Source organism: Neodiprion fabricii, chromosome 5, assembly GCF_021155785.1.
Source record: "Neodiprion fabricii isolate iyNeoFabr1 chromosome 5, iyNeoFabr1.1, whole genome shotgun sequence".
Lineage (NCBI taxonomy): Eukaryota > Metazoa > Arthropoda > Insecta > Hymenoptera > Diprionidae > Neodiprion > Neodiprion fabricii.
The window spans coordinates 18625372-18769550 of record NC_060243.1 but is presented as its reverse complement, the minus strand read 5'-3'; the positions used below and the strand labels follow the sequence as shown (position 1 = coordinate 18769550).

General features: G+C 38.5%; 3 protein-coding genes and 1 long non-coding RNA gene across 7 annotated transcripts; 2 read left to right on the top strand and 2 right to left on the bottom strand.

Moving 5' to 3' along the window:
- Positions 1-2990: 2990 nt before the first annotated feature.
- LOC124182582 (F-box only protein 43-like) lies at positions 2991-51947 on the bottom strand. The gene is made up of 2 exons (XM_046570036.1): positions 49117-51947; positions 2991-7922 (listed from the first exon to the last, which is right to left on the bottom strand). Exons 1-2 carry the CDS (start codon positions 50359-50361, stop codon positions 7674-7676), a joined length of 1494 nt encoding a protein of 497 aa, XP_046425992.1. The 5' UTR covers positions 50362-51947; the 3' UTR covers positions 2991-7673.
- A 624-nt stretch (positions 51948-52571) lies between these two features.
- Positions 52572-53804, top strand: LOC124183915 (DNA-directed RNA polymerases I, II, and III subunit RPABC4). The gene is made up of 3 exons (XM_046573090.1): positions 52572-52774; positions 53071-53163; positions 53616-53804. Exons 1-3 carry the CDS (start codon positions 52714-52716, stop codon positions 53636-53638), a joined length of 177 nt encoding a protein of 58 aa, XP_046429046.1. The 5' UTR covers positions 52572-52713; the 3' UTR covers positions 53639-53804.
- Positions 53805-57992: 4188 nt separating this feature from the next.
- Positions 57993-93735, bottom strand: LOC124183914. 3 transcript variants are annotated; one of them, XM_046573086.1, is made up of 8 exons: positions 93608-93735; positions 68630-69108; positions 63189-66000; positions 62668-62788; positions 60462-62444; positions 60145-60337; positions 59774-60022; positions 57993-59207 (listed from the first exon to the last, which is right to left on the bottom strand). In XM_046573086.1, exons 1-8 carry the CDS (start codon positions 93675-93677, stop codon positions 58611-58613), a joined length of 6504 nt encoding a protein of 2167 aa, XP_046429042.1. In that variant the 5' UTR covers positions 93678-93735; the 3' UTR covers positions 57993-58610. The 3 variants fall into 3 exon arrangements, with proteins under 3 accessions (XP_046429042.1, XP_046429043.1, XP_046429045.1); XM_046573087.1 differs by having other exon boundaries at positions 60145-60331; positions 93608-93722; XM_046573089.1 differs by lacking the exon at positions 93608-93735 and adding an exon at positions 80577-81816.
- Positions 93736-101483: 7748 nt separating this feature from the next.
- On the top strand, positions 101484-116556 carry LOC124183916. 2 transcript variants are annotated; one of them, XR_006871084.1, is made up of 4 exons: positions 101484-102169; positions 102267-102444; positions 106151-106338; positions 116190-116556. It is a non-coding gene; the product is annotated as an uncharacterized LOC124183916 (long non-coding RNA). The 2 variants fall into 2 exon arrangements; XR_006871083.1 differs by having other exon boundaries at positions 101484-102444.
- Positions 116557-144179: the final 27623 nt, after the last annotated feature.

The following is a 144179-nucleotide window of genomic DNA, read 5'->3' as shown; positions in this document are numbered from 1 at the left end:
TTCAAAATTAACTAAGTCGCAGTACATGAATATCAGGCATACCACACAATTATGCAATAGTACAGTTTTTCCAAGTTACAATTCCGTTTTGGAGGTCAAAAAACTTTGTTATCCACCAGATATTTCTATTTCTGAAAACTGCGCCGAAGTTAAATTGCAATCTCTTCTCCACCACACAAGCAAACGAATTTTGGAACTTGAAAACGATGTTTTGGATTTAATGAGCGGCAGTGTACTGCAAAATTTGATACTCGTTGTTAAGTGGGGGTTCGATGGAAGTTCTGGACAAAAGGAATACGAACAAAAATTTTCGGACGAAGGTAGCTCCGATTCGAGTGTCCTCCTGACTTCCCTCGTTCCCTTACAACTTATTGGCCACGACGGAGATGAAAATTCAGAAATTGTCATTTGGAAAAACCCTAGGCCTTCTTCTCCATGGTATTGTCGACCGATTAGGCTTCAATTCAAACCCGAAACGGAAAGATCGATAATCGAGGAAAAGCGCGTCATTGACGATCAAATTGCAACACTTAAACCTTTGCAGACGGCAATTGACGGCAAAGATTGTAAAGTGAGTTGCAAATTAACTTTTACCATGATTGATGGAAAGGTTTGCAATACTGTAACTGGTACGAAGTCCTCAATGAGATGTTACATTTGCAATGCAACGTCGAAAAATTTTAACGATCTGCAGGCTATGCGAAAAATAAGAGTCGATGATTCGAAATTGATACACGGATTGTCAACTTTGCATTGTTGGATACGATTTTTCGAATGTTTACTGCATATTGGATATAAACTAAAAACCGAAAAATGGCAGTCTCGTGGCGAAGAAGCTAGAAATGCTTTGAAAGAACGTAAAAGTTCCATCCAGAAAGCATTCAAAGACGAACTGCACCTCCTCATAGATCGACCAAAGCAAGACATGGGCAACTCAAATGACCGCGATACGGCTCGGCGTTTTTTTGAAAACAGTGAAACGTCTGCTCGCATTCTTGGGGTCGATGCTGACTTAATGAAAAGATTTCACGTAATTTTGCAAGTTATTTCATGCGGGTTTAACGTCAAAGTAGATTCGTTTGGAAAATATTGCAACGAGACTGCTGATCGATTCGTTGAATTATACCCATGGTATTGTATGTCCCCAACCGTACATAAGGTACTTATGCATGGCCCATGGATTGTCGAATTAGCCATTTTACCAATAGGACTGCTCTCTGAAGAAGCTCAGGAGTCGCGAAATAAAGACGTACGGAATTACCGCGAACATTACTCACGAAAATGCTCGAGAGAAAAAAATATGGAAGATATATTTCTCCGACTTCTAGCTTCTTCAGACCCGTTTATTTCGAGTTTCCGAAAGGCACCTCCCAAAGTGGGAAAAAGTTTGTTTCCTGAAGCGATCGCGCTTCTAAGTTATGAAAAATTTAGTTTTGAAGAAGGCGACGCAGACAACGTCATTCATCAAAACGACGTCGATGATGAAAATTCAGATAGCGATTAATATGTGTCTTTAAAAATTATGTTACTTCGTTTTATAAGAAAAAATCTGTATGAATTAAAGAAATTAATTTACAAAATATCACTTTTAACAAAATTGTACCATTTTTCACGAAATATTCCCACCATTTTGGGTCCACCATTTTAAATTTCGCATTTTTGCATTCGTTTTCGGAATCGGCGACCCCAAAAACATTACTAGTATGAATTTCAGCGAATTTTTATCATTCTTCGCGAAAAACATCCGCCGTTTAACGTCCACCATTTTGAATTTTGCATTTTTGTTTTTTTTTCGGAATCAGCGACCCAAAAAACATTCGGAGTATGAATTTCTAAAAATTCGTACCATTTTTTGTAAAAAATATCCGCCATTTCGGGTCCGCCATTTTGAATTGCGCATTTTTGCATTCATTTTCAAAATCAGCCAGCCAAAAAACTATAGGTACAGTAATACTAGCAATTTTCACTGAGAAATATTTGAGTTATTAGTTTTGACCAGGAATTCGGGCTTTTGGACCACTGTCAATATTTTGCACGCGATACTTGTTGGTTATGAAGAACTTCTTGTACCGGCGTGGTCAGTTCCTTGGTTGATAATACGTGAAACTGCTAATACGCCTAAACCCGCCCAGACCAGCCGAATTGTTACGAAAAATTACCCAGGACTGTGAGTCTTCAGACAACGACTCTGGAGTATAAAATTAAATCAGTTTTCATCTTGTATTTATTTCTTCTTGGCCAGTCTTAGCGGCCAATGGCTTTGATTGAATTTGTTTTTGGAATTCGGTTCGACTTTTTGTATCGATTACATCAGCTTGTGTTATTAATCATTTCTTTAGCTAGACTTTAAATACTGACTACAGGATTTTAAATAACGAACGCGCGGTCTTTTATGTTTGCAACATTGCTCAGCTCAGACGGTAGGAAAATCCTACCAGCGTCAGTCGAATTTAACTTACGCATTCGAAACGTGGCGCCATCTCTTGGTAAGCATAACTACTTTATAATAATCACGAAAAGTTCTGCGCACTTGTATCGGCTAGATTTCACCAGAGATGATTTCACATCGTGTCAGAATAATTTTTGAGCAAACCAACTTGAGGAATCACTTTGACAGTTTTGAATATTTTCGTCTACAGAAAATTTTTAGTAATTACTCAGGGATTGCCCAAGTTTTATTTTAATAACATTATTTTCTAAAATTAGCAAAATTACGATGCTTAATAATTTATTCGCAAGTAATGTATCAGACCTCCGGATCACAGATTCTACTGAAACTTCTAGACATGTTGCTGTGGCCCAAAATATGGAGCTTCTGAAGTGTAGTTCCATCGAGAGGTCTGATAGTCTCATTGTCAGTAATTCCAAGAAAACTGTTTTACAATGTACGTTGGAGTTTGAATGTATTCTTGTGCTCTTGTATATATAGTATATATATATTGAAAAGGGGGAATAGATGGATGAATAAAATTGCAACATATAAAATAGTCTTCTGTAAAAGTTTTCATATTCGAAATATTTGACAAAATACAGGAACGAACCCGAAAAAGGCTTACACAACAAAGTTTGATTAGGATTAGGACATAACTTATACAAGGGATAATACCCGGAACATGGAAATACTTAAAAACGAATAACTGGGACTTCGCGTATAGCATCCAAAGATTTGAATAGCATACATATATTATCATTCCTTCCTCTTAATACGTAATACAAAGTGTTGAGCATTCTACTTTTTTTTATTCTTATTTTATTTTATACTTCAATAGCTTAGAGCACCACCTTTATTACATATCATCCTTCAGGACTACTCTTTTATAGGCACATTAATTATAGGCATTACGATTGTACAAAACCAAATACTCCTACGATGAATTTATTAATTTATTCATTTATCTTGAGAACACTTCGATAATTTTATCATTTTTCAAACTTTCATATATCTCTTCGTTATAAAATGCCTTTTATTTGGTATCACCTTTCTTTCAATACTAAGAATTTAACAATTACAGCTTACTCTAGAAACATTAAAACAAGAAGAAAGAATAACAAAAAATTAGTAATAAATAAATAAAACAAAACAGAGCTCCTACCAGACTATTATTATTATTACTATTATTATTACTATTATTATTACTATCAGTTTTATTGTTATCATCATTATCATTAATGATTATTATTATCCTGAGTATTCATCATAGAACCGGTACAATGATTCCACACAGAAGAAAATCTATACGAAATAAATTTTTTTATCTAAGACTGTTGAATGCGAAAGTAGAAAAGTTACAACGGCATCGTATTATTCTGAATATGTATTACAGAATTCTCGTCGATCTGCTAGTCAAAGTCGCGGTTGAATTTAGAGATTTTAGAGAATTTAGATACAACAGTGTTGAAACCAGGTAGTCAGATTTTCAGATGAATTTCAAGTTCTGTGAAATCGGAAAATATAGTAATAATAATAACAATGAAACGATACCGAGGATGAACAGGAAATAAGAAACAGAAGGACAATCTTTGAATTTGAAATAAGGTTATGTTACGCCGAGAATCTTAATGGCTGCCTATCAAAGTTGGCAGCATCCACTTCGCGACTTTGAGCGGTTCGTTATATTAACAAGTGGTAAAATATGGCGAAACAAGAGTTTCCACGGCGTTTTCGTCATTGGCCGAATAAAGAAAATGTCTAGACTTTTGATTTCCAAACGATTATAAGATCGCTGTCAGCGAGAGTTAAACTTAGTATAATTTTTATCAATTACGGAGCTACGCAAGTCAAAATATAAAAGAAGAACCAGCATTTTTCGTATCGACGAATGAACCGGTAGTTAAATAACCAATAAATTACCGACGATAAGCCGCGTTAGAGATTCGATGAGTATGAATAGGTAATGTCAGAAATCTGTGGATCATAAGAAGCTCTTTCATTTAACCGCAAATAGATTAATTGTTCTTAGCTTTAACTAACCGTAACTAGACGTATGTATAGGCACTTATTATTTCAATGGCTCAGTAAAAATTTTATTCGCACTGATCCAGGCCACGCAAAATTTAAGCAGACCTGACTAATATCATTATTACGTAACAGTTATTTAAAAAAACATATACAGAAGATTTTCATTTTCACGCACAAACGCATGCACATAAAACCAAATTTAAGAATTAAGTAATACGATTTTCGCTTCAAAGCAAATGGAACGATGCGACTTGCGATAGTTAAAAAAAAAAAATAACACAAGACATAAAAAATCGAAATTTTCCACACTTTCCCACGGTCTGCTTTCGTTCATTCTTTACTTACTGGGTGAATTCAAAACTTCTATACTCATTTTTAAACTGACATAAAAACGTGCGACGCTAATTCGAGGAAAACGCCATTTCACCGAAACGATTTCTAAGAGTACATACACCCGATGTAAATTATTTATTTAATTAATACCATCAAGAAACTATCATTAATTTTCATTCCTAGTCATCGCTATTTCGGATGAACACGTCTATAATCAAAGGTTTGCCTAAACTTATCTGTAAATATATACGTTTTATTATCATACTAATATACTATATTATCATTATTACTGTTACTATTAATATTAACTATGATGTACTATATACACACCCACACATACTTTAGATAAAATACTTTCCTTTTGATTAAGTAGTCTTTGAACGAGATTACTGTGCCTACAAAATTTCTCATTTTCTTTTCATCAAATAAAAAATAAAATGAAAAAACGTCCCACTACTATATACGCACACCAGATAGATACACATGCACATATCACAGAAATGTCATTTCCGTCTCTTTCGATTACTTTTCTTTAGATTTTAATATTTTTTTCTAATTTTTTCTATTCATCAAAAATGATCTTAAAATCCTTCTATTTTTTCGGTTTTTCGTTAAAAATTTTTGATTCGCACACGTATATTTATTATGTCTACCTCACATTGCAATACCATAATAGTAATAATAATAATAATAGCAATAATTTGATCATGTTATTAGGGACATTTTTGTAATTACACACAGGCACTTTTAATAAATATTTGGAGCTATGCTTAAATGTATAGAGAGCGCGACGAGTTAAAAACTTGAAGTTTGAAATTTATACGTATACGATAAAATTGAAAGAACGAAAAGACTGTATTACACCCATTCGCCATACACACACACACACACACACACAACAAACAAACAAACAAACAAACACACACGCACAAAGTAGCGCTATTGGGGCAAACGACAATGAGTTGCTGTACGAAAATTTTAATTCCAAATCTTCGACTTACGATTTTGGAACAATCATTTGATGAATGATGTTATAATTCAATGAAAATGTTACCATTGTAAATCTTCTTTACCCTGAGTAGTGTTATAATAGTTTACAATCCGTCCATGAATTTATTGAGAATTTTTCTGCCATGAAAATGTCGGAAAGCTGCAAGACCGGCTTATATTTTATCCTAAAATTCACGTACATTCATAATCGACACCGTAAGGTATATTATTATTCAGTTGCTGCACGGTTATGAGTCCAGTATATTAAGATAAAATATAATGTATTCTAGAATAAAGTTAAATAACTGTCTTTAATAATACGCGTTCATATGTGAATATTGTACAGGCAGTCTTCTTGCTAGATCCACAAAGTATATTGTATTAGCATACAACATACAATAGTGGATACGAATAACGCAATATTATAATATTACTTAATGATATACGGAGACGGAAAAAATGAATTTCGCATAAATGAAAAATCAAAATTCATTTTTGAACGAACATATTCCGACCGCGTATATATGTATATAATATTATAAAATATTACTGTAAAATAGTTTGTAACTTGACATTTTAAAACAAGGTATACTTGACGTGAGAATTTGAAATCGGAATATTGCGCACACATATATATAGTTCAAATAGTTACGTAGGTAATGTGCATAAATATGTATATGGTGTATATAAACCCGTCTGTTAAACTTTATTATGGCAATTATTATGGCGCGATATTAATGGCACAAAATTTACATTTTATCGAGCAATCAATTTATTAATTAATCGATGAGATTCGAAATTTACGTGAGTCGATAGAAAGGTTGAAATAAATCAATAAAAATGTTTTTCGCGTTCTTCTACCTTTTGCGTGTTTTTTTTTTTCTTTCTTTAATTTTTTACACACTTCGTTCAATCATGTGCGCGATCTAATTTAGGTAAAAGAAATTATCAAATTCTGCCTTAAAAAACAATAAAATAGTGACAGTTGGAAATACATCTTTTCTTTTTATCGAATCGCAAATTGGTGCATTTGCGCATGATTTGTTTATTGATCTTCAATTGCTTTTTTTTTTGTTTTTTTTTGCAACAATGAAAGTACGAAGATCGTTTACAGAATTATTTTAATCCACCGTGGATGGTGTGTCAGTGAATGCGTTCAACTTTCGTATGTTTTTTTTAACTTCGTACATTAAAAAAAGGATGAAAAATCTCAAATTGGAATATTAAAATATCGAAAATAATTTTCGTTTAACAACTACTCGCCCATGTTGATTCAACACACACAGAAAAAAAATGCATAAATCAATAAATAAAATTTATACCGCATGCCATGTAGTGGGTGGTTACAAAAGGCATTTTTCGTTCGTCACATTTTTGAAAATTGTATTTGATAATCTCTTTTGCTTCTAGTTTCATTATAAAAATTTCAAATACGTTTTCGTTTCTTCACACAATTTTGCATGCAATTATTTGTCCTAATCTTTTTGACTCTTTTATAATAGTAGTTTTTTCTTTCATCCCAAATGATATTTGGACAATTCATGAAGGCAGATCAATCGATCGTTACGAGGAACGGAAATGTAATATATCTTCTTGATTAGTATTTTTAACTGGTTTGCTTTTCACAGTAAATAGAATTCCTGCGAAAAAGCTGCCTGTTGCCTGTAACGTAACAAAAAAGATTCACGATCCTGCTTTAGATCGATGAAAATTAAACAGAAATATTCAACGTGCTATTTATAATCTCATCACCTCGCACGTCGTTGGAGAAAGAACAAAATCAACACATATATGAATGCGAATAATGCAGGTATAACTAGTAGAAAATCATAACACGAAGTTAAGACGACGACGTTTCAATTATCATATAATATTTTCATTTCGCTGAATTTCATAATCTCCGGAGATTCCTTTTGCTCTGTCTCGATCCTGCTATCAGCCTCTTGTTCCTCTTCGTTGGCGTCGCGAGCAAGGCTGTTTTACATGGGCCTTTGTGTTGCGACGAGCACAATATACAGAATTCCATCGAACAACCCTGTCGCGTACAAGACGCTGTATTCTTTTCACCATTTACCGGACACGCGAACGAACAACCTGGACAACGAACCAGATGCTTCGAGGGTTCCAGGGTACGGGCAGCCTGAAAACATGACAAAAAAAGACGTCTGTTAATCTGTTGCTTACGATTTTTTATCAATTTTTAGCCTATTATACGTTACTAAGGATAACAAGCAAGTGAGACAAAAGAAATATAGATTTCAGCGTTCAAAAGTGAAAAGTGAGGTACACAAACAGCTGTTTAAAAATTCGCGGCCATTACGCTTTCACCTCGCATTTTCAGACCGTGTTACCAAGTTTGTTTGAGCAGATACTTCTATTTTTTGCGTTACGTTACCTGCCCACCGATTGATAGAATGATTTTCAGCCTTTAATTTCGAAAAAAGTCGGGTGAGTATTCTTTTAATCGAAGTCTGAGTATCTTCCTCAAATTCAATATGGCGGCCTGGCCGACATATGATTCGGACAAATTACTGACTTTGTATTATCACGTTTGTGTATAGATAAAATTAAAGGTGAATGACAGCAGCGCGAACGGAACACGTAGCTGAATAGTATAAAAACGAAAGTGTCGTTAGGCTTAAAAAAAAAAAAACTCGTCGCCATATGGTCATCAAACTCGGTATATACATACATCGATAAACAGCACATTCTTTATACATTTGTGGAGGTAGTTAAGTAGTACTCAAACTGTATATACCCGCAGAATACGTAATATTCATTTTTTTTCCGTATAATTCTCATCAATGTATCGTGGAATTGGCACATAAACACAATTCCATAAATGCACATGGAAATACTATGGCTGTAACTATAAATCGTAATGACCGTGGGAGAAGATTCCGTGTTTTAAACTAAGAATAAGTAGCTGCTATACGCAACAGCATGAATGAAATATTGGACGACGAAAATAGAGTTAAAAGAAACAGGAAAAAAACGAAACCATAGAAGCATAATATATATTCCACAAATGGTAATTCTAAAAATACGAATAGTTGGATCTAACATCATACAAGTAGCGCGTGATTGAAACTCGTTACTAGATATATGTACACCACATGGCCGAATCCACGTGTCTATTGAATAACAGCTTAACGGATATTATTCTCACATCAATTTAATCGAACCTAACTTTATTAATTTACCGCTCACATTAAAAGCGTATTATATAATCCATTCGCCATGCGTGTTAAAAAAAACATTATCTGTTGCACCAATTAATTGTATAATCAGGACTATTTTCGTTTGATGAAAAATTACAATTACATATAATAGAAATGATAATGACCCGCGAAAATTTATTTAAGTTAAAATGATGAGAAACCAATTAATTACCGTTCACGTTACTCCGATAATGTCTGTAAATACTGGTATCAGTATAAAAATGCACTCCAATAAAACAACATATAGTTGAGTACGCTAAACAAAAATAATTTCTTAAGAGGCTAAGCACGAGACATTTGCATTTTATATAATCACGATGAGAGCTAATTTACTACAAAATTCTAATTTAAAAGATCGTACGCAAGCAACTATAATCATACAGTAATTTGCTCAACTGAACAAAGACATAGTTGTATCACTATGCAAAAATAATAATATTACTGTTTAATCGAAAATTGTATGGTTGCAGAAACAATTACGAGATAATATGTACAATAGTTTTACATCCAACTATAGATACAAGTGAAATATAGTCGTTCACACTGATTGTATAACTGTATTTCATATGCAGAAAAAAATTTTGCGCTTGTATTTTTATGCGACCGGAATTTCTGGAAGTCAATTCACTAGAATGTATACGGTAAACCGGTACAGAGAAAATTTACTCCCAGGACATGCGGCAGCACATTTGACGCGAGTTCTTTGACTCTCCCGTCACGTCGCGTAGGGTGCAGAACAATTGTATGTATATGCAATTACAAATGGAATTCAAGGTTATAGGTATGGGTATTGTTACTATTATTAATATTAGCATGTTAGACCCTGTGCAAAAATTCTCTTTAAACGGTTTCGTCTGCGTTCCTGGATAATAGTTATTATATACCAAAGCAAATCAACCTGCATTGCTTAAAAAAGGAGAAAAAAAACTGTTGGCGGGAACAAAATACTATCAGAAATTACTAAACAATTTGGTCAAATTTCGATTTTTCCATACCAAGATCATGTCGTAAAATTTACTTGATCTTATGTCTGATATAGTGACAATCGGTTGAACTAGTGCGTACAGTTATTTTTAATTTGTTGTGTAATATACTTGTGAATAAGGTTCGGTTATTCATTCGACTGTAATTGATACCTAGATAGAATTGGTTATTGAGATAGCTATGTAAAACAAGAAAATCTAACACTTCGCAAAACTGTATAGAATCACTTCGTCACATGCGATTATAACAATACAGAACCCAGTTAAACTTGTTCGAACGAATAATTCTCAACTGATTTGCGAGGAATGTAAACATCCATACAACTTGATGATAGATTAACTTGAAATAGCATTATAATATACAATAAGAAATACGTTGTAACCGAACTGTCGCGGTTTCTTCGCCACCGCGTTTTCTGTTTTATCACAGAAAACTTCCGCAATCTTAAGTGATTATATATCATACACACACGTGCTTGTACCTACTTTTATCATTAGAGTATTTATCAATTGAAAGACCGATAGTAAAGGAAATTCGCGGTTGCTTGTATACTTTTTCCCCCGCTTATCAATGCGCTAGAAAACTCGGTTCCGGTAACTGAACAATCTTGGCAAATAAGTAAAAATACCGTCAGAAGTGTCGATTCTAAAATACCGTGTACTTGTATTTTTTTTTTTTTTTTTTGTTTGACGTTAAGCAAATTCCACTCTGAAATTTGTTGAACCCAATTATTTAAAAACTAAATCTACAGCATCGATACACTAAACTTTAAGCAAGATGGAGATTATCGTAAATCATAGATTGCATGAATAGTCAGCAAGCAAAACTGTGTGTGTGTGTGTGTGTGAATTTTTTTTCTGATTGTGAATAAGTGACAACCGGTGGCTTGGAATTGAGAGCCACGTACGTAATTAATTGCCGAATGTCTATATAATACTTGTGTATGATACAGATATATTAAAGTTGTGCTGGATTGAAAAATGTCGGCAATTTGTTTAGGCATCTCTATTATATTATTCATAGGTATGCACACACAGCCAGCCTTTCACCCATCACATCGAATGAAGGTAAGGAAAGAACGGCGACGTGTATAGTTGAGTATTCCCGTAATTCGATATCCGAAACTTTTAAATCGGTGTCAAGTTACGATTTTTAATTTCGACCGTCCCGAGGATCTATTCGGCTGGTTGGTCGGCTGCCTGCCGACCAGCGTTTTTCAACTCCGCTGATCATCGCAGCAGCGAATTTCCGCCGCCGTGCGCAAAGGACCTTATAATACAGATTTTCGCCTCTGTTTCTCAGATATCTATGCGTGTTTTCATCCTCCTTACACTATTTCAAAACTCCGTCTAAAATATCACAAAGAGCGACTAGATACGAAAAATGTTCTCGGTATACGCTCCAAAAACAGAATAAAACAAGAGTAATATGTTGATGATCATAATAACACTGGTGAACAAAAATGATTCAGGACCGATAAATTAACTGACATAATTAAAAACGACTACCAATTTATATACAAAAATGTAGGAAATAGTCGTATTTATTCAATCTGTGTATACTATATATTTCAAGTTTATTACAATCCGTTTGCGCGAATTTTTTTTTTTAATACCATGTCATAAAGATAAACTCTCACTTTTGAAAACTGGAGATATTTTTCTAATTTTTACTTTCGGATTTCACGATAAAACTTCTTAATAAAAGAGGTGAATAGAACACAAATTATAAATACAAGTTGCAATTTAATTTAAATAAAATACAAATTACATTTGTGTATTGTATCTAGAGCGAGATCAAATACGACTAATTTGAATTTAATATGATCAACGAGTTCCCTGTAATTTGCCTCATTTCCCCGACTTTAATTCCACGGCTATGCGTATTTCCATTGCCAATTCCGAATACCCCGTATAATTCCCGGAATTCTGCAGAGCTCTTGCATCCGTGAGATTATTCCCTTTCCTCAAATTAATCAGTCTCCATCTCCGTCTCATGTCATTGATTCAATTAATTTCGCCGAGTGAATATCAATCCCGTCTTATGACCCATTCCGCAGCAAAGTTTTACTGCTCGGAGTGCAATTATATCGCTTCAACCGCACTGCAGCAGCAGCCCGCGTAATTGGTACAATGCATTGAGCTTTCGCCATACGACGAACAGGACGAACGCTGTTATGGGAAGTGGGTGACAAAAAGCCACGCAGTTCGCCATGCCGTTTGCAACAGGCTGCAGGTTGTCCTTTGTTTCTTTGTTTGGGATGTGTTCTTACTTTTGTTCTTCTTTTCCGCCGACTTACTTTGCTCGATTTTCATCAAACCGCCTCGCTTTTGCATCGAACCGAAAGATCGTGGGAAAGTATCACAAAGCTCCTGGTTATTTGCAATTTTAGGACTTCAATGTCCGATTTATGGCTACGCGGAGAAAAATAACGCCTAGATAAACTTCGCCAAATACCCTGTACAATTTATTTAATAACTCGCAAAGATTCCGATTTTATTCATTACGATAATGAAATAATAAAAGCTTTTCGTAATTTAAACAATATCAATCATTTCATCATATTATGCAACGTATTTCGTAATATGGAATAAACTAGGTACGCGACTTGCGGTCTGAGAAAAAAAAAACTAATTTCGTTTTGCATGCGGAAAATCGACAGAAGTATATTTCTGGGTTTTCGGCAGGTTTCCCCGTTCTTTTTATCAACATCATTTTACACATGATTATAACTCAATCGAAAAACTCTGTTCTTCTAAATTTCTCGAGACTCGAAAAAAATATATATAATTATATAACTGTCATTTTTCCTGTTATAGTTACGATTTCAATGCAGCAAAATACCACAAGATAAGGAATTCTGTTAAAAATAAATCGAATAACGATTTATCGGTTAACAATTTGTTCATTATAAGTTAGCTACAGTTAACCGAAACGAAAAACGAAAAAAGAAAAACGGCGATACAGAATCCTAAAATACAAAGTGTATGGCGCGTGTCTGCCAACTTACTAAAACTAAACTGCAGCACGTTCCGTACCAACCTTGTAATTTTAATTACTATTATATCTATTACACAGAGCTCTATGAACAACTTTGCGTGTATAATTCATAATATCTTGCGATGAAATCGTATCACGGATTATAAATCATCCTGATGAATAAATATACCTATTACGTATATGCAATAATGTACACGATATTGCGATAAAGCGTCACGGCGGCGAATTGCGTCGCGTTGCGTCGACTCACGTCCGATCCTTGTTGCCGGGCGGCCTTTATTGCTACCAACCAAAATTCGGTACATAGATATATAGATATATAGAAACACATACACGCTTGCATATTTGTATCACAAATATCCGAACACCGCTACGTATATACACACGGATCGAAGCTGCTGGGAAGAAGGCAATCTCTGGCTAACCTAACCTAACCTAACCTAACCTAACCTGAAATCCTGGGGCAACGAGTTTCGAGTGTAATGAAGAATTTTTTGGCGGGTGATTTGTAGACGATATTTAAAACTGGAGACATATATATATATATATGTGTATATATATAGGCAATTCCGCAAGTTACGGGTAAACGATAAGGTGCGGCACATATTGTTGATTTCGCAGCAATTTCGATATCGCATCGTTACATCATTCACCAGAACACTCAGATTTCTCGATAGGACTATCAAAATAACTTCGCTTTTTTTTCCGTTATACTTTTTTTGTCGGTTGTGAAATCTTGAAAAATCCGTATTACAGACAAAAAAGTGTTTCTTCGATTGTCGCCGAAGATTTGTCCAGGAACGGATTATAATCGAGAATATCGGTCATTTTGACGTAGAGGGGGTGGGGGGGAATTCACGAGTTAATTTCTTTCACCGCGACAGAAAGTAACACAACTCGGAGGGCAAAAGTTCCACGAAGAAAAAAAAAAAAAGTTTCTGATAAACGGTGAAACGATTCTTCTAATTTGGTAGACGCAAGAACGTGTCAAAATTGTAGGAGAATCGAGATTCAGATGCCCGATCGTTCGCGACCGATAATAATTGGCGGAATTGCCCATACATGTATTTATTATACCTGCGACCGCACACGTAAATAAATTTGCAGAGACGCGGATACGTGTGTATTATTATACCGAAATCGTGACAGCGGCGCAGCTGAGGCCTAGGAAGGAAAGAACGGCCCGGCCGTTTGGATCTGGGCCAGAGGCGCTGCGCTGACCCGTCTGTGTACACCCGAAAATAATAATAAGCGATACCAACGCTTGTGCGTCGGTATAGGTGTATTATATCACTACTTGGGCCTCCTATGAGAGGAGTCACTGTTGTACCGCTGCTGCGAATGCTGCTGCTGCTGCTGCTGCTGCTCTCTTGTTGCCATGCAATTATTATTTTAGAGTCAGTTAATATCTCTAGACGACCGCTTTTTCTTGCGCAAGCGAACTGTTGCCGCGTCAACTCGTGTATGTGTTGTTTTTTCAACGCCGTGTCGCGCTACTGATGGTCAACGCGTTTAATAATAAAGAACAAAAGTAACCGTACAGGGGGTCCCTTTACCGGCAACCTACCGAAATTTCGGTACAAGTTATCGGGCGGGAAAATCGCGCGTGCTTTCTACATACCGATTACTCTGTGCCAAACAGCTTTGCCAACGTGACAATGTTCGTTCTTCTCGTTTTCTCTTCTCTATAGCTAGGCTAATCCGCACGCATTTAATCTAAACGCCGTGTTTTCTTACAGTTGAAAAATTTAAAACCATAAATTTATACTAAATAAGTCTCAATGTTGTTACCTAAATGTTATTCTATCATTTGATTTTTCTTATTACGAATGACCGCTCATTTTATTTGTGAATCAATTCTTTGGATAAACTTTAATGCGTCAGATAAATTTTGTACGGCAGTAGGTTAACTTTTTTCCTCAATCATAGTTAAATTCATCAATGATAATTTATCATGTAACAATTGAATATACTGTTTTTCATACTAGTTATTTAATAGTTATTCTAGTTCGAATTTATTTCACGTGTTTCACTTTTTCTGAAACTCGATATTGGTTTTCAGAAAACGAAACAAAAATATAGCATCTTAAAATACAAATATACCTGTGAACAATGACGGAATAAAAATTTGATTTATCAAACCAATAATTTGTGTTTCTTTTATTCACTGCTCATCGGTGTTGAATAAAGGTTAAAAAAAATAAAACTATGATGAACAAAGAAAAAAAATAAAAATTATAACAAAAAATGGTTAACGTAGCATTGCAGCAGGGATTTGATAGCAAAAAACGACGCCTCTAAATATCGGTTCTGTTCTGTTCCTCGTTTTATTTTATTTCATCATCTCTTCCGCAGCGATTTTTCCTTGGATGATGAGAGCAAAAAATCAGAAAATAATTAAGAAGAGGAAAAAAACTAGCCAAAGAGAGAACGATCATTTTTATCTGATATCCAAACTTGACGACACGCGCTGATATACAACGCATTATATATTATAACGGCAAGGGGCGCCTGAATTGTACCAATCACCTGTTGCTACCCAGGCCGCAACTATTTTGTGCATCGCGTCGTTTGCTGAATGACCAACAAGAGATATTTTCACGGTTTCACAGGTTGCAGGTTTGAATAATGGATGCGAAAAGGTTGGATGGAAGGGGACGGTTAGTGGTAATCCTCTCGCTCGCTCCCGGAATATTTATCATGACAAGTTTACGTATGTACATTATGATACGTGTTATACCGATGCGACGTATCAACACCTCCGATTCTCTCCTAATTATTACACGTATCTATTCAGTGTACGTATACTTGGATTACAAACTATATAATGTACTTACAATTAGATATTAACTTGTAAAAAGAGGAACACGTAACTCTTTAGATACCTAAATATATACAACCTGTGTAAACTCATTTTCAATTCTGCATAGAAAGTAAATTGTATTCAATGCTGCACCCAAAGTCTCGTGTGCCATTTCGATTTACTGCCCAATCATAAGTGGCGGCCATAGTGATCAGCGAGGATTAATTTCTCAACTGAAAACATGACACAGTATTTACTGACGCAGCTAATCGCTCAAATCAGACAATCCATTTGAGTTTTTTTTCCCCCAACAAAATGCAGCATCATTCGCAAGTGACTAGCTCTGTCAAAATGAGTTTAGATACCGTTAAATTGAAAAAAAAGCCGACTGGATCGAATCTCTTTTTATTTCTACGTATAGCTATTTTTACATCGTCCACTTTGTATATTGTAATCGTACAAACGCATCAACATTCAACACGTATATAGTAAATCCCAACGAATACAGCTACGCAGAGTTCACATAGCTTGTAGAAAGAGCGGGCGAAAAAAAAGAGAGAGAGAAGGAGAGAGAGAGAGAGGGAGAGAGAGCGAGATAAAGCGGGAGAGTATCATCTACACACGGGAGAAGAGATAGATGAGATACGAATTACATCGGGACGATTTTTACGTTCCTCGCGATGACGCGAACTGTGCAATATTCGCATCAAAATTTTTGTCAGGTTTTCAAGACGTGAAACTTCGAGGTTAGGTTAGGTTACGATATGATATGTTAACGTAGGTCATGACACGATTACGTTAGGTTATGATGCGATATGATTTGTTAGGCTACGTTACTTCACGTCACGATATCATAGGTTAGGATGGATCTATCGCAGCGACTTATCGCGTCAGGCAAAAAAGACACATTTGTCTGTCGATACCCAAGTATGCGTTACTCTACGGTATGACGGCATCCGGTGAGAGAGGATCGGGGTACCGACAAAGAGAAAAAGGAGAAAAGGAAGAACTGGAAGTCTAGGGGGGAGGCGAATTTCGGTACGCGGTCGACGACGCGATCGGAATCGTGTAAATTGATCCCGGTGTTAGATGGGTTCAAGTCCGATCCAGTCAAAACAACGCGACCTGGTCCGACTGGCGGCAGCGGGGGAGACGACTGCGAACCGTTCGAAAGTCCTTGATCAGGACTGTACCCCACTGTATGGTTCGGTATGATAGCCATCATCCTGCTTCCCGCCGCCTGCTGGCGGCTAACAGCTGTAGCAATGCATTGATCACTTTTATGTTCTGTCTCACAGAGAGACGACTGCGTCATGTTTACCTACAGAGGTGTGGTGTACTTGTGTAACTTTATGCACAGAGGGTATTAGTTTTTTGTTAATTACGTGAAATACGGGTTAGGGTCAAGTTATGTTACAGAAACCATGCACACGTTGCGAATTAGTTACGACTAAATCTGTTCAAGTCCATCTTACTTTTGTTTCAATTTCTTTGTCTATTTCTTTATTTTGCAATCGTTGCGTTTCCTAAATTCTAAACTGCATCGCTATAACGTCGGACGTAAAATTACGAGACAGACATATCCTACCATTATATAAACGCTTTCGGCAGAAAAGCAAAGCAGGAAAAAAAAAACAATGTGAACGAACAGAACAAAACGTAAGAAGGAAACGGTTTTTTTTTTTGCTTCTCACCCGTTTCCAATCTTGTGCACGCGATATTTCGCCGCGGTAGCTTTATAATTTCAACAATATACATGTCATATACATCGCCAATCATACACATTAGGTACGTTCGATACGTTATACACACAGATACGTATTCGACCGCATCATGCAACCCAGGGCCAAAAATCCTGTCAGTCATTTCTATGAATCACTCTTGGTTGTAGGTTGAGTTAGGTTAGGTTAGCCATATATAATTATACACAATTGCAAGTTTCTTCTCTATCCTTATTCTTATACCAAGTTGTTAAAAAAGATATCAGCTTCGATCAGAAACCCGAAAGTCCCGCAAAAATGTCTTTAAGTCTATTTCTATACAATATAAATTACTAAGTTATAGTTCGGAAGCTGAACGTATAACAGCACCATATACGGATAAATTGTACTGACTGGATTATCTATAGATTCTGTGTAGTTTTTGTTCTACTAGTTGAATCTACAAATTCCGGATTTTTGTTTCACTTTTATTTGAGCCGTTGCAATAGTGCTAATGAATTTGCACAGTATCTCGGTGAATCTAATATCTTAAAGACAAAATACGTAAGAAGCGAGAAATAAATTTGATTGAAAATATAAGTTGTAAATAATATTTTCATAATCGTAACGAAATTGTAAGGTACGAGTGCCGGAAAATCACAGCAAGGTCGTATGTTGATCGCGCTGCAAAACTGGTTGATAATTTGCATGCAGATATTAATCTGAAAAAGAAAAACAGGAGTCGGGATAAAAAGACGCGGTGAACAGGTCGACAATAGGCACAGTTGTAATTATACCAGGGACCGGTTGTAGTTGCATGGTAACAGTCTGTCGCTGCAAAATAAATTTTAGACGGTTTCAAATTTTTTCTTCTTGCTTTTACTGTGAATCGAAATAATTCGAGCATCGCATTTCGAAGAACTCTGACAATGAGAGAGAGAGAGAGAGGCAAAAGCCCAAGAAACTGAAATTCGCTACAGAATCTCTTCGTCGCGATTTAAACCCGGTAAACGAAATACGCTAAATCGAAAATATACATCGTCATTTCGTTAAAGCTTAAATATGAATACTGTAAAAGCATCCTTTACCAAAATATGCCACTTGTAAACTGTACAACCTTATAACCTTAGAATGGAAGTTTCACAATCAGTCTCATTCGATTGAGAAAGTTATTCTATACACCATATGCGGTGAAGATTTGTAGTAAACAAATGAACAACTTTGCTATTTAAACTTTTGCCGTATCTATTTTTGTTTCGAAGATATCAGCGAAAAACGAAAAAACCACCAATTTTTGAGAATTAATTTCACCCCTTAAATATGCGAGTGGGCCGCTAATTTTCTGTGAGGGTTTATACTTTGGTGTGAACTACAAAATATAATTCTTTTGACCCAGGTTGTGGGGGTACAGTAAGGTGACCTTCCTTGTCAGGAAAATAGTTTGAGCTTGCTGAGCATATCACCAAGTGTTGGTGTATTAGTGTGAGGAAAAGACTTAATTATACGACAAGTTCACAGGCCCTGGCATAGATTTACGATATTTAGAGATAACCCAGGGACCCTTCGAGAGCAGATCCTCTGACGGAGAGACGCTCAGGGTAAATCTAGGAATGTCTGCTCCATGTGTACTCAAGCCCAACACGATGAAGCGACTCCTCGCAGGATGAATAGTACAGGCAATAGGGAATTTTTTCCTGCGCTAAATTACAGGAGTTATTTTTTTTCATAAATAGGTTCAGTATGACGTACTGAATGTAAATTCATAAAATCCTTACAAATTTTAAGGGCGGAAGTGCCGCCATTTTGAGAAAAACCGTTTCGCACGGTTACGGAGATATAGGCCGAAACGGTTTTTCTCAAAATGGCGGCACTTCTGCCCTTAAAATTTGTAAGGATTTTATGAATTTACATTCAGTACGTCATACTGAACCTATTTATGAAAAAAATAACTCCTGTAATTTAGTGCATTATGGAGAAGAGTAACGGGTCCCCTATTGCCTGTACTAGAAGGATAGAATGCTGCCAAGTGCTGCTAGAGCTAGACTACGAGTCATGTCAACTTCACGAAATGTAACGATTCGTTTTGAATTATACTGAATTCAAACATGAAAGAACACTGGAGACTGTTTTGATTGAAAAACGGTAACACCGTAGTTCATAGAACCGAAGTTCGAACTTCCTGATGACATTCCATCAACACCGAGAAAATAAAAAAATAGATTCTACTCAAAAACGCAGGAAGAAAGGGACACATAAAGGTTTTTCGTAAAAAATACCCATGTCAACTGTTTTTTTTTTTACTGCAAATGTAACAGGTTTTAGTCTGCGCACAGTGGTTTTTACTGTATTTAGAGAAAACGCCGCATTTTACGAAGTATATTTTACCGAAAAAACTGATGTGTCTCTTTTTTCCTGCAGCTTTAATTCATTCTCTACGTGGAGGTTCGCTAAATTTTATCAAGGAACTTAGTGATCAGTTGAACCTTTTCTTAGTCGAAGTGTTAAAACTAGATTTTAAAATAATTTTTATTGAATCCTACAGCCTGAATTTTAACTTTATTCTCCAGCACCTCGGAAATTAGCCGAGAACTTCCGGCTTTCCCCTGATATTAAAGATTTGTAATCATCCTGGCAGTGAAGTGATCATCAAATTTCCTGACTCTCTATCAAACTTTCACGAATAACTTTGGATTTTCCAGTGTTTCCGGTGTTTCAAGAAGTTGCCATACAAATATCCGTGAAAATTGCACTCATCGTCTCGGTTACATTCCACCATTTGCAAAATCATAAATCATCCTTCCCCGACAGTACTTTCACTGCACTGCCCGAACACCCTGAGCCCAGGCTTTCCGTTCACAGGTTCAGGACAAGGGTATCTAATAAATAATTAAACTAACGCCGTCAAGCAATTACGATAAGACCGAACAGGTACCTGGCAAGTCCTTTTCCTCACTCTAATGTACAATTCCGTTATTATCCCTTTGTGAGGATTCCCTGCTGCAGGCCCTAAACCCCAAGGCTCAAACTGTATTGTTACAGGCTTCTAGGATATTGAGGAAATCTACCTCCCACTTTATACCTGGGGCCTCCGGACAAGTATAAGGTATTACCCTGGTATCTCCTTTTTCGTACCTTCCGTCGAAAGTTCTAATGCGCTTTAATATTCCTATCTACACCTGACTGTCCATCCTCTTTTACGCTTTACTGCAATCGTTCCGTACTGCCGAAACATGTCGCAGGGAAATTACTTCACGGTTTTACTACAAATTCTAACCTATTCTTAAGTGTAACTCTGACGTTTTCATTTTAAACTCACAATTGCAAATACATAGACTGAAAAATTTCAACTGATAGAAAGATTAAACTTCATTCTATTCGATCAATTCAATGTGCATGGATCAAACTAAATATATCCGCTCTTGTAATTTTAGAGGTAATTTTTTTTCCACACTTCATTTCATTGAACGTTGTGTGTTATCGAAGCAAATCTCGTACATTTTTAACTAACTGTCCACGCGTAAATCTGCGCAATGTACGGAAAATATTTTCTAGAATTTGAAACTGTTTTTCATAGAACAAATTCCGTATTCCAAAGCCGAAACTGCAGCATGAGTTTCAACGGTGGTTACTTACGTACAAGAATTTACCTGACCAAACGAAGTGGATCGTCAACGGTTTTATAATATGTAAAGTGCACTATACAGGTACATCCTACCGGTCTCAGCCCTACGATTTCACGACGAATTATTGTCTCCGACAAAAAGGAGAGGATTTTAATCCTATCCACGGGGTTTCGGTGGTGACCATATAATGAACGAGTGAAGACGACGGTCGGTTTATGAAGGTTATCTTTATTCTCTGTATGCCAAACCCAACCTTTTCCAAGATTAGGACGATCCCCCCGGTCACAGTTGTCAGTCCTTAATTCTCTTCCAGCGGAACGGCGGGCTGCATGAACAATTCATAATTTAGAGTAACCAAAAATTTGCAAGAACCACGAATTTCGGGAATATGACATTTCCGTTGAAACCGCACGGTTATTCGTACAAAGTTTCTTGTAACGGTGCCCAAGAAAGGCAATGATTAACGAAAATATCGAGAAACACGGCATTACTTTTCATATGATATTCATTAATTAAACTTATTCCCATATTTTTTTCAACACCAAATATTTCAACCGTAACTCGTTAGATGGCGATGATTGTTATGAGTCGTTTTTATTCTTTTATCCTCGTAAAAAATTTTAATCAACTTTTCTGTCATAGATTATTACACTAGGTATTAATGCAAAAAAAAAAAATAATGGAATTCCCACAATCGAATCTAAGGTTTTTGCGCACGTTTTGTATGCGACCAACGTTTGCATATAGTATACAAAATTTCGAGGAACCAAATTTTCGTACATTCCAATGTCTTGTCCTTTTTCCAAAACTGACGTGGGAACATTTTTCGCACGTATATATCGCGACCCAAGATGAAAGAGAAAGGAGACAGCAAGATCACAGAGGTGTTCTGTTTCAACCGCAGTGCAGTAGCAGCAGTACGGTGAAATTTTTTGTTCCCACAGCATCGTTGCATGGAAATTTTTGGAGCTTCACCAATATGCTTGTTTCCTCTTTTTTTCTCACTCGATTTCGCACTCTTTTTCTTTCCGGCCTCGCCGTCTAGTTCTTTTCTTTCAATTTTATCCACGTATATATTTTTCTTTTGCTCCGGCTCTCCCTTTTTCTATCATAACTTATTCTACACATTGGATTTGTTTCATTTCATTTTTGTTTGTTTGTGTTATATTTTTTTCCGCTCTCTCTATCTGCCGACCAGTGCGTTAGGTATATATCTTTATATAGATATGCGATGTACATAATACATTATACTGTTATATACACCGGGGATAATAATTAACCGGCATGCAACGGGATAATTATTACTATCAATCATTCTATACGAAAGGAGGCGTGTCCTCGTTAATTTCGCGAGCTTCGAAAGGAATGAGAGAAATAAAAAAAATCGTAAAAAACTAACAAGAGACAGAAATAGCACCAATAACAGAAACAACACCAAGGATGAGGATGATAATAATAACGACGGTGTGTTAATGATCATAAAAAAAAAATTTCACACAGTTGTATGACGCACATATGACAATTTATATATACATATTTTTGTGTATCATCACATCGCATGTAACCTGGTAACAATCTTTAGATTTCAGAAGGTAATTTACCAAGTACTACATTATAAAAAAAATTTTAACTGGACTCAAAGTAACTGCTTGTTAAATAAACATAGTTATGTATAGTAAATGATTACATCAATACTGAAGCGAGTCTTATACTGATTTCCTGAAATTATTTCATAATACCATGGTAGGAGAATAAATGATGTTGAAAGACAGATCTCATTATGTGAAGTAATTGGATGAAATCTAGAAAAACTTGGAAAAATCTCATGTATTTTGAAAAGTTGTTCCTTGCTTTGTAGAATTAATACAAAGGGAATAAAAGTGAATCAATTCGTATAATCAAAGATTAGCGGTCAATGAAGTCTGTTTTCTCTCAGTGTACGCATTATATATTTAAATCGTTATAATAGACAAAAACTCGCAAGTATATTACTCCTAAATGCAGTGTTTCTCGGACTTGCAAAAATACTAGCAAGAGGCTTTTAACGAGGGAGGAAAAAAGACGCGGACCTACTGAACAAGAAGCTGAGACTAGCCGGTTGCTAGGAGCGTAAGAAACGCGCAGATTCGTGTGCATGATACTTATTGTTAGAAGGCGCCGCGTGGTGCGTCGCTGCGTTCGAAATTCGAACAGCGATTGAGTGCTGCGCGGGCGTGAGCCGCTGAACGGTTTGAGAACGAGATGTGCGCGCGCAGCGCTGCAACCGAGGCCATGCAGCAACCACGCCACCGAGGTTCCCGCCATCTTTTTCCCGCGCTCGGCTCAGCGTGCGCGTCGCCTTCGCCACGGAATTTCAGTGAGCAGTGAGCCCCGACGACGGGGAGAAAAAAAAATTACAATCACATTTTCGCATTTTGTGCTACTAGATTTATTACGGGTCTTCATTTCATCCTTGCAATAGCGGGAAATTCGTTTTGGATATAAACAGAATGCGAAAAACTATGGCTAAAATTACGAAAATAAACACATCCGCGGTATGATTAGTGACGTTGGGATTACGTCAGTTAGGATAAATCAAATTCTTACCAATCACTCAGTTTTTCTAATTTCCGATTTCAAAATCCGTTGAGTGGGAAAATGTAACAGGTGAAATTTCAACTCCGAACATTAAAAAACTAAAAATTTCAATAATTTCGGTCAATATCGTAAATTGCCACGATTTGAACAACATTATAATACAAGATTCTTATTCCTCTTGTTCAAACCTTTATTTCTGACACTGTTTTCTCCCTTTACCGTGATTGTGATAACACGTTACAGATAGGTATTCGGGACGGCGGAAAAGAACTTATATTAATTAGCCACATTCTTGAAACATGCAAAGCATTATGATAATTACAGTTGCAGACCAGAGATTCGAAATATTTCCTTTTTCCGACAATATTCTACTATTGAACACGAGAATGAAAAAAAAAAAAAAAAAAAATTTAAACAAAAGACAAACAGAAACTACTGACTAAATGAAACACGGAAAATATTCAGCGTACTGGTAGAATAATAACTATAGTATAGAGGTACGAAATTGGCGGCAAGGTTAGGCGTATTCAGCGGTGGGGAGCGAATTGAAAAAAGGAAATACATGCGAGCGCGCCCTTTCGCGCGCACGTGTTTATATTATTGAAATGGAGCCAACACGACGATATTCCATTGCCTTGGTTTTCTTCAGGAATTTTTAATCAGTAACATTTCTTTTTTTCCGTCTCTCTTGATTCCATCTTTTTTTCTTCTTATTTGTACAAATCAGTCGGGAATCTAATTTAACGTTCATGTAATATGGACAAGTAACGGATTTGTTTTTTGATTTTTCGTTTACTGTTGTTTTTTTTCATTCGGAATATGAGCGGAAAAAAAATAATACAGAAAAATAGAAACCATACACCTTGAAATAACTACAACAACGATAAAAAATAACGGTGATGCGTATAGTTTGGAGGAACTCTTTAAAACCAGAATGAGACGAAAAAGAAAAATAAAATAACGCGACGTAAACAGAAAGAAGATCGCATAAGATACATTCGGACGAGAACCTGAAGCAAAAAAATAACAAATGATAGAGAATATCGATTTAAAAAAACTGATGATACATTTAAACAGATAAAGAGTGAATTTCAAAGATATAATAGAGGTTGGATATAAAAAAAAAAATAGACACAGAATCGCCTCTTGTTGCTAAGCGGACAGAGAACGGCGGGAAAAAGTGTGTAAGGTTTACGCGCATGAGTACATGTGTGCGTACATGTGGGTCTGTGCCGTCGTCTTCGTCGTCGACGTTAGTGAAGCTGCCGTTGCCGCTGCTTCTCTTGGGGCCCCGTCGCCCTAAGTAAATGGAATTTATCACGGTTGCGTCTAGACAAACTGTGAGCGGGAAAAGTGGAAGGGACGGGGGAGGGGGAGTGGACAATCGAAGAGAAGACCAGGGGGGATAAAGGAGGATCCTCACGCAGTGTTATCCAGGTCGAGAGAACGATGTAGCACAATAATAAAAATCAGGGAAGAGAGAAGGAAGGGAGGAAAGAAGAATGAAAAAGTTGATCCTCTATAGCGGCAACGACGACGAAGAAGAAGAAACTCGTTGTGTTTTTCGTGTATCAAAAGTTCGGCCCATGCGCTTTCGGCTCGCGAATAATGATCACATGGCGCACGCGCACACGCGCATAAACCCAACACGCACGGCGCAGTCTTCTCGTGTGTAACAAGGATCGCGAACGACCTCTTGAGAGGCCGGATGGTGTGCTGCGCATAGCAACAGAGCACCGCGTCGTGCGTCGTCCCCTCCCCCGCTACTCTCCTCCACGTCCTTCTCACAGGAGTGACGCTAGCTCGCCAGCCTCGCTAACGGCGAAAACCGCGACGCGGGATTACCGAGAGAGGTAGGGGAGAGAAAGACGCTGCCGCTGGCCATCATCACACATTCGGGTACCTCTTTACGGTCTCTTACATACCCCCGCCGTCTCTTCCCTCTTCCCTCTACACCCCGCCACACCCCCCAACCCTTTCATCATAGCTTCGAACGGCGACCAACGCAACGGCTTCGAGGCGATTTGAGCAGAGAGAATAGAGTCGCATAGTGCGACTGCACCGTGCCCAGGATAATGCGTAATATAATATGTTGGGTTATGTATGTATTTTAATGCTTTTAGGGGGAAATTCAGCGACGTTCGTTAACCTTTCGCGATGCTGATGATAGATAGATATGATACATGTATAATATTTTGGCAATTCGATCTGTACAATTTGCGTCAGTTTGGTATTACAATAAAGTTAAGTATTACAATAAAAATATTGTCATACGTGGATGAAATGTATGCAACAGCATTTTAACCCTATCCTATGTGTTTGCCTGTGATAGCAAATTTGCGGAAATTTTTTTTTTTAATACGTTCATCAATTTCAGAGATGTGGAAAAACAATTCTTGAGAAATTTGACAAGTTTTCGGGCAAATCGGAGAACGTTTCAAGACCAAATATTATTCGAAACGTTCATTTGTTTACATGGCTGCTATAATATTTGAATATTATTATTTTAGAAAATTTGGACCCTGCAGAAAAAATGTCGAGGCTGAAAAAATATATAACTTCATTGCTAGTGGTCACAATAAGACTTTCAACTATTTCTCTCCAGTTAGATCATTATACGTTGAAAACAACGGACATTGCGATAATATATATTTGAATACGTCTTGTTCTTCTATGAATTCCAAAATCTCATGTTCAATCGCGGAATATGAATGAAGCGCGGCGGGCGTCGATGACGGTTATGTATAATACTCGCATTATCAATGTTTGAATGTTAGCCAGAGTATGACTGGTTACTGTAATTTCAAAACAAAAGAGATATGTGTACTTGGTAAAATACTTGATCCGAAAGAAATTCGAGTGTATTTTAGATGAGGCTCAAAACCAGATCAAGTATTTTCTTTCAACGATTTTTGGATATCAAAAAGTTTTTCCGCTGTCGGAAATATCGACCTTGATGAAATATTGCAATGTAATTTCTCTTCTTTCAAGATGTAATACCAGAAAATATTCCGCAAGACGAAAAACAGTGTAGAAAAAGATTACGCGAAAAAAATACCGATTTTTCACTCTACCATAACTCGATTGGAAACTTTCGTTTCTTCATTCCTTAGTGGATACGTGTTTCTAAAAAGGAATCCGAAATTTGAATGTTTGAATATTTGAAAGAAGAAAACAAATAGCAAGCATTGTATTATCGCGGCGGTGCAAAGAACGGGAACCAGTCGTTTTTTTTTCGCCTACATAAGTAAGCACAATTTCACATCGTTACGGAGTTTATTGCCGTTGCAGGCGGCTTCGTTTCGCGCGCCGGAGACTCGTGACCGGTGAGTAAAGAGAGAGGAGAAAAAAAACTGGCGAATAAATTTCAAGTTGAAGAGAGTAGTGTAAAATAAGAAACAGAAGAATTCAAATAAAACAATTGAGACGCGAACAACAAACAGCGTCATCTAACGCCGAACGCTGCGCGGTTGTTTTGCACGCGTCGTCACGTGATGTAAACACAGCGAAAGCTTGCGAGGCGCTTCTCTTGGCCAACGACGCGATGAAGAGAGCGGTACACTGAGTAGGAATCGCGGCGCAATGCGCGCGCCGTCACGAGTGGTTGGCCAGAGTGGCCTGTCAACGAAAGTAAACATCGCAATGAATGTATGCAACTGTACACAGTGTCCGTTGGTCCAACGTACTAATTGTAAGTTATAAGTAAGTATCTCTAATACTAAGCGAGCGTTTGTGTAACTAGGATGACGAATCGTCGTTCGACCGTGGAATGGTTTCGTTTTTGTTTCTCTGCTTCTTTATTTTTATGAGTAGATTCAAGTGACACCTGACCGGATAACTTCTCTTCTCTTATGTTTGTTGAGTATGCCGTCAATTTTGTGTCCGACAATGTCTCTAGATAGAATCAACGGATTTTTATGATTGAGGGCGCAAAATGACGCGGATCTTCCTGTTTTAGATCTGGTCAAATTTTGATCAAAATCGATAATGCTAATCTCGAGTTATTTACAAAAATTGACATTTCTGGGTGAGAGGTTTTTTGTTTTCGTATGTAAGAGGCATACCGAGTTCTCCGATTACTTCAATTTCGAATTTTTCAGATCTCATGAGAAACAAGAAAAAAAAACTATCAAAATACGTTTCGATTTCCAAATATTGTCGAATTGGAATAAAAATGTTCTGTAAAAAATTATATCCATATGCCACATGTAGAAAGGAAATAAAAACAACACGCACAGATCCAGCAAATTCGCGTTTTTCTGTCTTAAATTATTTCCCGATACTTTTCACGCAGCAGTATTCAGTGAAGTGTAAACAAAATTGCAAATTCTAGATTAACAATAAATCTTTTTTGATTTCACTGATTACAGATCATAATCCGACAAGTATGAAATTTTTTTACTCGTCTCTGCTTTGTTTTACTTATTCTGGAAAGTCGTTGTCCGTGCGTTTCGACATCCTATTTTTTTCTCGTTTTTTCTCTTTGTCTCTCTTTTTGCAGGCCGCAGGTTTATATTCGCACACACATGAACAGTGACGTGTAGAAAGTCTCGGCATCATATGCAGATCATCATCGTGTGGTCGCGCGGGTCTGAGCTGGCGATTTAACAGCGTTGCTATGCGAGCCGACAAACATTATATACATATATGTATGTATAAGAAACCGGTAAGCTTCCGGAAACGAGATGATGGTCGATAAAATAAACCGAGGATGATTGCGTGCGAAAATAACGCAACTTCTCTCTCTTCTCCCTTACCTTCTCTTATCCACGTGACGATGAACCGTCGAACACACGAATTTCATACATAAATGATTTATTTATCCGTTCGCGCTAAAGTTCGCGGCTTGAAGAACATCTACAAGAAAATATTCTATGTATGATTTCAAAAATATGTGAAATAATGACTTTGTGAAAAAAACGTCGGACAAATTTTGTAAAATGGATTCAATTCTGTATTGAAGAAAAAAAAAAAGGATATCGAACTGTATCTTTTTTTTAACGCTCTAAAATGTGAATTCTAAAAATCAATAACACAATTTCCTTGGTCCGTTCAATAAACCGTGAAAATTTTTATTGTGAAATAATATGCAAAAATTACCGAACGCAAAAGCGTAACGCGTAAAAATTTCAACGTATTCAGTACACTATGTGCTTAAAACTTATTTGAAGCGAGAGCCTCGGTTGAGTCTACATGTGTAATATAATATTCGTCGAGTCGTAATAACGGAAAATAACAACGATCTTACGGTACAACATTTTTATATTATTTTGGCTTCCTCAGAATCTTCTGAATCACAAGCAGTGTGCTGACAATCTCAAACTAAATTAAATTACGACACCAATGATGATAATGACGACATCGAATTGTAGTTTTCTATGTTTCATATAAGAAAACAAAGGCAAAAAGTAATTTAAACGTAGTATTCAGTCGAATAAAAAAAATACTCGCATTAAAAATACCTAAATATTAATTTAGGAAAAGAATCGAAGGTATTTTAAGATATTTCATCGTCAGTCACAGTCGGATAATTTTCAGCACGTACACAAGTAATGCGTAAAAATACGTAAGAAGTAGAATTTCTATATGCAAGTTGAAAATTGAGTCTAAATTTATTCACAATAATTTGTAAGACAATATCAAAAAATTTATACTGATATTTATAATATCTTTTTTTCTCCCTTCTTCTCCTGTAAATCTTCTATAAATTTTTGTTTTTACTTTAATGTTATTCATAGTAACACAGCCTTTATTATAATATTCAAAGATTTGAAGCCGAAAAATGTACGTTCGCAGCATTTTCGAGTTTGTAAAAGTTGGCGAAACTATCCGGTAATTACCAGCTCACTCAGCCCTAAAAATAATAACAGCTACAGGGAAAAAAACAAAAAACAACGAAAAATAATCTGTAACGCCACAGCCTAGTTTTTATACCTTTTGTGTTAACCGCCGTCCTGACTGGGAGAATATAAATGTCGTCGAAAATTAGAAGGTAGAATACCAGTTTTCGCGGATTATAGTTATAGGTCAGGGTTAGGTTAGGTTAAGCACTGCAACCTACTCGGTATAAACCTGGTTCTGGTTCTGGTTCTGGTTCTGGGCTGTCCGATTACCGAGAGCAGGTGAGGTCGCCGGAGCTCAATTATTCACGGTAAAGCAGGTGATGGATGCCTAGAACGAGGTGGTTTCAAAATACGTAGATTGCTATCTGGTTTATGTTATGTACATAATACCAGGTAACGAGTGTCGCAAGAGTGTCGTTTTCCAAGTGAAAATAAAGCAGGAAATCGATGTACGCACTTTCAAATTTCGATTAATCGAGGATTGATCGCAGAATCAAAATTCAAAATTCTTCACATTTCCCAACAGCATTATTCTGTACCTACATTTTAACATTCACTTATTTTAAAACATTTTCGTTCAAAGATAATGTTAGAAACAATACGTATAAACGACTTAATACCAGTTTTCAGATCAAACATGTGTGATTAAAAAAGAGACAATGGTTTTACGAAAATTGAATAATAGCATCTGAAGAATCATCTACAAATTTTTGCAGTGTATATAATAAACGATTCCGAATATTGTAAAAACAAATACCAAGAGCATTGATGGTTCAACGATTTTCCCGCCCAAATTCTCAATTCCCGCGCATGCAACAGGCGGCAAGCAATATCGGCGAGGGAACAGCAAACGATAAAAATATAAACTCGTTTCAATATTCGAACGCCAACCGCGTTCGCGGCGGCCTTGGCTAACATCGGTTAAAACAGCAATCAGCTGGTCTATCAGTGTCAGCTGTTCACTAGTTCACCTCTTTCTCTCTCTCTTTCTCTCTCTCTCCGCGTCTCTCTTTCTTCCTATCTCTCTCTCTCCTCTCTCTATCCTCTCCAACAACCTACGGCCGCTGAAGTATGCCATGCATGCCTATATCTCGTAGGTACATCGTGATTCTCGGCTACGTAATTCATTCTGCCGATTCGATAGATGCTCGTCAGTTTTTTGATATTATCATTCATGGCGTTCGTAAATTTTTCAAGGGATGCTTAATACAGACTTCGGTGGTGTTGAACGCCAAAAGTCACTCGATGAAAAAGAATTGGCATAAAATTGATAGTTTTTTTTTTTTTTTTTTTTGATAAACCTGTTCAGTGAAATACATATTATATATCATCGGTGAATTTAAAAGTTGGGGAAAATTTTAACGGAATGTCGAGAATTTTGTAGCACAGCTTGAACAACATAACTATTTTTAAGAGTTTCTTTTTAAAGAAAGTGAAAACTCTTAGAGCAAGTTGACTATAAATAACACAGCCCTCTAACTCTAATTTCTATAAGTGTTTTCATTTTCTTTGGAGAGAGTAAAAAAAAAAAGAGTATGATTTTAGACGGTCTCAAATCGAAAAGCAGGTTCATTTATGAAGTGCCGGTTATTTCGGCTATTAGAAAGACAGTTTAGGTGAAAATACCAATTGATCCGATACTCAATACTTTTTATTGGTGTAGTCTCGAATTCATTGAAATTTACGAGCGATGGATTATGCAACTTTTCTAAAAACAGGCCATTCGAAAACATCGATTCGTCAATGATCCGATAAAAAATGCCAATCCGTGTTTCGCAACTCTATAACAAGATATTTTGTGAAACACATAATACAATACTGATGATTGAGCTTCAATTTACGAGGATGCCGACAAAAACGATGTTCAACTTGAAAAACTGTGAGAACTGTTGGTCCAAGTGTTGGATTAGTAAGAGTTAATGTACAACTTCTTTTATTCCTCGCCATGAAATAAACATGTTCATGCATCAAGTCGTATTATCCGCTTAATACTCACAAGTCATCAGCCGCAAAGGCGGGAGCGAAAATTTATACATTATTTCAATTTTTGATTCATTTCATAAACTGTATACAGTACATCATGTATACCTATCATATATTCTCACGTATATCGTTGACTCGAAATTCCTCGACTTCGACAAGCAGATGTACGTGTCATCGATGTAAAAAATAAGAGATTTTAGCAATCGTCACGTGGTCTCGGAATGAGTATAACATTTCAAAGATTATGAAAATCAGGTCAACGAAATCGAATTTAAATCCAATAAAATCTTCTGAAAATTTATTTTACTAACAATATGAGGATCCGGTGAAACATAAGTTAAATCACTAAACTTTTTTCATATTATTCCAAGTAAAAAATGTCGTAATTTTTCAAGTGGTTAAATTTTGAGTGTGGATAAATCTCATGTATATTACATTACAGAGTTTTAAAATAATAATTACATCTTGTTGTTGCACAAGCATAAAAACACTTTTAGGATTGTACGAGTGACAAATCAAATTTGTACACATAATATTCATACAAAAGCGAAGAAACGTGCTGAGTATTATGTAATATAAACATATAGTAGATATACGATGGGTGTAATAATGATAATGACTGTTGGTAAACATACTCGATGACTACGTGTTCAAGCACCGCTCATAAGGAAGGTCATGATTGCCTTTACACGAGTAGCCTTGAAGCTTGGCGAAAAGTAGAAAAGAGAAAGAGAGAGATGAAAGAATCTTGCATTTCAATTCGGCGGAAGAAAAAAGAAAGAAAAAAAAAGTAAAGACGAATCTTCCTCGCTGAATTTGCGTGTACAAACGTGTGTATAACGTGGCATATAATTGATTGATGATTATATACATACCGTTTAAAAGATTATGTACACATCATCGTACGTGTATAAGTACGTAAATATATTCAATACGTATCAAATTGTTATGAGATCGAACGTCGAGGAGACGAAGGTGCTACTTTTTTGTTCTACAAATCTTTAGTTACGATAATTTATTCATATTTTTGCCCTTTCTCCTTTATATATATATATTTTTTTTTATTCTATTCTATCGCGCGGCTTTATATGTGCAACGTCAATAGTATAAATCGTGTACAATGCGTATTGTATCGATATTTGTGACCTGCCTATAAGCCGCCATTTTTCTCGACTGATGGGTGCTGAAAAACAAACAAAAAAAAAAAAAAAAATCAAAAGGAATTTACTGCAGAGAACGAACTGGCGAGCTGATGATTGAAATTTAAAAACCAGTCTTTCCGCCCACGTTTTTTTCTCTCATGCTGTATTTAAATGATGTGTATCTTCACGTGGTTTCATAGTAGGTATATTATATATATATATACCTATATATACACACGTATGTATGTATTAACGCATACAGCGGGCGGCAAAAAAGTATATTCGTACGGTAGATAAATTTGAAGTAAAATAAGGAATAATTTTTCTGATTAATTAATTTATTCAAACGTCTGCTGTTTCATTTTATGCCTGGACAATAACGTAAAGAAACATATAGAATCGGACTGGTTATCTTATGTTGCGTAGCTAATACGAAGGCAAGAACAAGAGTATTCGTACACTATGTATACGAAACTTTTGTCCCTCACTGTATATCAGCAGCAAATCGCCGTATGATTGGATAACAATAAATGAGGCTGGAGTTAGTAATATTATGGTAACGGTGCGTGTTTAGGAAAAATCGTTACTTCACACCTTCAGGATTGTCTGATATTTAGTAAACCACAATAAACAAAACACGTTCATAATTTGAGAAGCCAACTCATTCAAAGTTATTGTAAAATTGAACGACAATGAATTTTTCCCCGATGTTTCGTTGCGGAAACGTTACTAACTTCAGCTTCGTTACAATGACCCATTTTATATTATTCATCAATTTAGCAATCTTTTGAACAAGATTCACTAATACATCAGATTATGTGGATACATAAATTGTTTATTTTGCAGCTACCGGGATGTTCAAAGATTATTGACAATTGTATCGGGATTCAATAAAACGAATATACAACCGAGCTTAAGAATTGTATAGGATCATGTATCGTCGCGTGACAAGAAAAACTTGTATAAACATACACATGTGTTACAAAACACTGCTCAGCAAGTTTCCTTACAGAAAAACTTTTATACCTGTATGTACAAGGATACGATAAACTTCTCGTAACTTTCAATCAAAATTTTTGTCATGAAAACTTTTTTCACCCCTTCACGTGTAAGTATATTTGATAATATAGACAAGCTCCTTTTTTCTTTTTTATTTTTCCAAACCTGAATTTTTCTGGCAATTAAATAATATTGTTAAAAATCTATTATAATCGATGATCCAATGAATCAAGGCGATGATTTTTATCAGATCTGAAAAATTTTCATGACAATTTGCTCACCGACTTGTTTCCCAATATTATCACGAGGAAAAGCACGAATATTCGCAAGTAAATATTTTTCAAGTTACAAATTTCGTTGTTTCAAATTTGAAATTATGCGAGCGCAATGAGACAGGATTAGCGTGACAAATGATACGCAGCTCAGCGTGGGGGACAGGTTGATATTGCACGAGGTTTACGAATAAAAAGTAAACAACGATGGACGAAAAACTTTCATGAAAAAAACACACGCACCGTGTATCGTCGTCGATGAACGCAACAGCAGCATGGAAGCAGCAGCAGCTGCAACGATTCCTACACAGCATAGCACTCCTCTTTCTTTATCTGCTGCTTTATGCTGCACGAAAGATACAGTAGAACCTTCATCCGAACACGAAACGAAGCAAATCATATACACAAGCAGCGTAAAACGGAGTTTCAAAAATTCGTCAAACATGAATAAGCAATTTAGCCGTCGGTATTGTCACTCCGTAATGTACTAGGAGTAAATTGTCACATTAATATGAGTTTTAACGTAAAAATACTAAATTAATTATCGTTTTTGCTATTAGACTATAGTCATTTGTAAAATTTGAAAAAAAAACTGATGAAAAAAAAATGATTTCATCTAATAACTCGAATTGTTGTTGAAACCACGTTTCCGATAAAGGTAAGGACAAAACAAAACAAATGAACGAAAAAGAAAAAATCAGCAGAGCCCAGTCGGCGAAAAGATATCGAGGTTCTACTGTTGCGTGTTTTCCGTGCTCAATATTAGAGAAAAGTTGCTGGACCGCTGAACTTCGGTTCCCAGTCGTTTCATTAGTATACGTAGGCATCACCTCCACCCCTTTATCTTTCCTTTTTCCCTTTGGTCTCCCTCTCTTCGATACTCCGTTAATCTGATATCTCTCTCTCTCTCTCTCTCTTGTGTTTACATGTGCTCGCGGTTTCTCCGCGTCTTGACTCTGTACTCTGTATGCTTTATCTTAGTTTTCTTAGTTTTAAGCTCTTAGGTTAAGTTTTATTACATTATATTTTATTACATTACATTATATTTAATCCTTTTTCATGTACGCATTGCCCACGGAGTTTTTTCTCCAGGGCATAATAAAACTTACTTCATTCATTCATTCTCTTTCTCTCTATCCTCCGCACACACTGCATACATATGTATAACGTTATACACACGTACGTAAGGAGCGAGTATATAAACGCGGGGTAAGAGATGCGGGATGATGACGATGACGACGATGAAGCGATGCATGTGAAGAAGGGAAGGACCGAGTTCCAGTCTCGGGTTACTATCTCGGCTAAGGGATTCTTAAGCAAACCTCTAAGACTGGAAAAACGGGGGGAGGCAGCTGTTCTATAGGCATTCTTTCATCCCCGAAGCGTTTCAGCCCCCCCCCCCCTCATTCTCTCTCTCTCTCTCTCTCTCTCTCGCGCTACCCGTTGCAGACGGAGAAAAAAAAATGGAGGGGCAGCGCGAGGAGGTTGGGGGGGGGGGGGGCTGAAAGAGGGCCTGATGCCCGACCTGCGGAGCAGCAGAGTTAGGGACAAACCACCGAGAGGTAAGAAGGTAAGTTCGTTCCCTCGGCACGCCACGACGCGTTATTCACATGTATCCTGGCAGCCTGCCTGCCGGGGGAGGGGGGGGGGGGGGGCTGACGGCCCCTTCTTTTACAGGCGCAGGTTGCCGCTTGTTCCTTATTTTCTCGGCGTCGTTCACCAAGAATCGCCCTCCAGGTCCTTTTTAGGACCTCGGTGCGCGAAGTGCGCACACTTTTTTAGTAATGAGTTATCATGTACCCTTCGGGGGATGTTATAGTCAGTCCTTATCAGCCGGGTTATATGTCTTCTATTTCGGCTATTATCCGAGGCTACGTATCGCGATGCAAAAAGAGCGTAAGGGCCGTATTCTACATTGCAATCCTGAGAAACAAAAAAAAACACAGACATATTTTTGCGAAATATTATAATGTATTAATGAGTTTTTGTTCAGAATTGAACGTACGATTCGGCTGTTATGTACTTTTTGCGATGCAACGCATGGCCTCCGATTATCAGTTGCGTGTCTCGGATGTTTTTTTTATCTCGTTTCGAAAATTATCATCATCATCATTGTCATCGTTTTCAATCATTTTCTCCAAACTTCTTTCAATGACAAGGTTTACTCGAAGTTTTGACCGCTTGGTGGCTCTGCAGCCGGTGTCTCGTTTCAATCGTCTCTTGAACTGATTTCGAACGTATTTATGAAATGAATATGGAATCACGAACAAAATGTTACTATTCGTTTTACCTATTGCATGGTATCAGCAAACAGTAACATGGTACGGACAGTAAAAGTGGGTATAATTACGACCGCGAATGTCGATGAATTTCGAGGTTAAGGCAGCAACGAGCAGAAATAATGTACAGTTAATACAGCAACACAAAACCTGCGTATCTTCATATTGTTCTGGTATTTGATCTGCACATTTCACTTTTCTTTAAAAATTTTGTACTCGCATTATTTCGAGAAACTTCTATAAACAAGTATACGTTCAACATTTTACTGTTCAACGTCAGCACCACTTAACGATCAGTAAGCTACTCCGGTTTCTTTTGTTCTTCTCAATTTTTTTCGGTTATTGCAGTGCATAACTATCCTGTATGTTAGTTTGTTTTAATTGTTTGTGATTTTGTCTTCTAACTTGTCATCCATTTCTTAAACACACATGTATCGAATTTGAGTGACAATGTCAATGAATTATAATCATTTTATATCCGCAATCGCCGATATCTATTTAAAAATGTTTAAATCGCGACTTTCTTCGCTGTTTAGTTAGATTAACATTTATGCGAATTTAAACTCCGCAGGAAGAAGATTGTTAGTACGATGAATGGTTGGAATAATTTATATTTTACATAAGCGTTATATAGATACATAGTTTATGGCTAACCGGTAGGCCTATTGGGACAGAAGTAGAGAAATGTAAGCGTCGTCCTGTTTTCGAGGCCGTGTTAGAAATCTGGAATCCTGCGTGCCGCAAGATTCGTAGAAACGTCGCGGAAAAAAAACCTGAATAAATAAAAATTTCTTCGACATTTAACGACGTTAAGTTTGTCTGTTATTATGGCGCTATTATTGGTGTTAATGCTTATAGCTCGATAGTACGAGCCGCTTCTATGGCCAGTTTTATTACTATTACTTTTGCAGTGTGTATCAATTTCCCTTCCTTGAATTATACCTAACTAGTACCCAACGAAACTGAATTATAATACGTAAGAATATCCGCGATCGCCGAATAGCCGGACGATGCGTGGGCCACAACTAAGTAGTGATAATTTTAGTAGGCATATTAACGTCACGTTGTAACTAAATCTCAAAGTTGCCGTCTGATATACGGCGACCCACCGAACGAGACGACGCCCATCGCAGTCAGCGTTACGCGTTGCGTGCCAACCTAACCTAACTTTCAACGGGTGGCGCCCAAAGCGCCTGTTTGACTCTGTAGTCATATTTTCGGCATTCCGAAATTAGCCAACGGTATTTTTAGCGATCTTTTCTACTATGCCAAATTGCTAACAAGCTTGAAAATATCTTATATTCCCACAAAATTACGAAAAAAAATAATGTGACGCTCTGACATCTGGCGGCAGGAAATGAACCGCCGTATTTAATTTCAAGATACCTCTTTTTTTATTTATCACGCTACATCAAATTTGTGCATCGAAAATGAAAACTCGTAATTTGCATAAAGTTTTCTGTATCTTCGTACCCGTATGATTTATCTAAAATGACCATTTACCGACACTTCAGTTTTCTGCCCCATATTGTTTAGCCATTCATCTTTAGTTTCATTGCCGATCAATTTCAATTGCGAAAAGTAATTTTGGGACGCACCCGAGTTACTTTGCCCGCCTCACAAGTTCAATTTTTTTAGGTTAGGTCAGCTTTGTAGTTCTTTGAAGAGGGGTCTAATTGCCCGTTGTCCGCTTCAGGCTCTTAGGTTCAGTTGAGAAATTTTCGCTAAATTACGGACTCAAGATGGGGATGAGCAAAGTTCATTTTACGATGGGTTGGTAAAAACATTTGAAGAAGATCTGCAGACTCGAAAGAATTTTATGATTTTAGAAAGGGCTGAGCCGGGGTAATTTAAAAAATACAAACAATACTCAGCCCCTCCTAAAATCATAAAATTCTTTGATATTTGGTGCGGGTTTTCAAGTTCGAAAGTACGCATGGGTGCCGTTATTTATTAACATGCAAAAATATCTACTTTGGTTGATTGTTATCGGTGTTCAAAAGCCGACTTATTTAACGTAAATTGAAATTCAGATGAGTTTTCTGTCTAGTTTCGGAATGAAAAACACAGAAACCGGAAAAAAAATATATCCCATTGTCGCACAATTGAGAAGGCAAAAAATTTATTAGAAATTTATTAGAAAATTAATTGTAAATTACATCCAATTAATCACAAAAATCGAAACCTTTCAATCAACTCTTTACGTATATCGGAATTGACACGATCGAGCCGCTAGGTGTCGCTGCGCGTAGTCTTCGCGCATAAACACGATCTCATGATCGATCCGACGATCTGGCAGTCTGAAGCACTCTATTAAAAAGGGCGCTAAGCCGCTAAGCCGAAGACGACGGAGTGTCGAGACGCTGGATGGATTGATAACCGAGTAACGCATATATACCAAAGGAGGAAGATAGGGGGGAAAAAAGGATGACTTCCGGTGTGGCAAGTAGATTGTGATAGCAGCTGAGCCGCGCGGAGCAGCCCCTAATCTACACGCACATTTTTACCGTCGAAAATATGTACGTACGTGGCTCTGTGTGACGGTTATGTACAAACGGCAGCTCGTATGCACGGGGAACAAATCAGGGATAACTGACGATGGTGGCATAGCAACTGACCGTCAGTCAGGAACAGAGACAGCCAGACAGACAGATAGACGCTGCCGGTCCTGCGCGCATCAAGATAAATTTCTACACAAACGTATTTTATTTAAGTACTTTTTTTTCCTTCAGATTTCTTATCACCGAGCGCACATCGATAGCAATGCTCTCGTAAATCAACCGGGAAATCGTCGTAACTTTTTTTTTTGGATCGATGCTTTATATTCCGACGTGAAATTACTCCGAATCTAACCCAACTTTCATTCATTTGTTACATTTTTGTTATAGTTTTAAACTACTCTCAATTATCTCAAACTTCCTTTACAGTTTGTTCTTCATCTAGTTTTTTCACTCAGCCTTTGCTGCATTAGCGTTACGAGCTGTAATATTCCAAATAACTCGATGTACGGTTTAACGTTAAAACAAACAACGTATTCCAAAAATTATGTTCTAAAGACGCCAATCCTTTATTCTTATCATACCGATGTAAATAATTTACGAATCATAATAATACATAATACTTGTACCAATAATATTTCGCTTAGTTTATGACGAAACAATCGTAAATCGTTGAATAAAATTTCCAAAATATCAAATGTTTGTCCATTGTTTAAGACAGTAAAAATTTATGGACATGTTCGATTGGGATTTAGAAGAAATAAGTATGACAATTAAAAGTTTAAGCTGGTCATGGTTTTTTTTTCTCCCCCAAATTCTCAATTATTTTTCAACGATTATGATGTGAACGTAAACGTAGATCTTTTACATATACCTAAGCATAACTGTGCGTATACATCGTAAATGGGGATAGAAACAAACGCGTTGAATACAGAGTGTGTGTGCACTGACGGTTCGTGATGGAACAGAGATAACGAGGAAAAGAGACGGACAGAGGCAGAGTTGATGAGAAGAAGGGAGAAAGAGAGAGTTTTAAAAATTCAAACACGTTGTCAAACATTCGTTGTTAACATCGGTTTGACTGTCTTTCGTATATCGCGCATATAAGGAGGAGAAAGAAAAAGAGACAACGCTGGCAGACGAATGAACGATGTATAATTTTTTCTAGGAAAAAGGATGTGCAGAGGTTTCTTTGCTTTCCTTTATTCTCTCGTTCTTTTTAATCCTTGTAAGCTTTGTCAGAGATCTCGCTCTCCTCTCGCTCAACTCGTTTCTTCAGTATTCACACAATGATGCTCTCTTCTACCTCATCCTCCTTTTCCTCTTCCTCCTTCCAGACGCCGCCTAGGTACTCGCTCTATCCTAAATGCGGGAACGTCGTATGTAAATATCTTACCCTAGCCGTTGGACGACTGACACGAAAAAATACGTCAGCCATTCGGGAGGAACGGAGAAAGAATGAAGAGAGAAAGGTAAAACGATTCATCAATTAAGACGCTGTGCACGTTCAACGGAAATTACAATAATACGAATCACCGGATATTTGTTTATCCTGCATTTTGATTAACAAAAATATGGACGCGATTTTTTATGTTTTATACACTGTGGCATTGTTTTTGTTCCAATCAACCAAAATCACAAGTTTGAAGATAGCAATGTTAACTTCACAAAACATTGGGGGGGGTCACGATTATCAAATTTCAGAATAACTTTGAAGCAGTTGAATTTCCAGAATGTAAGTAAATTTTGTTTTGTTGCGGTAAACTCAATTCCAGATAACTCCAAAATTGCAAAATAACGATACTTGTAAACGTGCACGGTTACAATAACGCCACTAACTTCAACCTCGTCCAAAATCTAGTTACATGAATTAACCAACTTCTTTCAACATAGGCATCCAACCATTCGTCGGATCCGACAAAAGTGTTTGGTCATTGACTTTCGGCTGAAGTGGAACCAAATCGTTTGTCGATTCAAAGATACATTAACACGTGCATGGTACTAGATTTAAAAAATGTCAAAAAATTATTCAGTTAATTTAGGCCTGTTATTCACATCAGTCAAAAAGAGTCATTTAATCGTAACGTTTCGATTAAAATGTAGAAAATTTTTACCCCGAGTTCAGGCGGGCAGTTCGTTACCGGGCACAAAAATGAGTGTAACAGGGGTTGGCTGTCGGTTTCGCCACTTCCTGTGACAGTTGCTGAAGTGAAAGCCACGGTTCCGTGATCATCAACGAGCAACAAACAGCGGTGACGGAAAGTGACCAGGAACTCTGAAAGCAGCTCTGCACCTGCCGGTGACCGTTGCTCATTAGTCTTTCGAAAAAAGTAAAAAAAGGGTGCCGAGGGAGAGAGAGAGAGTGAAATTTAGACCGTTTCTGTCGTTTTTTTCTCCTTTGATATGATCGGCACTAAACACGGTAAAAACTGGTGCCGGACCAGGAAGAAGAAAGAGGAAAAGAATGCATACTGGTTGTCTTGACTTCCTCCTCGTCGCCGCTGACGGCGTAGACACACACAACATGCACCGGAAGATCCCCTTTCCCATTTATTACGGTTAGTCACTGTCGAGGAGGAAGTCGCGGACCGTTTCTCATTCGCCTTCTCTTCATCCTCATCCTTCTCCTCCTCCTCCTCCCCCACCTTCGCCTCTTCGACCTGTAGGCCACTTAAGGAGGTCGCGCCTCAAGGGGCAGGGAAGAAATGATGATCGCGCACCTGCCGCCTGTCTGTCCTTCCTTCCTTCCTTCCTTCCTTCTTCAATCGCTATGCAGGTATGAGGCAGAGTCGACCCGCCGATTCCACCTTGTTCCTTTTTCTGGAAGTCTTTTCATTCATTCGTTTCCAAGCATGTCATAGATTCTTATCTCTGTTACCTGTTCACGGCTTCTTCTTCACCTTGCTTCCACTTGCAGCACACTAAGAGATCATTAGATCAGTGTCATGCAAACGTATCGCACGCAAGTCCTTATCGAATGATTAATCTTGCAGCTTATTAAGCTCAGATTATATTCAAAGTTGTTTAGAGCTGTCCGCATTACTGGGAACAAATTCAACTCATCAACGTTATTTCGTTTGGAAACAGTTCGAAACAGTTCTTGCTCTCAAATAACCGAACTTCGGTATCAGCGGGAACTTTATTATACCGCATCATGATCCATGAATGTCTCAATATCAACTTCAATAGTGACATTCGAGTGATTAACTAAATTAAGATGTTGTTTCAATCCAACGTCACATCTGACACAAATTCAATTCTTCGGGCATCTACACTTCACACGCACCTGTGCACATAATAGCTAATTACTAATTGACACAGACGCTTATCGTGTTTTGAAACGAATACATAATGGAACCTGCACTTGCAGCGCTGTGCTCTGCCTTCAATTAGGGTAATTGCTGAGACCAGCGGTGTTAGTGGATTTGATTGCTCGCCAGGTTTATTTATAACCAACCATCATGTATGTATATATGTACAATGCTAGGTGGCAAAGGGAAGAAAAAGTACACAAGCGACCGCTTATTATCTTATCTAAATTGTTCCTCGAACCAAGCAAAACTGGCGCGTCAAACGGGAATATAATGGTGTTGGGTATCCAGGTGTCAAGTTCGTGGTCTGCCCCACTCTCTTTAATCTCTCACCTTCCCTCTTATCCTTCCACGGTAAACTAATAACGCTTCGTACTAAGTCATACTCATACATGCGTATAAGTCCATGCATCATCTAAACCAAATGTATGTACATTAAAACCTTCACTCACGATCTATCACAGACTTTGCGCAATTAGCGGCGAAAAACTTCAGTGCAAAATTCTACAGACTACGAGTATAGCTTGTTAATCGAACACTTGATTCAAACCCAACTCTCCAAATCGATCACAAACATTGTTCTACATTAGTCGAAACTGGCAAACTTGATCACATTTTCTGCTGACAGTGTGCCAATTCCCTTCTAACTTTTCACACACTAAATGTCATCATGGGTGATGCTAAATTGCTCATACTTCGTCCTTTTCTCTGGTCCAAATTGTCAATTGCTTAGCTCATTCACGGTGCAATAAAATTTCCAGTCTCTACCGTCTTGGAAAGGCTTCATCTTATCGTTAGTCTGTAATTATTCACGTTTCGATTGTGCTTGTAAGTTTACTCGCACTTCTCACTCGTTAGCTTTACCGTGGGAAAAATTATCGACTGTTGGACAGATCTTTTACCACGACCGGAATATTATTGCGCTTCTTCAGAGGCTCTCAGAGGTTGCAGGTACGTCAGACGATGCAGCTGATGTGTCGGGTTATTTGGTGTCTGCATGCAACCTCGCGCTAAACGAAGGAAGCAATGAACGCTCTGCACCTGTAGCTCAAGAGTGGTGGTGGTGGTGCAGCATCAGCAGCGGTATCAGTATCAGGTCCAGCGCTGCTTTGATGCGCTGTGAGTAAGTATAGTCTGTAACCTCCGTGCAGGTTCTTGCGTTGGGATCCATAAAAGTTGCCCAACCGCATTCTGACGCCGATTTTCGGGGTAGGATTTTTTCTTTCATTGTTACGTTTTTTACATTTATAAACGTACGCATGCGCACGTAACTGTTCAGTATACACGTATCAACAAATCAACGGATTATAAATTAATATTTCGAAGTTGCAGATGCAAGAATCCGGAAGAAAACGAATACTTTACTTTTCTGATTTCAATTTTTTCTTTCATTCTCTTCACTGCAGGCCAACAAAATCCTGGTAATACAAGCTGAATTGTTCTACAAGCAGTTAAATTCTGCTCATCTACGAGACTCGAATATACATATCATACAGATTTTGTTTTCTTTCTTGCTTTCAACCAGCGACAAATTTTCACCATTCCTTCACAGTGCAAAGAATTCTTAGACTTTTGAATTGGGGATAACATTATTCTTTATTATTTCGAAGCATTCTTCGAACCAATAAAATTCCCTGCGCAATTTTTGCTATGTAACACTGGCCGTGTTAATGTTTCGCATAAACTTTCCTCGCAATGTTTAATTTTCCATTATCAAGTACCTACACGAGAGGTTTGTCGCTCGAATCTCCTGTTTCCGCGTAACAATTATCGCAAAGACGATAAAGTAACGTGGGTAAATGCTCCAAGAGTCGGAATCTGCGGCAAGAGAACTCCGCGAGCGAATTATTCTTGATACGCTGTAAACCGATGTGGGAGGCTTGAAAACGAAACCTCTGAACAGTGTGCGGTTGTATCCCACGTGTAGTGTCACATGCCGTACAATGTAACCCATACGCGGTTCCACTTAATTACTTATCTGACCGACACAGTTACCGACGCTTAGAACGCGATTCGGCACGTATAATTTCAAGGGGATCAAATTGCGGAGCGATTTCTTCATCGACGTTTTTTCTTTTCTGGTGTATTTTCATTTTTTCAATTCATACTGTATTGAAAAAAACATTCTTCAAAATCGACCAAAACGTTTCAGGATACAAATAAAGAATAAACTAACAACGAAGACTGTGGTGAAAAATTTTCTCTTTTACACTATGACTTAATATCGATATGATAATTTTATATTATCGTCCAAGATTTAGTTTGAAATTCTTCTTGTTACGTGTGTGTAATGAATTTTTTTTTTCATGCCCCGTTACTGAACAATCACCTGATTGAAAAGGAAGTTTTGAAAATTTCTATATTCATACTCGAACCAAAACAAAACCCGGGAATTAGTATCACAGACGTTTTTGGATTTGGCACGTTAAACTTTCATACTTCTTTATTATACAGCCATAAACACACATCGTGTAGTCAACTTCCCGTGTAATTAAAGGCCTACAGATGTCGATCAGACGATTCAATATGTATACCACAATTTTCGCAACTTCCGGTGACGATTCTCTCTTTGAACCGAGTATAATGAGTATAAGTGGCGCGAATTGTATGAACAACTAAAGTAAAAGAGAAAACACACGAAACTGACTTGAAAACAAAAAGACGAGAAAAAAAAGGCTATAAAAACGGTTACTACACAGCTGTTTAAGACTGTCATTTCAACATCATCACCGCAGTCAGAAAAATTGAAAAAAAAAAAAAATTGTTTTATTACGCATAGTTCTTCCCTTTATTAAAAGTTTTTTTTCAAGCATAATGGAACGAAGAAAAATAATGTCTGTCTATATTTGCACAGTCAATTATGGAAACACAAACATTGCGATTTTTACCAAAACATTCCGAAATTCTTCGTTCGCGTTATCCATAAAATGAAGAAGAAGTAAAAATTCAGTATTACGAACTGTGTGAATTTCAATAAAAATATCGTCTGCAATATTACTGACCAACGATTCCATATTTTTATTTTCTATACTTCTACATATATATAGACTTGCTTGTAATGTAATACGGTTAAAAATTCTGATAAAATGGAAAATTCGATAGCGAGTGACCCGTCTATTTTTTTTTTTTTTTACCCCCACCCATCGAGAAGTCGCGTCGCGGTTCATCTTTCTTGAACGAAACGATCGACGCCCACCGCGTCGCGCAGCAGCGGTGTCGAGATGATCAACGAGGCGATGAGACAGCGGGTGACGTCAGGTGGTTAATTACTTCGCGTCCGGCAGCCCCCAGCTTAGCCACAAGTAAAACGATCTTCCCGCAACGATGCTAACCGACATTATCTCGTTTCTTGTTTTCTTTCCTCTTTTGCAGTCGTCGCTGTATTTAATATGACGAGACGATTAGACGTACTGGTGAGTGAGGCGTTGAGATTGCCGTTCCAACGATCGGTTGTAATAAAAAATTATCGAACTGTTATACACACGTATACTTCTGACAGTTTTAAATAATTCTTAAAAAGTCCTATTCTATTTAATTATTATGAAAATAAATATCAGGAATATTTCAAAAACTTTTATAACTTTTCATTTGTCAAATAAACGTAAATATGATTGTTGTGCGCAACGGTTGAATATCTGAAAATATTACGAGAAAAAAAGAACGGGGAGAAAAAAATGCGACAGTTGATAAACACAAAAACAGCATTATTTTGAATCCAAACGACTTGACCTGCACATATTTCAGTTTCGAATTGCTGTGGTGGTTCGTTGATTTATGTTCGCAACAGTAATATATCGGATAAAAGTTTTACAAGAAAAATGCTTCAAACTTAATAATACACAGAAACTGTCCACGTTGCCAAAAATTCAATCTCGATCATGAGCGGACAATTCAAAAAATGGTTTTTTCACGATATTTTGAAAAACCGTTTTTAGACGATTGAAAAAACCTTACCGAGTGGATCGCGATAATTCGTCTGTAAAAATAGTACGACATATACGTTGTAGGTTACATGGGTACAGGTAAGAAGAAGACAACCCGTAATTTTTGAATCAGCGGCGGCAAATTTCTCTTTTTTTCTGTTCATTGCCCAATTTCTGAAGCGCTCGTGATGGTCGTGTTTCTGACAAGGCAATTAAATTTTGCGCGTTCCTAGGAATCGCTTAGGTATCGAGTGTTCGCAGCAGCAGAAGGAGCGAGAGAGAGAGAGAGAGAGAGAGAGAGAGAGAGAGATCATGCCGCCTCATAATATAGCCCGAAATCAGAATGGCAGGTAAATTGGTATTTTCCCCGTATTCCATAAAAGCTGGCAATATATATATATATATATATATATATATATATATATATATATATATCATAAAATGAAGGCTTAGCGGAAATCTGACCTCTATACGTCGACGTGTATATTAATAATAAGCATAACAATAACGGGCTTGAGAATTGATGAGTGTAACGTTATTTGGTTGGATATGAAATCCCCGGGGATCATCGGTACGGCAGAAAACGAGGATAAAAAAAAATATATTCCAAGAGCAACAAAGCGAGTGAATAATATTCGTAATTTTCCCGATCGCACAAAACTGATGAAAATTGGGTATAGTGTGATTCTGATTTGACTCTACGTCTACAATTAATGAGCTTCAAGAAAAGGTTATATTCAGAATTTGGAAAGCAAGAAAACTTGAATCGGGGCGGGGGGGGGGGATAAATCAACACTCGATCAGAATGAAACAAGAGAACAAAAAAAAAAAAAAGTCGGACAAGTAGAAAAAAACAACAACGAACATCTGTTTTCGGTTACTTTTTCTGCTGAACCCTAATTTAATAATTACTCTACAGGGTACATAATTGTATACAATTTGCAAAACTGTATGTGTGTGCGCGCGCGTGTGCCCATTAAATGAATATATAGGTATTATTTCTGCTTACCATGATGCAGAAAACTTGGCAGTACCCAATTTCACAATATTTATTAGTAGCTGGATTTTGATTTAATTAAATACGTAGTCTTTCGATTATGATAGATTAAAGTATATATAATAAATACACCCACGACGTGAATATATCTACATACGTTTAGTTGAAAAATACAGTGAGTATCGTGTTACAATTTAAATACAAGACCCGATGATAGTATCTGGTCTGCTCGATCTATTCGTCGTTCTTCATCATCAAGATATACGCACCCTAATAGGCACTCATGTATCTAACTAGTTTAGTGAATTGGTGGTTTTTAACTTGAGTTGCTCCCTGATGCATACACGGCTTTCTTAATTCTACACTAATACGGATACCGGGACGAAGAAGAAAGAGAAGACGAATAAGAAAGAGTGGAGGTAGCCTCGGAAGGAATTTGTATGCGTATTCTGATTTCGTTCTTTTTCTTCGTCTTTGTTTCCTCTTTTTCCTTATTCTTCTGGATTGGGATGCTCGATTTAACAACAAAAACTTGTGCAGGTACAATACCTGTACACTAGCTCTCTGCTACGACGATTAGCATCTGCGTAAGGTATGGCTGCTGTAATATACTTTCCGCTTTCGTTCACGAGCCAGCCGAACAGCTAATCATTATCCAATTATATGAAATCTAATACTCGCGCGCACGCGATTCGCGAAACTTGGGAGTAAAAACGCGAAAACAAAAAGCGAAGGAATAGAAAAAATGCAAAACAAATTTTGGGAAATAGAGAAAAAAAAAAAGACACGTCTCGCGGTAAAATCAGATAAATCGAAATACATGTAAATCAACGGAAGATTATTGTGTGTATATCTACAGATATTCAAGCACGCTACTATAATAACTGTATGAGGAAGAGAAAACGGGAAACAGAAAAGAATTGCCTTTTTATAGTTTTACGGTATATTAAAAGCATTCGATATATTACTTTTGAAACACGTTTCAGGCGATGAAATTTGCGCTTACACTACTATATTTGTTTGTTGTTATTTTTTTTCTTCAACCACCAATCGCGGTCGTGTTTACTCTCTCATTTCTATTTGAAACCTACGATCTTCTAATCAAATTTCACTTGCTATAGGAATCATAAGATTCGGTCCATTTTAGTCAACGTGAATGAAATAAAACGGTTGAAAGAAGAAAGTAGTAAAATCAATTATAATCGACTATCGCAATAGCAGAGTTTCAGATTTCATTTACTTCTTTTAATTCCTTAATAAACAGTTTCCGTTCACAATTTTCAAGGAGACTGCAATACTGCAGGCACAGTGTGAATTGCTTCTTGTATTCTTATACAATTTTTGACACGAAGTAGACAATTGGCTGAAGAAATAACTTGTATATTATTAATTCATAAAAGGTATTAACTCAGAATTTAAAAAGTGCTAATGAGAATACCAATGAGAAATATTTAAAAAATCCTTCACGCTTTGCTTCGCTAGAAAGTTGTGAAGAGGAGTAGTCGATGAAGCTGAAGTTGGTAACGATGTTGTAATGATTTACGTTTTGGATAAAACTGTTGTTCGGCAAATTCAGGAATGTTTGAGATGCAGTAAATTATAATAAGGAAAAATGTATACATATTTGGAAAACTTGACTACTTCAGCCACTATAAAAATGCTAAACAGTGATTTTTCCCATATGTGTTTTGCTATGTTAACGTTACTAACTTCAGTTTCTTAGGAATTTATAGAAAAAAATTGTTAACAAAGAATACACTTCAAACAGATATAAAATTGATTGGTAATATAGCTGATTGCCAATCCATGTCGAAACAAGCTTTAATATTATCGTTGCATAGAATGCAATGATATTAATTCAAAACTTCTGATCTCATTCTGACTTGATCAGTTGTTGATATTGCATTTTTGAAGCATAAGTGTAATAGAACTAGTGAGTTCCTCATTTTTCAAAAACAATCAAGTTTTGTTTATACAAGCACCTATGAAAACAAAAAAAGTAAAGCAAATATAATTTGAAACCACTATTTGATTCAAATTCAAGTGTTATCGGGTATGCTAAATGATTTTGAGAGAGGAAAAAGTTTGAACAGCAGTTAATCAGCTCTGCTGATTTTACCGAAGTATAATCAATGATACAAGTATACAAAAAATAATAGATATAGTAAAAAAGACTCACTTTTAGGAACGAGTGAAACTTGACTTTGCTCGGTGAAACAGGAGGGCTGGACGGAGTCTGATGATTGTTAGGAACCTGAAGAAGATTCTGGACCTCGACGAGAAGTCCTTTCCTCGCGTAGCGGCTCTTTGGACTGGCAAGAACGTCGCTCTCGGCCTTAGCCTTGGCCTGAATGAGTTTGAGATTTTCTTTGATATTCTGCCTCAGAATGACGTAGTGATACCTGCGCATTCTGGCTCTAGAATCTCGCTCACATATCCTACGCCAGCTCTTCGAAACCATGCTAACAGCGCACAGATCCTTGGCGTCAAGAAAGGCGAGTATCTTCGAGACGACCCTCCAGTGGTCACTTTCCTCACCCAAGACGCTCATAAAATCTACACTGCTCCTGCCGGTATAGCACGGAATTGCTCTAGACCTCCTTGGCCCGACGAACTTTGGTCTCTGGCTGAAGTCTAGCCTCTTGGGCCTGATCTCGGCGAGCGATGGGTCGGTGATCATGAGCCTGCTCATTTTCTTGTGGTTCTCGACCGACGATGTGAACGTAAGGGTCTCCCTGCTTGTCGTCGGCGAACCAACAGCCTCCCCCGTCGTCGGTTTGTGGTGCGGCGTGCTTTGGGGCACAGTGACTAGGCTCATCTCGACATCCACCTCATCGTCCGCAGGCTCCGAGGCCATGAACGACAGCGAAGGGACAGCAGGCGAGGGGGGTGGGGAGAGAAGCTGCAGCGTGGAGGCTGGGGTTGTCGGAACGGAGGTCAGGAGTCTTTCGTCTTTTCCGTTTTTGCCGCGATGCTGCCGCCGCAGAAGGTCCTCGAGCTCCGAGGTCAGGCTTAAGCCGCCCGCCGCCGTTCGACTATTTTGAATTTGAATTTCCCGCGCTTTTTGTACCGACGACGAACCGCTCTCCAGACTCAATTCCGTTGAGTTTAGCTTGGACCGGAAACGCGACGAGCGATCCGACGGCCACGGATCCGAGCTCCGGGTCTGCAAGTACCGACGGCGAGGGTTCGATCGCAGCTGATTTCCGCCGGTCGTCCTGGTCGCTGAGGTCATCGCCGGCGTGCCGAAGCTCGCCGATTGAGGAGAGCTCAGGGTTATGTACCCGCTGTCAGCGTTGTCGTAGGACGATCGCATGCTCGTTCGACTTGACGATAGCATCGAGGAACGATGCTGCTTCTTGCGCGAGGACAGATGCGGCGTATCGCCGAGATCCGAACTCGGCTTAGAGTCAGTTTTCTCCATCTTGGTTTGTCTTTCGTTTTTCGAACTTGCGCGGGAAAGGGAATAGAGATAGAGTATTTGTTGGGTGTTCTTGGATTCGCGCGGGAAAGAGAAACAGCGAAATCTCGAGTATTAGTTATTCTTCTGGTGTCTATTTCGGTTTCGAAGGTGAAGGTATAGGCTTCAGTTTTCGACGCGTACTTGAATCTGTCATGGGACGGAATCAGAGAGACAGGGTTTAGGGCGTTATCTATCAGATTTTATTTCGGTTCTCAAGCACATGAGCTTGCGAACTGCTCAGAAAAATAGGGTTCTTCCCGTACTTCTTCCTGAACGAGATCTCGGACCTGATCTTCAAATTCCGTCAATCGGGATTTAAGGGCTCCGTAATCGAAGAGACGTAGAAGAATTTTGTTGTTTTTGAAACACCGCGTCTCCGTTGACGACAGCGAGTCCGAGGTTAGTTTTCGGCCACTTTCATTACCCTCCGATTCGACGACCCGAGCGGAGTGCACTTCCCGTTCTCTTCTTCCCGGCAATGCATCGGGCCGAATGAGAGCCGAGGTTGTTTGGTAACCTCAAGGACAAGGATAACGTACGGTAAACAAACACGCCGGGTCGCCCCTCTTCAATCGACGATCTGCCAGCCGCAGCTTCTGTATCCAATAGTCTTATTCTCTCCACGAGACACAATCGAGTAAATAAACGGCACTGAACGGTCACGGCAATGAAACTACACGAAGAAAAGACACACACACAAGAGTCACGGTACGCGGAGATAAATCGTAACAACAAACACACGTGGGTTTTACAATATTTTGACTTGAATGGATATGTATTTGAGCGAGAAACTTTTGACACGCACCTTATTCATTCACGTTCATCGGATGTAACGAAAACCTGCATCACCACACAACATGAGACACACAAAAACCACTTGATCGGATGCACGATCACGAGTAAATGACCAAAGGAGCGCGAATAATATCCTCTATTTTCACTGCGCGAACGTACCGACTTAACCAATTCTTTGAAGAATAGATAGAAACGATAACAGTCACAGGACCGCGCGACACAACAAAACACCGGGAACTAAACGTAACGCGCACGCCGACCGCTCGACACGCTGCGTGCTGCTGCTGTTACTGGCTGCTGCTCCGTGGGCAGCCGGTCCTGCTCGGAGACTGTGGAGATACTCGACTAGTTGAGTCCTTTCAAAACTGTTTATCCGTTGCCCTACCGAGGGCCGGCCGCCGGATCTCAGCCAATCGGGTGCGAGGACGCCGTCTGGCGGTGCAGCTGCTCTCCCGCCGGTTCAGCCGAACCGAATCCCATTGGCGGCGAGATTTGTTTTCTGTTATTGGATTCTTTTTCCTTTTCTGGTGTAACGCGTCTTCTTCTTCTCCTCTCGTTTGCACGCCTACGCTTATATTATCGCTATCGCAGGCTGAGAACAACACCGTGTCCCGCCAACACGCACGCTGTGATGATGGCACACTTCCTCGCTGCTCCGCGATTCGATCACTACTCTTTCTCTTTCTCTAAACCGCGCGAGATCCTGACAAGGAGGCGGGACGGCAGGGACGCCCGCTAGCGAAAGCCGTGGTATACTAGGCGGGAAAGGCGGGAACGTATCGCACGGTTGCCAACCCTGCAAATTCGACATGTCTGCCTTCGCGGTCAATCGTTCTCCAGAGATTTTCATTACGAATTCATTAAGGTTCGTTATACCTGACGGAAAATGATACAAAAATGGAGTATCATCTATATATATTTCGGATTTTTTGTTACTGTTCGATACTAAGTATTTCAATTGTCAAGCTGAATTATATCTTCAACATGATGTCGAGAATACCAAATCACCGGAAAACCTTTGCGCAGGATGCGACTTGACCAATTAATCAAACTGCATCGCCAAACTTTGAGGATAAGTGCTTGAAAAGCTTACTCTAACCTGCTGTCGGTTAGATTGATATCTAGGATAGGCAAATTACCGGATCTATAAAAATATCGAGGATATTGCATGAAAACAGTTCTTAACTACCCTCATTCAATTAATTCATACTTCCATGCTAATGTGGGTATTATTACCCACAAACATGTTTATTGCAACAACCACTCGATCGATAAGTGTCGGATGTGTCTTCGCCATTGTCTTACACCATGCAATGCAATTGTGCGCGCCGATTTTAGCGCTTCTTGTGCATCGTGGATTGTCGGGGAACTAACCAGGTATAATATCGACATTACATTAGGTTAAGTAAGGTTACTTTAACGCTTAAGCGTTCTAAAAACAGCGATTTTCGGAGACGAGCAGAAAGATCCGTAAGAAACGCATAAATATTGGCTTAATTATCTTGATTACCTCGTGATATGGACACCAGCAGTAAAGCGGAATCTGCGCCTAAGCAAGCTATGGTTTACATCTGCGGAGGTGAGCGATACTTTGCCTCAAACTTGGTTCATCGAGGTTATGTTATGCATAGCTTTGTTTACCGATACGGCTACACGTGGGTCTGAATAAGAGTTTTTTTTTTTTAAGAACAAAAGTTATTGTAGCATCTTGTTTCAACTTCACAAGTAATCAATACAATCGCAACCTTAAACTTACTTGACACATGATTAAACATCACACAACGATCAAGCATCCTGTCTGTTTGGTTATTTATCAGTTTTCTCTGTTGTATCTTCTCTGGCTTATTCTTCTTTTCATTATTGCTTTGTTTTCAGAATGTCACCACGACAACGAGATCCGTCCTAGAGATCCGATACGTTGCCGAGAATGTGGGTACAGGATAATGTACAAGAAACGCACCAAGCGACGTATCCTTTTCTATTGTTGTCTGCCTCACCAATTGTTTAATCAACTTATTGAACTTTGGCCTTCTTCTGTCAGATCAAAAATAAATAGTTTACTATGAGTCGAATTTGGCATCACTTCGATTGAAAGTTAAGACCAGCACTGATAGCAGCAGAGTTTTTTGACTTCCTTGGTTTTAAACTTCATCCACGTAAATGTTTTAACGCAACAACCTATAACACTAGGTTGCTTTCCGCTGAAATTCAACGCTATCTTTTCACTGACGAGTTCAGGGACTTTCACATGTTTTCAAATTATTGTTACGATTAACAAATGCCCATACTACAACATCATTGTTCGATATCTTGCCAGCTGATGATTTCACCACTGACTTTATAAAATCAAAAATAAACTCACTACAAAAATTTGGAAAACATATCTCCTTTACATTCCTTAACACAATAATAATAAACAGTCGTCGTCTTCGATGCTCGATAGATGTGTTGTGACAAGCCACAAAACCCTGTACAAATTCTTAACAATAATGGAATTCTATGAAGATGATCATCACGCCTCAATTTATTACATGTAATTACACTGCGATGAATTAATATTTGACCATTTTTTCTTGTATGTGAAATAAATGACATATATGTCAAAGAAATATATTTTAGCTTATTTAATACATCAAATTTCCTTACTTCTAAGCAACACAATTGAATACGTTTTTTACTTTGGTTGTAAATGAATTTAAAACTCGTTTGTCTTTTTTTCTTTTTATTTCTTTTAATTTCATTATTTTCATTTTTTTAGGCAATATACTTTCTTCATTTACAATAAATAAATTACACTTTTTTTCATCTTTTTTTTCCTTTTTTGCATCAATAAAGTATATAAGAGTTCGTTAACAGATTTTTTGTTTAATTTACGCTGAATTACGGAAGAGGTTAGGTACAGAGAAGAAGGTAAAGGTGGAAGAGCAACGGAGCTTGTGAACAATCGGGAGCCTATGCGAATACATGTATAATTTTAATAATTGATAAAAGTTGGATTCTACCTATTTTAACTACGTATTATTTTATACATATAGCTAATACCTATGTATGTATGTATAATGTTTATAAAATCCTACACTCCGGTCCCTCGATCTGATATCAACAGGCAAAAGCCATCATTTGGTTCCAATGGTATGATGTAGACTTATTTTGGTGTAAACATTGTTGTTGTCGAATTATAATTATTATTATAATCATTATTATAATTACAAATAGTTTCCAAAATTATTATTTAGATTCCTTTTTCGCTTTCTCCTCTACATTCTTAATGAATGTAAGTATATATGTGTATCTAGATAATAAAATCCCTTAAAATGATTCGATGATTTTCTTTCTTTCCCTATTTCTTCAGGCGATATATAATATTAGTATCTTCGAAATATATAAACTGTATGTTATACAATAACGGGATCGATCATTCGTTAGCTTCAAATATATCACTACTATGTGTTCTATACATAGGTACACAGGACAGATTAACCTGTAATATGGCATAAATTGTTTAGTCCATTCGTTCACTTTGAATAAAGTATACATAAAATTTTATACTTCTATATAATAATTAAAGTAGTAATCGTTATCAATATTCAATTATACAACCTGTCTACGGTATTAACATATAAAATACTATTGATATATATCATATATAATATTTATTTATCACGCCAACAATTCGCAAGCCCCGTTTCTCTCGCGTGCGCGCGATGTATAAAATTTAAAATAATAGATAGTTCCATAAAAATAAAGAAAAAAAGCCTACCCAACTACTATTACTATTAAACTATCTTATCTTTCCTTGTGTATTCAGTGCCGTAATGACGACGATGATAAAGTGCGTGAAAAATTGTTTAGAAGTCGCTATAGAATCACTAAGTATGTGTTGCGTGTAAATTGAAAAAAGCGTGTACTTAAGATGAATACTAAATCGAAATGAAAAAAAAAATTAGCAGATATTGTATCAAACTGTACCAATAAACATCTCAAGCTGAGTTTTAGTTTGATTGTAAAGTAAGTTCATGATTGTGAATCGATACATTTGTTTTTCAATGATTCTATCATATCAAATTTCATTGTATCTCTTTGAGAAAATTGGAAAGCATTACAACAGATGCGCCAATCAACGGACAGATTAAGATAGAATCCAATCCGTTTCTGCACTGGAAGAATCAATAGAAGAATCAATAATGGGCTTAACAATATTTGTACGAATGCAATAACGGCATAAAAGTTATGGAAGCTCGTATTATAGTAAGTTACTCCAACTCTAAGAGTGAGCCTTATTTTGCGAATATTGTTAGATTAATTTGTTGAAAAAATCAAATTACCAGCTGCCGTGTGTTAAATATTTTTCCAAGTGCAATCAGCAAAAATTCAACTCATTTAGGATATTTCCTGGTTCACTTCTGAAGACTGCGGACTTGATTGTTAGTTTGGCAGCGTAGGGAATGAAAAAAAAATGAATTCAAAAATAAAATAATATGATAAAATGTCGTCTAGTAACTGCAAGTCAGGCATTCGTTCCATCTCGTTGTACGCTTGATGATAGTATTAATAATGATATTAACATGTATGTGTGATGAATAGAATTGTGCTTCGACAGTTCGATATAATCTATCCGATATAGTATTATCGTAATAATAATCTGTCTTAATTTTTATAACAAATCTTCTTTGAATAATCACTGCACGTCTCTGTATTAGGTACAAGTTGTGTCGACGATTACCGATTATATCATGTTATTACATCTGTTTATAGGTAAATGTATTTGTATATAAATTGTATGATTATGCTGTATTTAAGAAATATTAGTAAGTAGTGGCTGACTTGCGATTTTGAGAACAATTCTTTCTCGGAAAGTCGGTAGTTCTTTACGGTGAAAAACGCCCTGCAATATGTCGTTTATGAAACTTCTTTTACATAACATCGTTGTTGTATTTATAAATTATTCATGAATATGATTGGCGATCAGTTATTCATTTATTTATTTAATTTTTTATCACACTTTTTCCCGCAGAGAGAAATTCGCAGATGTTGCTATTGTTATTATTATTATTTTGAGTTCCAAAAGTTCATTTTGCTCTGTGCGATTTCTACAAGCCACGCCACTGGAAATGTGTTTTCTCCCATTATTGATCAATGTCAAAAGTTATCAGAATAAATTCCAAAAATGAAAATAAAGTTTACAATACTTGGTTTCCTGCGATATTGAAGTCTGTTTTTTCCAAGCTATCATACTGTTCTTTCGTTTTTTCATTTGCAGTTTCTTTTTTTCACAACGCCCTGTTTAATCCAGACAATATACGTATAATACAATGAATAGATATTGAATAACTGAGCCCAACATTCATAAGCGATTGGTTGTTTTAATCTGGTGTTTCTTTTTTATCGTTTTGTTATAAATCTACCAGCACATAACACTATAACAAGTGATTCTGTATTTGAATGCATTGTACGTACGTACGTAAATATATATATACTTACAAACAAATTTCTAGCTCTTTCTTCGTACATTAACAATATTATTTTTAACACAATGATTGATATTTTTATATGACGTGTCTGCAGATATATATAACTGTTACTATAACTTACCTCAAATCTTTCATACATAATATTTATAATATTGTAAAAATAAATTCTGTACAGTCATTAATATAGGTATGTATAACGTGGAGGCAATAATAATCATCGATTAGTGAATCATTCAATAATAATAATAATAATAATAACAACAATAATAATAGTAGTGGTAGTAGTAGAATACTCTAAGGTTGCACACAACATTTGCACTTTAAATACAGGATCACATTCCAGTCCATTGCACCTTAAAAACTATCAATTTATACAGTTTCTTGTGTTGTTATATTTATTACGTAATATAAATATTATATTTTCGTTACTGGGTAACAACTTGATTTACCTCTATCGCATGTATAGCAAACCTATATGTATACTTGCAATATATATTTATATGCATATGTTCTTCTTACTCGACATTATGTTGTATTTATACTAAAAGAATATAGACTCAAAATATGTTACATGTGTGTATGTATTGATTTTGTTTTTTCCGTTTTCTTCTTTTTTCCAAAAACATTTAAAAAGATATAGGATTAAAATCATTCACGAATTTTCTTACATGTGATGATAGTATGCATGGACATATGTATCTACACGTATATTTTATACGTTTCGCGAATACACGCACAAGTTTTGACTAAGTTTACTTTTTTTCCAAGTTATTTTGTCCGTCGTGAATTTACTCATCCTTACATAAATTCGGTGAAATTTTCTCTGACATACAAATTTTGTTTGTACAGTTATTGGGTCTAATTACTTGATTTTTTTCTCTCTCTTTGTGTTCCAATACAACCCCGAGGACGAAAAGTGTGTATGAAACGTATAATTTTGAAAAACTGGTAAATTCGAAAAATTAACGACGGAGCCAGGAATCGAACCTGGTATCTAGCGATGCTTTAGGGCGGCTAGGTGGTCTAGTGGAGTAAGGCTCCGGTAAAGCATCGCTAGATACCAGGTTCGATTCCTGGCTCCATCGTTAATTTTTCGAATTTACCAGTTTTTCAAAAATAATACGTTTCAACAATGAAAAATGCCTCGTGATTAATATTAATATTGATGATGCATATCCGCATTTCAATATTAGACGGTCATTGACTGTCTTACGAGCTTCGCATCAGAAGCGTAAGATTCCAAAATGTAAACACACTTACAGACATTCTTACAAGTTGTGCTCGAAGAGGAAGAACACTTTCTATATTCACACGAAAAGTGTGTGTACCACCAAGGATATCATAAAAATACTGTATTCTTCGCTAGCTTTTTTTCTTTTCGATTCCTCACTTGCACAAACCAAAAAAAGTCCGTCGTTTGCAAAATATTGCGAAAAAAGAAGAAAAACTTTTTCATAGCTTTTCTAGAAACGTACTCTACGTTTTTCTCGCGATTTCTCTTCATGGTTTCTCCATTCGTGATACTCTAACAATAAACTCGTATTTAAGAACACGGCGAAATTATGTGTAGATTTACGAACACGAGGAAATTTTGTGTTAATTTTAGAACACAGTGGGTTTTCCATTGTAAGAAGATTTATAGAAAGACTTCTTGCCTTTTTAACGATCATTTCTTCACCATTTTGATAAGTACGACAAATTCGATGATGTGTGGCATGTGTATTTGAAGTCTTTCATATTTTATTTGAGTGCAGAAATCACGCGTTTGAGAACAACAGTAATTAATTAGATTCTGTAATAGAATTCTTTTTTCTCATATTATCTCTTTCTCTCTCATCATTCAATAACTGTTCCTTGAAACTTGTAAGATATTTTTTCTTCATTAGGAATAAAAATAATAATAACTTACACGTGTAGTAGCACGATTGGATAATAATTTTGGCACTAAGTATCATCAACAACCTTCTGTCTCTTATGATCGTCCCTGATAACACCGATCGGTCCATCTTCGGTTAATCCTCTTTTGTTACGATTATCACTGACATCCCTGCCCTCGCTGCCATTCCGATCGCCACTTGCAGATGATTCAGGCTCGATATTGTGCTCGCTAAAGCAGTGAATCTGCAATTCAGCGACGGAACGTATTGACACCGAGCAAATGTTGCACTTATACATTTGCCCAGATTCTTCAGTCCTTGAGTCGTCGCTGGGAGCTGGAGCTGGAATTCGTGATGGTCGATGCTGCCTCTCGTTGATTCCGAAGTCAGTTTGCCGCTGCTGATTGAACTGTGGATTTGCGTGACGAATTTCACCCACAGGCTTCAACTCCTCACTAACTAGTATCGGCATGTGATATCCCCGCGATACTTCGCTCTCCGACATTCCTATTGGAGACGGATACTGGTGCATTGAATGCATTGGGATCGGCTCGCCCTCGTCGGATGAAGTGTCTCCCCCACTTGCGCCTTGGTTTGGAATCAAATCGGCATCCCACTGACCCATCTTACTCGGATCCTTTTCATAGAGCTTCTGCGCTAAGCTCTGAAATCAATTGAAAGCGCCGAAATTTAGTGCATATTTATAAAAAAACGAAAAAGATTTATTCACATCGATTCAAGTAGGATCACATGACTTCAAATTACCAGAGATGACTTCAAAGGATTCGAATTATTTCAAAACACTATGAACTTAAAAAGATTAGCAGGACTTCAAATCGTAACTTGCTCATAACTGCAAATGACTTTAAATATCTTCATGTAATGGAAATAAAATTTAGAAGAGTAACAAGCTTCGTAATCTTCAATAGACTAAGTGAATGTAGACAACTTCAATTAAGTTCAAATGGCATCACATGATGTTAAAGAAAATTGGAAGCCTGTACATGATCTCCAGTAAGATCAAACGACTTTTCGCGATGAAAAGAAAATTCATGAGACTTGAAAGCTAGTTTTCAAAAGACCGTGTATGACGTCAAGTAAGTTCAAATGACTTCGAGCAATTTTTCATAACTTCGAGTGGACAGTAAATTCTACGAACCAATGACAGAGTCTTTACCGTTCTTGACGATTGTTTAATATCTCAATATCGTATAATCTCATATCATTTACCTGTAGACTAGTTAGACTATTATCACAGTCACTAGTATCGATGTCGTTTAGATTAATGCCGGATCTTTCCATTTCCGCGTAAGTACCGAACGGCAATTTTCCCAGGCACTCTAACTTCATGATGTGCATTTTACTTCGCAAATGCTTAGCGAGGTGTCCATGTATCCTGAAAGCAATCTTGCAGTCCGTACACTTGAACGGTCGAGGATTGCTCGTTGTAGCAGCGCCAAAAGTGGACGTCATGCTTACCTGAGTGCATAAAATTACAGATTAAATTTTTTTTACAACTAATTTGACAACAGGATCTTAATCAACTTGTGACTCCTCTTGAAGTATCCTCCACTGTGAATGAAAACAGAGATGGTACTCACTTTGTTGTGATGAGCAACCGAGCGCTCGTGCTTTGTGAGGTGGCCTTTGGTCCTGAACGATACAGCGCAACTCTCGCACCTGAAGGGCCGCTCAAAATAGTGAATATTGATATGTAGCCTGAGCTGACTCGGTTTGCTGAACACTTTGTTGCAGATTCCACACACGCTTCTACCATCTTCAGTCACGCTGTAACTAATTTCATAGACTCAGTTCTAAAATTGGTTGCGAGCAAGCACCGACATGGTCTGAGTAGTAACGGAAGAAATGAAACTAAGACAATAAAAAACTATGCTGCTCAATCAAATGATGAACTCACCTCACGTAATTTGGGGCAGGTCCACTTGACGGCTGCAAAAATTCAGCGTGAGGTTTCCCACTTCCACCTGGTGGTGACGGAGATCTAAATCCGGGCCCACCAACGACCATTTTTCGGGCCACGGAGTGCTTAATGCCTTCGGCCATGTTCTGCTTGGTCATGTCGACGTTCTGCTTAATCTCCGCACGCTCAGAATTCCTCGGATCAACAGCTGTTTGCGACTTGTTTTGCACCTCCTGCGAATTAGCCCTGGAAATATCGTGCCCCGATGAAGATTTCACCTCGAAATTTGGCCTGGACTGTTGGTCTTGTGCCTGAGGCAGCCTTATTTCTCTGCTTGGTTGGCTGACTTCCGAATTCGTATTAGACGACACGGATATTTCTTGGCTGTTCGAACTCCTTGGTTCGTGATTAGCCGGCTTATACTCTTGACTAGGTAGCCTAAGCTCTTGATTCGGCAGCTTAAACTCTTGACTAGGCGAAGAAGTGACGCGAATCTCTCGACTCGGCGGCCGTAATTCCTGATGATGAGATCTTGGACTCTGGTTGCATTGAACCCTGGTTTCTCGACTCAGGGGCTTTGGATCCTGGCTAGGAGTGAAGCTGTCCCTCGGCCTCTCCACCTCGCTCATCATTTTCATTGCGTTGAACATCGAGCTCCTGTCTATCTCGCTCTTCACCTGTCCGTGGATAGATGACGCGTTTCGGTTCGTCATCTCCACGTTCAAATTTCGAGGTGACTGACGGTCCAAAGTTGGTGTACTTCGCCCCGGTAAGCTGCCTTTGTAAATGGTCGGAATGGGGCTTCCGCCTCTTCCGACTCGGTGGTCAAAACCGTCAGTTTCGCCCACAATCCGACCCGCGTTCTCCGTGTCCTTATAGGATGAATCGACCGCGTCAAAAGACCGCGTCTCAAGGTAAGCGTTGTTTTGGTAGACATCTTCATTGTAAGGAATTTTCATACAGTCTTGCTGCGTCTGCTTGTAAATACTTTTAATTCTCGACTCTAGTATGGTATGCTGCATCTTGCTGGGGTTCGTGTAAGTCACGGTGGACATCCCGTTTAGATCTAAATTCTTCGATCTGATTGTGTCCTGCTGCTTCAAGTATTGTATATTATCCTTCTCTGTGCAGTTGTTCTCGAGCTTTGAGCAGCACACTCGATACTGCAGTTTCATTTTACTGTCCATCACGTGTCTTTCGGTAAGATACGCCTGCAGCATGTGTCCTTTGGCCTCGGATTTCCACTCCTTACCCTGCACCGGAAGTCTTTCCATGGTCTGGACAATCGTCTGCATCAAAAGCTGCTCGGAGACCGGGGTCAGGATATCGGTAGGCTTGACTCGTTGGGGAATTGGAGAACTTATCGGGCCGAGTGTTTGTTTGGTCGTGAGGTCCATGGGCTGGTGAAAATTGATCTGTGAATCGGTAGCGTGAACCGACGAATCATCATTTACCTCCGCCGTATCGTTCCCGGACTTTTTGGAAGACTGTATTATCACACTGGTCCTTGATTTCTCGAGTACCGCACGACTCGAAGGGAAGTAATAACGGTGGGACAAATCACTCTGTATCACAGCCGCGGCTTGGCTGCTCAGCGGCGCCGAACTGTTCGTCGTTGTTACGACCGCCGTGCAAATTGTACTCTGGGAAAAGGTCAGGGTGTACGGATATGTCGTTGGCCTGCCTGACGGAAGCAGCCCCGGCAGTCGGTGCGTGCTGGGTTGAGACAAGCTCAGCAATCCCTGAACAGCGTCGTGCTCTTCGCTTCCGGATTCCTCGCTCTCCTCTCCGTCAGTCTCGTCCTCCTCTTCCGAGGATTCTTCGCCGTTTCCTCCGCCCGCCGCCAATCTGGCAACCGCCTCCTTGTCGATGTTCTCATCGCACACCAACGTCGGAACTGGAACTACACCGAGTTCAACGCATTTTTTGTAGTGCGCTTTTGACTTCATGTGCTTCGTCAGGTTTCCCTTTGTTTTAAAACTGAAAAACCGAACAGTCCAATTTATTGTTAGATTTTGGTAAGGACTTCGATGAACTTTTACACCGTGTGGCATACAAGGGGTTGACTACTCGAGTGAACTTCTTGAACCCAGAATTTCATGAATTTGCACAATTTTTTTTCATAAGTCTACAACTCACTTTAAACTATGGTCAACAATCAACTATGACGATCAACTACCATATGATGACATGTTTCATTTACCTAAAAGTGCAGTGCTTGCAGGTATATGGTCTGACATCGGTATGCGTTCTGATATGTTTCTTCAGCATCGATGGTTTCTTGCATCTGATGCCACATTCTTCACAGACGTACCTTCCTCGGCCTTGAATCATATTTAAGAAAAAAATATAGGAGTTAGAGAATTTAGAACAGAAACACGGAACGTTTGCATAATCGGCGCTCGGACCTAACGATCGCTAAAACCTTCGTCAATGATACGTTAATAACATTTTTCGATAATTTTAAACTAGCTCCGAAAATTGGCTATATCTTTGTTTACTTTGACGGAATAAAATAAATAATCAATTTACAGGACAATGGAAAATAAAAAGAAAATAAATAAAAATTACCATTAGGACGCATTATATGTCTACTTACAGATAAGAAGCACACAGCATCCCGATTAGGAAATGAAATGTTTTTTCATAAAATTTCATCAAATCGTTAGACTGATAACGAAAGACTACCGCCTATGAATGAAAGAATATGCCTACTGTGCTCACCTCTTCCTCTGACGTATATGTAATCTTCGTTGCTCTCGAAACCGCCGTCGAATATCTTGACCCGTTTAGCTTTTTCCTGAGTATCATTTTCGGAGTTGTTGTCCGAGCTTGCAGGGGTTGTAGGTCTTTGCGAGGAATGCGTTAAAATATCGTCGTGTTTCTTCGAGGCCGTGGTGTAGCTCATGGGCCGGCGTCTCGAGTCGTAATGGGCCAAGTCGAGGTCGAGTGGTGCCTCCTTGCATATTTTCCAGTTCGAGTACATAGACAGGGTGTGTTGTTGAGTAACGTACATCGGCTGAGGCCTGTTTAATGTGCAGTAAAATACCCGAGTCGAACATTTCAGCCCGAGGTAGGTGTACGCATGTCCGTTCAAATACAGTTGACCGTACGATTTCCTCGGCCTCGGTGTTTCCGGGCTTATCAGAGGCAACGTGTTCGCCGTTGGCGTTATACCGTGGTGTCGTTTTGGGGTAAAGGTACCAGGCTTAAGAGGCAGCGAAGTCGGCCTCAGAAATTTATTGTTGGTGTTACTCTCTTCAATTCCGGTTGCCTCTTCGTTACTGATACTTGGTGAGTGAAGACTGTCCGCTGGTTTACTTTCACGACTAATAGCTAATAAATCACCATGTGAAGGTTTACTTGGCACTTCTGTATTGGAAGAATCTAGATTAACAGTTATAACCGGAGCATTTTGAAACTCGTGTTTTGACTTTATTCCGTTCATCGATCCACAATTTTCCATTTGCAACGTCCTTGTCTTAACATCCTGTTGAACATTTCCCGGCAACTGTAACGCCGCTAATTTCGTACGGCCGTTTTCATGGGGCACCGTTTCGTATTTGAAAACCACGGGACTCTGTCTCACAGACTCGGCGGAGGACGATCGGCCCTGTTCAAATTCTGCACTGGCCCAGCTACTTGGCCTCTTTCTACTTTCGGTAAGATTTTTCGGCGAGTATCTAAGCTTCTGCATACTATCAGCGTCGTTTGGATATGTGAAAGTCTTTTCCGTCTTGCACGGACTTTTTTCAAACGAAAATTCCTTCCTCTCCCTCGGGCTCTCAGTACTACTCTTACTGTACTTGATCCCAGATTTCAAGTTGTAACGATCATGCTCCGATCTATGCATATCGCCGCTGGGCACTCTGGACCTGAATTTATCCGGGGTAGATTCAATCTTGAGATTAGGAACTTTTGGGCTCATCAAACCGGGCCGCAAATTATCACTACTCGGAGTCTTGAAGCAGAGTTTAAGCTCCTTGGCTGGACTGGCGAGGTCCAACGGCTGAGCGGGTGACGGCATTTGCATGTTGGAATGCGGTCCAGGTATACCCGGAATGTTGGGTGTATGAATTTTGACGGGACTGGCGAGATCCAGGGGTTGAGTAACGACGTGGAGTCCGGGGATACCGGGAATCACCTTGTACTCGGCCTCAGCACTGGGTACGTTGGCGGATATGTCGACCGAAGGTGTTCCGGACAAAGTGTGAGGACCAGGCATGCCAGGTACGTAAGGTATGATCTTACCGCCGTGCAAAATGCTAGCTATACCAGCCTGCGGCAAAGTTAGCGGATTGTAGGCCGTGATGTTCGTTAGGGGGTTGAGGTTCTGCTCTAAGTAACTATAACAGGATATCGTCGGCGCTATGTTAGGAGTTGATATGTTGGGTATGATAGGTGCCAATATCTTCGGTGTATTTGGCAGGGATATGGAACCGTTCGTTGTGCTGGCTGGAGTGCCGGGCGGTTTGTGAACCATGGTTCCGCCGGAGTGAAGTCCAGACCTAACCACTATCGAGGAAGTCTCCGAAGTTGCGCACTTGCCGTTAACCGAGTGCTGTTCACCAGGTGAATTCGTTTGACGGGGTTCTATCCTCATCGTTTTCGTCTCTCCGGTGTCGTTGAGTATCCTCACTTCGCCACCGAACATCTGGAGCGAGTTTGGTCTCGGATACTTGGACAGTTCCTCCAGCGACCTCAGTGTCGTTGGCGCGGATTCAGATCTCTGTTTTGTTGGCGGTACGTAGGGGTCGACTAATCTCGTGTTACCAAGAAGTGGACCCGGCGACGGGAGTGGCTGGAGGGTGTTGTAGTAGTCGGGTTTCATCTCGAACTCCGGGTCTTTTCTGTCGAGGTCAAGCTGAAATTCGGGTCGCCTCGGGCTAGGCGATCCTTTGCAGTAGTACCGCCTGTGGGCGTCAAGGTTGTCGGCGCTAGTATAAGAAATTTTACACGACGGGCAGACAAAGTTTTCACCATCCACACCATCGCAGTTCTGATGCGCCTTAGACTTCAAGAGAAGCTCCTTTATTATCGATGCTTCTTGCTGCTGCTGCTGCTGGTGGTGATGATTCTGCGGCTGCTTACCATCCTTCTCGTGGGCGAAACTTTCGCTGTAGCACCGCTTCCTCGTCAAGTTTTCTTCCGCCGATGAGAGATTTAACGGTTGCTCAGTGTACTTTGGTTCCACCAAACTCTGCTGCCTTTGCATCAGCTTGTGAAGTAGTGGGTCTACCGCCTCCACGATTGCCTGATTGGCTGTTATTATTTTGTCTATGTGCTCCTGCAGCTGTTCAGCGTTCGGCTTCGAGTTCGTCGACGAATTCGTCGAGGAGTTCGACGAAACCGATGACGCTTCTACATCGTGGCTCACACTGTTTAAGGCCGTGTGAAATTTAGGCTTGTAAATTTTACCCGTTTTCACTGTCTTCACGCTCAACACTGAACTTGGCGTCGACGACGGTGGCGGAGGTGGTGTTCCTGTTCCGTTACTCGCGCTATCCGACAAGCTTATGTCAGAATCTTCTGAAACCTGTGAAAAGATTGTTTGATCAAAAGAATTTGATATTTAGATCAAAATCGTCTACCCTACTATAGTTCTTTTGCCGAAATACTCTATTTGAAAATTCATTACTCTAGTTTTAAACGGTGATAGACTGGAAATCAGAGAATACATACGTGTTCGCTGAATGTTGCGAAGTTTATATCGAAAACGGAATTTCTCGTATAATTCATTCTTCAGGTTCTAATCTGTACGTGTATTATCGCTACCCCATTACCGAGAATGAGTCAATGTTGGTACGAGTTGTTATATCAGTAATTCTGTTGGTATAATCCATTTTGTAATAGCAAAGATAAAGTATATTCCCAGAATGGTTGTGGGTATCAGTGACGCTCTGGCTTTGCAGGCTCAATATAGGATTTTATATCTTGACTGACACTCGCCAAACACCTGTGCTCAATTAGTATTTATATCGATGGATACTACACTATCATTTGGATATCAGTAGACGTCGATACTACTTGTCTGATATTTTTGTTCCCTGAAACCTAATCGCAATTAGAAATCTTTACGCGGGAGAGATTGGAAGCTGGAGATTTACGTATTAATGTACACAGAACATAATTTTCGTTAAAATGGAAAGCATAATAGATGCTTACTGTTGGGATCAGTTACTTTTAAAAATCTAGGAAATTTACTAGCAATGAGTGTGGCCAAATTGAACCATCATACAGACTGTTTTTCTCCTTTTTCGAGCCTTAGGGCCATTTTTAACTATCGTGATACGGCTATGGCTGTAATCTGACATCAGTAGTCGTACCTACGGATAGCCTTAATCATGGTACAGCGGATTCGGGAGATCGAGACTATTGCCGATGGCACACTCTGCCAGCGTTTGCTGAGGCGCGATTGATACCAGTATCGGTATACACTCCAATCGAGCGCATGTAGTTGATGGGTGACCGTAAGGGATAAGTGTTTAGCAAACCAGCGTCACAGATTCAAGCGATGCCTATCTCATTACAGAGAAAGGAAATTCGCAAGTCACACGTCACTAGTAAGAATTTAGCTTCCGGATGTTTGCTTGCATTTTGCGCAGAGAGACAACAGCTTCATTCGGATTTTAACATACAGTTTCAACTGGACGCCGTTTACTCGTTGAATTCCAGAAACTGTGGGACGTGTTTCAACGACTTTCCTGTGGTTTCTTATAATAGTTTCCGTTCAACGAGAGAAGTGGGTGTAATCGTATCAAACTTCGCCGTCAACGTGGTATAATACACGCAATTATAGCGCATTTTGTAATTACTACACATACTACAACGATATAGTTGAAATAACACTTCGAAATTGAGTCTTTTTATAGTGTGGCCAACTGTAATGGTTTCTGTGTATAATATCCGCATTCACTGAGCATAAAAAACACTAGAAAACAAAATTGCCCTACAATATAAGTATAAAGGTCATATCGTAATGCCGACAATATCGACTTTCCTTTAAACAAAGTTTACAACGATCAGTACCAATATTTTGGATTGCCCTGTCTCTGTATACAGTAATGAAGAGACGTAAATATTCATACAATAGGTCAAAAAGGTATCGTCGGTATAGAAATACAGAGTCGAAACCTTATTTTACTCAACAGCGTAGTGACAATTATAGTTGTGGTTGAAGCTATAGTATGTTGGGAAATATTTCTCCTGTTTGTGGAATTAAATTTACTGAACACTAAACGACAGCATGTTTTTTCCCCCATTTCAAAGAATTCTGAACTCTGCGACAGAGAATGACTAAGTCACAAACACTTGGAAACTTCGAAGGAATTCAACGGGTTTGAAAATAGTTAACGCGACGCAATTTAAACGTTTGCGTGATTTGAAGTAACATCGAACGACCATAAGTAATTTCACATAAGTTTAAACGATAAAGTGAATGACTACCTCATTCAAAATTACTGAAACATACAACCTGAAAACTTTTCCATACGCGGATTCTAAAAGGTCAATTCTCGCGAAATGCAGGTTTGCTTGTGCAAAAAAATCATACAATTTTAACATTGACTCATTCAATAATCGAAACTAGTCAACATAAGTTTTTTGCTAGTTGAATCATCTTCATCAACGGACAGGAAATTTTGTGAACGGCTTTCACATCACTTGACGTTACTGTATAGAATTCGAAACGAATATATTGAAGAGTTTCAACTGACTTCAGGGGAGTTAATCGACAAGACTTGACATGGATTCACCGACACGTTATTAAATGGACTCTGTATCTTTATAAGGTTTCACGGTTTTTAATGACTTCGTATCGCCGCAGATGAAAAATAACCGCATATACCATCTAGTGAGTTGAGAAGTTTGAAATGACTTCAACTTAATTGTAAGAACGTTACCGGAATTTCATTTTTCCCATAACTGTCAGCTTATTTAGAGAACTTCTGACAAATTGCACGTACCTGATTAAAAGCGAAAGATCATATTCCAAAACTTTTGAACTAGGAATTGTACACTTGGAATGAAAGTAACTTTGATTCGCCTTGAGACAGATGAAGTCTTTTAAGGTCATTTCGATTTATCAAGGTTTAGCGATAACTCTCAACGAAGATACCTGGTATAACAGTATATATGAGTATGTATTTGAGTTAGACCACACTAACCTTGCTAGAGTCTCCTCCTTCCATTTTAAGAGCATGGGCTCGAGATCTGCAGTGTTTATAGAGGTTCGATCTGGTCTTGAACGCGAACCCGCAGGGAACGCATGGATAGGGTCTCTCATTAGTATGAGCCCTGATGTGTTTCTGTAGTACGCTGGGTTTGGCACAGGACAATTTGCAGTACGGGCATACGTATCCACTCTTCCTGCCTTCGTTGGCTTCCCCCTCGGGCTCGGGGGCGGCCTCAGTCTTCGCTGCTGGTTCCTTCGCTGAATCCTCACCACCATCTTTCTCCCTACGATTACCAGGGATCCGGCTATCCGAGGTTGTTTCTCGCTTGGATTCCACCGGCGTCGCCTCTGTCGTCGCCATCTTCTTGAATTTCTTGTGCAAGTATTTAGGTTCGCCATCGTTGTTGTTGTTATTATTATTGTTGTTGTTGTTATTCAACTGCGAGTCTGTCATTGCCACAGTATGAGTCTCTGTAACAACAAAACATGGAAGAAACAGCTCCATTAGAATCACTGTTAGGACATACTATTCTTTTTCAATAAATCACCATTCCGTATACTTCTGACAAATGTTAACGAGCAGACACAGACATTATGATCATTCTTATCTTCTTACGTAAAAGTATTCATCATCCATACACAGAAAAGAAAATCATTGCGTACCATAGAGGAGAGGAAGGCTCACTGCAGGAAAGGAATACAACAAGAGATAGTGAAGTTTTGCTACGTCTTACAGCTTCTAACGGTTACGGTCGGGTAAAATGACAATAATTCGTCAGCCCACAATGTTAATTTACTTTCTTTTTCAGTCATGAAAACATAGTATACAGGTAGAAAAGAAGTAATTCAAATAAGAGTTAAGTATATGCATGACATAGGTGACCTCGAAATAACTAACAGAACCCTCTAGGTGTAACGTAGTATGGACTACTATGTTAGATAAGGGGACAGAGTATCGTGACTTTGGAATGGTTTCAAGTTATCAGGTAATAAGCTGCTACTATCTACGAAGAATACTTACGGTAGTGTTCATTTTGCATGTGCGACAGATCATATATAATATAGATACGCATGCGGTTTAGAGAATTAAGACACATCGGAGATTATTTAACCTCTGTGCTCACTATGAGGAAGCAAGATAGAATAGTTGACGGTTCATGATGCTAGAAGTGATTTATCGCACAGGAAGTAGGCTGCACACTAATGTCTGGATGTCAATCGTATTCTGAGAAATTACAATAGTTATATGATAGTTTTAAGGAAAATGGAAATTAATGTACATATTCGTTGTATAGAGCTTTGGTTACATCCATTGTTACATATTCCTGATATCCACTTAATGGATGTGGATGAAAATTGTAACTCTGACTGCAACTACGAGAAACAAAATCCAAAGGTGGTAATCCATGTGAATGGTAATCTGTATGTCATCACAGGGTATAAAATACGTGCATAAAATCGAATAACATACGTTTTGCAGAGATTGGTAAACATGCATTTTATTACAGTTATAAACGTGAACGGTGGGTGTTTATTTTTAAATATCGAACGATAACAAATTCGCTTCCTAAAATAATGATAGCCTTCGAATAAAATTTCACGATTACCTTAATATACAGGTTAATATTGCATGAGTTTTGTCGGAAGAGAAATCTGCTCTACCGACGCACACTACTCTCGGTAAGCACGAATACAAAGCTACCGATGGCCCCCATTCAAGTCCGTTCAGCGGTGCCGAAACAGTTTCAAGATTTTCTGGGTAATATGAGTAGGTATTCAAAAATCATAACGCTTGATAATCGTTACCGATAATCAACGATTCTTTCACCGACTTGTTTTTTAAGAAAAACCACAGAATCTTACTCACTTGACTAAAAGTAAGCGTTGATTGACTAGAATTTGAAACGAGCATTGTGATTTACACAGTTTAAAACTTCCGAAGATTTTTCCAGCGCTGAACGATCTACGGCGAAAAATACGGATAATTACGGGACCCGTTTTACCGACTGTCAAACAGAATGTTAAAACGTTAAAAGATGAAGTGTGAAATATTTCACGCTAGAAATTTTGTTCGCTTACGAATGTTTCACGATAACCGGTTGTATCTGTGTGCGTATACATAAAATGTTGAGTATACAACGAAGTAATTTGTCTATTATATGGTACCTGCTGCTCGTCTTTGGAGAAGTTATTCAACGCGTAACGACGCGGGATTTTGAATCCGAAAGGCCTTCAGCCACAAGGTGGAGGCGGGGAGACAGCCAGGCAGGATTCACCAGCGTGCGCGGTCTCGTTGGGCAATTTTGCCAATTCTTATAAATAGCTAGTACTAAAAATAGCGGGTAGTAGCGTTTTGGCGGCGCCGCGACTGGCGACAGTCGCCAGGGGCCCAGGACATGAGCGAGCCTAGCGCCTAGCAGCCCAACGTCGTCGCTTCGTCGCAGTTTTCATCGCGAGGCGCGCGGTTTTCTCGACCTGCGCACGCCTAGGGGGAGAACGGAGGGGGGAGGCGAGAAGAAGAAGAAGAAGAAGAAGAAGAGGAAGAAGATGACGAAGAAGAAGAAAAAAAAAGGAGACGGAGGCACGGGCAGCCACGAAGTGAGAAATGAGAGAGATATACCGGGGCTGTTTACGATCCAGCCATTGAGAAAAGTGAGGTAGACTAATTTATTCCGACTTTGATAACTTGAATTCTTTTACAACGGACAGGATTATACCTGATCCGATCCATTTTCCCTCTCTACTCTGTCTCGTGTTCTGCAGCACTCTTCTTTGTGATAAAATAGAGACATATAAGCCTAACAGCAATAGTTTTCTCTGTTTTTAATCACCCGGCACACGGAAGATCCATTCGATTATTTATATTCTGAATCAACACGCGCACTGTATGGCGATGTTGATTGTTGTTACTATCCCCCTTTTTCTCAACTTTTCGCTATTCGTATCTGATCATCTTTTGTCTCACGGCTAGTTGACATTTATGTCATAGTTGGGGCTCAGTGTTGAAAACCCACATCAGGGTCTCGGCGTCTCGGACATTCGTAGAAAGTCTCATTGTTAGATATAATCTCTTGATCCGAGACGCGAGAATTCAGATTCTTCTGTAAGTTTACACTGCTTGGTGACGAGCGATTTACGTGCTCTCCAATACAAGTAGTCGAGCTTTTTCCTGTGTTTTCCAATCGTTTCTACCACGGTTACTCCAACATTCCACTCTTAAGTACCATTACAGTTTACAAAGTTCAAATCCAAGCAAATTTGAAGTATTTATTCTGCTGTTGCTGTTATTACCGACCTCAGAGTATACAAAATATCGGTGAAGAATTTCAAGGAATTGAATTGTTCAAACGAATATCATAGGTAATGAAATGGATTTATTACTAATCCACGCTAAAAGAGATATTTTTGAATTTCTGTCGTTTCATGTGTTTCGTCATGAATGCTGAGAGGGTAATTTCCTTGAAACCGAACATGCACAATATGACGTGTTATGCAAACAACTTGTGCACTCTTGTAATTCACGGTAAGCAAGTCAGTAGGTATGTATAAACTCGTTCGCGTGTTAAAGTTGACGAGGAAGGGCAGGGGACATTACAGTTGTATCGCCGTCGCCTTATCGACACAGAATATATACTAACTACATTAGCATGAGTAGGAGGAAGTGGAGGTGGAAGTAGAGGTGGAGGCGAGCAACAGTGAACATAAATTATTATACGGTGCTCTTCAACAGCAAAGACTCAGTTGACAACACGCAAATACTTCATCCCATACTATCTGCACCTTTATACCTAGAGATATGCATATCAACCGACCCATATATATTACCTATTATATAATACTCATTGGGTATTTACGCTCGTGTTATATGATATATAGCATTGCAGGTGTCTTCTTTTGTAAATAGTCACTGTGAAAAATAAAAACTGTATAACTACAGCAGATACGCACGTTTTTGTTTTCATTTTGTAGGTGATTGAGAAGGTCATGATCAGCAGCCATTATTTTAAGTACCTAAAGCTGAGTGGAGGTCTTGAAATTGACGTTTTGTATGTTTTAGAAAAAGTCAACCAATATCTTTTCGATATCATTTTCAGAAAACGAGTTAAATTAGTATGATAATGCTCAACTTGATCGATGACCTCAGCAAGTTTCTTTTAACATGTTTTTCAAAAATCAGACTCCAGTTTAGAGCAAATAGTAATTTTACTGTCATCATTTTTTTGATACGAGATAAATGCAGGTTCACAAAAACCATCGATTAGCTTAAGAACAAATCTAATGCCTGTTTCAGTTTAGCATTTTTCAATTCATTGTTTTTTTCTATGCTCAAATTTTCAAAAGGAGAACCCTGAATTTCACGCTTAATTTTTTCGATCATGTTGTTTTTAAATTTGCAACCAAAAGACCGTAGTACGTGAAACTATTAGGTATTGCATTCTGCAGACAAGCAAAAAAAAAAAAAAAGGTCGTCACTCGCCAAGGTAGGGAAAATGAAACGGCGCCAACTTCACGAAGTGTAGGTGTAGGTATACGGATACTATAGAAGACACGATAATAAATTTCCCTGCTGTCATCATACGGTGTGAGCATAACAAAGCAACTCCCTCTTCTTCTTCTGACATTATACCTTTTTTCTCTTCTTCATTATTTCTTTTTCCTTTCTGACGCCCTCCTCCGATCCACCCACTTTTCCTGAACCTTACAACAACGTCAGTCTATATATATATATATATATAATATTGCAATAGCGAGAGTTACAAAGATTACGAAGGCGGCCATCGTTATTGATGCGGGTGTAATAATCCTATTATTTTTATAATTGTGCGTCATCAGGCATCACATACGCCGTCCATTAAGGCATCTGTTCTCTCCCTCCTTGTCTTCCACCACCTCCGCAAGTCATTTTGTTAGACACACAGAGAATCTTTATATTGAATTCAATATTTTTATCATCGTTGTACCCCTATTACCATTATCATTCTCCTCTCTCGGGTTTGCAGCCTGTTCTGCTCGTCATGCCGGATCGTCGAAATCATTTACATTTACTGAAGGTCTTACAGTGAAGTCATTTGAATTCATTTGATGAAATCACGAAGTGTCATTTAAATTTTTCACTTCAAGTTATGAAATGATTTGAAGTTTTTCCAAGCTTTCGAAATGTCTTTACGTGCACATACCGGCAGATTGGGATCTGAAATACTTGATTTCAACAGTTCTCGATATAAGGTCGGTGAGATATAACAAAGTCCAGTACGAAGCTCGAAAATTGTGAAAAAAGGAACGATTCTTTGAAGGATACAAATCGTGATATTTGTCAGTCCCTTCCTGTATTTTTGATTTCGAAGTTAGTAACAACGATTCGTTACTTCTTAAAATATAAATTCATCAACAGAAAACCCTTTGTGCCCAGTTACCGTTACGACTATTTCTGCAATAATATTAACCCTCATGTTTCCAGTTTTCAGACACTCCCCAAGTATCCCATAATATTGTAATTGTAATCTCCGAAATGGAAGAATCTGTATTCGTCGTAATATGTATCAAAGTACGTAAATACTGCAGAAAATACGTAAGTTATATCCCTATAAAAGATCCATAATCCATAACATAGCGTCTCCATTTCTCAGTGCATTCGTTGAATCTGCCGCGCCGTTCTGGCGGTGGTAAGCTCACGGGGAAGGGGGAATCGTTATAAGCTTACACACTGCGTAAAGCTTCGACACACATGCCCATTATCAACCCGAAAGAAAGACCGAACGGATATGCATTTACCCTCGTTTTTTCAAATGGTCTGAAATCGTGATATAAGGATGTCTGATGTTTCTATTTATCTTTTTTCATCCTGCTCACTGTGTGTATGCAGATTATGTGCGTATGATATGAATCACGCATGCAATTACGAGGGTCGTTATATTAGAACGCATCGTCTGTCACACTGATCAATCATCGCTGCTGTCTTCTTGCATGTTTGTTATTTGTATGAAAATGTATGGGATTTCATCGAACGATGATAATTGTAATCATTTAATCGTAATGGCACGTGTGAGCCTTGACCGGTGTATCGTAGTGTTTGAACTGTTTGCTCATTTTTCCCGTACAATTTTCTCTTCGTTTATCGTAGAATTTATTTTTATCGTAAAAAGTGCACGCGGTGACTTCGTTATTATGGTAGTCATTCTGTTTGTTTCATCATTGAGTATGTTTGTTACTCTTTTTTTCCAATGTCGATGTAGCTTTTTACATCGTAATCGTTCTATCATTTTTATGGTCATTGTTCAATATCGTTCTGGTTCAATTTTTCATCTTATTATATAGTTTCTCCTTTCCTCGTTTACTTCAATTTGTTCTTCTAACAGGAACTCATAGTAGTTATACACACATGGAAAAATTGTCGACAGTGGAAAATTAGTGGAAGTGAAGATGACAGTGAAGAATTATCAGTTTAAGATATTTATGGGAAAAATCACCTGATCGAGTTATAATCAGAAGAATTTGATCAAAAATTTGGACTCAAAAAGCTAAGCGTGCTAACAATTGCACAAAAGGTATTAATTTGATAACAAAAGAAAAAGAACTTTATATAAATCCAGATTACAAAATGTCATAATATTCTGCGAGTAAACAAAAGGAGAACAAGGAAAAGAATTGAACATTATTCGGATTCGGAGAAGCGACGCAAAAACGAAATGGAATGAGGGATCAATTAGCGCGTTCCACATTCTGACCCGACCTACAATGCATAATAAATCGCAATTTGTAAATTATTCACGTGTGGTAATTTTAACGTTACACCTACGTCCAACCCTATTTGATGATTTCTGTGTCCATTCAGCTGTACCATGAAAAGAGCGTACGAATGTGATATACGAGTACAATAAACATCGCGAAGTGAATTGACTGGATGCTCTGTTCTCGTATGACGGGGTGAAGGAGAAGGAGGAGAACAACGGATCGCATTGCAAGTTGTAAGTGCGTTGCACAGTCGGCACAGATGTGCAGCACAACTCGGTGTTTGTGCACATTGTGTACAGACACACGTATTATATCCGCTGTTAGAGAATCCCGGACTATGACGAATGAGTCACGAACACTCGGCGGCGGTCCCCGACTCTGAGACTCTCTTCATGCCGAAGCAACTCACCGACCGCAGGAGGCTGAGACAACCAGATGCAGTTGGACGAACCCTGATCAACATTCAGTAGATGCACCATTTGTTGTCACTGTACCAATTGTAGCCAGATATAAAAAAATTCTGGGTTCATCGATTTGATTTGCAACCTCTTTTATTAATCAAGTCACAACTGAAATTCGACATTGGGCAAGTTTTGTAGAGAAGCTTTTAAATACTTGGTATACTTTACTATTGGATAATCAATGTTTACTTATACGTTTACGTTATTTACAATCATGGCCATAACCTCAAATTACACGTTAGGAATATGGCTACAATTAGATCAAACAATGGCCACAACTGGTACTAAGGTGACCAGAACCTGTATATACTTCCTACGCAATCACTTGTTAACAGTTTTGCTGATCGCTAAATTCGGTGGGTTGTACAAAAATCAAGCTATGAACAATAAAAGACAATGCGAATGGTTTTATCTTGTCATTGCTATTCTTTATCGCGCATTCGTTGTTTTGTGTAGTTTTCTTGTCGGGTCAGATAATAGAAGATCGGTCAGCTACCTCTCATTATATGTAAACCCATTAGCTTAAAACGCACGTGTTCTAATGAAATTCGTCCAAACCGATGGATATTGCTGCTTTAAATGGGATTGAGAACAGTTCGGATTAAAAATATAGCGGTAAAGTTTCTTCACAAGGGAAGAAATATTCGTATCAAGGTTACGTTCAGAAGCACTTGTTGAATTTCCGTTGCAGTTGTTTCACCCTTTTTAACCATCGAAACAACCCCTAAATAAGACTAGATTTTCGTTTCACGTGACACACAGCTCTGGAATATTATCCTATTATATAAATTAATGTATTCCTATTCCAATATTTAATAGTGCGCAGTTCAGATATAATAGCGCGTTAGTTTTACTTCGTGGAAGTCGTTAAATAATCGTAAGTGTTACTTGAATTTTCAACGGACCTGGACCAGGTTCTCCTTTGCTTTTATTTTCAGTTATTGGATTCCGCTTCACCAATTTTCTTTGACAAGAATCACATAGACGGGTATTTTTTCCGGTACATTTATCGCCCGTTCGTTGACGCCATGCATCGCTAATTTATTCGTACATTCTAGGCGCAACGAACGCGATTTTCTATCCTGAATGTATTGAAGCACCAAACACGCACCATTTGTAAAGATACGATTGTTATACTACAGCACTGTTCGACGCGCAGTTCACCGAAATACTTTACTATGAAGTTGTACCAAGACTGGATGTAATTAGTCGATGTACTGAGTTGCGGGTAAGAAAATCAAAAGGAAGGGAAAAATACTTTGAGCATTTTTCAGCAAGGTTGCAAATCCAACAGTACACAATTCTTTTAAAACCCAGCTTAAATGTTCGCGGAAGTGACGTCGACGCAGGTAGCAAGTGCAAATGACCACCGATTTGCGTTGTCATCAGGTATTCTCAGAATTTTATTGTAACGCAGTGCCGTTGAACCATGTTCAAAAAATTATTCGAAGGTATATAAATTTGTCAGGATTGTCGTTACAGGTGAAGAGACATTCCACCAATGTTTAATGCCAACACGTGCGTATGACCCCGTCTCGCCAAAGTTGGAACTTCAATCCCACTGTTCATCGATCCAGAAAAACGGTTTGCAATTGACAGGATAATTTTATGCGGTGAGCTACAAAATGTCAAATCGTAACTTTTAATCGTTTACGGCATCTCGAACTTTGGATGGATATCTTGTGTCGTAAAATTGACAAGTCTCATCGAAAAAAACTTGTATTCTATACGAAACTATAGTTTGTACCTCTGTAAGAACGCAAAATTAAAAAATTTGTACGTACTACCATGTCGCAATTTGGTGGAATTCGGGTGATTGATGAGTTGAAGTCTCTCCTCGCTCTTTTGCCAAGAACTAAAACATATTTCAATGTCATCGATCGATCTGACTTAGAAATAGCCGTCTGATTAACCACAGGAAGCGTTTGGCAAACGTCTCACGGAACAAGTAAAGCTGTCAATACTGTTTCAGACTTTATTTCAGACGCGTGTCAAATTTTATGAATACGTTTTTTGGATACATTTTTCATTATGCAAGATGTCTGTTGGATTCTTTAGCTGATAGGATACATTCCATGATGGTTGGAAGACGTCTTTTGAATTCCAGATTTCGACAGTACTTCATCTTGCTTTCAAGATCTTTATAGGACGTATTTCGAATACCTTTGTTAATTCAGAAATACTCAACACGCTCACCACATTTTATACGTTTTCTGAATGCATATCGCATTCGGAATGTCCATGAGACGCATTTAGTCTGTACGACAAATTTCGTAATGACTTAATATCGCATTTCGGATGCATTCAAGGAGTTACGTGTCCAGCGATAATTTCGGATTCCTTTTGCTCGATCAAACCCTCAAGGTTTATTCAATTTTTTTAAGGATGTGTAATGAAAACCCTGTCTTATTATTCCTGAACCGATTATTCTGCCTCCGCGGACTCGAAGACTTTCGAATCTTTATTGAATTTGTATTCAAGTCGTCGTTTCTTAGATCTCTTACGTTGTTGTAATGCATTTTGTGTTTGAATTTGCGACCGAGGAATATTCTGTGACGTCTCTCGCAGAAGCACTTTAAAGTCCAGTTCCATTTTGTGAATTCATCGATACAACTGACGTCTCTCAACTTCAATACTATTGACGTATTCGGAAAGAAGGCCATTAAGCGCATTAGATGCTTATTTGTGTATTTATTACGTAACTTATCCACATTTCGTCTCCAATGTAGATTTAGGATCCATTTCACTTGTAATGCGTATTGCAGACTCATTTTTTGTCTGCAGATTTAACGTCTCAATTTCGTCTTTTACGCATACCTTGTGTGCACAAAAAGCTACAACAATGTATGTTTCGTAGGTCACTCGCTTATTGGGTACTTTTGATAGTCAATACGTCTAACCCTTATTATCGAAAAGGTAAGATTCAGTGTATAAAAAGTTTCGGAGTTGTTTTTCACGAGGAACGAAATGTTCTGTAGATGAAAACGTCTTCGAGTCTGATTTTGAAAAAAATGCGTATAATACCCAGGGTGTTCTAAAACCCTTTCTTCTAAAAACTACTTGCAGGTAATACGCCTTTCAGTCATATTTTGAACCGGAAATTTGTTTTGAAAGACATTTTGTGAATGGCCTATTGATCTTCTAGAACGTCAATTTTTCGAAACCTGCTATATCGTTCCAAGAAGTAACTGATAATGTGCAGCGTTAATTGAATTACCTCGTCACAGCGTTATTACCATTGGCTGTTAATCATCGTCGGCGGACGTGATAAAATGATTGAAATGAAAAAAGAATAAACAAGGCAGTATACCTGATGAGAAATTGACATTTTTCGAAGAACTGTTTTTAAACACTAATTAGAAGAGCCGTCGATTATTGGTGCCTTACGGTAAACCGATCAAAAATTATACTGGTATATAATATATAGTATAATATCCGTATTACATATCTCAACTTATCAGTCATGTGGCGATAACGATTTTTTGTTGCCTTCCTTTTCCCGAACCAGCAATGATTTCTGTTGCTGCAGATTTGGGCAAACAAGTGTACAGAGTCGCTCTGGTATTCATACATACGTAATAATGTATATCCCTGCGCGGTTACACATTCTGAACATCGGTAATACGTTCTTTCCATAAGCATGTATGAATGCACACATGTACACACGTGAACATGCGGTATATATGATCAGCGATTAGAGGTGATCGGGTTAAAGCACTGTGATGAAATCACAACGGGAATCCCTCCTCGATGATGAGAAGAAGTAGTAGAAGAAGTGGAGGGACCGTAAAAGTAATTTTGGATCCCACTAAAACGTCTATAGACGATGCTACGAGGTCGTTCGGACCGCCAGCCAGCCAACCGTCACAAGCAGACCCGGCTTTGCCAACCAGATGTCAGCCGACCGAGAAGAGAGTGTGTGAAAGATAGAGAGAGAAAGGGACACGAGTCAGACTTCCAGGGTTCCATAATAAAAGACAATGGCCTCGTGTTTGCCATCATTGGTGTAAGCGAGATTTTCGTATGGAATCGTTATCACGTTGACGCGAGACTTTGTTGCAGACCAATGGTGGAGCGTTCGAATTTTAAACATTACAGTAACGATAAAATCCGTCGTGTGGGTCTGTCGCTGAGAAGGCTGAACGAGGCATGCAAACACGACGCTACTCCCACCATGTCCGACGCCTCAATCAATGCTTGGAATTTACTTATGACTTATTTATAGCGAAGGGGAGGGGAGATGAGACAGGATGGCGAGGAATGAGCTTGAGGTACTCCGTCGTCTGATTCAGCAACGGAGCCTCTCCTCGCTGCTTGCGCATTTAACGGAGCTACTAGTGTGAAATTTGCGTCGAGTACTCGGAATATTACTCGCTGTTGGTGGAGGCGGCGGGAAAGGTGCGGGCTTCGAGGAGCGAGAAGGCGGAGGAGTCACTGCTTCGTCCGGCTCGCGCGGTTTAAAGCGTGCTAAACAACGGTGTATCACTACCGATAGCGACGTAGTCGAAAGAGAGATAGATAGAAAGATAGAGGAGGGGGAGAGGGAGAGAGAGAAGAAAATACGTAGAGTGGGAGGCAAGAGGCAAGCAATGAGCCAAGCCAGCAGCCCACACGCGCATTTCTTACACACACACATACACACGCACCTACAACGGCTTACACACTCCGGGAAAGAGAAAGAGAGGGAGATAAAGAGAGCCGTTTCGTCCGCCAACGGGGCAGAGTGAAAAGGGAGTATTAGTTCACCTGTCGTCATGGCAACGCCGCCTCGCCGCCGCTCACTTGTTACTCCATCGGCATAGCTCGGTCCTGGCTCATCTCGCAGCCTCCGTAAGAATACGAATCGCAATAATTCATTGCACACACACACGTACACACACACGCGCGCGCGTGCACAACGCTTTTTTTTTTCTTTTCGTTACTCTCTCTTTTCCTTCGTTTTTCTATCTTCTCCTGCAACGTGTTCTCCTTATTCTTCTTGTACCGTGTATTAATATTATCCTTTCACGGACGTCCGTGAAGAAAAGCTATAGTCGTGTCGTCACTGAACTCGATATTCCGATGTTTTCTTTTTTCACGCTCATTTCTGTTTTGTTTAAACTTATGTTACACTCTCTAGCTTTCTTCCACTTCGATTCTTCTCACCTTTCGTTAAAAACTGTTGTAGAAAACTTATGAATATTATAACTTGTTAATATTACGATCACAGAAAAACATGTATTCGCTATAATATGACAAATGTTTAAACACTGGTGTTATCATCATTATTATTATTATTATTCTTGTTGTTGTTGTTTTTGTATAAATTATACGTTTGAAACACTTTCGCATTCACGCGTTATTCACTATTGATTTATAGATACAACATCAATTTACAAAAACTTATTATTATATCAATCAAACTACTTGTACAACTCGTTGTTTTCCTTCACATAACAATAACTTATTTCATGGTAAAGTTGAGGGATGATAATAACGATCGATGCACCACATCATTAATCACAACATCAAGGTTTGGGGTGACGAGTTTCTGCTCGCCTATCTCGTCGAAGATACATAATAATTTTAACATCATCAGTAGGAAGGAGAGACAAGAAACAGTGGTGCACTTGACGCTGATTTGTTCTTGTTCCTTCCCTTCCTGTTTCCCACCCCTCTTCCACGTCTCTATTTCCGATAAATATCAAAGGAGCAAAAAGAGCGTCACGTTCCTTTATAGTGGATTTCCTTAAATTCGAAAGAGCCGAGCATACCGCGCGCGCGGCCGTCGTCGTACTCGACTACTGTGAAACGACGACGTTGTTCGGCTTGGAGGAGTTGACGGAGCCGACCCGCCGCCGCTCACACAAAACACTCACACACTTCTCCGCCTTCTCCTCCTTCCCCTCGCCACCAACTCTTCCACCTCTTCTCCTCTCCTCTCTTCTTCTCTTCCTCTTTCTCGTCGCCACCGGACTGACTCTTCAGACTCGGTTGGCACGCAGAGTAGAGGAGAGAATAGGTAGGTGCGCTGCGATTTGAGGACAGAAGAGCATGGTCAGATGAGTGTCCCTCCCTCCCTCCCTCCCTCACGCCCCTTCGACGAGTCACTCGCAGGAGTAACCGGCGGACTAAACGACCGACCAACTTCTCTTGTTATCCACTTGCCAACGTCGTCCGTCGTCAATCTGTTTGCTATGCAAATCCCGGACGAGTCCGAAGTAAAGCCTGCTGCTGCTGCTGCCTGCTGCTGATGCTGCTGTTCGTGGTGACGTCGAGACCGCAGCAACACCGCCAGAGGTGCGACACAACGACGATTCACGATATTATCTCCTCCCCACGGACGACAACGCAACAACGCATAAGAGGCATGCTGCTACCATGCTGCTCCTGCTGCTGATGGCGATGGTGGCGTCGTGAAACACCGCTGTGCGTATTAGTCATTGCCCACCGCACAACGAGGCGATACAACCCCAGCTGCCTGCATGCACACGAATTTTGTTGCGCATGTGGCACTGTAGTTCTCTTCCTCTACACCCCCACCAGATCAGCAAACCACACGCACACTGGTGTACGCAATACGGTGTGAATTCTTCCTCGTCTTCTTGTGTACGATATTGCCAATCGCGGATGGATAGATAGATGGATGGATATTAGATAGGTAATAGACGTAAGTACGTGTGTCCGTGTGTGTGTGTGTGTGTACATAGATAGTGTTAGTGAGAATAGTAATAGTAATATTATATAGGTATAGGTATAGAGTAATGCCTACCGACTGATTGACGTCATTTGCGCCCGCCTAATTGCACACCACTTATTCAAACGCCGCCACCGAGGCACACATAGGCACACACGTATTACAAAACACACACGCGCGCATGAAAATTCTGTTCTGTTCAACTTTTGCCTGTACGTGTTTGACAGTATTATTATTGTGATCTTTCTTCTTTTTTTTTTGTTTACTTGCGACGTATTAAATTATTCTTCACAAACTTCATTTTAAAAATTTTTTTATTTCTTGTTATCAAAATTGATTACTCAACTACGTTGACAACGAGAACATGTGAACAACAACACAACTTCTTACACAACATCGTCGAAAGACATCTGTCATCACTTGTGATTAAAACACACAACCATTTGGCCGAGTGTTGAATTTGTATACGAATTTAGAACAAACAAAAACAGTGTAATTCGTTTGAATAAAGTATTAAACTAACAATAAGAAGAAACCGGATAAAATCAAACGTAAAATTATATCTCGTTTCTACCTGTGTTACAGCATCTTGTTTGATGTTTTATTATCGTTATTATTATTGAGTTATGGTGTTTAAAAAACGAGAGAAAAGGGTGTTTAGTTCACTTGTTATTAGCGAATGCCAGCCCGTCGCAAGACCGTGGCGCAGAGGTTAAGTTCCTACGGTTACTCTCCGTCACGATCATACGTGTCACTGGTTACTGGTCGCTCAGAAGCGAGGTGCGGGCGGTGCGGCGCGGTGCGGTGGCGGGGCAGTCGGAGGGTCTCTCTTCTCTCTCTGTTTGTACTTTCGGGAAGTTCGGAACTCCCGACTCTGACGTCACTCGGACGGCAGGCAGCACATCACGGTTCCCCGATTCACGCACTGTTTACGTTCGTACGCCGGTCGGTGCCTCGGGTTAGAAGGGGGGCGGGAGGATACGAACTAAGCCAGCAACGGGAGGGGGAAAGGCCGCCGTTCCCTCAACCTGACGCCTCTCTCTCTCCCCCTCTCTCTCGCACCCTCTCCTGATTGTGTTGATCTGAAAAAGATGAATCGCGTTCACCCTCGAAGATAGAATTAACGAGATGCACAGACGTTCGTCGGCGATTTTTGCACGCGCGGTAAAGCCTCGGTGTAATCAAACATGAATTTCACAAGTTATAGATGTATTTCACTGGCGAAACGGGAATTAGAAACTACGACGCCTCCAGGAGTTCCTACGGGCCGCTGCTGTTGCCGATTGTGTAGTCTCTACGTAGTGTGCGTGGTTGGTGGTGGGGCGACGGAGTAAACGAGACGCCTGCAGACGGCGGCTGATGGGAACGTGGAAAGCGGCAGAGGGGGGACCGGGTTAAAGGCGCTGCACCGTGTGCCACCGTGTGCTTTTCCGTACGTCATACATGGAGGAAATACTCGGCGCGTAACGTGTCAGGTCGTCGCAGTTAAATCGTCTCCCTATTATGGGTTTGTCACAGGTTCATAACACGCAGTCGATCCTCTCGTGCTCGCTCGACGTCGCCACGCGGTTCTCCCTCTCCTACTCCTCGCCTTGTGTATTATTATTCTTCCCCTACTGGCTGTAGGTATTACGCAACTGATCATCGGCTCGCTGGCTACGGATTCGACCTCGCAGCCCCCGTCCCTCCACGGGTATCCTGACGCAGCGGCGACGACGACGACGTTCTCTTGGCGCTTAGACTCTCCTCGGTTCCTCCACCCCTCCAGCTCCGGCGGCTTAGCGGGGTCTGCGAGGCTACTACGACACGGCCGCTGGTGATCTCTGACTCGAGTATGCGCCGTCTGGGTTGGCTGGCGACAGTCTGTTTCGTTCCGAGAACCACGAGGCGATTCCGTGTATCGAGCTACGCCCGTTGGTGGATGCCGAAGCGCGCGGGCGGGGGCCGAGATAACAGAGAACTCCGGCCGCTGTGTAGGCTCGACTCACTGACTCGCCGTACCGAACACTACCAGCTTGCCCTGCGGCTCTGATGCCGCCTCGTAACCACCGCGTTGACTCCGCAGGGGCGTAAAATGTACGGGCGCAAATGCGCCCGGGCCCCTTTCGCACTTCGGCCCGTCTTGTGATCGAGAGATTCTCTTGCCGCTGGCTGGGATTAGGATGTAATAACTGTCTAGGTAATATCCGATTTTGATTATTTGCTTTCTATATTCATGATATGTGTAAGTAAAAGACAAAGAAAAATAAAATAACAAATCGGACCCATTGTCTTAATTTCTTTTTCCCGATCTTTTTTCTCTTTGAACGAAACTTGAAGAGGTGAAAAGAACAACCTTTTCACAATATCAGTGACGTCTTTATCGTATTTATGTTTTATTCATTCGCAGTAGGAATTTTGCAACGGAAGACAACAGTCAGGTAACTTACGGTGAGAATATTCGACAAATATTTATGCCTACTTATTCTTATTTTGCATCTTCTTTCTTCTTTGTTGTGGGAAAGCTTGCGACAAACTCTCATCAACGTGTATAATAGAACTAAATGTAGGTGTAAGCTATAATATAGGCGTCATCGGTTTACTTTACCGAAAAAAAAACTGTATTCCAAAGATATAAGATCGGAAACGTGGTCCTCGCACCAATTTTAGACTTCCGTTTGAATTTCTAGTTCACAATTTTAAGCCTCAAGGACACGTGGGTTGGAGGAATTAAACGTGAGTCGGTATTGAGTGTTAGTGCATATTTAAAATTGGAACAAAGCGGTAATCCAACCGAGGAATGTTCGTTGAAATTTCTTTCTTTTTCTACTTTTTCGTTTTTACAGTCCAGTATGTGGGAGGTTCTCCAATTGAATATATATATATCCCTCTGACCTAGAGATTTACCATTCAACTTCAGTTTTACCCAAAGTTTCTTCAATTTTATTGTTGAAATAAACTGCTGTTGAACATGTTTCATTGTTATTATACACTCGACTGTACACCTTACCAGCTTACAGCAATAACAAAAATTTCAATTAACATTCTGTTTTTTACCCAACATCGGTAACTTCAAGCATATCAAAACACAGATACACGCATAGGTATAATCAACGTTAACGACGTCGAACGATACGTATACTGATCAGGGAAAACAGATGAAATATATAGTGTGCAAAGGCATTGTTATCACTCGCCATCTTAATTGCATAACAACGAAGAAGCAAGAAGACTGAAGAAGAATTCTACAAAACATGGAAGGTAAAAAATAAAAAACAAAAGAATGAAAATAAATTGGAACAAAAACCCGTAGTTCGTTGTGAAGTTTAGTTCGTTCCTGCGAGACGGTCAAACTCCCTGTAGTAAGCGGGCAAGTGAGCGAGCGTGCGAAGCCTGCGTACAACCTAACCTAGCGCAGCGATGCCCGAACACAGAGAGCCGAATCGACGGATGTGTGTACGCAACACAGGCAGAGCGCGCGTGCGCTGGGAGTGCAGCTTCAGCGTGCTGCGCGGGGTTCCCGACGAGTTTGTCGAAGAGCGTGGAGCACGGTGGCATGGAGCGACAAGGGGGGCTCGTCGCGTGCGGTGGGGGGTTTCGTGGAATGTCCCGTCGGGTCGGGCGAACAACACCGCTCTCGGCTACCCAGGAACTCCCACTAGCCTTGCCCGAAGTCCTGCTGCCGCCTGAGGCTCCTCGGGTCTCCTCGTGCTGGCCGGCGATCAACAGCCGAGTGCCATACCGAGGCCTTTTCCCGTCCCAGTCTGTCCCGCGAGCGAGATCTCCGTGCGGCTTCTCGGCCGCTTTGGCACCAGTCAGTCGCCACGCGTGCACCGCGCCAACGGCCAACGGCGCGCCGTGCGCGTGAGCGTGTGCGTGCAGGCATGCCTCGATTCTATTCACGGGCGTGTGGCTACATGCCTCCCGCATCCACACAGCCAAGCTCGAATTTTACCGAACGCCGCTGAGGCGCGCCGTCGCGTCTGCAGCACGCCACGCACGCAGTAGGCTACGAATATACCTCCCTCCCTTTCCCTCGCAGCCGGTATATCATGGTGCGGGGTACCTGTTGGGCTCCGATATTATTACTCGTGAGAATCGCTATTCGAAACTACACTCCGCCTCCTCATCATCGTCGCCTATTGCTTCGCGATCCCAGCTCTCCGGATGCCACATGGGTCTCTTTGATCACCACGAAACTGACTTTACTATGTATTTCAATTGATGGATTTCCTTTTGTTTTCATTTTACTCGGTAGGTAACATGACGGGCTTCATCTGTTTGTCATCGAACTGTTGCCGAAACATTGAACGATCTTGTTCACGTTTCGATAGTTTTACTATAGAGTAGTTACCAATTATTGCTCGTTGCAAAGATGGGACGTTAAGTTTCGATAGCAGCGTAAAAGAGAATAAAGAAAGTAATTAACTGTTTCTTCTTAGATATACGTGCAAATATTATTTCGATAAGCGAACAAATCTCGTGGTTTGTTAGTCATATACATGTGAAAGCGACTACAGATAGGTTCGTGGATTCGTGACGCTATGGAGTCAAAATGTATCACACAAAGAAAAGTTATCACGCTGACCTCGGCCCTCGTTAATTGCGTTATACATACTTAATTTCGCACCACCGCTACGCGGGGATTATTATGATTATAGTTCACGCATGGAAGTCGCGCACTTATAATAGTACCGTTTGGATCTCGCCATGCTGCACAGAAGAAAATCAAGAAAATTGTTGGGTATCGCGTTGAAAATTACGGAGGAAACGACTTAAACATTCTTTACCTTGATTTACAAGGGAATATTTTAATTCCGATTCCACCGTATGTCTCGCTCGATCGATTGATTCAAGATTAGTACGGACGAGCTGGGTTCGTTGCCATGGATTCCTCTCGACGCAGGCTTCTCCGTGAGTCGCGCAGAAAAAAAAGATTTTGTTTTCAGGTTGAAAGCGGTAAAACTGAAATAACTTCGCTGTTGTCCACCCTGGAAAAACGACTCACAGCAATTTTTCCTTCAATATGACGAACACTCAACATCAATCATCATCTGTTATCTGTATGATGTCACCCTGTGTTATCTGTATCATTTAGGCACGATTATCTCAGATAGAACAGCCCCACATTTGACTTTACATTGGTCATAATGCCGCAGTTAAGTTTGTATACTTTATTACCCTCGTCTGAACGAATCAACTGCGACTTTTATGTTTACTTTATTCAGTATTATGTGTCGATTATAACGATAAGATGAAAGATTCTCTGCTCAACAATAAAGTATGCTATAGTAAAGAGTCCTTACCTTATCATTTCATCTTCACGTGGACGATAAAACCAGGCTATCTAAGATTCTTGGTAAAGTTACTAAAATAATCATCTCATTTCAGATGAGATACAAAGTAAAAAATGATTATCTAGACATTCAAATTTGTGAAAATCATTTTTACGGCGTTCCGAAGAAGCTTCGAGCAAGCCTCATTGATAATACAGTCGAAACAGCTTTTTCATCTTTGAACTTCGCACTGCCAAAAAATAAATGTGCGATACGTGCGATGAATCGTTGCTATATATAATAATTCGACCGTTCACCGTTTTATCAATCTTGCCAACGCCGATCCCGTTTATCTCGGATTCGTAGGCGTCGCGGCGCCACAGATAGAGATAACGTGCAATATACTCACTAATCTCAACTCTGCAGCAAGCGTATTAAATACGCACAAACATGCCCCATGCCCGCACGTCATGTACACATGTATCTTGCAATGTATTATGTTACTTCCAACGTAGGTATTGTGTTATATGATTACTGCATTATAAGGTACCGACGATCTGTTTCGCATAACATGACAAGTGGAAATTTCAGGACTCTGTGTTTTGAAATTTTTTAAAGATGGCTGCTCGGGGTGACGATCAATTTAATTCACAAAAAATGTTTTCTCCGCAGTGATTGTTATTTGAATTATCATTTGTTTTTTGCAAACAATCGTTATGCTTAAATTTCGACATCTGGATGGTTGAAATTTACCTCCATTCGGAAGAGCCTAAAAATTTCGTAAGAAATTTCCCTATAAAGAAACAGAGAAAAAAACAGGCACGCAATGCAGTTTAAATTCCCACAGAAATAAAGATATTTTTCGATGAACTGCAGTGTTATGTGTATAATAAGTAAAATTGAGAAAGTCCGAATGTATAGATATCAATAGCAAAGGAATTTTTACTTCGATATTTGCAAAAGTTGATTTTGTCTTGATCTGAATTTTTTTCTCCCCGAAACATTCTTTAGTCTTTCATTTGGAACCGTCTTTTTGTCGTCTTTTTATTACCATTGCTGAATAATGGGAATTTGTGATTTCAAATCCCCGATTACCATCGGAAAGAGCGCCAATTTCGCTGTACAAAAAAATTTGGGACTTGGAACTTCACATGGATCAGGTGCAGCATAAGAGATGAAGGTACACCAAATCGCAGCAAACGTTTATTTCTTCGCGGAACGTATTTGGATAGCTTTGAGTCGCAGCGCGTGCTGCACACGGCGAAATATAGTAGAATAAAAAAGCAGCTAGAACATCGTGTGCATACAGCACGTAAATACCCGCACACAAAGGTAAAATAACCTTTTGATCCCGAGTATCGTTACAGATATACAAGCATCGCAAACTAAAGGCCTAGGTTCGAGATAATAATTCAAGGACCATTGCGTAGCGTCTTCATCTTCTCGGTACACACACGTTCGAATATAATAGTACAAATACCTACCCATCTACGCAATGTGTGGTTATTACCAATGGCCGACGAAGCGGCGTCAATCCCACGCACATTGCAGAGCAGAGAAGCAACAAGCCGCATGCCGTTCTTCTGCACAATAATCATTACAGGGATGTTCGATTTTTCGAAAAGAATTGATTTGAGAAATCGTTGGAATTCACAATTATTAATGATTTTCAAAATTTTATGTAAATATAAATAAATGAATCCTGTACCATGTTTTATTTTCTTTCTTCGAGATAAATAGAATGAATGAAGAAGTTTTCGTTATAAAACAATTATGTTGTACATCAATGTTTTTTTTTTGTAGCAAATATGACAGAATTTTGACCAAAATATTAGATTATTTGCCAGGCCTTGGAAATTTATTATAAATAGAATCTGTTTTGGTTATATTTTAATAATTTTATATTGAAATACGGATTCTTTGTAATTGTACACAAGTACCACAATCAATATGTGTCAAAATCTTTACAATACTGTATTATAATTCGCAAAAATTTCAGCATCAGCATCAAAACTGATTGTCGATAATATGGGTAGATAAACATAATCGGAACCGCAGAACCGAAAATTGGCTAACCTTGTTAAAACGGACTCGCGAAGAATTGACAGTAAAGATCGGTTTTTTTATACCCTTCAGATCGATCTTTGCAACATTAAATCGGCATAGCCCATCCATATGCTGAATAGTGAATATTTATAGGCGTCGACAAAAGAAACTAAAAACTTACAGGGTATAATGCATCAAGAAGCGAAGAAAGAAGACAGTACGGCGCGCGAATAAACTGCGGCTAATTTTAACATTAAAGTAAATTTAAATGAATAACTCAAATTAAAATAGATTTACAGTTCTTTTTCCATGTAACATATTTATCGATATTTTTTATTTCGATATTTAAGCAGCAATATATTGATAATATCGATATTAAACAACGCGATACGTATCGATATTAAAGAGCGCAATACATATCAATATGAAATATATATCAGCAAATATCATGCAACTAGTACGAAGCACGAGTACGGAAGATTGGGAGATTCTCCGGTGCATCCGTCTCGCTCAAACCGACCGCCTCTCTCTGTTTATTTCTGTTTCCACGACCGTCGGAGGATCCCTCCCCCCCTCCTTCGCAACCGCTCGACGGATTCCCGGCGTCCTCGGGTCGCTGAGCAGAGCGTCAGGAGTGGGGGGTGAAGCTGCCGAGGGATTTCCTAGAAGCGGATGCGCGGCAGCCGGGAGGACCGAGGGACCGTATCTACGGGCTACGGAGGCCGGGGACCCGACGGTGACGCGTTTCACGCACACAAACGCGCAACGGTGCGGATCGTATCGGGTTTGGGTGGCTGCCTCGGTGTGCGTCGGAGACACACGACGAAACGATTCTGTGCGCACTCTCCGTCTCCGTCTCGCAATCAAACGGGGATCTATCCCTCCGCCCGCCGTTCCTTCGTCTCTCTCGCTCTCTCGGCTGTACCGCGTGCGTCACCCACCAGCATTGGCGTCAGCGGCGGGGTTCCGTCTGCCGCCGCAAGCTGTACAGCTAGTGTTTTATGCCTATTTTCTTTTTTCTTTTTTTTTTTTTTATTTTATTCTCTAGTTTTCATGGGTGGTGTGGCACGCCTTACCTGGAGACGATACCGAAATTCACGAAAAAAAAGAAACCTGAACGCTCTTACATCGGGACAAGTTGATGTTAGATTATCGTGAATTTTGGTCGAAGAAGCTTATCCCCAATAACAATACACGTGGCATTTTGCAAGTTGTATAACTTCAACGTAAGTGTTACCAATTTTTTTGTTTTTTTTTTTTCAAAATTCTTCGCCGTGATCTTGCGGTACTCGTTACATATACCTATTTGGGATTTCTGCTTTTTTTTTCATCGCATCGTTGTTTGAATTTGTTTTTCCGTCTAATAATGTCGAGAACTTGTTTTGAAATTCATCTTATGGCATGCATGTATTGAATACGTGCTTTTGAACCGACTGAATTACAAAAGCAAACGTATTTCACGGGTGATGAACCTACTTAAAAACGTTTACGCGAGATTTACGTAACTTACAGATATAACACACCTGCACAGGCAAGATTCGATGTACCGCATCTCATCGTCAGACGCCTTTACCTAGAAATGATGCGGACGATCGGGAAGAAGGAAAGCTAAGACGGATGCAGGTCTCGCATTACTCCTGCTTCGCGCCGCTTTGATAATGCAATGTCGAAGTACCCCTCGACTTCCGCTGTTCTTTGTTTTGTATCTTCCGACTCGAGGAACTCGGCTGCTTGTCTGGTATCCTCAGCGCTACCTTTTCTTTCCATACATCATCGATACCCATTTCTCTACCATCTTCACGAATTTATTGACATCGTAAAGTTAGATTTATAGGTTTTGTTAGGTGGCGTGTGTGCTTCGTGTAGGTTTTTCCGATTTCTGATTTTCATTCGGTTGAATGTGTTGGAATCCTCAAATTCAGAAAACCCCATCTGGTGGCAACAAATTCGTAACCCTAACTGCCTCGTATTTCATTTTAACAGTGATTTTTTACCGCCTATTTCACTTTCAGCTGCCTTGATGTTACAAAATGAGAGTCTGATACCTTGCATGATCTGTTCCGTGCGTGGATATTTACGAAATTAATCTAAAACGATCAGCTGATACCCACTTTTGCCGCTATATTGTCCTATATACACCCATATTAAGAATCTGAACATATTTCTTTCGTTTCGTTTGGTAAATCTCGTATTTTATCTCATTTCGATTATTATGTTTACCGTAATGTTACGTATCTTTTTTTTTCGTTTAATATTTTTCTGCGAGAGACTACATTTCGCACTTTTTCTCCTCTTGTCCTCACTTTTTGCACCATATACTAATCCAGGAAATTTCACTGGTTTGAAAACTTTTTTGAAAAGGCAGAATACAAATTTTATGTGTGGAAACGTATTATACACATTTTTATAGACCAAGCTGCTAATTTATCGTATCTCTCTTATGATTTCTTTTCCCCGGTACTATCTGTATTCGTATATACTGTACAGCACACGGAATTAGAACGAATAAATCTAATTGCAAGTATCTATATGCAATGTATACTTCAAACATGATATGGAGTTATGTAAATTGAACTTATAGCTGTGTACGGGTAATCGGAAAAAGGTTGGCTATAACCGGTTTACAATCAGTAATCGAAACCATATTGTTATTATGTTAATAGGCATTAGAAAAGATGAGCATATCACCGCAAAGAAATTATTACTATGTACTTACACCTAGTTCAAGTACGGAATCCCTAGCTTTTGGTTTTTTACAGATAGATGTTAGTGAAACTATTCGGTGTTACATTTTGCTGTACGGCGTGTAATTTTAATTTTCCGGCAAGATAAACGTTTCCGGTGGTATAAAAATTAAACAAAAATTTCCTCTAATCGTAAAATAAATAAAGTAGAATAGTAAGAACACAATGCTGCGATGGCTGCGTTTAATTTCACAAACTACAAACATAAAAAGGAAAACCCAAAGAGAAAAAACTGATGGACCGTTTAAATTCTGGGTGCAAAAATGAAACAGAATACACTTTTTCGGACATATGCTGCAGGTAAGGGACGCTGGATTTCTTTAGAAGTCGAGGCCGACTTCCTGAGCCAATGATTTTTAATTATGGACCGGATTCTATGCTGCTTTTCACCGTGTAGCCATATATTGTGGAACATAATTTGGTGTACTATACCTGAACCTGAAGCTTAACTAATCGTAAGTCAATCGAGCAGCTGCTCGAAAACAGCACCGCAGGTTTCTTTCTCTCTCGAATTTAGGTACTAGAAGGTTCTGTTCTGCACATTCTGGTCCTTGTTTTTTTTGCAACATTAATTGAAATAGCGAAATTTTCAATATTCACTTAATGACGATATGGTTTTACTTGAAATTTGTATTTCTGTCCGCATTCATTTTCAGATTGAAGCCTGCTTGCCGTGTAACGATCCACTTAGGATCCTTAATGTGGCCGTGATTAGGGCAATATGGCGTCGAGATGGGCAATCAGCTGATCGTTTTCCGTCAATTCAACGAATATCGAGCCATACAAAATATCCGGCAAAGCAGTTGGATTTTCATTTTATAAAATTAAGCTAATGTAGGGTAAAATATGGCGTAGAAATCTACTTTTATAATTAAATACGAGCCAGTTCATCTTGTATATTTACTGCGACAAGATGGCGTATTTTGAGTTTAAGTATTCCAAATTCCAGTAATACTACTTCGTTGCGTAAACACCTACTCAAGTGAAGATTATTGAGCGAAAAAGGAGATCAAATCGCGTTATTAAGCCGTGATCATCTGCTGAGCGTGTTTTTACCTTTTATCGATGTCGAATCGTCATGGCGCCATTTACGGTATCCTGTTTCTGACTCCTCGGTCTCCTCCATCTGCTCTCTTTCCTGCTTTTAGCCAGAACCTTATTGACGTCATCGTCTGTTCAGAACCGATCCACCTTTAACCAAAATTATTGATTACGAATCTAAATTCTAACGTTATTACTGTGTGAGCGGAGTACTCATATAACCTCGAAAAACTTTGTCATTAATTTGAATTGCAGGTATTTCTTTGATTGAGAAAGTTCGAATGAATTACGTAGAAATTAGAAGTGATTTCTCTCCGAATCGATATCGTTAAAAGCAATTTTCCAAAATAACGTATTAATAAAATAAATTTATCGTTCCGACGGTTTTTTACATTTTCTTCCCTCCCTCTCCATGGCTACGATTATATCGATAGGACATTTCTGCTGATAATATCGATGTTCTGATTCAAAATGTTTTTTTTTATTATAACACAGTTGTAGCACTATAGTCGACTCGTTAGAATTTTTATATGTATAAAAGTATTTCTTCACATCAAATGTCAATTACACGCGAGACGTTGGTTAACTTGAAATATAACCTTACAACAGTTTGAATTAATATTGTACTGGCACTATCAACCCAAGTAGCTGCCAAACCTTCTATTTTATTTTGTTTTTTATGTTTTGTTAATAAACAGCCTGAAGATGGCCCAGCCTAAACATCATTTCCCAAAATATTGATTGTCCTTTCTCTGACCTTTCCCGCCAAAAACTTGAAACATTCAACCTCAACGATCACGAATTTCAAACAAACTGAGGTTCACGATATGACCTAAGAGTTTAAAGGAGTACAGATATTTTCGCAATAATTTAGAGGAATTTTCTGTTTTGGTGTAAAAGACACTTTTTACCGTTTGCTTTCTATGTTACCCCATTATATGTATATAGATTGGATGCGATTTTATTGACTTCAGGAGTCTTCGCAATATACTTTGATGATTTTCCAGGAGTTTTTTTCTTCGCTCCAATGATATGTCATATAACAATTCTCAATATTTTACGTTTTTTTATGAAGGAAATCGAATAATTTCAGAAAGTTCAGAATAGACTGTCTTGGGGTTCTTTATATTCCATTTAATTTTAGTGTGGTTTTTGGATATTGCAAAGATTTTGAGAGGTTCTTGAGAAAATTTCAACCCATTTAAAGTGTTTTTACAGTGAATCCCTGTCGATTGCTTTCAATTCTGCAGTCTGCAGATACTGAATGATATGTTAGTTTGTTGAAATCTTTCATTTTCACTTTCTTCTATAAACGTTGAGTGAACATAGGTTCGAATCTAAAAATTTAATGAGAAGCACCAAAAGTTTGCAATTGGAGTACATGCAGTTGATCAAAACATAGTGGTTTCTTAATCGTTAAAAATCAACAAAGATGAATCGACATTATGAGTAACTGAAAACTATCAGGCACAAATTAAAATTCACTTGAATCAACATCAAAATACCAACACCTAATTAAGAAACAACTGAAACCAACTTAAATATGACCGTACAAGTGAAAATAAATGTTTGCATATTAGAGGAACCCCCGTTGAGCATAGATTTCCCGGTAAAACAGAATAAGAACCTCTGGAAGACGGAACAGTTGAAACTGTTTCGAGAAGAGGTCATACGGCCGATTTAAGAGTATTACGAGATCGGGTACAATTTTTTCTCAAACCATCATACCAATTTAGAATTTTTTTATGAAGTAATCGTACTATCCTCAGTCATGGCTGGATAAATATCCGGGAAATATTAAATCAATTTATTTCGCTACGAGACGAGCTTCGAAGTCGTATTCTACAAATTATTCGATTATTAATACGTATGACAATTTATCGGTCCTAACCAAGTAGAGCCCTTTCTAATATCTTCACGATTACATCGTAGCAACATTCAAATCGAACCGACTCTTTACCGTAAAAATGGCGTGGATTCCCGTATTTGAATACTCTTACAAATCGATCACGTTACCCAGTGCTCAGTACACCCTAAACGATAGTTAGACGCAAATCCGTTCCGCGAGTCAACGAGTCGGAATATGCTCTTGGACGGCGATGGCGCGTCAGACATTCCCCGAGCTGTCTCGGTATGAGAATATGAGAGTTTTCGTCCAAAACCGGTGCGGCGAGCTGGGCTCTCGGCTCAACAGGTTTGTGACGGCACGAAGTCCCTGCAGCGGGGTGGAGGATCGGCGACGCCGCGGCGTCGATTTCGCCCGGAGTTCCGAGCGGCGAGACGCGAGAACCGCGGCGACAAGGACGCCGCCTCCAGGGGGCCGGGGGCCGAGAATAATGACAGCGCGAGACAAGGACGCGGATAAATGCGCGGCGCCGCTCTGGCGTCCCATTCATGCTTTTTACTCGTTAGGAGAGAGCCGCTGCCGAGCTGTGCTGCCTGCAGGACTCGATGCCGTCGCCCGGCCTTATCTGAACAATGAGTCGCAAGCTGCTGCACCGGACCAGTTAAGGATCGCAGCGATTTCCTCTTCCCTCTCCTCCCCCCACTACCGTCGTTCGCTTTTCCCGCCACTGCACTATGCGCTGCGAAACATGCGGAATACAGTAGATACTCGAGAATCGCGATTCGAGTAGAGGTTATGTTGGGCGTGACTAAGGTGTTTTGAGTGCGGAGTCACGTGGACGATTTAAAAGTTTCCACGAGATTCGAGCCCATTTTTTCGTAAGATGTCGGTTCTGTTGGAATGCTTTGGTGATATGATCGCTCGGATGTTAGGAAGTATACGTTGGTCAGCTAAGATCGATAAATTGTCACATGAGTTCACAATCGAGTAGTTTGGAAAACATAACCTTAACACCCGTCTCGCGAATATATAAATAGATTGAAAATCTGTACGATATTTCTTCAACCCTAGTTGAGTAGAGTGTATCTTCTGGCAACAGCACGATCATTTTATAAAAAATTCGATATTGATTCCAATTTTTGAGGGAAAGTAAAACCCTTATTTTAACTATTGTTAGCGCTATCGCATCGCTGACGTTAAAATGTTGCGGATGGTGCAAATGAAAAAGGGATGCCCAAAAGTTTTGTTTTTGCTATGGGAGAATAAAGTCATAAAGTATGGTATATTCCTACAAGTGGTAATCCGGTAACGAGAATACATTTTTTGGATATTTGTGTTCCACGATTGCAGGCAGAATCGCTCTATCCGCAACTTCTTCAGATCAACGATGCAGGCTTTACTTATAGCCAAAATATCAGACATTTCACTTGGTCAGAAAAGATTGATTATGTTTGAAATGGCTCATAATTATTTCCGTTCGATAGTGGGCATGTTGTTTCATTCGTGGTCACCGTCATTGGCACAAACAAAACTGTTTGATATTTCTTGCCTGGTTTTCTTCTATTTTCCTAACTCTTGATTTAAACGGTCGTGCCGGTTTGTCCTCAAAGGGGGGATGAATGATTTAACGTCTCTTCGGACGATTTAATATTCCTTCAAAAGCGTGCCTCAGGCGATTCCATGTTTTTTACCACCCATATGTTGTAAACACCTAGCTATTTGCAACGGGTGCATTTGACGGACGGAATTCTCAGTCTTTAGGACTCCGAAGGTGAAATCATACTTCAGTTATTTTTGTTGTTATACAGATTCGCCCGAAATGACACTTCTTCGCTAACGAGAGACGGTAACGATTCTAGAGCCAAAATTATAATCCAAGCGTGTGTGAACGGTCACCATGTTTATTTTGCGCTGAAGGTTAAGTGCGCCTCTCGAAATTCGCGGCAACGATCTTTTTTATCAATTTATATACCAAAGGCTGTAACATCGTCGCACCTTATTTCACGCCAAATATTTTCATCTGTAGTAAACACATTCTCATTTTTGAATATTCAATATTACATAACAACGAAATTCGCTTGTGAAAGTTTCTGATGAGAAACGATGAGATGATGCCGTGAGTAATATGTTGTAAAAGCACAAGTCCCTAAAAATCCAAGAAGCTCTCTATCTGGACGTAATTTGCCCGTGGTAAAAAATTTGTTTCGTTCTTTTGATTCCCGGTATTTTGTAGGATACCCGACTACTCGGCAGATGATGGATGAAAAAAAGTTGAAACAAAACGCACGAGCAAAACGTGAAATACGTTGGACTTTAGCTTCCATTCAAGATCGGCTCGTTATAGTTTCGATCCTCAGAACGGACGACGAGACGAGCATTGAGCTGCAACGCCGTTTATACGCCGGGCGACACTGGATCGCTGGATTGATGGCAGATTGATTGATATTCCAACGCCGTGTAACCTGTCGACCGAGGATGCGACGCGATGTCCACTTCCAGTCCGCCATTCCCGTTCCATTCCTGTGTGGGTGTGTTTCTGCTTACAGGGTGTTCCGTTTCAGTAAAACCACTCTGACTTTCCCGCAACTTAACCTAGCTTGCGAATGAAATTCTTTCAGGTGCATAAAATCTATAAGTTAAGATTCTCGTGAGTAAAATGAAGTAGCTTTTTAAATGAGTGAAAGAATTGATTCAAATCCCATATTTCACATCTGAAACCCGGTGAACATATACCCAAATGTTAATTTGACCCCGCAGCAAACAATCAACGAGCTCTTCAATCCTGCCCATAAAAGTATGATTGTTGTCAATGTTCAAATTATGTTTCCATAGTTCCTGCTTCATCATATTTACAAACTAAGGTTTAAATTGTGAAAAACACCGGCTGAATTATTCTGTGATGATCCTACATTTGAATGTAGGACCACCACATTTTTCATGTAGAGAGCGTTCTATAATTTTAGAATACTTCGTTTTCGAGATGGTTCTGGGTATTGTTAGTAATTAAAACACCATGTATATTTTTCAAACGATACAGTGATGATCTCAATAAGCTTCGCTACCATTGTAGATGATGGTTACAAGATGTTCAGTTAGATTTGGTCTACCAATTACGATTTTTTAAAACCCACGAAAGTAGGGGAAATCTGTTTCAAAACTATCCTCATGAATTCAATTAACCAAAAATGACGTTATTTATGATTAAATACACCTGGCCCTCGCGTTTCGTTCTTTTCGAAGACCATCTAGATGCCTTTCCAACTGTCTTAGCTTGCGGAATATTTCTTTCGTTTGTTAAAAAATGGAGTTGGAAATAGACACCGTGTGTATGCCTGCACGCATGGCGACATGCCGTTTCGCCGTTTTGTGTTCCAGGACTTAAAAGGCCTGACTCTGAAGGAACCTGCTGTAATGCTCCACATGACCACGGACAAAGATTTGCACTGCAGCCTCTTTCCTTTCGATCCTTTCGAACAATTACGGGTTTTTAGCATCATCAAATGATTTTGATGAACTACATCGCGGTATTAAACGACGATGGCGAAAAGTTAGTCAAATGAGTTTCCAGACGGTTTGTGAAGATAGAAAAAAGCGCGAAAAATTGGGTTCACCCTTTTTCGGAATGGTCCCATGAATTTGCAACCGTGTTTCGCAACCGCGAGATGAAAACGAATCTGTACCAGCAAACGTTTTGTACTCTCTTTCCCTCTGTTTTCGAGTGAATTTTCAACGGTTCAGATTCACTTTCAAGGATATAGAGATTGTATTGATGATTTCAAACCACGATAGCTTATTCATAGATACTTGAAATCGCAGTCACTTCTATTTTATAGACAGCACGAAGTATTGGCATATTGCTATAAATATACACGACTCTGGCAACCTAGATTTGTTTAATTAACTGACAGATATCCGATCGCTTAGCATTAAGATTGGTGTTACTAATCTCAATATAGAAATACGCGGAACAGAATTTCACTGAGCGAATGCAAAAAAAAACACACGTGTAACATCGAATGTTATTAGTAGATTCAGAAATTTGGATTTCTTATAAACTCTTTCCAAATTGTCAGAGGAATTTCGAGCTCCTGCAGAAAATCGAAACTATACCGAACGTCAAATTGATGCATTACATGAAACGTGAACATAATCATTAGTTGTGATACCAATTATGAGGACCTGGCTATTTAAAGAACGTGAAACAGTTGAATGAAAGGAAAAATATTCGGGAGACAGTTTCCTGATTTCGGAAAGAATTTACAGCCTAGGAGTGCGTCTTAACTTGATAACTACAAATTCTAGGTCTCATAGATTCGAATTGCATCGCTTCTCTTATCCTCAAAAAGCAAGAAACGAGGGTGAAACCAAATAATGGCGATAACGAAGTTGAAAATAGTGATTATGTGACTGGCTGATTGACCGAAGGAATGAGTGAATGAACGAATTACAAGGAGTAAAAGACTTAACCTGGAACCAGGGAACCCAGAATGACTCAAGTGACTGATGTCACAAATGACTTCATCATCGCGATTTCCGTCAGTAGTAAAGAACGGGTGACTGCAGCGAATGATCACGCGGTATACCCGGAACTATGGAATTAAAAATAATTCGCGGTTAGACGTGCAAATATGGTGTATTAGTTTAGCGAGAATTCATGTATCTGTTCAATTGAGTTTGCGGTACTGAGTTCGTTTTACAGCCACATCCTGATCCTTACATCCTGCCATTTTTTAAATAAACTCTTATACTTCAATGCCGATAGAAGAAAATCTTTATCCACTTTTAATCCTTATTAGAGAACCTCGGAGAAATTTTTTTTTTTTTTAAACAGTGCTTTTGTTTGAATTGGATTTCATAGTCAATTAGACAGTGACCCGCTACCGAATCTGCAAGTCGGAGTTTCTGCTTGAAAATTGACAATTATTTATTTTTTTTGATAAACGTATTGCGAATTTTCAAAAATTCTTCAACTGACGAGAGAACAAATAATTTTTATTTAAGAATAAAAAGTTGAATTTTTGGGAAACGGAATACATTGTACAATTTCCACTCACTACTTTCGGAAAAACCACAATTTATATTACGAGATCTTCGTAACGAAGATCTGACAAAATTCTTTAAAATCAAAATTTGATAGTAAGGTCAAATAAAAAAAAAAAAGCTTCAACAAAGTCGAAGAGCATGAGGATCACTGGCAGACTGAACTAAACTAAATGACCCATACAAATAGAGATATACACACACGACCATGCCGAAACGAAATTAGCACCGTTGATTAAATTGGCCTGTTCGAAATACCAACATTTTTTGCCTCCTCGGCTCGTCCGGTTTACTTTAAGCACCCAGTTTCTCAATTTTCCATATTCCTGTTGCCCCGATGTTCTATTCTTACGTTTCTTTATTTATTCGATTTCTGAACAAATCTGATGATGCGAAACTAGAAAAATGATTAAATTATTTGTGTGATTAAAGTAAGTCAGAGTTCAGTTGATTTTTGGTACCGTTGAGTGATTTTTTCTTAATAACTATTTCTGTAAAAAATTATTCATAACTAGATATTCTTTGTCTCAAGAGTAATTTTTTTCAACCACTTCTCACTTAAGATGAACTTTGTGCTACAAAATGAAAGCATAACAAGCTACAAGGGTTACATGCGCTTTGATATTTGTGTAACTTACGTAAAGAAATCAGCTGATTTCTTTGTTCGACGCCATTTTGCTTCGCCACATGCGTATTGCGGAAGTGTTGAAATGATTTAAAATACCTTATAAAAGCAAAGAAATTTGTGGCAAAGAATTTGCAAAATTATTCATTTTTTTTTGCAGTTCTACACTTTTGTCGCAAATTTTTTCCCTCTCAAATGTTTTCAAATAAATAATTAAGAATTTGAGACGTACGTGATTTTTCCACTCGACGTCACTGTGATTATTTTCCTTCGTGTTTGTTGTTCTCGAGTTCTGATAAGCGTATAGTGGAACGTTGTTCCACGAAAGAGAATCTACATTTATGTATGTGTAGACTATAGTTAGGTATGCATAGCGCTCGGTGTTTTTCTGAATCGTGAGTAATATTCTACTGTATATACACATACATACGTGCATACATAATGCAAATAGGAAGAGCCAAGGACTAAGTCAGGTGGATTGAATTGGTTTCGTAATGTGTTGTCAAAGCCTGGACGCAAACACGTGTACAATACATCCACGGAGAAGTTGAAAAGCAAATACTGAAAGCGAGATTGTGCCGTTCTAGGATTAGAAAATGCACTTTTAACGCGTCGAGAAACGAGGATTACCGTACACCGTATATCCGTTGCAACCCTGTGGTCAATATTTATTATACTAATTATTATACTATAATTATGTTAAAGAAAAATATCCTTACCTACGACCGTTACGTAAATTATTTCCAAGTATTTCACTGACGACAATTTAATTTCCCTCAATTATGCAATCACCGTTTCAGAATATTAACTACACATTCATCGTGTAGTAGTCACAAGGTAGACACTGAGGAGTCATTTATACACATTATATGTACATTCTTAACATAACCTGCAACAACGGAGTGTATACCTGTAATTATTATTGACTCAACATCATGGAGACCTATTTTTGATTCTCTTCACTTTGGTTTGTCATCTCAATTTGTTTTTTTTCGGAATACCATGCTTATGGATCATGTTTCGAGGTGGATGCAGAGCGAAAATTTTGGGACACCGGAACAAAGTAGTGAGCGAGAAAGCCTGTCGAGCAAAAATCGCATTCAAATAATATCGCGGGTCACCGATCGAACTATAAATATCGATTATGATTTGTTGCTATGTAGTGCAAAAGCGGCGATCAACGTCCGACGAGACTAAGGTGCCTGGCATTAGCAGCAAGTATCCGGATGCCACGTGCAACGTGCGTTGACAGAGAACTTTGAACAGGCAATACATTATGTATGCGGACTCGCAGGCTTCATCAGTGACATATGACGGCTAGGAATGTCGCCATATATACAGGTATGCGTATTACCCTACAGATGTTTATACGCACGTATAATATTCGGTATGTGTCATGGCGCGAGTCTGCGCAGAGGTTCGGTAAAAAATGGACAACCTTTGAAAAATCATACCGGAATATTACGGCGGCGAAGAGATTTGTAGGATAAATTTTATCGTCATGGAAGGAGAGGAATGACCTTGTTTGATTTCGATATTTTTTTTTTTTTTCTACAAGTTACAACAGCGGAAATTTTACATCTCTATATTCTTCTTGTAGCCAGCCTCGAGACGAATTCAACGACACCAAGATCGTCGATTTTGGTCCGTCCGTTCGGAGGATATTCGATTTGAAAGCACGCTTCGTGCGCGATTAACCGCGCTACTTGAGCAAGCGAAGCGAGCCTAGCGCTAATCCCGAACTTCAGAGTGAAATATCTCGCGAATCGTTTGTCCGAAATCGGCAAACTTGGAATCGTTCGATTCCTCTTGACGTTATTTATACACTGTGGAAATTGAAAAATTGGTGAACCTATTAAACAATACCGACATTTCGAATACCTCAAAAATAGCACTACAAACGGTAAAATCAAAAGCGTTATATTTTCCTGGTATTAAAACCATTTAACTTGTAGGAAAAATCATTTCTTCGTTCTCCACGTTTTTTTACAGTTTTCGATATATTTTACCAGCTTGTTTAAAACGAGACACCCTGTAGACGGATTGAAATTTATACATGTATAATATACATATATACGTAGGGTATGCCGCAGGTAGGTATAGACGAATTGATTGGACAAGTCGAAATATTGTGATTGATTTATATCCTCTCATCCCCATAAGCATACACCTACCTACTTACTGTCGTTCAATTGTTGCCCATTAGATTAACGCATGCCTATGAATGTTCCACAAAACCTGTTCTGTTCCGTTAGGTTTGTACGCGTATATCATACACGCACTCACTCACATACAATTTTGTTGCACGGTGGAATAGACGTCTAAGAATAATATCGGGTCTGTCAATAGACGCATAAATATATTTATATTATAATTTTCACGACGTGAATTAATTCCCATACTGCAAAAAGTGATGTCTTTTCTCATTGTCAATCATGATTTTATGCACTGTCCGTGATGCAGATTGAAATATTTTTTCCCGCGAGTAAAGATTTAGCTATCCAGTTTGCAGAATACTGACAAATAGTATGTTTCGGAAATTAAATTTGAAAAAAAACGAAGAAAATTTTCGCGACGAATAATAAGTAGTAAATTAGAACGGTGTTATTCAATCAATTCATTTCTATAATGTCACTACAAAAGTTCAGAACTTTTCTTTATTTGGCAGTTAATATTTCAAGAAAACGTTTTTCTTCAAAAATATTGTTTCTCAAAATCTTTTAATTTTATTATTGGAAATACAGATTTCCAAAGTAACATACGAATTTGAGACAAATATAACGAAATTGTCTCCAGTCTATTTAATTGACTTGCCGATAAATTAGTTAGTTAGTAAGTTTAGGAAAGTGGATTTTTAACAAGAAATGGTAGATTCTCAAGTGCATACTTGTGGTGGTTCTATTGTTTTCTGATAATTGCACCGATATCTCTTCAGAGAAAATATCGCTGGAATTTCTAGGAATTGATTTCGGGTCGATAAATTTCTAGTTGACTTCTTGGAGGCCTCTTTACAATAAGGTGAAAGTTTGCGTTCGTGAATACGACTTTTGCCCATTGCTTGAAATCGTTTCGATGTATTATGAACAATCTTCGACGAATATAGAACCAGGTACAAAGCTGATCTCATTATCAGCCTAGAGAGCTCAGAATCACTGACGGCTAGTTGTCTGACTCGACCCATATCCCAGAACGACGTATTTTCATTTCCGAGAAGAATACGACGCTTAACGACTGCTAACGAAACTAGGAATTAGTCAGAAATGTATTACAGAGTTCCTAAGGAAATGATAAACACAAAACTGTCCAGCGTAATTACGTGTAAGTTTTGAGAAACACGAGAATTGTCGTATCTTCGATGTTAATTTTTCAAAAAATAATTTTGATTTTTTCAGCAGGCTTGGTTATTTGGTAGAATTTTTTTTTGCATGCGTCAATTCAAGATTTGAAAATTTTTTCGTCTCCAAAATACTAGTAAACGAATAAATTAAACAGACGTCTTACACAAATCTGTCATATCGTCACGGAATATTAACTTCAAGATCATATTGATAAACATTATTGAATTATGAATTTTTTTCTAGCAATTATAATGAATACGTAAAAATACGTAAGTAATCCCCGAACATAAAGTTTCACCTATGGGGATTTTTCTAAAATAATAATCGAAATCAACCATAGTAAAAAAAATCTATATACTGATACTAATTAACTGTAATTTAGAGGCAACAATACTATTTGCTATATAAATAGCTACTAATATGCATATATTAATTACTATAGTTACGGATTACACATAAAGTGAGTATTAACTGAGTGCGATCAATATTTGTGCATCATTTTCCGAGATTGTATAATGTTTAGTTGACAGAAATACGATTAAATCGGCAAAAACGATGCTGAAATGATTTTAAAATCGTTTTCTCCCTTCAACCCTATTTTTTTTTTTTTTTTGTATAGTTGATAATTACTAAGAGCGCGGTATTGAATGATTACAAATCCGCAAGGTAAATAATACCCTCAAATATGAATTTTCTAGTCCTATTCTTCGATAAATCCTATTTAGTTGAAACTTGTCGATTCTACCTTACTAATTATGCATAGTTACTAAACGTACAGCGATGTCAATTGAAATCTCGAAGCTTAAATTCATCACCGATCACCATGAAAAATACATCCGGTGTAACTAGATTCGCCTATCCACTGTTATGAGTCAGGAACAGAACAATTACCGACTAGTGATAGAAAAACTTGTTCCACTAATTAAATATCTTCTCATCATACCTACAGTTAAACGTTAAACGTGAATCACAATGATCGTAACTGTCAACAAACATCAGTTGGCAAGCTACTGAAAACGATGAGTGATCAATGAATAAGTATAAGAAAATATTCACCATCTCAATACGGTCGATGCCTGATCGAATAAACCCATCGTCATTCGCGATGTACATAAAAAGAATGGATAAACGAATTAGTTACACCTTAAGCTTCAGAATCTACAGATGTACGTAACATAACTACTATATGTGACCACATATATACATTCATTTCTCGAGGGGAAATGTTGTGAGAGGTAGGGAGGGGGAAAGGAAGAAGGGGGTTCCGTATTGATCACTCCTCTGACTCCACTCCACTCCTGCACACATAACGTAGCCAGCCTCTCGCAATTAGATGAGAGAAACGCGCGGGGTGCCTGGAGGGAGGGGAGGGGGGGGGGGGGGGGGTTTACCGGAGGGAAGGGAAGAGTTGGCAAAGAGCGGTGCACAGAGGGATAAAGGACGCGGGGAGATGAGCAGGGAGGAAAAGGGTATTCAGAGGTAAAGTTTAGCTTCCAGGCAGCCTCAGGGTTCCTGGTATCTCTGCGCAGGACGTACATGACGTATATATAAGCTTCTCTGTCTCCGATCCACCGTTTGTATCAGTGTGTATCTATAGATCCTGCTCATGTATGCGTGTTCATCCGTGTAACAGGTCACGTCTATGTTCCAATATATATATATATATATATATATATATATATATGTGTGTATATATATCACTTTTCCAGGAAACATTTACGTTGGTTATACGCAGAATTGAACGGAGGTGGATGCATGATGGTGAAAGATTGTTACTGCCTGGGACTTGTACAAGTGAGCAGATGAAAGCCTGCAGGGATGTCGGACAGCGGTGAGGGCGACATACCTGTCATGTGTTATACGCATTATATGTATGCATGCATGGATATTATACGACGTATGTATGATAACGGATTGGTATTTGTACGTAAATCATAGCCAGGTCCCAAAATGCTTGTACGACCCTTGCAGAAAAAGAGTAATTAAAACGCGGAAACATTGTATTTGGAACTCATTGGAACGATAGAAGTTTGATTAGTTTTACAATACTTTCCAATCGTTCCCAAATGTCACTTTATCCTGTCTTTAGTTTTCTGTTTTTGTAGTGGTACAACCTATCAGCTTAAAATAATCCACCAAAAGATAGTAAGGATTTGCCTTAACAGAATTCGGTGGTATTCTATGAGAACTAATAGTAAACTATCGGAATCTAGACTAACCTTATCTAACTTGTTGAAGAATCGGTGAAATGAGAAGTTCATGCAAAAAACAACGAATTCATTATTAAACTTCAATAGTAGTGCTTACATTACAACAGGCAAGTTTAGTGACTTTGATAGTTGTAAAGAACACTGTTGACATGCACTGTAATTATACGTTGAGAAAAATATCTATCGCGCAATACTTGTATTTTAACTGAAGATTTCAGTGCGATTTGGTGACAACTATTCAACGTTATTGAATCAACTATTTTATAGTAATTTCCACTGCTTATATGCAGAATACGCAATATTTACCATAGCAAATAGTCAACCTCCCCATGCGTAAAAATTGTAAAATCAACTACACGAATAGTCAGACTAATTTATATGAATAGTCGTATGAACTATGCCTTGCTAGTTCACATTTCTATTATATCAGAACAGCGCAAGACCCAAATATTGGTCTACGATAGTAAGACTAAGCTCTATTCATTCGCACTATCGGAGCACCAGTAAATTTTATCATTATTACAATCAATCCTAGGAGAGGTATTATCAACTTAATTACTGCACGTGGAAAGTCACTATTGAATTCTACATGTAATAATATAGCTACAATCTTCCTGCGACTTTATCCGGCAAGACAATTCCAGCACCCTTTCAGAACAAGCCAAGACCCAGTCGTGGGGTATTTGCTTTGGGTCAGACGGATTTAGAGTGGCTGCTTCCGTTGAGCATATAGACACAGTAGTATAAATTTTAATCAATTCGAAGAAGGAAATGTCAATAAAACTGAGCAATAAAAATGTTTTGCATTGGTTTTCTGCCGATGATGAGTTCATATAGGCGACGACGTAATACTTTACTATTTGCATCCCGATGGTCATCAACTACTCACCAAACAATAATTTACTCGTACTGGTATTCCGGTAACAAATTATATTCATGAGACTATGACTCAGCATTAATATTTTAGTAATGAATCCCAGGAATATTCGCATAGCAAATTTTTTTACAGAGGTAAAGGAAAAAATTCGGAGTGATGATGCATGGGATAAATATTTGTTCGTTTTTCATTTCTTTATCTCCTTATACGCAAGCGCATACGAAATATGGCATTTATTCGATAAATATGACGATGATCATTTTTTTTATATGGTTGATCATTACACTTGAATGAACCATACGAAATCAATGTTTTATTTAGTCTGTTATAGGAACAGAAATTAGTTGTTCGCCAGCAGCAGTGATGCAAAAATAGTTGATACTCATAGTAAAACCAACTCTTCCACATTTCTGTCGGGGCAATATTTGAAACTTTCAACAACTTGAGCAGTATTATCAAAAATATCAAAGATATTCAGGGTATGAAAATAATTCTCAATTAGATAAGATATGGAAAATAATCTGCAGCTGTAACTAATCTCTGAACAATGAAGAAAAGATAGTGAAAATCATTGTGACCATCCTCATTCGGTTATTTTACAGACGATGCGAACTATAATTATCATTCTTATTTAGTCACTCCGAATTTACAATCGAATTTAATTACACGAAGAGAAAAAAAAAAAAAATTCGGAAATGCGACAACGGAATGGAACGCGGTCGATTCTTACCGTGAAATAAGTGTATTTCGACATGAAATTTGGCAAGACTCCAAAGTAAACCACCGTCCTCTGACATTCGCTACGGCTATTTCATGCCTAACGTATTCTTATACGTGTGCGAATGTAAATCCGGAGCTTCTACCTATACCTATAAGCTACTACCGGAAATTCCTCCGTTTGCCCTTGTTCTGGTCCCCGGCCAGATCTGCACCGCAGTAATAGTTAACGTATTCAATTTCACCGACGAACCTGAAGAATGAATCGATTTTCCACTATAATTGAAAAAAGAAATTTCTCAATTGATTCAAACAGACGATGAACAAACGAAATAAGTAGTTGACTATAACGTAGCAATTGCGTCGTAATGCGAGTGAATCGTATAAATTTCGAGGAAGTAATAACGGCAATTGAAAATATTAGGGTTGGGTTTTTGGCAATCCCGAAATTTTCGAGTACTTACCCGAAATTTTCGGGTTCCCGACCCGCAAGTAATCCATTTCATCCGACCCGACCCAGAGAATTTCAGTACCCGCGGACCCCTACTTGTCAATAATAAAATTATTTCACGATGATGTGCTAATGAAGCAGATGCAAAAGAATTCGACAGTATATTTTTCGGTCAGTCTCTAGTCTGATTTTATTTTATTGAGAATAGAATCTCCACAACTCATAATTCTAGAAGATTAGGAAGGTTGCCCTTCAGATTGTTCGAGATTTCGGAAATAACGTAGGTCCGGAAATTTTCTAAAATCTCTGTCCTCTTCAGAAATCCCGGCATTTTTGGAGAAGCGAAGACAGCCGTGACCAAAATTTCAAAAACTGCAATTTTTGGCGAACCCGAGATTTTCGTGGAACTCGAAAGTTTTGGATAATCCATAATTTTCGCATACCCGACCCGAAAGTAATCCATTTTACCGGACCCGACCCGACCCGAAGAATTTCAGTATCCCTAGAATAAAGAAATATATATATGTACATATATGTTGTTAAAAACTGTTTTTGCTCAACGTTTTATCGATACTGAAAATTCAACGATGTTAAATCCTGAAATTGGATATGTGGTACTTAATTAATATATAGAATCGATTTCATTACGACCTCTGTCCATCTCTTTCTTCCTATTTCTTTCTCTTATTTGCTACATGCGTGCGGGCAACTGATTTATCAAGGAAAATAACAGAAAAAAAGATGTGCAATATTTTTTCCGGACGTTCAAGGTTATCTTAATCCTTTAAAAATTAATATAATTTTTTTCATTTCCACTTAATGATCGATGAACTACAATGAGTAAGAGACTAAAGTTCGATACACTTAAAAGTGATCTGTTTTCACGTTGGCTAGAACATGTATGTTTGCAATATCTGATGCTTTCGAACGTTTCACTTTAAATCCGATTCGCTACCGCAAAGTTTTCTTTTGTTTTCCGATCCATGAAATTGCGTGCGAATATAATTTTACGCAACTTCCGGTACTTCTGGGGTTCTTTTACCCTCAGTTTAGCGGTCGTTTATGAAATAAGAGAAATAAACGAGGGGGTTCCGGATGAATGAAAGCGGAGAACGTTTACTGCTGCACAACCTCGACCATTTCAAGACGGAAGCGTACAGCTAATGTTCGCCAGTTCACGAGTTCGTTCGCATTCCATTCGTTTATTTATTCATTCATTCAAACTCTTATTCATCGATTTATTTCCTCTCACGGCGAGTTGTATGCATGTACGTATTAAGAAAAACTGCGTGAAGTTCCTTGGCTCTCGGCTCTCTTATTGGACCGCAGAATATGCCGCGACGATAATCGCACGGCCGATGGAATTCTACTAATGTATAAACGATGAAAACGCCAGTATTTCAAACAACCGGTGAAACTGACAGTGAATGAATTCTCAATCTATGGCTCCGCCTTTCAATGTTGTTTGTATCGATAGATCTCGCAATTCAAATCGGAAAAACTCTACCAGACTAAAGTAGAAAGACCTGAAAAAAACTAACGATAACCTTAAAATGACTTCAAACTTTTGTCTATCCGTACCTCAAGAAAATGTGAAAATAATATGCTACGTTGTGCGGAATTTTTTTCATTTTCTTTAAAAAAGAATCTTGCTTTGATGAAACATTTTGATGCCTCACCTCAAAGTAACAACCATATTTATTTTATTTTTTTCTAACGAGAACTAAATGATCAAAATTCGAAAAAATAACTTGGCTCTCGCGAATTGCAAATATCCAAACTTTGCTCCGAATTTTGGATTTTATTCCGTCGATTTCAGTCTGCGTTTTGAAATAAGTAGATTTTTTTCATACAGTTGATAGTCGGAACAAATTTGCTCCTTCGGTGTAGTTGAAAAAATGAAGATATTGAGATATTCTTTTACTTGCACGTAGTAAGTGCATCGTAGCAAAATGTATAATGCGTCATACATGAAATGAAATAACTGACTACTCGTGCGCAATTTATATAATGGGTATGAGTGAGCGCACGTAAAGAGCATTAGGAAACGGATAAAATTTTTTCTGGAATTCACTTGCACGAATCATATTTCCTTCCATGTTCTTAGACCGTGTGACCGTGATAATTCTTTGATCGTAATTTAAAGAAATGTCAAAAATCAAGGAATACACAATTACGAACAACTAAAAAAGTATTTTGTCAAAGTGATTACTGTTAAGTGTATTTTGGCTGCAAACTTTTATCATAACCAAGTACACTGAGAGGTTTCCTATAGAAACTGTAACGGCTTTAGTATTACTTAAAATTAGATTCTGAAATATAGTTTACGATAAAAGCTTGTAATTTTGAATTTAAAAAAATCGTAAACGTTATAGGTTTTTCACCAATACTCGCCATTTTTACGCTATAAAGACTCGTCGTACGTGATATTTCACAGCCGATAGTATATAGTCGCTTTGAATAATTTTTCTGAAAAAATAGTAACTTTTCAATATTCACATATTTATTAATAATTGCCGATAATTGAATAAATGAAATAAGTGATACTTGTTCATTGAGTATAAAGGTTGCGAAGAAAAGGTAGAAATATTGTTTGTATTGTTTCCGATTCACCAAAATTGGAAAACTAATTTTCAAACATTTTATCACCGCATGATCATAAAATAAATAAATCATGGAAGTACCTGAGTTTGTGTGAATATATAAATAACAATATCGAAGCGGGAGTAAATTTTCCTACCTCTAGACAATCTTTTCCACAGAAATAATGATAAGACAGTAAGAATGCAGTACGTGCCACGCAAACTAATGTCTAAACATTCTCGCTGCTTCCGAGTATTCAACTCTTTCGCACATAAGTACGATACGCGGAGGTACACGGTAATATCTTTGTAGGTTATATAACTGAGAAGGTTGAAAATCAGCAAGGCAGGTAGCTCCTTTCGGGCGGGAGATGCTACGTCTAAAGTTGAGTATTACCGGTATTACCGGTGGGTAATTAAACTGCACGGTTGTGGACGCTCGGCAGTTCCCGGGTTAAAATATCTCCGGTGTCTAGTTCGCGAAGGGGCCGCGAGGGGCGCGCGGCGCGGCTCCTCTTCTTCTTCTTCCTGATCCCCCTTCTTACTTCTCTCTTTTTCTATGGCGCTTCGGCTCGTTACGGCTCCCTTCGCAGCTATCGCGCGTTGAGCTCGCGAACTCTGTGCGTATATTCTGTATACACACTAAAAGGGCATCGTAACGCGAGTTACAGCCTCAATATGCAGTAAAATAACGATAACCTCACGGCCGGCCTCCCCCACGCCTCAGCTTACGCCTGCGGCACAAACACCCTGCGCAGCCACCGCTCGGCATTCTCATAACACTGTTTTATGCCTCGACTTGTTCCCTTGTACATACCTAGCCTTACAGTTTGCAGTTTAGGAAAAGCTCGCGACACTCTAACGACAAGTCCGGCGAATGTTGCAAAAATATCAAGAAATGGGACAGACGTATGATTTATTCTTTTTTTTCCTCGAATATGACTTGTGGGCTGCTCATTCTGATCCAGAATATCGAAGGACGCCATCTGGTGGTAGAAAATATACACGTATATGATAATACAGTACGCTTATCTGGTCACATCTGATTATTACAGTTGTTTTTCAACGTACATTTCATTCGGTATTAACTCAGCGTAACTACACTACAGTCGAATCACTTGCACGAAGTTTTCTGTCTCTTTGAGTTTTTGCAATTTAGCTAAAACGATCAGCTGTTAATCGAGTTACGACGCCATGTTGATTTAGCCACGTATCTACGCTGCATCTCAAAATCGTCCATCAAACAGTTAACTGATCGTTTATTTTGATGTTAAGCTCTTCATATTGAGCCAAACACTTGTTTGCATATTTTACTTTTGATAAGCAATGATACTTTTGTAACGCTTCCCGACCTTCGTCAGCGATAAGTAGTTGATTTTCGACAAATCATTGTAATTATTAATACTATCTCGACCTCGCAAATTTTGATAACGCGTCGAGATTATTATGTATGCGAGAACTGCGCAAATTTTTCATCACCTGTTCACACCTATAATGTATCTATACATATAAGATAACATCTCAACATATAAAGCAATTGTTTTGTGTAGTGGATATTATAGTATATACGGTTTCTACTTTTCATCCATTTTCCCTCTATTTTTATCTTTGTTTTCTCTTTCTTCTTAACTGGAGATATTATCAATTATGCCAAAATGACATTGGCAAATATTGGAAGTTGATTCAAATATAAATAGTTTTTAATAGTTTCAGATACTGAAATGAAGCATTCAGTAGTAGGATTTTGTTATTAATTTTTGTTATTGCACGCTTCTTCTTCTTCTTCTTCAGCATCGCCTTATTCTTTTTTAATCAATGCGTACGGGGCTGGCAAAGGAGCAGAGGAGTGGCTACCGAAGAATAGTGACCATCCCATTCGTGGGCAGTTTAAATAGCCGGTCCTCAGGGATTGGGATTCTCGACTCATTATTCCCAGGACCATGTCTACCTGTATCAGACAGAGTCAAACTCATGGGAACGCAGATCCAGTAAAAGTGGAGCGTTACTATCGCTTCAGCGTATTCATTACCATCCATATTATTCCTTATCCACTTCACTACCGCTAATAGTGGATGCTATTATTTATCTTAATACACGTTAGTATTCTCAGTTCAATTTCTCGTTTTCTGTACTCCTACCGATCGCATCGGTTTAATGGTATTGTACTTGACGGAAAAAAACCTCAACGAACACCATCATAGAAATGTCTACTTCAAAATCGACTTAAAAGACAGTTTTTTTTAAGGAATGTTGACGGTTTTGTTACACTTTCCTGAATGTAAATAAATAAGTCGTGGAGACATATTTTTTGAATGACCTGAGTGTGTCATATTACACTGTATTAAAATTACTTACGAATTTAAAAATATACATCACGTGATAGAAATTATACTAACTGAAGAAAAAAAAAAAAAAAAATTCATCGACAGTGAGGAGTCCAGGAAAATATCGACCGATTTTAGAAGAATCACTGGTCTATTAACTGCACACTTAGAGACACCTGCACCTTCAACTTAAGTGGACGCACCCCATGAGCCTGAGGGATCGTAGCGGACGCTAACATTATACATACACCCTGGAGTCCCTAACCTTCCTAGAACAGTTCGTAAACACGGCGCGTCTGGTTTGGTGATCACTAGTCACCGTGATGACCGAGGCAGCCCCTAAACCAAAGACCCGGAAAACCACTGCGCTTATACGTTGCACCTGTATATGAATATACAGGGTGATTCAGACAAGTTGAAGAATGTTAGAGGTTACGTCGAGCTAATTTGTTATTACAGTAAAAACGTATTATTCGTTATTACAAGTACCAAGAGAATTCATTACTTTTCGAACAATTGGGATTCTTGATAATGACGTGATTGAGGCAATATGACGTTGAAAGGGGTAATCAGCTGATCATTCTGGGAAAATTTAACAATTATAAACACATAGAAAACGTGGTGCAGGCTGTTGAACTTTCGTTTTGTGACATCAACTCGGTTTAGGTTGAAATGCGTGTCAATAATCCACATTACTAATCAGATACGAGTCAGTTATTTTATAATCTAAATGTTCCGGAAAAAGTTGTCAAATCTATATTGTATAATTCACGTTTTTTAAAGAAAATGACCGTCGATGTGTCCATCAGCTTTTCGAAATACACCAACGAAGTTCATTTTTCCAATCTATTTACTACTTCTTTCATAAATGTAATCGTTACCATTTGTCAAGTTCTAAAATTCTTGAACCCGAAAATTCAGTTTTTTGTAACAATATCTCGTTCTTGGCTATTTCACGGGAAAATATGTCCCTCCGGAATAATTCCACCACGCTTGAATCATCTTGTATAATATTGTACATTATTTACCAGACGATTAAGCGAGCTTAGTAAAATCCTACGGGGATGTCCGGGGTAATTTAGCGCCCAAGGACGTCTCTTCGTTCGACGCCCGCAGGTAAAATTGCCTTTTCGTTTCAGGTATATCACAGCCTCGAGTTTGGGCAACCGAAATTTTTTGCGCTCCAGGGTGCATAAGTCTGGTTGCCTTATATATTTATGTCGCCCGTAGGAATCCCCAATTTTTGGGAATAGTGAAACGGTTTTTCGGAATACCTGCAGTCGCTCTGAAATACGGACGGTCAACTTGAACACGCGTACCTAAGCTTGCACGCGAAATTATAGGTATAATACATGCGTGTGAAATTTCACGAAATGTACAAGTATCTTTGATTGGCGAGAGGTATTTGCGCCTGGTACATATTTGTACGTATATAAGATATTATAGACAGCCATCGATTACGCTTTAAGCAGCTGTACACGTGAAGTAATAAATCGTGTCAACTACAGCATACCAAAGACACCTCTAACACACGTCCACATATCACATGTCTATGGTACGAAAAAATAGGGAGCCGAATAGTAAGAGAGGAAAACAGGCACAGAAAAGAACTAGAAAATGCAAGAGAAAAGTAATCAATTAATGGACGTACTGATGAATGAATTAGCCTCTTAGGGAAGAGATGATAAATAAAGTGGACGAAGTTTTCGGTCGATGCAACTAGCTGAAGCACTTTCAAGCAAGACGATAATCAGTCAATTATAATGAATAAAAATAACTATGAAACAAATTTGTAACATAAAGAAAAAAATGTTCACTCATTTCCATTGGTTTTACTGATGTACTTAGTTAACAGTTAATAATTATTTAACTGTTCATTTCACGACGAAGAATATAGTCCAAGACACTGAAGTGTGATTGGAATCACAGTGACTTTTAGGTCTAGTTCGCAATTCAGGACTTTTAGTATAGACGAATGATCGATTATTCCGGAGGAATACTAACAAATTGTAACAAATAAGCTTATTAATTGATTTCTTTTGTCGTTACTGAGTTTTTTAATGACGGGTTATTGCCTGTTCGCCATTTTACTATTTCACAAGGATTAGTTGAATGATTGTAGAAATCTACACATTAGACAGAATGACCAATACCATTAGTGGAAACCACCAACGCCAAATTGCAACTATGTTAGAAAATTAATTTCTTAAACGTCACCTCACATTGATCATATACGCAGCTGTTTGAAGATCACAAAAATACTATAAATTAATTTCTGTCGGCTATGGGAAATAGTTTTATGTAGTAGAAGCGATTTCAATTTACATGAAAAGGCGGGGTATTTAAAATTCGAGCAATAGATTTTTGCACCCTGAAAGGACAGCACCTTTCGATTTAAGTTGGGTCAGATTATCTCGGTTTGAATTGGCCAGCAGGTATGGTCGGCAATAGTTTAAGGTATCCTCGAGACTGGACCAGACAGTCGATTGAGTTCCCGTGGTTCGTTTGTTGTTTTATGATTTAAAACCACCTCGAGGACCTCGAGGGTCGAAGGACCTGCAATATGAATAATTCTTTCGTGTTTCAGGTGAGTCTACGCGGAACAAGGGACACTCGATCCTTGGTTCTCGGAAGGGGACTCCAGTTACGAAATATCTTATACATGCCTGACAATGTCGTTTAGAAAGAGCAAAATGATTTTTGGAGGTGAGACGAACCTTCTCGATGCAGGATTTAAGGGGGCTGCCCAAGGTCCCCGTAACTCAAACGCAAAAACGGGCATAACGGTCCCATTCTAAATACAATTTTGTACAAAAATACTCCAATGTATTTTTATTTGATGGAGAAATAAAGTAATGCCATGAATTCTACGAATTTACTATTGCGATTTCAATATCGTGCTTGATAAAATTAAGCAAGTAATCGGTAACTGGCAACCGAAAGCAATAGCTGAAGTGAGAAACATATAAGCATTTACTTTAACTAAAAATATTTAGTAGAAGAAATGTTTAATAAACATTGCTGTACACTTGCATTCATTTTTTATTGTCTAGGTGTCCTAAGTGTTAGAAAACGAAACTCTTGGCAGTTATAATTTCTGAACAATTTTGCCCTCGACCAACTTGAATCAATAATAAAATTGTCTGAGATTCTAGTTGCGTTGGTCAGAATTTGATGGGTGTTTTTTCTCTGCTGTTTCATTAGTCTTCTGAACTTTGTATCATTTTTTGTGCCGGTAATGAAAACAAATGGTTTTATAAAAAATTCTCCGATTCGAAAACAGTTGTGTAAACGAAGAATGTTCTTATTTAATAGAAACTTATTCAGTAATTTAATTATTTTTATACATCGGTGATTCGACTGACGCATTCCACTTACTTTTTCGATATACCAGAATATTTTTTTTCTTATTTTCACTCTCTATATCGCTAGTCGTTCCATATGTGCATATAAATAAGAACTTTTAGCCGATATAATCGGATATTTCTTAACTTATCTTTCCATCGCAGCCTCGTATCTTGCCGATTTTATAGTTATGGACGATAACAATTATCGGTCGATCGAGGCTTTCACGTGCCGTATCGCATGTATTAATTATGAGTCACTACACACAGTGCAGACTCCGACGATTAATTATACAGTGAGTCACGTAGATCGGACATATAACGCGCAGTCCGTAATCTGTACATATTTTTAAATCGTGTATTACATATATATACGTTTAAAAACCCGCTCAAGGCATACTCGTATTGTACGTACAGATACCGATCTATACGGTATTTATAATACAAAACAAATTTATGAAACCGTTATAGTTTGCAACAGGTGGATGATTCGTAAATTGGAGCACCGATTCTAACGTACTAATTTTGTACATCACATATGAAAGTCAAGATCCGGAATGATTTTTTTATTTTTTTTTCCACAAAAATATTTTCAGAATCACATTAGTATAAAATTGACTCAGAACGATCTGAATTACTGTTTCATTAAATTTCGGAGGTTGATTTCTTTAATTTGGAAAAAATTCTTCCTTACAGTTAGCTAGAATCAATTTTCTAAGTGCTCACATTCAGAACAATCCTGGTACTATTGGACAACTATTTCTCAATGAGAAAAACAAGTCGAATCTTGCCAATATTTTTTTTGTGATATGCTGTAGCATGACGTGCAGTACACTGTTAAAAATTTCTCTATAGAACTTCCTACATTGTATTGGAAGTTTTATTCGGATACAGTAAATTCACTACATATATTTTCTACTTATTCAATTTACAAATGCAATAAATTTACCACAGAATTTATTATATTCAAATGATTTTTCTGTGTTTTTCCCATAAATTTTAGTAGAATCAAAAATTTTCATTTTAAATTTAAGACCAACACGTAGTAATTTACGTCGCTGCACCGAATTTGTAAATTTGCACCCTGATTTCGTAAATTGACCACTCTTTTGTACCCTAAATGTGTTGTAAATTCACAATCATTCTGAACGTTGTACACTGAATTGTTGAGTTATTTGTATAATTTCAACTATTCTGAGGCAGAAGGTTCAGAATTTAGTTATTCTTGAGAAAAAACTCTGGTAATTAATTCCCATTCACCGTATTAAATACACTAGTATTAGAGTGCTTTTCCGTCACAGCGAAAATAGTTGCAACTATATTTCGACAGCTAAATGGAAGATTTATCTACTCGTACTGTTATTCTTGTAGAGCCTACTCCGTATAATTTTCCACCATAATTACCAGATATAATAATAGAACACTAATTGGACATTACCACAAATATTCGAAATTATTTTACAGTATGTTCAGGAAAATAAATATACATTCGCACGTGCAAATTTATTGATTTAAGAATATCACCCTCAGCTTTCTATTACAGTATATAATACATTTAAATTCACGGAAACTTCGTAGGAATTTTAGAAAATAGTTGCACAATGATTGTGCACTCTCGCAGAAAAACGAAATTTGATCTCCAACTTGCAAATTTCTCTTAAAAAAAAAAGTGGAAATAGTTGCCACCACGCAAATAATTGTAGAATTAAAAAAAAAAAAAAACAGTTCCAGGAAAACCGTTAACTATAGATTAAATATCATTATTCTAGAATATATTGAATACTCTTTTTAATACAGTTACAACCAGTACGAATTGAAAATTAAAATAATGATCGTTGAATTCCTCAACAACTATTTCCACTCTGGATTTTGTTGCCTACTCATTTCCCTTTACCTTTTCCCGTTCATTTCACCACCGCAACGGAATTACATTAACTATTAGTAACTTGAAATCGTGTCGTCATCGAAGTCGTCGTTTATAGTACTGCTTTCGGCACGTAAACACCATAAATAACGACCATACTGGTATAGTTAACTTAACTATCCGTTCATCATCCATGATACAAACCTCCACATACACGCATCAACTATACAAAAAGGCATTAGATTCGCATCGCCTCGCCTCGCCGCCTCGTACATACATAAATATAATACGTTAGTATGTGCACATACATATTACATATTACATATATCATACATATCCATACCTGTAGGAATGAGTGGGTTGACGGTCTATTTCAGCCGCGTCCTACAGAGTGGCATTCCAAGTAACGCCTCTCTATCTTTGATCCCCCCCTGCGCCCCTCGCCTACCGCCATTTTCCTCGCCCATAGTATCGCTCTCTCTCTCTCTCTCTCTCTCTCTCTCTCTCCCTCCCTCCCCCCTCCCTCCCGCCCTCTCTCTCTTCCCAACTACTCGCATATATTTAACTCGTATCCACAGTTGTATATATATATATATATATATATATATATATATATGTGTGTGTGCGTGTGTATTATTAAGCCGTGCGCGTTGGAACGCGGTCGGGATTCGGGTTCGCGCCCAGTCATCGCCGCGGTATTTTGCCCGAGGAGTTTCCTATTCGCTGAAAAATGAAACGTTAAATCTACGCACACTCGCCCGCATGTGTGTATTCGATGTAACGTATATTTTTGCGGCTCTGCTAGGTAGCTTGCGAATGCGCGCGCAACCTGGCGCCCGGTATCTCCTCGAACAGAATGTCTTGACCCTAGCGATAACCTCGTGCGTAAACGATTTCGCAAGAATGAACAGATTGTTTTTTATTTTGTTTGTTTATTTCTGTATTTTATGATCATTGCGAACCAGCGATAACAAATTGCACACTTGTATGCTACATATAATTGTGAGTAGAAAAAAATCTTAAGTAAACGGCGAAAATATGAAAGCAATAAGTACTCACATTTTTTAAATATCATTAATTTTATATCCTACTGTATCCTTCAATCCCATGCATAGTGAAGACATGGATCTTTGTACAAATTTCACAAACAAGTGTATCATCTGTTGGCAGAAAAAGCAATATTTCGTTCCGGAAGTCTCGTGTTTAATTAGAGACGGAGTTTTTAATTGTATTTATAGTTCTGCATCAACTCAAGATGAAAAATAAGTTGCGTTTATTTTTCTGTGCCTTGATATTTGTGTACTTTATTGTAAACGATAATCAGCTCATTCCTTTCCGCGGTGTCATGTTGCTCAGCTTTGGCTCTATGTCGAATTTCAATCATATGTATAAGTATAGTATATTTTATAACCTTTGTTGGAAACGAGTATTTCAACATAGAACATTTTCTACCGTTACGCTATTGATGCAAAAATTATTGGGACTGAATTTTCTAAAAATTGTGACGTTGAAATTTGTTCTAAATCTTTTTGTAGACACCAAGAACAAATACAGTCGATCTTCTCAATAAGAGCGCCTCGGAGCTGTAGGGGAAGGAATACTGAAAAAACGGAGTACCCGCACTCTCTACCGAAACGCTCGCTCAGTGGAAAAGAACGCAGCTCTTTCAATAAAAGCGCTATAATTTCAGCGAACGCTCTTACTGAGAGTTAGAAATGAATCTGATCGCATTCAAAAGCAACACGGTAGTGTGGTTTTTCTCGGTCATGGATTCGGGAGAGCGATTTTATTCAGAGCCTTCTTATTGAGGAGGTCGACTATGTACTGGGAATTCCTCCTGCCAAATTTTTTCGTCAAAACAACACACCACCATTACAAAAGATATTGAGTATGTTTTTTCAATTCTATTATTTTTAACCAATCGTTACACGTCGCAGGACAATGGATGCAAGAATTACAAGTTCTGCTAGAGAAGGGTAAAAAAAAATCAGCTGATACTGTTACAACGTGAGAGATAAGCTATGACAACGGGTAATGAGAAATAAAGGAAACAAATTGCCCATTGTTTGTCAATGTGCTTTGAATTGAATTTATTCGACACATGCAGCGTCCTGGCCGTCACGTAAGTTCAATGTAGCAAATTCCATGAACGGTCCCAAGCCTCTAGCCATGGCTGCAGGCTTGGGACTACTCGATTTGAGTGCGCGGAATCGCTTGCTGAGGCGTTTATTAATGTTCGGCGTATGCGCACGATCAACTCGTTTGAGCCCGCATGCGCGCGAGACAGCGGCGCTCAGTCACTGTTGACGCAACAACGTTCCGATCTGAACTGACAATGAACCGTGTTTGCGATGTTGATGTCGTCTCCTGTTCAAATCGGTGCCCGTGTGAAGGCTGCAATGTTATTGGTCGATTTATTTACTTTAGGAATTGCCAGCGTTCGTAACACCATAATAAAACGCTAAGCATTAAAGTATCATAACACGATAACTCGTTTAAATTACTCCGTGAACCATTAGTACATATTTAAGTGACATAATTCGCACAATGGATGATATTTACGCTACAAGAAATTGCATCTGGGCTCGTGATATAAGATTTCCTGAAATTCTCTTCAAATTATCTCAAGCAAATTCGAAAACTCTCACAAACCGGTCTCCTTCGAAACTCTCGGAAGAAATTTTTACCGAATCACAGAATGGTTTTCAAAATATTTCAGAAGAGTTTTGGGAATACCCGACAATTGAAAATTTCTGTCAGACTTATTGTTAATCGTCAAAATGTCAGCGAATTATCGCAGGACTTTGGCACAGTTGCGTCAAGAAATTGGGATTCTTCCGATTATTTGAGAAACCTTGAGAGAAATTTTTTCGCTGATAAATAACATAGTTTTGCATAATCACTTACTGAGTTAGATAACTGCTAACACAATATTCCAGGTGCAATGCACCAAGGGGATAAGTAATGAATGGGAATAATCTAATCTAGTTCCTCGCGTGCCGTTCTCATTGTACAGTCTTCCCTACAGGTAGCCGATGTCGTATAAATCACAATCAGACGTCAACCTCTTACATTTCTCTACGCTTTATCTTTTCACATGAATGCATGCATACAGAGAGTTGCATTCATTCAGATTGTTCAAGACTATTATGTATATCTTACATATTCAGACTGGGATAGAATATTTTGCCATGCAGTTGATTAATTGCAATGGTTTGCAAACTAAACGTATAAAAAACGTTGAGACTTTTTCATTCCAGGAATCTCGATGGTGTGGAATTACCCAAGAGGATAAGAATCCGCTCGGTGTAACCAGCCCGAAATTTCTCTCGTTTCTATAATGAAAAGCCGTGAGTGCTTTCAGAGCCAGAAATACCACAATCAATATTTCTGCTTTCTCCACTGATTGGCTTCCATGTATGTATCTATGCGGTAGTACGTATACCGCATGCCTTGTATTGCGGAATATCATTCAAGGTTTTTAAGTGCAAGTCGCAATTCTTATCTAGTATAACGATGCGATACAAGTATTAATTGAATTTGAGATCTCAAAGTCATGGAAATATCTTTCAGTCGACTCTAAAAAATTTTGTTCCTCCGGATATCCTCTGCGCAACTAAATACCTGAAGATTATAGAGTCTAGAATTCGGGATCCCAGTTTATCATCCACATAGAATTCAAAGTTATTCGAACTTACATCTGAAGTTTGGCTAAATGGTAGGGGTTTTCAGCATACACAGCATATTCACAATTCGACGTCGGTGTTGATTACAATTAACGAGCAGCTGGTTCTGAGAATCTGGGAGTAGCCGCCTAAACACCTTTCTAAACTTGGTCTCATGCATGCCTACAGAGAGTCAGCTTTTTTCTATTCCGATTCTAGCAGAGCCGGGATTAATACCGGTCACGCATAGCCGCAGCTTCCCCGGTGCAGCAGCCTCCCCCCCCCCTGCCCCGCCTCCATCGTGCCGCCCTTTTCTCCTCTTCCGCTGCAATCGCTGCAGCCACGGCGATAGGTGTACGTAAGGTGTTTCCCGGAGACGCCACCACGTGGATCTCGTGAGAACAACTCGAGGGCGATGAATAATAATGTGAAAAACCGTAACCGCTTGCAGGGCGTAAATCGGGTGCGGCAGCGCCCCGAGCGCCTTGGCATACCGGTTTTGTAACTAAATAAATACGCGTTATAGGCAGCAGGATATACCTGAACTCGTGTTACGCACGCCTATCTCTTTCTCTCTCTCGCTCTGTAATTAATGCCCGATAGTGTGAGTTAGCCAGGTTGCTCGCCTTGTGCGACCTCGCTACGTCATTCTAGTCGGCTATGGGCCTCAAGCTTCGGCCAACCGGCTTTCGACGAGAGGCGTACCACGGTGAAAAAGAGAAAAAGAAAGAGAGGGGCAAGGGAGAAAGGCAGCGATCAAGGCGCGATCTCTCACAGCTGTCTATCTACGATTCTTGGAATCGGAATTTCAATGCGTGCTCGTCACCCATAAATATACATAAATTGTATACGCTTATACCCGCAATTAAATATAACCGATGAGCAAAATGTGTACATAATTATTGATAGCCAGTGGCGCCGGGCCCATTCGACAGTCACCGGAGTAGCTGGTGACGTTTTATTGCTTTCCCGCAAAAAGAAGCTAACGTAACCTAATCTAACTTGCATATTGTCCACTTTTTAGAGCATATAAACACGAAGGAAGCATCGATGCCGAAAAAGTGTTCAAGCCGACGAGAGAGAGAGAGAGAGAGAGAGAGAGAGAGAGAGAGAGAGAGAGAGAGAGAGAGAGGGAGAGACGTAGTAAATTGGATGACCTCTCTTTCTACTATCTTTCTACGAGTGCGTTAGACAAAGAAAAAAATAGTCTTACTACTTCCCTCTGTGTGCCGATTTCCATTGACAGGAAAGGGTACACCAGGCTTCCTCCATGTCTATATCATCAAAGGTCTACTTCGAAAAGTATTGTCAGTACAAATTTCTGATAAAATGCTATCGATAATGCGTGATGCAGATGGTTAGGAAAAGATAATTGAGATCCTTGACGTGGGCGTGGTTGTGGCAGTGTGTCGTCGGAAGTAAACAACGACTGATCAGCTCGGGTCTATTTTACAAACATCAAGACACGGAAAGCAAGCGGAAACTTTCCGGTCTGCATTTTGTCACACGTGGTCGGCATTACCGAGTAAAATGTGAAACAAAAAATCGCTTTTATTATCAAGTATAAACTAATTATAAATATAAAGCATATTCTCAACTATTCAACGACTCGACTATTTTGTAGTTTTTGACACGAGGTGGCACAAAAAGTAGAATTTGTAGTATGTGCGTCAAGAAATTTCCATTGTATGCGCACTTGCCACGAAAATAAATATTGTAACACGTGCACCAAAGTCCCTCTTTGGTGCTTGCAATCGTGTGAGAAATGGCTCTTTTCACAAGGGTATGGGCTGCGCATGCGTAGATCGTTTATAGTCTCTGTTATACCCACTAGTTACTTCTTCGCACGCTATTTGAACACTTTACAATTAGTTACTTCTGGACGTGCTTCACAAACACCATAAAAAGGACCTTTTCTGCACTCTTGACAAAAAGTACATGTCACTCGTGCGAAGAAGCGGACTCTTGACGAAAGTTGCGGAGCTGGCAGCACTTGTATTCGTAACCTTCGTCAAAAGTCCATTTTCTTGCACCAGTACACAAAGTATTATACTGCCACGAGGTGACGTTTAATGAATTTGCGAAAGCCAGTAGGAATTTCTTCGCGTATTCTTTGAATGATTGTTTAGTCCCAGATACAATGAAATAACGGAACATAGGCCAACATAACCTGGGACGCAAAATCGGTGAAAGCAACACTCGTAATCAAACTCGAACAAAAAGAACGAGAGGGTAACAGAAACGATTATTATGAATCAACAATGGCATTCCTACCATTCTAAGAGAGAATTGTTTGTCCCGATTACTCATTTTTAGACTATACTTCTACACCATGACATGCTCGTATCATATTTCTCATCAAGTTTATTTCCAGTTTTGTGAATCTGCGTAATTATTCCGTGAAGCTACGTGATGAAACTTCTTATATTAGGAAACAGACTTCGACAGTTGTAAGTAAATCGGAAGAGGTCTCGAACGTGATTTGAACAGTAATTATGGAACGTTGTGGGCTTTTCTGAGAACTTTGTTCTTTACATGTATTGTTTTGTCGTTAGGTATGAAACTCGACCCTTTACTTCGATATGTGTGAGAATGTCGTCTTCTTTTTATTCTAGCCAATTAATAGGAAGCATTGTTAAAGCATGAATCATTTCACTCGATGATGTGTTTTTTAGTGACTGCAATATCTCAAAAACGACACAAACGATGCACTTCAAATTTGAATCCAGTATTCTTGGATGGTTGATTCTCTCTTCCGCAATCCGAAATTTTATTTTTTCAATTTTTAAACAAAATACCGACGATGTGAGGTGTTCTATTTTTCGTAAAAAATGTATGACTTTTCTAGTCAAGCACCAAAGAACTATGATGATTAAAATAAGGGATAAGCTATTAAAAAATACTACGTTCAAATTTGAAGAAAATCAGATTAGCCGTTTACAAATATCGTTGTCAAGATCATCGCGGGAGTTTGTCGGACAAACTGACAGACCGACATTTCTTTAAAAATCTGTTTTTCGGATTCTACAGGTTCGTAACGTAAAGATTTGTTCGAATTAGAAAACATGATTTTCTACGGAAACCAATACTTTGCTTACATCACCAAAGGCGATGAAAAGTTTTTAAAGAAATCACCAAATTGAATAATTGCTTGTCGAAGTAATAATTGCCAAAATTGTTCCACTCTTTCAACGGTCTACTCGTAGATATCCACTTCATATTCTGAAATCCTCCATCCAATCAGAGTTTTCCAGAGCCCTCTGTCGAATTTCTACTCTAATCATCACCTCGCGTACTATATTTCTTCAAACGCTTCATCGTTCCGATTCTCAGAGGATCGGACACCCACTCTGAAAACGTATAAAGTGGTTCCGCAGGCTCACCGCGCCTGCATTACTTCGTCGGCACTTCAATTGGACCTGGTCCACTCTGACTGGAAACCGATGTCCAGGAACTCGATTGCGCGGAGAAAAAAACCCCAATCACTTAACTTTTTAGTTAGTCCTCTCTTTTCTATTTTAGGCTCTCTCCATGTCGAACTTTAGGAGCCTTGTTCTTGTTTACTCGTGTACCGCTCACATATTATCTTTGAACTACTGCGTTACTGCAGATTGAGTGGTAAAGCTTCTCTCAAATTTGTAACATGGACGTACCTTTTTTTCTGCGTTTATTCGTTCTCCGGATCTAATTTTTCAACTGAGATCAGATCACTGAAAAAATGATGAAACTTTTTTCCAGTCTACTTTTTTGATCGACGTTTCTGCCCTTTTTGAGCCGCACTTTTTGAATCGTAAATTTTCTGGTTCATTTTCAGATCGGTAAAATTATCAGTAATGGATCGGTATTGTTGCACATTTATTGCTAGATACGTGACTTACATTATATAATTCTCTGATATTTTCAGGTCAAATTCCCAGTGTATTATAAGAATGATCTCTTCCGCTTCGCGGAAAAGGGATCAATATTTTCAATCTCAACGATGAGAACGTCCGTAATAATTAATACAAAGAACTGGGAAGGACTCCGGGTGCGATTTTATTTCCGTCTCGTAGAAATTTCTTGCGATGATCGTGATTAATTTATTATATAGCATCAAATTTTTCATTAGACTTTTCGTCAGAATTTCTCGTTATTTCGCAGAACCTTTATCGTCAGTCTTAAACTTTAGAATATTGTCCAAAATTCTTTTTTTAGATGACGACAGTTTGTCCGAATAACTGTAAATTACTATTCAATATTTCACAAATTACTAACGATTTTATTTTCGATGTCTTACCGTACACGTAATTATCCCGGAATTTCCGACTGTTATTCCAATCCTACTGTTAGAATTAATTGACACTTGCCTTTGGCGAAGAAAGTTGTTGTATTGTTGTCTCATTTCGGGATTTTGTTAAAAAAAATTTATAAGGAAACGTAAATAATTCTTACTGACATCGGAGATCTTGTGCATGTTATGATTGATGGTGAACGTGGAGACATTTTTCCAGAAATTTCATTTAGCTTTGAAATTAATTTCGCACAACCTCGTCGCAATTCATGTTACACCCGCACACATATCTATACATAATTGTCATTTCCGCGCAGTGGAATATGAGACGTCGTACGACATTCTTCCGCGTATAGTGATCCTTCCTCCTGTTCAACCACATTTGTACATTTTCGAGACAATTTTTATTTTTGAGAAACTTATTGAAGACAAATATGCCGTATCTTTTTTGTGACATAATTGTCATAACAATTCAAGAGCTGTTGAATTTTTTTTCCGTTGTAATAAATAATTGATTTCACAACGTTGCTAATTCGTAAAAAATCATTTACTTTAACACTTTGAGGGGTACATTTTCCTACTGAACAAATTTAGAAAATTATAGGCGAGCTATTAGTTTTCGGAGTCGCTGATTAGGATTTTGATGTAAAAATTACGAAATTCAGAATGGCGGCAATTTTCCGAAATTTCCACATTATTTTTGCGAAAACTAACGCGTGGAAAATTTTGAAAAAAAATTTATATTAGCAAACTGTGTGCGGAGAATACGTAAACAAAATTAGAAAAAAAACGATGCTTTTAACGTTAATTGTTCATAACAAACTTATAAATAAATAAATTATTACAACTTCGCACGAAATTTTAATTACTTAGGCATCCAATAGGCGAAAAAGTGTTTAAGGGCATATAAAAAGTGCAAAAATATATAAGAAATCTGAAAAAATACTAAGACTAAACAGGTACGTCGTATTGTCCCTTAAGCGGATTTTCCAATGAGCTTTTCCTAATAATTTTCTCCGCTATAAGCAAGAATTTGATACGCTGATTTTGAAAGTATCAGAATTACCATTACCACTTGTCAAGTTTTTTTGTCTGTTTCTCAGCAATTTAACGTTGATCTCTCTTGTACCAATTTTCCAACGAGACTTGCGTATTTTTTCGAAAATTCATCCGAATCCACAGTAAAAATAATATAACCCAGACGCACAAAGAATTCAATTTTTCATATCTTTTTCGTAGTGCATTATAAATAAGGTCACAGTTTTGATAAAAAAAAAACTCGAAATCAGTGACAAAAAATTTTCTCGACCGTATCGCGGCACGGAAAATCGCCAAAAATGTACAAAGCTTGACGGATCAAAGTCGCCATATTATATTTCACATTTTCCAGATTTTACCCGACGTGGGTTGCATCCCCAGGGAGACTAATCCCAGACACCCAACTAATCAGGGGGCTCGGCAACTGTCGGAGGTGATTTCCGCCGGGTGGCGTAGCACCAAAATTTTCCACCATCCCGAAAATTCCGGGCAATACTACCAGGAGTGCATGCAGCGCCGATGAATGGCGCCGGGGACTCCGTTCCCCGAAGGATCAGTAGGTACATGCTCACAATAACGATTCGCTTTTCCAGACCCAGACGACGCGATCTGGGGAAACCTCAAAAGTCTGCCAAAAATCGATACTTTATCTCACCTTAAAAAAATAATCTTTTGATAAATACTCACGGCGCGACTATCTCTCAATAAAATTAACTACACGAAGTATCGATTTTCATTCCATCAAATTTCTTAACCCTCTACAAAGTCTCTCCTTATCCAAAATTCGGATCTGAGTAATTTAGTGATTCGAGCATTTGATCCTGAAACAATATGTTTTTTCTTTAACTTTACAGTTTCCGACTTTTTTTTTGCCGTTTCGTCCCTCCTTGGGCTTTTATTTTTCATCGCAGAATGTTTATTACCCCAGAGATTTTCGATTTTCCCGTCAATGTTTTTGTTTTCGTTATGCTGTGTTATAAAATATCTTTGAAACTATTTTTTTTTCCAAAATACTGGACGATATTTCGAAGCGTGTTATCAATTCCATGTAAACTTTTCAACAGAAAATGTTAATTAGCGTTAACGTATTATTCTTCATATCGATGTTGACTGGATAAAAAATGAATTAAGAATTGAATGCCTGTAAGAAAGCCACTAAAATTTTCTCTCTTTTCCGTTTTGTTTCGTTCGGTTTTTAGTCGAGCCGAGATTCATCATAAGCTATCGTATAACGAGCGATAGAGCTTTCCAGGAATTTGGAATTTTCTCGGAAAACCTTTTCTCGAATATCAGGAGAATAAACCAAGCGTGAAAGCGATCGACAGAAACTGAAAACGCGTAGGCACAGTTTGCGTGTAAAAGGTTTGCCTGTCTGTTGGAACCCTCGAAGCATAAATTGCCTGTGCAGGTATACTTATAGGTACCCTCATACCTTCCCTGTAAACTCCGATTCAACCCAAAAATTTTGTCGAGGGTAGCAGGCGGTCAGAAACGGCTGGACAGCTACCGTATCCTTCAGGAATTATCTTATTTCCGGGAATCGAGGGTCAAATTATACGGTATTGAATACCTAAAACAAAATGAACAAAATTGTGAGGCCGTGGGTAAAATTATTTTTTCTCTTCTTTTTCACTCTCTCTCTCTGCCTCTTCTAATGCAACTGATTATTACGTACAGTTCCGATCGAATACACAACAGTGTAAAGTGTTTTAATCAAGCTTGATATGATTATGATTACGGTGTTGTAGATTTCAAGTCTCGTGTCAAATATGCGTAATTAATTGTAAGTAATGTAAAAGATACGAAATGCAGGCCTACTAACACGAAATTTCTTTCGATATACTCGTATAACATGTATATTGGAGTGTTGTTCGAAAAAATAATTTACAAATTTCCATCGCGGCACCCTCTGAAAAGTTTATTTGGGCTGAAAGAAAGATTCTCTCCAAAGATGAGCGTTCTACGTTACGTTTAAGATGGTGCTCATTCGATTTTTCTAAAAAGCCAGGACAGAAATTCACGAAAAAATTATTTTTTGGTTCAACACCCTAATGCACATCCTAATGCAAATTCAAAATGACGAGCTAACGTGTGAAGGTTAGTTCAATTTTCAGCCCTTCAACGGTTCTTTTATCGTTTCTTTTTCATTCTTCGCTGGCACCTGAAAAATGTGTTAAGTTAGATAATTAGTATGTAACATGATAACTGAAATACTTTTTCCAATATCTTCACGTGATGAAAGTTATTGTAGGTCTAAAAATTAGAACCAGCCTTTGGTTAATCATAACGTTCTCTACACAATTTCAAATCTGCATTATTGGCATTCAGGTTTTATAGGTATTTGTTACGACTGGATTCGTAATCGATCCCATAATCCAAAAAGTTCCGCGAAACCGTTGAATTTGATACCTATATTAGTCGGATACAATTTTCTTACGGGAATTTCGATACAGATGGACAATTTTTGAAAGGACAACGGAGGGGTTGACCTATTTTCCTTGGTCATGAATATCTTGCGCTCTGCTCAATTTGCACCCCTCAAAATGTTACTCCCTGAAAATCGAAATGGGAACGAATTTCCCTAACCATTAGGAGGCCATGTGCGACCAGAAGCCGAGCAGCGAAACCCTCATCCCTAGGGACCCTACTCCAGGTTTAACCCCGCGTATCAGGAGCATGAGAACGATAGTTGTCGTTTTATGAAAGCTGAGCTGCAGATGCAAGAGTTCGACAAAGTCAAGTGTGTGTCAATTTCTTTTTAACACTTTTGAAATTTCGAAATCCTGGATTACAGTTAGCAAAAATTTGGCTCAATGATGATGAAGTTACAGGAAAAGTATTACATAAATCTGGCTGAGGTCAAGGATAATATTATTCACCAAATTAGAGTGATCTGAAATTAAGCTTTGCGAAACTTGACCGTATCGAAGTTCACGCTTCACGTAGGATTTTTATCACCAAACAATCGGAAAATTTGGTAAATTGAATAAGTCTGAATCTCATTTTCTACGTCCAGCGCACTAACGAATAATTTGAAAAATCGATGCTAAGCTTACAATAATGTTCCACAAACTGACGGTCAATAATAAAGACTCACAACTGTTTCATAGACTGCAAATAAAGTGAATTGATTTTTATCATGTAACTTTGACGGTAGATTGATTTTAGGTTATTGGAAGAATCACTGTGGATGTTTTGTTAATTTTTTCTTTACTTTACCCACCAATTTGTGCTAAAATTGTGTTAAAAAAGATACGTCCCTGTTATTATCGGGTCAAGAGGTAACGGCGATATGGATTCCCGAGGGATATTACATTGTCCTGGAATCCTGATGGAAGTTTCAGAAATCCGCATGCACCGCAGCAACGAATTTTCCTATCCTCCGTCTCTGCACCAACCCTTTGCAGTCCGTCTCGGTTCATCGACCGGGAAAATTCCCTCGGGAATTTACCTTCCTCTCCAGGTGCTTAACCTCCTCAGAAAATTCCGCAATTTTCACCCCCTCTAGTTTCCTGGATTCCTAACCAAAAGGTTTTCAAATTTTCTCTAATTCCGTACATTTCGCGGATAAATGAGTTTACTTTGCACGCTTTTCTCTGTCCGTATTGTATTTTCGTGAAGACTCTGCAACTCGAACGTGAATCTCTGATTTTTTTCATGTTTCCTTATATATTCTCCACTCTTCTGCCTATTATTCTTCCCAGTCTTCCCTCTCAGTTTAATCTGCACATTTAGAATGCAGCTTACAGGCTGATTCAAAGGGAACGTTGCGGATTGAACAAATTGGCTGTCACACAGATTCCTATTTTATCGATCTCCTTTTCACTATCAGTAAGATATCGGCAGTGCGAAAACAAAATTCAAACAAACATAGTATGATGTAGATGCTTTGAGGTATTCTCAAAATGATCATCCGTAGATTTCAACATTCTTTCAACTTCCTCAAAAATTCTGTATAGTTAGAAACAAAAAAGTTGTTGTCAAAATTTTGCAGAATCAAGCAATGTAAAAATTCTTGGAATTTTTGTACCACCGAGTTACGAAAAATTGATTTCCTTCGATCAGTTTTATTGTTAGGTTTAGTTATTTTACTCTCAATTTTAAAACTAGTCAGAATTATTTATAAGCGGCGTGATTTAGCAGGACTGCAGAAAGTAGAGCTTCATTTTTTCATACCACCCTGATTATCGGGGGATCTTTTATTCTTTTCCCAAATCGCTACTCCATACTTTACTTATTTCTTCCTTACCGTAACATTTTCAAAATCCGTTCTTGTTTTAACTGTCGGTATAATGTTTCTGAAATATGACCATCTTTTCGTAATTCCACTTTAATATTTTTCGAAGATCACGTTATATATCTAGAAAATCTTTTTTATTTTTATATATGAAATTTATATTTGAAGAGTGAAACCCATTCTCTAATTCTTCCATTTTCTATGTAGAAATATTTACTCAAAAAAATTGTCCAATGCAGTAAAAACGGAATTACTATTCCTGCCTAAGAATGTTTTTCCATTAGATTTTCATCGCACAAATTATCTTTTTTCAATGACAATGGGATTCTTTTACCTCAAGTGGCGGGGAATGAAAAACCAAAAGAGAATATAATCGAATTTCGAAAAGTTTGACTCAATCGATGTCATGTCACAAGGTCCCGGATTTTCTCCCGGGAATTTCTGAGAACGGGCGAAGGAATCGGGCGGCTTACTGTACTCAAAGTTCGACGCGAAGAAGCAGGAGAGAAAATCGGGACAGCGTTGAAGGAAAACGGGGGGGGAGGAGGAACGGGAGAATGGAAAAAAAATTTCAATTTGCCCGAAAATCCGGGACTTTTAAACCAGGGTAACATGACAGAGGCCAGGTGGTTTCTTTCCTTTTGGACTAGAGGCAGGGGATTGGTGGGGGACACGAAAACAACTACAGATCCTGAAGGAATGTTCACCCTGTGACGGAGAAAGGGAAAGCGCGGGTGGTTAACAGGGGAACAAAATGAGAAGAGGTAAACCATACAGGCTTCCAAATCGTTGCGGAAATATTACGGGGTCTCACAATTCGACCAAAGACAATTTCCAATTGAAAATTTAGCCAGAAAAAATTTATATAATTATTCTTACTGTCTTGCTTTCATTTTATACCTTAATCGAAGAATACATATATTATGGTTATTGGTACGAAATGAAAATTAAGTTTTACAGGTGTAACCGCAGAAAAGATATAATATGTTATTTTTTTTTTTTTTTGTTTTTTTTTTCTCGGAAATATTGCAACAAATTGATATCGTTGTGACAATAAATATATTGCAAGGCGGTATTTAGTTGATAAAAATCTAGTAAATTATACATGTATAAGGTAAATCAGATTTGTGGAATTTTGGAAGGAAATTTATTTAATAATTATTTGCAGCATGGTATTTCTGGGTATAAGCAGCTTTTCTTGAATTTAGTACCTACATTCTGTTTGAAGTATAAAAATATCAATTTGAAAGAACAGAATGCGTACGTAAAATTGCATGTATAGTTCTCTACGGAATAGGTAACAATTTCTCTTTTTTTCGTATGTAAGAAGTTATTAGCAATTTTACTCTTGCAAGATACTCGATCTAAAAAGGAAATATCATTTCGGTACGAACGAAGCAAATTATAATTTCTACTTTTAGACAACAATCAATAATTCTTAAACCGTTTTCTGCATTCTTACATTCATTCCAGTTTTCTATTATCCAAGACGATCAGAACTTACCGCCCAATTTGCACAAGATTTGCATAAAAAAGATATAATTCGCCAGACCAGTAAATTTAATTGTTGATATAGAGACGGTAAAAGAATTTGTTGCAACAGCAACAATTTTTAAAGCTTAACTAACAGGTTTGTTACATTTGGAAATCCACCCGGCGATAATTGCAAAATCTTTGTTATTGTGAAAAATCTCACACTAAAATCTGAAATTCTTGCCGTATCCGATATCAATGTTAAAAGTTGCTGGTTTAGCGAATTACTTTTTTCCGTGTAGCTTTTGAAACGGCTGCGAGACGCCTAAATAGACGTGAGATCTTTGATTCAGACGTAGCTAACGATAAGCCAAATCTTGTTGCAGGGTGTTTCATCCCTCCAGGAATTCGAGGCTAGAAACGCGCGGGTTCTTACCAGGAGTCCATCATCTAGGAGCTTCCTTTGCCAGAATCTCTACCGCCCGTGACGACGTTGCGAAGTTATTCAATGCGCAAGCTCGAGGGGTCGCAGGAGCGTCGAAGGTGCTCGTGGGTTCAGCCACAGACGCAGGATTAGGTGGGGATGCGAATACTACCAACGTGTATCGGAAAACTTGCCTTTCGACGGAAGAGGGGTGAAAATTCTCGAGGAATGGGTGAAATGCATGGTATATTTAGACACAACGCGAGTCGTTAGATGAAGGATCTACACTGAGAAAAATTTCATTTGTCATAGTAACTAGAATAATTCAGTAAAACAGGTATCGTTAAAAAAAACTGTTTGAATATTGTTGGAATTACGAAAAACGAGGTTCACGTAACCATTTTGCGCTATTGGCGATCCTTTTTTGGTATAATAATTGCAACGCAAAATCGATTTGTTCGGTTTACTGTACTTTTTTAGTTAAACAAGGCTTTAATGTCAATTTGTTCTTGTACAAGCATTAAATTTTCGCAACAGTTATAATTCAGTGTAGATACTAGACTTTATGGTAACAGCTACAAAACTAATTTTCATTTTGTACCTGGAACTGTATTTTTCGATTGTGGTAAGAAATGAAAATAGTTATGGACTGAGCGGTAACCGTAACTAAAAATTGCTCACAGTGTATGAATTGTTATTCTATTTTGTCAGTTTGTTTCGAAGCATAGTCGACAGACAAACATTCATTCTAAATATTACAACTGATTTAGAAAACCGAGTGAAACAAAAGTAAAGAATTGTTGCAATACGGTTCTAAGATTCTTTTGCTGATCGGTTTCTGTATTTATTTTTCTTTTGAAGTAATTTCCACATTTGGTCACATTTTGACGAAATTCTTTCAGCTATTCTGCATATTTCTGTATTTTTCGAGTTGGATTTACTGTTTCGGCATCAAGATCCCTTGACTTCGATCTGAGTGTAGTTTTTCTTCATATTATACCGCAACTGTATCATAATACTTATATTTAGGGGAAATGAATAGTTTCTATAATTAGTATAAGGCGTTAATCCTTAATGACTTACGTTGAGATAGATTTTTTTTACTTGAAAAGTTCTTGTGTTAGCATTAGATACTCGTTATTATACTCTTCCCCCAATTCCTTCGAACATAACTGCAGAAGTTTATAGGTTAATAATTTCGACTAAAATTCTGTACTTTTCACTATCGAATCCTGGATCCTTGCGTGCTTAAGATGAAACAGAGTCGAAACTGGGTAATCAGCTGATCGTTTTAGGCCCATTAACCGGGCATCAAGGCATAGAAAACATCGTGCAAGCCGTTGGACAATTATTTTGTGACATTGAGTCGATGTAACGTGAAATACGCGATGAAAATCCACTTTGATAATTAAATGCGAGCCAGTTAGCTGAGAGTATGGACTTACCCAAGATGGCGTCTCCTGAATTCAAAGATACCAACAAGCAATAATTAAAAATTAATAGATAATATCTACAGTTACTTTCGGTAAGTGGATTACATCGGTAACAATTTGAGTCTAACAGTACCTAATAAGTACCTGCTGAAAAAGTTCGACAGAACATGAAAGTTTCTGATAAGCATATAAAAGTATGAGAGTCACAAGGTCAACAGATTCGTGATTTTGTAGCTCGTTTCTGAACCCTGTTCGATGATATTTTCTAAAACCAAATCGTGGTCGATTAAATCCTACTTATAACCTTTTAAGCAGAGATACACCGACTCCTTAATTAGTTTCCGCAAAAATTTGGCGGACGTCTGTTTTTTGGTGACTGATTGAACATATCCAGCGACAGCAGCACCGGCATCGTCATAAGTAGCAACAGGGAACGAGGATCTTCGATTCCCATATAAACCAAGCTTACGTCTCAGCTGGACGAAGTTATACGAGGACATAACACATCGCGTAATATCGCGAACGTTAAACGGCCGTATAGAGTATAATATAACGCGAAACGAGCAGCAACGGTGTAAATCCGCAGCCATGCTGTGCCGGTGCACGAAGTGTCGTAAAACCTGGTAAAACGGCCATCCTCGCACCCTGAGCGGTGCACCGACCTCAAACGTCGAATCCCGCACCCAGGTCGCCCGGGTCCTCGGGATCTCGGCTCGGCAAAGCTCTGCAGCTTTATTACACGGGGTAAATTCGATAAGGAAAAAAATCGACAGCAAATGGGAAACAGGGGAGTGGCTGACGGAAGGAGTATGCTTACCGACGTTTCATCTGAATTAGCAAGAAGAATTTCTATTCCGTACGTACCTGGAGATTTCTGTGAAACTTACCGCTCAACGCCCTCCTTGTTGGAAGTACCGAAGCTACCATGCGCGGTGAAATGTATATTTCCGAGGTATGGAGCTAAATGTAGGCGTGGGGGAGGGGGGTTAATTTGGACTAACGTAAAATAACAACGGTAAACTTTTCAGTCTACTCTGTACAAAGTACACTTCCGTTTCACTTTCACGTACCGAAAGTTGCTTTTCTGCAGTCGATAAAGGTTGGTGAATTCGTTTATCAGATGGTCAGGATCTAATTCTGCAGCTGAATATGGATTATAGCCACATCGTCCAAGTGATCTTGCAGCATCGTTGATATTCAAGTAATTGAGACAAAATTCAAATTTTCGAAACTGCAAATATGTGAAATGTGATATTCTACAAGAATTAAATTTTGAGGTGTGTTTCGGTTATACTGATAAGGAAAGTACCTGAGGTGTATTTCGCCGATTTTCTTGATTCTTTTTGAGATATGATTCAGTAAATCAATAAGCACAGGACATGAATTTTTTCATGTACCAATTCAGTCGTTTAAAGGGGCAAAAAATCCTTCAAAGTTTCTGCCTAGATATCGATTTTTTAGAATTGTTTAATAATTATGTAAATTTTTTTTTAATCAACCCATTGTACAATGTAATTTACATGTTTTTTTTTTAAGTCTAGAGGCTGTATTTCTTGTTTTTCGAAGGTAAACCTTAAAAGCTGTTTTAGCCCCTTAAATGGCCTAATTGTCATGTAGAAATAGAGGTGTCCGATATACGTGGCTTTATACCGTAAAGCAAAATGCTCAAAAGAAAAAAATCCTCAGCCTGTGTGTAAATTCGCGCCCTCAGCTCGAAGAATAAGTTGAATTGTCGCGAGGAAAAAGTGTAGACTACGAATTAGCATCTAGGTTGAGGATTCTTTTCATTAGTTTCGGATGTTGTATGTGTCTTAAATTACGAATCCGGACTCCATATAGATTTGCCCAGACGAGTTTCGTTTCAAAAATTTTGATTTCGAAAGTTCGAAAAATGAGGGTGCCCTCGTGACGAATGAATAAAGAACGCGAAGCGTCCCCAATAATGGATCTTGAACGAGATCCTGCCGAGTGATTGTGGACACAAGAAGCAGCCGAGATGCGAGCGGTACAACCGAAAGGAGTTTTTTTTGCCGATTCATTATTACACATTAGCTGGGAACAAGAAATCCTGCGCCTGACTCGAAAAGAGTCCGAGGTGTTTAGAAATACACTCCGTAGGCATGTGTCACGTTCTGGTAAGACGTAACCGAGGATCCGAGGCCTTTTCTCATTTGGTTCAGACCGCTTTTTTGTTATGTTTTCGTGGTTCGCCTACCTTTTGGCTTCGCGGAATTGAGCCATCATGCAGAGGGATCACAATTAGCTACCCGTCGCGCATGGATGCCGCTGATCCGCTGTACGAGGAAAGAAGAGGAGAGGAAAGAGGTGGAGGAATTTGGAGAACTCTCCCACGCGGACCATTATTCCTTGAACACATAGGTGTATGTATGTACATATACATAGACGGACATGAGCCTTCTCCGATGAAAGGGACTCTTCTCTCAGCGGAGAAAACACGAGGGGAAGGTTCGGGTTCCAGGAATGTAAGCGTACCTTCTCATGCGGGGGCTGAAGTGAACGAGAACTTGATGGATCAAAGCGACACGAGGCGACGTTACGACGTGGTTCCAATTCCCGGACACAGCCTTTCTGGAACTGGGAGTCCACTTCCCGTATCGCAATCTGATTTCACAGGACACGGCAAAAGCGGCTTATCTCGGTGAAATGATTTTGTAACGAATCTTCAAATCCCGTTCAATGGACCTGCGATGAACTGTCTTTCAGGTCTTGTGAAATGTTTATGTTGAATTTTGTCAACACTGAATATGCAGATATTAAAAACTGACCGATGAGGACTACTATAAATACAAGTTTGAAAATTTAGCATCACGTAGTGTTGGATTGACACCGAAAGATACTGTCTACATAGAAGTTCGCATCGAAATTTTTCTTACAGTGTAACTCACAGTCTCATTATGCCTGTAAAGAAGTCTTTCAAATTTTGTCACGAAACCCGTGAAATCGCATGAATTATATGTTTGTGTAGTAATTATTCAAAGTGATTTGTACTCCTTGATCCAATATAATTTTGAGGGAAATGTTAAAAAAAAATATATGTCCACAATGGCGTATTCACATTACGTTTGAGTAGAGATTTCAAACAGTTACGTATTAGATTTGATTCGAGTGACAATTTGACTTGAGGTGAATTCAAATGACTGAGTAAATATACGCATAACTTGAAATGACAGGATGTAACTCCGAGTGATTTGAAGTTACTTCGAGTGTTTTTTTATGAATACCAGAGATTACGTGACTTTGTTTAATGAATACACATGAATCAGTGGTAACTTTACACAAGTTATACAACTCGAAACGTGCGTTCAAATGACTTTAAGTGACTTCGGCGGGTTATATTGGTCTTCATTCACTTCAATTGATTTCAGATGACTTCATAATACGACTTTGGTTCAATTGGAGACTTCTAACTGATTGTGGGTGTATTGCTAACTTTTCTTTCGAGAATATAGAAGTGTTATCCTTGAATATTGGTGTCGCATTTCACATTAAAAGTGAGCGTTTCACACGTCGGAGAACTTCAGCCAAAAAATTACAGAGAATAATAATATGAGAACTGCATCACAATTTCTTCGGTCAAAATTTTTCAGAATTTTGTTTATACTATTTATTTCTAATAAATGAACGTCCTTATGGCATATTTTAAATCTGATCAAGGCATTCTCCGTCTTCTGGGTAATTAATGATGTTAATTTTCCCGTTCTCGTCTCTGTATGATAATTTGCGGTCAAAACAATCGCAAAGGTACTCGGAATTTCCCGATGATTAGCAAAATTCTCAGAATGCGGTTAGCAATATTTTTGCTTATCGCTGCCGATCACTATGTATCCTTTTACCGCCAACAGTTCCATTTTTTTTTTTTTACATATCTGTAATTAACCGCTATCCCGGAAGCTAAGCGACCGCAAAGTTTGATAAATTCCCGGAATTATTTATACAGCGGTAATATTTTCGCCAGCCATTATCCTTCAAAGTCGAGGCGATCACTGTATTTTACTACCTTCGAGTTTTTACGGCCGAAAATTTATTCCTTTTTTGAGACTCGAATTAATCTTCGAATCATGTCTGTCTATACTTCAGATACAACTTTCTGCGTAAGATTTCACTTGGAATTCGAATCGTCGAATCGTTTGTTACATCAACCAAAATTTCAGTCTGAATATTCAGTTTTTCTTCAAATAAAATGACATAAAAAAGTTTGATTCTGCTGCAGGATGTACGTGGATTTGGGTTTCTTACGAAATTTTTGTTAAAGTTTTAAACGATAACTCACAAGGAGGGTATTAGGCCTCCGGACCACAGATTCTACTGAAACTTCTAGGGGTAATTCTTTAGCCCAATATATGAAGCTTATGATGTGTAGTTCCATCCATTGAACCTTCCTTCGTTCGATTTACAGTACATCAGGTTGTTGGAAATTCGCAGTTTATACTTTACCATGCCTTTGAAATAATAATATATCAGTTTACACTTGAATATATGAGAACTTATCAATCAACGAAACTTGAAGCAAGGGCAATGAAAATTAATATATCAGGAAAAAATACACAATACGTTTCTTTTATTGCGGCATTTCATTAATTAACCGCTACTATAATCAATTTTAATTGTAATCAAGGAACTACGCATCAAAAGCTCGCTATTTTGGGGCAAAAAAACACCTCTGGGAGTTTCAGTAGAATCAGTGATCCGGAGATTTGAAACACTCCTTGCACCATAACAAATAATGATATTGAAAAAGTCTATAGCATTATTGTAACAGCTGGTATAATTTAGGTAAGATGTTTTAGAACTCGGATGTATTTGAAACGGTCTCTTATTTCGCGCCATTTTCGTTACGTTACCATTCAGTGTACCTAACCTTACTTTGCGCAAGAATGGCGCAAATTCAAATCTTACCAATTGTTATGAAAATATGACAGATGGAAAATACTGGTGTGATTCAGTGTCGATAGATATGGAAGAAAAGAAAGAATATTTCAAACAGCGATGATTTCCTGTCCGCTATCTCAAAGGGGGGCGACTCTAGTTGGTCCTGGGTCTCGTTTAGTCGACCGTATTGCGTATGCAGTACATAGAAATACGTACGTATGACTATGTGTACTAGAAGAGGAGAGAGAATGAAACAGCCATACGAAAGTCGACAACCCTTCATTTATCCTCTTCTTTCCGCCGCACATCTCTCTTTGTAAATCGTCTACTCCACCGGCTCCGCCGCCGCCGCCATCTTACGGGACCGGGACAGCACCAGCGATGAAGTAGACGCTTACATACATGCAACTTGCGTGAGAACTAATGGTGCATCAGATCCCCGAGCCTTCTTGGCCTTCGCCTTTGTTCCAAGACTCGAAACGCACCTGCCGGGAGAGCAATCGGCTTACAGAGACGGCGGATTCCCCGCCGCACGCGCGACGATACATCGACATAACCTTCAATTTCACTAGCCGTCGTTGCGTCAAGACTGAGAGACTCCTGAAATGAAATCGAAGGACTTCATCGTCTTATATACGAGAACTCGGAATTCAGAACGATACGATTAAGCCTGAAGTCATAGAAACGTTTCATTCAAACAGAACTTTGTTTAATGTCCAAATCGTAGGGTGGAGATTTGAAATTACATCAAAATTATTCAATGTTACTTGAAAATACTTTCTGTATGGGTTTGGATTTCTGCGAGTCGCTTCAAAGGACTTCGAGAGACTTGAAATAACTTTATAGGACTTCAGCGGATTTCAAATGACTTAAAACGACTTTGTCTAACTTCAAAAAAATTCAAAGACCATTCATCGTACGGCTTCGACTAATTTCAGAGGACTCGGAACGATTCGCTAGTGTCGATGTGATTTGATTCTTCTACAATAACTCGTTTCCGATTAAAAACATTCCACATGATTTCAAAAGACTGCAAAACACCCGGATATGTCTTCGCTTTGGAAACACAAGGAGTGTGCAAAGGTTGGAAACTAGCAGAACGAAAGTATAAGTTTTCAACAATTTGCGCAGTGATTATATTTGTTTGCCAGATGAATTAACGCCGGATTCGCTGTCGAATGGTACAATGAAACGACGCGATCAAAACATGAAGTACGACAGAAAACGCAGGCATCTGCAGAACATCTGCTACACTTTGGACTCACGGCAAGGTGCGCCTCGAAAATGCGGTCCCAACGTCATTGATTCTCCAGCTTCGGGCGAAACAGAGATAGATGAGAATATTTTTAGAATTGTTATACATAACTTGACAATAATTTGGGTAATAATAATTGTTAGATTAATTTTCTTCGGTTCTAAAACGTTTTACGTAAATAGTAGGAAATTGGTGGTTGTAGCTAATGAGTAGTTATACACAGGATATATTTTATAAACATCCATATCGAATGCTTTTCTTCAGTATTTTGTAGTCTCACGGTTTTTTACAATTTGCCAATATTTTCGTGGAATATTCCATTACTTCCGTTTCTTTTGAAGACATCAATACAGCTGTCGGTAATTCAACGTAAGACGAAACAATAAGTACTGAAACTATGGAAAACATTTCATTTACTGATTTGGTAATCGATAGAACCGTCCTTGCAATTATAAGTGTACACGTAAAATATACACTCGTCTGTTTCAGAGAAACGGCGGAGGACATATTTAGCAAATGCAGGAAGTACAAATTGAAAATTCCGTGTGAACGGATTATGCTCGGCTGTCCAAATTTGGAAGAAGAAGCAATTGCCTGCGCCAAACTCAATTTACGTCCATTTGAATCTTATCTGGTTTATTTCATCATAAATTTCTTTTTCTTTATCCTTCCGCAGTGAAAGAAAAACTAACTCTGCGTTTTTACACCGGAAGAAATTTTTAGTTGCGGTTATCGCTCAGTCCTTAACTATTTTCATTTCTTACCACAATCGAAAAATATAGTTCTAGGTAGAAAATGAAAATTAGTTTTTTTTGGTTGTTACCAGAAAGTCTAGTATCCGTTACTATTCTTTCTCATTACGATTACTGTTACTATATTTTCTTGTAACTGTTGCGAAAATTTAATGCTTGTGCGATAATAAATTGACGTTGAAGCCTTGTTTAACTAAAAAAGTAGAGTAAACCGAACAAACTGATTTTGCGTTGCAATTACCAAAACAGGCCCGACAATAGCGCAAAATGGTTACGCGTACTTCGTTTTTCGCAATTCCAACAATATTCAAACAGTTTTTTTTAACGATACTTGTTTTACTCAATTTTTCTAGTTACTATAACAAATGAAATTTTTCTGAGTGTGCTTGTTTGTGGAAAGCGAGGCATCCTGTTGCGTATAGGAAAACCTGTGATCGGGGAATTCCCATGGAATCCTTAATCATCCTCCAGCCGTTTCACATCCTGTTTAATAATGGTTCTATTATATCTATGTTTGATACGAACAGGTGTGCTACAGGATGGGCATATCGATATACATGAGTTCAAAAAAATTGTATGGCTGACTCAGGTACCAGAAGAGGACGTTCGCATATCTCAGAATCTCGCCGATGCACCTGCGCCCTCGTCCTCGTGAAAGTAATATAGCTTCAGCAATATCCACGCATCATCCATACAGTATGTGATATTCAGGTTATTTACTTATAATAGTATCTCGTAATGGCCTCATTTCTTTCATAAGCGACCTAAATTACAATTGGAGAAAATTTCAAAATTACGATTAATTATGTAGTTTGAAAGATATTTTCTAGATCAATTGCTACAGCTTGAAAACTCGAAAAAATCTTCTTACGAACTTTCTCTTGATATTAAAATACCAATTTCGTACTCCTACGCAGATTGAGTATATATAATTTAATTTGCCTTGTCAAATGTGCAACAGAGATAAAAATTTTCGATTTTTGATTACTTTTACCAAAATGAAATACACTAAGATTACAAAGTTCGAGATTTATTTGCATCAAACTACAACGTTTACACTCAAAATTTCTTTATTACTCAAGGTAATTCGAAATTTTTTATTTCTCATATTTTCTATGGACGAAGGATGGAATAGAACGTCTGTTGGAAGACAAATAAGGACTTTGGTGATAATTCAGGATAGCTTCGAGACGTTTTACAGGCCATACTCTTATCTGGGGTGTCTTGAGATACACGCATACGCAGAGCCAACGATAAGTTATAAACGCGTATGCAGTGATATGATTAAAATTATTTATTACGCGTTATCGAAACCGTTGTCACGCGATTCTCGGCCGAAGCTGACGTCGAAGCTTAAAGTCGATCGTCCGCCTCTTTGCCCGATAGGATTGGACTTGTACACTTGATCCGATTTATTCGGTCACTCGCAAATGAAAATAGGTAAAAGCAAAATTGCGAATATGTTACAATTTAAGGTCTGCTCGAATTTTCAGAAAAAGAAATAACCGAGTTAACTACACCTGTAATGTGTAATGCCGAAATTCTGACGTTTTCTAGCAAACTATTCCGTAAAATTGATGGAAAATAAATCCCAAATCGAAAAGAAGTCTGAAACTTTTTTCCGGCAAATTAAGTCTGTGGAAAGTTCTTTTTTTTTAGTTGAAACCCAAATCCTGCTTTCGGGATCAGTTTTATATCCAATAGTCGATTTTCCAAGTTCGTTTTGAGTATCTGTGACCCAGTCATCACGAAACTTGACACGATAATCTTTCATCAGCAGCTTATCAAGAGTGGAAATTTACTCATTACAAAATCACTGGTCAATCTTCGTCTCGGCAACTCTGGCGCGTTGATTTATCATCCACATTCACCACGTCGGGTGATAACAATATTCGGAAAAAGACATGCCAAAAATATGGCATACGACATGTT

What these genes read in the sequence shown, in the direction of transcription:
- LOC124182582 (XM_046570036.1), bottom strand. Translation starts at nt 50,361, where the DNA reads ATGGAGAAAACTGACTCTAAGCCGAGTTCGGATCTCGGCGATACGCCG. An exon ending in AGTTTCACTCGTTCCTAAAA is followed by an intron (nt 7,923 to 49,116) that starts GTGAGTCTTTTT and finishes TCATGTTTTCAG; the next exon opens with GCTGCCCGTACCCTGGAACC.
- LOC124183915 (XM_046573090.1), top strand. Translation starts at nt 52,714, where the DNA reads ATGGACACCAGCAGTAAAGCGGAATCTGCGCCTAAGCAAGCTATGGTT. An exon ending in TATGGTTTACATCTGCGGAG is followed by an intron (nt 52,775 to 53,070) that starts GTGAGCGATACT and finishes CTTTGTTTTCAG; the next exon opens with AATGTCACCACGACAACGAG. An exon ending in CAAGAAACGCACCAAGCGAC is followed by an intron (nt 53,164 to 53,615) that starts GTATCCTTTTCT and finishes AATAATAAACAG; the next exon opens with TCGTCGTCTTCGATGCTCGA.
- LOC124183914 (XM_046573086.1), bottom strand. Translation starts at nt 93,677, where the DNA reads ATGGAGGAGACCGAGGAGTCAGAAACAGGATACCGTAAATGGCGCCAT. An exon ending in CATATACGTCAGAGGAAGAG is followed by an intron (nt 62,789 to 63,188) that starts GTGAGCACAGTA and finishes ATATGATTCAAG; the next exon opens with GCCGAGGAAGGTACGTCTGT. An exon ending in TGCAAGCACTGCACTTTTAG is followed by an intron (nt 62,445 to 62,667) that starts GTAAATGAAACA and finishes TCGGTTTTTCAG; the next exon opens with TTTTAAAACAAAGGGAAACC.